General features: G+C 33.7%; 9 protein-coding genes and 1 pseudogene across 44 annotated transcripts in view; 3 read left to right on the forward strand and 7 right to left on the reverse strand.

Annotated features, from left to right (window-relative positions):
• The window catches only part of LOC114164954 (zinc finger CCCH domain-containing protein 30 pseudogene), a 4278-nt pseudogene extending 2516 nt beyond the window's left edge, over positions 1 to 1762 (reverse strand). The window contains exons 1-2 of one of the 2 annotated variants that reach the window (XR_014983883.1): positions 1462 to 1762; positions 1 to 218 (exon numbers count right to left, since the gene is read on the reverse strand). The exon at positions 1 to 218 is cut by the window's left edge and continues 2516 nt beyond it. The product of XR_014983883.1 is annotated as a zinc finger CCCH domain-containing protein 30 pseudogene, transcript variant X2 (transcript). Of the gene's footprint in view, positions 246 to 1461 lie in introns of both variants that reach the window. The other variant, XR_014983878.1, reaches the window with a different exon arrangement.
• Positions 1763 to 47400: 45638 nt separating this feature from the next.
• On the reverse strand, positions 47401 to 54664 carry LOC114164499 (cellulose synthase A catalytic subunit 3 [UDP-forming]). Its single transcript, XM_028049201.2, has 15 exons — positions 54354 to 54664; positions 53836 to 54079; positions 53508 to 53703; positions 52513 to 52733; positions 52250 to 52361; positions 51954 to 52131; positions 51415 to 51681; positions 50959 to 51304; positions 50711 to 50848; positions 50379 to 50504; positions 50082 to 50294; positions 49686 to 49950; positions 49355 to 49557; positions 48847 to 49197; positions 47401 to 48360 (listed from the first exon to the last, which is right to left on the reverse strand). The coding sequence occupies exons 2-15, from the start codon at positions 53860 to 53862 to the stop codon at positions 47776 to 47778; spliced, it is 3228 nt and encodes a 1075-aa protein (XP_027905002.2). The 5' UTR covers positions 53863 to 54079; positions 54354 to 54664; the 3' UTR covers positions 47401 to 47775.
• Positions 54665 to 57517: 2853 nt separating this feature from the next.
• LOC114163049 (BRCA1-A complex subunit BRE-like protein) lies at positions 57518 to 62925 on the reverse strand. Its single transcript, XM_028047104.2, has 13 exons — positions 62744 to 62925; positions 62567 to 62657; positions 62295 to 62472; positions 62123 to 62213; positions 61866 to 61901; positions 61663 to 61761; positions 61449 to 61579; positions 61290 to 61338; positions 61093 to 61182; positions 60955 to 61008; positions 58544 to 58609; positions 57867 to 57964; positions 57518 to 57770 (listed from the first exon to the last, which is right to left on the reverse strand). Exons 1-13 carry the CDS (start codon positions 62825 to 62827, stop codon positions 57707 to 57709), a joined length of 1131 nt encoding a protein of 376 aa, XP_027902905.1. The 5' UTR covers positions 62828 to 62925; the 3' UTR covers positions 57518 to 57706.
• A 15199-nt stretch (positions 62926 to 78124) lies between these two features.
• LOC114177958 (Nucleotide/sugar transporter family protein) lies at positions 78125 to 79774 on the reverse strand. Its single transcript, XM_028063619.2, has one exon. The coding sequence runs from the start codon at positions 79572 to 79574 to the stop codon at positions 78330 to 78332; it is 1245 nt and encodes a 414-aa protein (XP_027919420.2). The 5' UTR covers positions 79575 to 79774; the 3' UTR covers positions 78125 to 78329.
• A 3202-nt stretch (positions 79775 to 82976) lies between these two features.
• LOC114166405 (F-box protein SKIP23-like) lies at positions 82977 to 86943 on the forward strand. Of its 10 annotated transcripts, none has more exons than XR_014984170.1 (4): positions 82977 to 84188; positions 84561 to 84694; positions 86434 to 86538; positions 86622 to 86943. XR_014984170.1 is itself a non-coding variant. In XM_028051409.2 (2 exons), the coding sequence occupies exon 1, from the start codon at positions 83092 to 83094 to the stop codon at positions 84175 to 84177; it is 1086 nt and encodes a 361-aa protein (XP_027907210.2). In that variant the 5' UTR covers positions 82977 to 83091; the 3' UTR covers positions 84178 to 84188; positions 86208 to 86412. The 10 variants fall into 10 exon arrangements, 2 of the variants coding, with proteins under 2 accessions (XP_027907210.2, XP_085521682.1); XR_014984176.1 differs by having other exon boundaries at positions 86434 to 86494; XR_014984169.1 differs by lacking the exon at positions 84561 to 84694 and having other exon boundaries at positions 82977 to 84200.
• Positions 86944 to 88111: 1168 nt separating this feature from the next.
• On the reverse strand, positions 88112 to 91349 carry LOC114184360 (pentatricopeptide repeat-containing protein At5g47360-like). The gene is given in 6 exon segments (XM_028071677.2): positions 88112 to 88559; positions 88638 to 88676; positions 88914 to 89042; positions 89696 to 90945; positions 90948 to 91087; positions 91089 to 91349. Coding segments are annotated over 3 exon segments (1395 nt in total). The 5' UTR covers positions 91208 to 91349; the 3' UTR covers positions 88112 to 88559; positions 88638 to 88676; positions 88914 to 89042; positions 89696 to 89809.
• A 1549-nt stretch (positions 91350 to 92898) lies between these two features.
• LOC114184281 (Pentatricopeptide repeat (PPR) superfamily protein) lies at positions 92899 to 107169 on the reverse strand. Of its 25 annotated transcripts, XM_085665445.1 has the most exons (12): positions 106600 to 107167; positions 104011 to 105297; positions 99785 to 103332; positions 98761 to 98872; positions 96778 to 96918; positions 96198 to 96260; positions 96017 to 96105; positions 95673 to 95848; positions 95378 to 95557; positions 94177 to 94292; positions 93562 to 93669; positions 92899 to 93401 (listed from the first exon to the last, which is right to left on the reverse strand). In XM_085665445.1, exon 3 carries the CDS (start codon positions 103008 to 103010, stop codon positions 100203 to 100205), a length of 2808 nt encoding a protein of 935 aa, XP_085521571.1. In that variant the 5' UTR covers positions 103011 to 103332; positions 104011 to 105297; positions 106600 to 107167; the 3' UTR covers positions 92899 to 93401; positions 93562 to 93669; positions 94177 to 94292; positions 95378 to 95557; positions 95673 to 95848; positions 96017 to 96105; positions 96198 to 96260; positions 96778 to 96918; positions 98761 to 98872; positions 99785 to 100202. The 25 variants fall into 25 exon arrangements, with proteins under 25 accessions (XP_085521571.1, XP_085521584.1, XP_085521325.1 ...); XM_085665458.1 differs by lacking the exons at positions 95378 to 95557; positions 95673 to 95848 and having other exon boundaries at positions 96017 to 96260; positions 104011 to 104291; positions 104375 to 104495; positions 105237 to 105297; XM_085665199.1 differs by having other exon boundaries at positions 96017 to 96260.
• A 5375-nt stretch (positions 107170 to 112544) lies between these two features.
• QRT2 (Pectin lyase-like superfamily protein) lies at positions 112545 to 115941 on the forward strand. The gene is made up of 9 exons (XM_028067191.2): positions 112545 to 112981; positions 113057 to 113182; positions 113275 to 113442; positions 113746 to 113766; positions 113882 to 114089; positions 114190 to 114271; positions 114645 to 114753; positions 115279 to 115395; positions 115656 to 115941. Exons 1-9 carry the CDS (start codon positions 112727 to 112729, stop codon positions 115881 to 115883), a joined length of 1314 nt encoding a protein of 437 aa, XP_027922992.1. The 5' UTR covers positions 112545 to 112726; the 3' UTR covers positions 115884 to 115941.
• A 3029-nt stretch (positions 115942 to 118970) lies between these two features.
• On the forward strand, positions 118971 to 120591 carry LOC114180903 (cytokinin riboside 5'-monophosphate phosphoribohydrolase LOG1-like). The gene is made up of 7 exons (XM_028067201.2): positions 118971 to 119195; positions 119457 to 119554; positions 119657 to 119687; positions 119805 to 119904; positions 119979 to 120049; positions 120125 to 120268; positions 120363 to 120591. Exons 1-7 carry the CDS (start codon positions 119061 to 119063, stop codon positions 120378 to 120380), a joined length of 597 nt encoding a protein of 198 aa, XP_027923002.2. The 5' UTR covers positions 118971 to 119060; the 3' UTR covers positions 120381 to 120591.
• A 4365-nt stretch (positions 120592 to 124956) lies between these two features.
• On the reverse strand, positions 124957 to 132624 carry LOC114194858 (actin-related protein 7-like). Its single transcript, XM_028085294.2, has 7 exons — positions 132347 to 132624; positions 131993 to 132208; positions 130264 to 130405; positions 129501 to 129745; positions 126793 to 126976; positions 125737 to 125804; positions 124957 to 125471 (listed from the first exon to the last, which is right to left on the reverse strand). The coding sequence occupies exons 1-7, from the start codon at positions 132422 to 132424 to the stop codon at positions 125319 to 125321; spliced, it is 1086 nt and encodes a 361-aa protein (XP_027941095.1). The 5' UTR covers positions 132425 to 132624; the 3' UTR covers positions 124957 to 125318.
• Positions 132625 to 142492: the final 9868 nt, after the last annotated feature.

Consider the following 142492-nt stretch of genomic DNA (forward strand, 5'->3'; position numbering starts at 1 on the left):
GGATCCAATCTGGCGGACATACCAGAGCCCAACTTTGTTTATTAGAGAAATATCGCTATCTAAAGCTAACTTGAAATCTTCAAAATCATTGTTAGAAGCAAGCTCGAGTAGGCAGGAAAAAGAATCTTCTGCACAAACAGTTAGGTCTTTCATGTCTTCGGCTCTAGTTGAACGTTCTACAGCAGATGAAGATGGTGTTGATAGAGATTTTGATTTCTCTGGACCACGGCACATGCTTCGGTTAGCTGGATGTTAATAATCATGGAATTTAATAAGTGAGAAAAGATATAATTGAATTAAAATAGTAGTTAAACCAACCAGAGAATGAAAGCAAAAGAGAAAGATAGATGCCCAATTAAAAAACAAACACCTTCAAAAATTTATTTGCATGCACTGAAGCATATGCAAGTCTTTTATACCTTACAAAATTCAAATAAAATCACATAACCTTCGATATTTATGTCATATACTTCTACTTGAAGAAAAATATTTGGCTCCGTCGTAATCTATGTCAGAACAAACAACAAAACAAACTACAAATTTAAACTGAAAGAACTTCTATGAATATCCCCAAAAACGCCTAACCTGTTAATATATAAAGGCTAAAAAGGATATCAATTAAGTCATGAAACAAAAAGTACATAGAATAAGTAAAACAAAAACCACACACACACAACTTAGCACAACACTTACAGGACAATCAACTGTCATTGAAATTAAAATTAAGTAAAGTATGGTATTAATTTCCAAAAAAACAACACATGCACACAAAATACAACAGATGGAGAAAAAACATGCTTAAAACATGCACTTAATAATAATAATAATAATAATCATACCTCTGGAGCAGAAGAACTTAGACATCAAAATCAAAACTTGAAGTTCAAACAACAGACCCAGGAAAGCATGGTACTCGACCCATAAAGTAAAACAATAAAAAAAAAGAGAATATTCCAGAAAAGCTTGAGCAATGGAACAAGATCTGAATAAAATCCAGAATCAGAATCATATCAAGCAGACTAAATAAAGTTAAAACAAGACAAAAGAAAAAGTTAAGACCTTGTCACAAAAGCATAGAAAAAATCACACAAGAGAAGAGAAGTAAAAATTATAAAAAGAAAAGGAGAAAATTATTCTTATTCCAAACAGAGTCCAAAAAAAAAAAAAAAAAACAAACTTGCATGATATCACTAATAAACCGTTCCATAATTACCGCACAAATTACAAAAAAAAAAATCATTTAAAAATTGTAAACAATAAAAAAAATCACAAATCTGCATCAAAACTTACTTATGCTGTAATCGAAAAAGTATTATCATCAAATATTATATCAATATAATTCACTAAAAATGATCAGCATGCTTCACACTAAAAATACACATGTTTCATCCACCTACACAATCAACTTAAAATTTGGAATGAAAAAAGAGTTTCAATTGGAGGTGGAGAAGGAAAACTGACCGATTGCGAGATGATGAAGTGAAGATCGAATACCAAACCCGATGAAAAATAACGGGAAGGAGGAGATGTTTCGGGTCAATCGACACGAAAAACAACAAAATCCAAACACTGAATCTCAAGAAGAAAGCGATATTAGGCAAAAATGAGGCTCAGAGTTTCCATCTCCATCTGTAGAACCGAGGAAACATGGGAAGAATATTCATAGAGGGGGAGAGAGAGAGTGAGAACTGAAATTGAAATTGAAATGCAGAGAAATTTAGGGCGAATTTAAAAAACGAAGGTAGAGGGGAAGGGCGGAATGGCAGTGAAATGAAATGACAGTGAAATGCACGCCAAATTAAGTCCAAATGAAGTCGCAGAGTGGAGAAGCGGGGAACTTGAAGGGCCGGTGAAAGGGAAAGTGAGAATAGAAGGATTTCGGATAGGAGTGAATGGGTTGGAGCGGTTGACTGTGAAGGAACTGATTACAAAGATGAAGTGAAATGAAATGAGGGTTTGGATTCCACCAATCAGAAAGCACCATTTGTAAGAGCGACAGGGACAAACTGGTACTATGTGTTGGCGGTTTAGATACTCTATGCCGTGTAATTATATTTTTTAGATGGTAAATAAATGATTGTATTTATTCTTTTAAAATTTAATAAATTATTTTTTTCTTTTTTTATTCATTTAAAAATTATTTTTATATTTATTTTACTTTATCTTTAATAAATATAAATTTATTTTATATATTAACTTAATAATATTAAAATATTATCATTTATTAATAGAATATTATATATATTTAAATAATATATGTACACATATGTTTACACTAAAAAAATATAAAAATTATTTATTTTACATGTATTTTTTAATAACTATAAAAAAAAATTATTACTAAAGAAACATATGTTTTTACTATTTTTCTATTATAACTAGCGGAAACATAGGTGCATAGTGTTTGTGTGTATGATTTTTAAAATATGCGTGATATTATATTAGTAAGTGATAATATTGTAATATTATTAAGTTAATATATAAATTAAAATTATATTTATTAAAAATAAAGTGAAATATATCAGAACAGATGAAAAAATAACCATTGATAAATAAAGAAGAAGAGAATAAGCAGAGATACCCGATTTTATAAAAAATTTGTAAAAGTAACGATTAATTTTTAAAAATTTAATAAATTATTATATTTAAATGGTAAAATTGGTATTTTGAAATGGAGACGCAAAAAGGGGAATCCCCTTTATATATTGTTATAGATAAAAAGTTAATTTTTATTATAAGTATTTAAAATATATATAATAAATTTTTTGAAAAATTTACTATTCGCATTTAATTAAATTTTAAGAAAATAATTCTAAAATGAAAATGGTTAAATAATAAAATGATTTATATAAAAAAAATTGATAATAAAATGTGTATACTAAAGCATAGTTACAAGACGGGTTATAAAACTTAATTATGTTTAGTAATAGGCATAGATAATAAAAATAAGTTTATATATATATATATATATATGTATATATATATTCAATAGTATTATAAAAATGATTTGATATTGAAATACATTACATTTAGTCAATTCATGTGCGTATTTCGATATACAAGAAGGTTTGTTTGCATCACATGTTACATTTAAATTTGCTATTGTTATAATATGTTACTGAGTAGCGATAGATCAGATGATTCATGTTTTTAATGTGTTTCTTTGATAAGTATTTACTAAAAGGAAAATGATATCCTGACTCCATTTTTTGACCCCTTATTTGACTCCATGAGGTGGCATACACAGGTGAATTTTATTTTTTAAATTAAAATTATTATTAAACCATTTTACTTCAGACGTGGCACGTTTTGGAGAGTGGGTGTGGGCGTGAAAATTGAAAGGGTGAGAAAATAGGTTTTCTTTGGAGAGTGGGTGTGCGTAGAGGAAGTAAAATTAAAAGGGTGAGAAGGTAGGTTTTCTCTTGAGAGTGGGTGTGCGCAGAGCAAGCAAAAACGAAGAAAGGGAAAAGAAAGAAAGAAAGGGAAAAGGAAGAAAGGAAGAAAGGAGAAAAAGGGAGAAGACGTGTGTTGTAGTGAAATCGAAGAAGACGAAGGGAGAAGACGAAGGGAGAAGACGATCCTCCCAAAGTTAGGGTTTTTGTTGCTCTCCATTGTTCGATTCAGCATTGTGGTTCGTAGGTCTGTTTTTTTTTTTTTTTGAAATCGTCGTTGTGGGTTTTTTGGTTAAGGAATTGAGTTTTTATTTTTGGTGGCATAGTCGAGTGAGTTATTCTTTAAATGCAAATTTAACATCTATCTTGTACAGGTGAATGACCACAACACTGTAATCGAAGAAGAAAAAGGAAAAGGACAAAGCTTGCGAAGTTAGGGTTTTTGGTGCTTTCAGTTGTTCGATTCAGGCGGTGGTTGGTAAGTTTGTGTTATTTTTTCGTTTTTGTGATTTTGGTGCTTTGATAGGTGCATGAATGATAGTTTTCTAACTAGGTTGATGAAATCTGTCTTATTTTTTTGTGATGACCTGTTTGATCACAAGTGATGACCTGTGCTGCATTTTGTGCAATAATGTGGTTTGACTCAATTTTTTGAACTCATACTATAGCAGTCAATAGTTGATTATGGGGTGATTGTGCAAGTGCAAATAGACTACTCTTCCAATCTTAAATGCTTATAATATATTAGACCTTCTAATTAAAGGAGGGTACTTAACCAATCTCAATCTCAGAAGGAGGGTACTTTACCAATCTCAACCTCAGATACCAATTTCACAATTTTTTACTATTGTGGTGCAATTTGAATTAGAAATTAAGAAAGTGATGCACTTTTAAAAAATAAAAAATAATTCAGGACAAGTTGTGCAAAGTTGGAATGACTTTGTGATCATCGACGAAACTACTTAATGACGGGAGAGCCACGGCTCCCCGAAAATTTATGAAATTTATTTGTATATATATTTATTTATTTTTAAAATTATATTTATATATTATTTATATTATGAAAAATTATAATAAAAGATAAAATAAAAAGTTGAATGGAGACATTAATTTATAAAAGAGATTAGAGTTTTTTTTTCTAGCTGTAAGAACTTTTCATAATGTAAATTATCATGAAAGTGTGTGAGGAGAAATAAATACAAAGAGATAGATTAGAAAACAGAGGTTAGGAAACACATAGATTGAGATTGAAGTATACATTCTCGAATGATCTCAAATATCAAGGTCACTATCTTATTATAATTTATATATGTTAAATTTATGATTCTTTTTAGGATGTTTCTCCCAAATTAAGTTTATTCCAAATGAGTATAAACCCTAATTTTGATTTTAGGGATTGTTTTATGAAATTTGTATGAACCTTAATTATAATTTTTTCCAAATTATTATAACCCTTAATTATGAAATTTAGGGATTTTATGTTTTCTGCTGCCTATGATGATTTTTTTTAAAGTTTTAAATTTATATAGTGTTGCTTATTTAATTAAAGTTGTATGAATTTTATTATGTTTTGCATTGTGATAATTGTGATTTGTGAATACAAATGTTATCTTTTTCTAAATAGGTGAGAGGTGATAAATATATATTAGAAAGATTATGATAAAGAGTAAAAGAATTGATTCGTTTTTGGAAAGAGGAAGGTTTGTGATAAAGATGAAAAAAAATGCATCTACATTAACTAAACTTAACAAATTTCATGAGAACCAAGAATTCAAGACAATGAAAAATATATCTTTAAATTTCCTAGAGTTACATATAATAAATTTTAAAATTTATTAGAACACGATTTGGGAAAAACATCCTCAAATTTGACAATACCCACCAAATCAAATTGACGAGGTATGAAGGGCTTATCAAAATGGTATTCATGGTTTGATATCATGATATAATAACGAATGATAGTCATACTTTTTTGAATTCTACTATTATGTGTGCTTGTTTTAAACCAAAGAAATGAAGAGAAAAAATGAAAAAAAAATCTAACTAAAAAAAATTATATGTAACAAATTTAATTTGGCGCCCCTAAATTTTTTGTCCAAGTTCTGCCACTGTTCATGATAAAGAAGTTGTGTCATTCAAACATGATTTCAATCAAATTGAGAAGAAGTCGTGACATAATGGGTTTTGCAATCTCATACCCATCCCTATAGAAAAAGGTCATCACCATCCTCGTACCTAAACTCAATGAGTATCAAACTCTTGTCTCATCCCTATTCCTACCGGATAACGGGTATATACTCGTACCCATCCTCATATTCGCTTTCTTACCGTTTTAATATTAATTAATTAATTTTTATACAATAATATAAAATTACGGTAAAGAAAACATAATATTATCAAATATTCAATATTAAGTGGAGACTTGTTTCTTTGATATCAAATAATTAGAAAGAAATTATAATTATATACATTTCAAATTAAAATACCAAATAAAATCTCATGAGAACCAAAACATTTATTAAATTTATAAACATTAATGAAACATAGTTGATAAAATTTAAAAATATTTTTTAAAAAATATAAAATGAAAATAAATATTCAAATTAAAATATATTTTAAATATTTGTTTACTTCAACTTTTTAAATTCTAATGATTCTATTTTTTTACACTAATAAAAGTTATAATGCATGACTTAATCAAAATCATGCAAAGAACAAAGATTAAACTAATAATAATAAAATTTTAATATATATCTTGTATATTTTAACCTTCAATATATGTTGGTAGATAAAAAACTTCATAGCAATTATATAAATTTTTATATTATAGTAAATAAAATTTATTTATTTAATTATAGTGACAAAATTACAATTTGATATTGAATTAGAAAATAAAAAAAAATACTTATACAAAATATATCAAAATAATATTCTATATGATAAAAATAAACAACAAATAAAAATATTAAAAAATTATCAAATATGTGTTTTAGAAACAATTTGAGAAATTATTGAATGGAATCTCACAAAGGAAAAAAATATATAATTAAGGGTGTGATAAAATGAAAAATATTTTAGAGATTTAAAATAACTTTTCAAATATCAACATAGTCAATGATCGAAAAATAACAAAAAATTTTTTAATAAAACAAAAGAGTTCTTCAAATGAAAAAATAATAATAATAATTATAATAGACTAAAAAAGATAAATTTTTTATATTACCCAGTAACAAAAAAAGTTTATGTATTAAAAATATACAATAAATAATTTATTTTCATGTAAAAGGAAAATATACAATAAATAAAAATATTAAAAAAGAATAGAAATATTCAAATGTGAGACACAAAAAATATTTAACATACATCAACTGAACATAATTGGATAAAGGTTATGATATGATGAAAAATATATTGGAGATGCGAATGAATTTCATGAAAAACAAACAATTAGAAGAATTAAAAAATAAAAAATGTGTAGTAATATGCATACATACACACACACAAAAGTTAGAAGTGGGCTTTAAAGCCTAACTCAATCCCACAAAACCGACTTGTAAGGTGAGGATTGCACCCACTTATATATATATATATATATATATATATATATATATTATGAATTGACCTTATCTCTAGTCGATGTGAGACTTTCAACACAACCCCTCACGCCGAGGTATATTCTGTTAAAACAGATCTATCTAATAATCTTAACCAAGAAGGGGATCTGACCTGGTTATTGAGTATTTCACTTGGTTAAGTTGAATCCTTAAAGAATCTTTAAGTCTTATAACCTAATTAATCAATTTCGCAGTTCTGTGTTAATGGACTTTTTAAGGCAATTAAGAAAGATTGTAAGAGAAGAGAGAAACCAAAACACAACAATTTATACTGGTTCGATTCAAGATGAATCTACGTCCAGTCTTCTCCTAAGTAAATCCACTTAGGAGGATTCCACTAACTCAATTAGGATCCAAGAATTACAAGAACATCTATATAATTCTAGAACCTAAAAACTAAGGAACTTGATCTACCAATCAAGAACTCCCCCTAAGAGCAATGCATCCACGCAATTGCACCTAGGCCTTCACTTCACATAGTGAAACACCTGTAATCAGAAATACAACCAAAAAAGAATCAAGAAACGAATACACCTATTGTTGTGCAGATTTGTCAATTAGCTCCTAGATCCAAGCTTGGCCCATCAAGATTGAATCCACCATCAACCTTCTTGAATCTTTACTTCAATGATCTCTCAATAATGCTTAGGAACTCTATAAATCTCAGAAGGCAGTTTCTCAGAAAGTCTCTCAGGAAATCTGTAATTTTTCTCTACACTTAAAATTGATTTTAGAAACTGGTTCTATACAGAGTTCACTGCAGTCATTAATGGATTAGGAATTTACCTAATGGATTATCGCGAGTGTGTTTTAACTGTCTTAGTGCAATACCTTCAACTAATCCATTAGTTAAATAGCTAATTCATTTATGAATGCACATGCAAGGGTTTGATGGTTAATACAACTCAATACAAGCTTAGTTTACATATGATATTTTTGCTCTAACACCCTAATGCACAATCTAACAAAACAAGACTAATTCCAAACTAGTAATTCACATGATGTGTGAACTTGGACATCATCAAAACCATCTACATATGAGTTGAAGTAGCTCCCCCTTTCAACAATCTCTCTCTTTTTTATGATGGCCAAAATATGTCCTGTAACATAGCAGCATTATGTGTCCTGCAATACAGAAAAAAATAGCTTTCTTCCCCTTTGGACATTAGCAAAAAGAGCATAGGGGTGTAACACGACCAAACCAGCACATACCATAAACATCACAGATTAACAATACAAAATATGAGAGTACTAACAACATAGGAGATGAAATCAGGAGCACATGTTAACATCAGAGTGCATACAACCATAAATCAAATCAGCAATTAAGTATTGCAATATCAGTTTAAATCAATAGTGCAGAAATTTATGGAAGTATAGACATGCAATAGATAAAAGCAACAAATAGAAGCATCAACCAAGAGCAAATAGAGACCAAGATCATTAGGATGTATAAACAAGTCCAACAACAGGAATATCAGAGTGCATACAGGTAGTTAAGAATTTTAGTACTAGCATATGACTAATCTAATGAATTGTGTAGTGTTCAGAAGCAAATGAGCCATAACAGGAAAACGATAATCGATTAGAGAATTACCTAATGGATTAATTTATGCAGAAATATGAAAAATGCACATTTTACTTCTATTTTAGTGAACAAACATGCAGTAAACTCAAAATATGGGAGTACTTCAACCAACAATTATACTTGATCACAATAGAAGTGGAACTTTTCACCTTGGCAATGCCTAAAATTTGACCTTTGTTATTATCACCTCTTGTAACATGACCATTAATTGGCTTTGTAAGATACCCTGCAGAAGTTCTTCACATCTCCTTTCATGTGTCTTAAGCATCCATTATATAGAAGCTACATTGTTTTCCTTGCATCAAGACACAACGGAAACAAAGATTAAAGAGAAGATGCAGGTACCCAATTGAACTTGGGTCCTTTCATGTTAGTGGTTTGAGGTGTTCCTTTAGGTACCCACTTGTACTCTCCTTTAGGAACCCCACAATTTTTAAAATAGCAGAAATTTGATGCATGACCAAGTTCAGAACAGTAGGAGCAAATGACAAATGTTGGATTACTCATATTTAGAAAATTTTTTGTGCCTAATGGATTAGATTTGCCACTATAACCTATTCCCTCTTTATTAAGCACACTCCTTTGAGATCCTAACACTGCATCAAGGTTTGATCTTCCCAAAGTGAATTTTGAGAGAGTTTTCATTAGGTAATCTATCTTTTCTAGTTGTCCTGGGCATTTTTCACATTGGGGAGAGCTTCTGCCATCTTTGGACCTAGAGTGTTTCTTAGATTTTTCTAGTTTTTCAAGACTTGTTATCAGATTTTCATTTTCCTCTTCTAGTTGCTTTACTCTACCTTCAAGCCATTTAATTTCTCCTCTACGCTTATTATTTGACTTTTGCAATTTCGTGGCTTCCTTATGCAATTCATTAAAAGCATCAAGTAATTCATAGTAATTATTTTCATCATCATTGGAGTTGAAACTACTCACACTGCTCTTAGAAGAGCTTATTCCAGTCATAAGACAGAGGTTAGTTTCTTCCTCAATGCTTCGATCAGATTTACTGGATGAGTTGGAGTCACTGTTGTAAGCTTTCCTTTTCTTCTTGTGCTTGTCTGCCTCACCTTTCTCTTCTAGTTTTTCTTCAGCTTGAGGACATGACATTCAGGTTTGATGTGTCCCATTTTTCCACACTCATAGCAGGTTGGAACATGTTTTTCTTGCTTCCTAGAGGATTTTTTAATTTATGCAGAATTACTGATAGTTTTGTTCTTGTATTTTAGAAATTTTGAGAACCCCTTTACGATTAGTCTCAAGGCTTCACTGTCAGAGTTGTAATCATCATTAGAGTCATCTACAGTTTTTGTTTTCTTCAGTTTTGCTGCAGATTTTATAGCACTCTTCAAGGCTATTGTGTGCCTATTTTCTCCATCCTCTTCTTCCTTGAGTCTTCCAAACTCTAGTTCGTGTTCTCTTAGCTTCCCAAAGAGTGTAGCTATGTTCATGTTAGTGAGGTCTTTGGATTCTGAAATTGCAGTGACTTTCAGCTGCCATGTCCTGTTTAAGCTCTTCAAGATTTTGATATTCAGTTCTTCTTTGTCAAAGATCTTGCCAAGAGCTAAGAGGTGATTTACTATGTGTGTAAATCTCTTCTGTACATCACATATGCTTTCTCCAGCCTTCATTCTGAACATTTCATACTCCTGAATGAGAGTATTCTTCCTTGCTTTTTTTACCTCATCCGTGCCCTCATGGGTGACCTCCAAAACATCCCACATCTCTTTGGTTGATTCACACACAGATACCCTGTAAAATTCATCCAAAGTTAGTGTAGAGGATATAATATTTTTGGCTCTAACATCATAGCGTGTCCTTTTATTTTCATCAAGAGTCCACTGTGAGAACTCTTTAAGAACAATTTTTCCTTCCACAACTTTAATGGGTTGAAAAGGTCCATTAACTACAGCATCCCAGACCCCTTTGTCCACTAATTCAAGAAAAATTATCATTCTCATTTTCCAAAAAAGGGTAGTTTTCACCAGCAAACAGAGGTGGCCTATTGATGGATGCCCATTCAGCAAAGGTTTGAGATGTATTAGACATATCAGGATCTTTTTAATCGATTATCGTGCGATTAACCAGCTCTGGTGCCAATTGTTAAAACATATACGTCTAATAATCTTAACCAAGAAGAGGATCTGAACTGGTTATTGAGTCTTTCACTTGGTTAAGTTGAATCTTAAAAGAATCTTTAAGTCTTATAACCTAATTAATCAATTTCGCAGTTCTGTGTTAATGGACTTTTTAAGGCAATTAAGAAAGATTGTAAGAGAAGAGAGAAACCAAGACACAACAGTTTATACTGGTTCGATTCAAGATGAATCTACGTCCAGTCTTCTCCTAAGTAAATCCACTTAGGAGGATTCCACTAACTCAATTAGGATCCAAGAATTACAAGAACATCTATATAATTCTAGAACCTAAAAACTAAGGAACTTGATCTACCAATCAAGAACTCCCCCTAAGAGCAATGCATCCATGCAATTGCACCTAGGCCTTCACTTCACATAGTGAAACACCTGTAATCAGAAATACAACCAAAAAAGAATTAAGAAACGAATACACCTATTGTTGTGCAGATTTGTCAATTTGCTCCTAGATCCAAGCTTGGCCCATCAAGATTGAATCTACCATCAACCTTCTTGAATCTTTACTTCAATGATCTCTCAATAATGCTTAGGAACTCTATAAATCTCAGAAGGCAGTTTCTCAGAAAGTCTCTCAGGAAATCTGTAATTTTTCTCCACACTTAAAATTGATTTCAGAAACTGGTTTTATACAAAGTTCACTGCAGTCATTAATGGATTAGGAATTTACCTAATTGATTATCGCGAGTGTGTTTTAACTACCTTAGTGCAATACCCTCAGCTAATCCATTAGTTAAATAGCTAATTCATTTATGAATGCACATGCATGTGTTTGATGGTTAATACAACTCAATACAAGCTTGTTTTACATATGATATTTTTGCTCTAACACCCTAATGCACAATCTAACAAAACAGGACTAATTCCAAACTAGTAATTCACATGATGTGTGGACTTGGACATCATCAAAATCATCTACATATGAGTTGAAGTAGCTTCCCCTTTCAACATATTCATCTCATGCGTCGGACAAGAAATTAGTGGGTGGTCTGTTAGCGACCCGATAGCGGGTGGAACAAAATGTCTAAGAAAGTTCGCTAAGATAGGCTCTAACGTGGCTTTGATACCATGTCAGAAGTGGGCTTTAAAGCCTAACTCAACCCCACAAAATCGGTTTGTAAGGTTAGGATTGCATCCACTTATATGTTATGAATTGACCTTATCTTTAATCGATGTGGGACTTCCAACACACACACACGCACACACACACACACACAAACACACACACACACATATATATATATATATATATATATCTAAGGTTACTAAATTGACAATGAATATTTTAATAATTTAAGCGGGGATGAGTATTATGACGGGTATGGGGACGGGTACGGGGCAAATATATACATCTCCATACCCATCCCCATACTCAATTGAAAAAATCAAGGATTCCTCATACCCATACTCATACCCAATCAATGTGGAGATTCCCCGTCAAAATGGGGACGGGTTCTGGCAATACCCACGGGGCAGATTTATTTGTTATCTATAGTGTAAGCCCCAAAAGTTGCAACTCAAGCCAGAAAGATGAATTGAGAAAAGAAAAATTTAATTTGACGGTTGAGCAACGATTTTGGCGTTGAACCACATTTTAAGAAACATTCATTGCAAGGAAACCTCAAGCTCCATATTTGAAGCTGAGCATGAAAAGAAAACCAACTAAAGTCGCATAGTCATGTCTGGGATATGCCAAATATTAGGGTATTTAATTGGATCTAAAAATTAAAATAGATGTCTTTACTATCTAGTGTTGATGAAGTATGATAAGTGATCAAGTCATCAAATCAAATAACCAACACGTAAAGACAATAACATTATATATATCAAACCAAGTGCAATACAAAGAGTTTATAAGTTACATTCAATCCCAACTAGGAAGAAGTTAGTTGCTTATGATGATGTATACAAGAAGGACATGAAGTAGCTTTCCTCCTTCCATAGCTTACAAGAGATAACAATGTAAACCTAAGTTAACCGTGGAGTTTCTCTCTCTAGAATGATTTACAAAATCAGCATGAAAATAACGAAGACATCTCTATATTTATAGAAAATGAAAGTGATTTTTCTTTGTTTTGTGTGAGGAAGTTGTGTTAAGAGATCATATGTCTTTTTTTTTATATTGTTTAGGTTATGTTTGTGTCTTTGTTCTGTTTGTGATAAGTGTCTAGTATTAGTAAAATTGCATATCTTTTAGACACTTATCTTAAATAAATTCAATGTAAAAATTACTAAAACAACTCATTTTGAATTTAAATATAGAATGAGAAGAGAATAAGTAGTAAAAAGTGAAATCTAATGTATTTGTGTTGTTTTTTTCTGGAAAAATGAAGGAAATTAAGAAGTTGGTGTTAAACCCCAAAGTTGCAACTTAGCTAGAAGAGATGAAATGATAAAATCATTAATATGAGCCTGTAACTTAGTGATATTGGCGTTGAGCCACATTTTAGAAAACCTTTACTACAAGGAAACTTTAAGCTCTAAAATGGCAGCTGAGTAAGAAAACCCCCATGGCTGATCACCAAGATGTACTCGAAAAAAAAAGATATGACATGGTGCTTGTATCAAATCCTAACCTCAAACCCACCATGAGATGTGACAATCAGAGAGAAGATTCATCAAAGCTCACAAAAGTCAGTGCTTCCTCTAACATCTATTTATCAAATACAACCTCACTAAAAAGCATGTCATAGAACTACTTCATCAACTTGTTCAAATCATCTCATTTGCACACTTCACACACAATGGATTACATCTAAAGATCTTTCTAAGGTTGAAACTTGGCTTGGTTGGAAGAATTATGGTTTTTCATAGATGCAAAGACACCACTTGAGAAAAAGGAAAACAAATTTATGCTTACATCACTCATGAGCATCCTCAATTCCCATATACACAACCATCTACCATATTCCTTTTATAGCTCAACCTTTATATTTTTCATTTCATGCACCATTTTCATTATTTTGCCTTTGTTTTTCTTCTTTCTTTGTCTTTTTTTTTTTATTTTCTTAAGAGTTGTCGAGAGATATTCAATCATCACATTTAAAAAATTCTCAAACAATTTACTCCTTACTCTCTCAATCATCTTCCTCTCAAACTTAATCTCAACACATACCCATGTTCTCAGCATAGTACTTGTTCTCTTCTTCTAGGGTGTAAGGTCATTGGTCGCACGTAGCAAGTAATAAATATTGTTCTCTCTACAAGAACTTGTGCAACACATGACAATTGTCGTAATTAACAACTCAATTAGACACAAAGATAACAAAAATAGAGAAATTTTTTATGGGTTTTATCAAATAATTGGTGTGGAACACGAAATTTAACATAAAGTATTTACAATTCTTAAGACTAAACTTCATTCATTTCATTCTCATGCACACACAAACATCTCAATTCCATATTCAAGTCAAAATCAACTCACCAATGTACTTAAATCTTATCCCTAATGACTTTGAGCCTATGATAACTTATCAAGTTCCAATTCCTTAAATCCACAACTAGCAATCATGCATTACGTTCAAGAATCTTAAGATTACTAATGAATCATGATCTATCCCTGGATACAAACTCCATTAGGTATTCAATTTCAGTTCTAGGATCAAAAAACATTTTCAAACACCTCAAGAACCAACAATTAAGCCATGGATGATCAAGTCACAACAAACATTAAGCATATGTATTAATATCACAAAATACACAAGATTCAGTTTATTACATCTAATATCAACAAATAAGGTTAGCTCTCCATGGTGGAGAACCTAGGGTTTACAAATTGAAGAGATAAGGAAGAAAGTGAAACCAAAGAGAGATGCACGCCCTTCTCCAAGGTTCTTTGCCTCTACTCTATGCTCCAATTACGCTTCCTTTTCGCATTTTCATCTCCAATTCGTAACCCATCTTCTTCCTTAACCCAAAAGGGGCGAAATCACCATCGATGAATATTGAAGCCCAAGGAGGAGAAAGGAGAGCTCCCAATGCTTAAAACAGCCTCCAAGGACCTCTGCAAGTCACTTTAGATGAATAATGAAGTGTGGGAGGAGTGAATGCTCTAAAACCTCAAGGAAAACATGAATAAATATCCAATTTTGAGATGTCAGCGACGCCACTGCTTAGCGCCATCTTAGCACCACTAAGCGCCATCAGTTAAAACGTGAAAGGGACTTTCTGTCAAACCATCGCTCAACCCTATTTTCCACCGCTTAGTGCCAATTCTTTCGCATTAACTAAGGCTCAATGCCACTTTTTCCACCGCTTAATGCTAGCTATGCAAGGGCTGGTGGTGCTTACCCCCAGGCAGTTTGACAACACTTTGTAATTGAAGCACTGATGTAATCCAAGTGGCACCCAATGCAGGTATTTGCTTCAAATTAAGTTTTTCTTGTCCAAAACATGCTCCCTTGAGTTCTAGTTTGTTTTCCTCCACTAGAAATGCTCCTTATTCATTTATTTCACACACTTAAACAAAGAGATTAGAGGTAAAAAAAAAGCATAAAACAACTAAAATACAAAACAATATAAAACACACTAAACTTGAGGATAAAATAAGATAAAAGTTAGGAAATAGTTTATTTATTCATGATAACAAACACACAAAAATAGATAAAAATGGATGTTATAAAAAATGGAATATCAAAATCCATCGATAATTTTCCTTAATAATTACATATTATCAACAAATTTTCATCCTTCGATAAATTCAATATTTCTAATAGTGTTATAATATTATTATACAACATAAAAATATTTTCTTCTAATTTTTAATATTCTTATTTAATACTCAATTTATAGAAGTAAAATTAATCTTCAAGTAAATCAATTTTTTTTAATAATATATATAAGAAGAAGAATTAGTCACACTAGTCTAGTTTTTAGTAATTGCTATATTATGCAATAGTTTTATATATAAAAAAGAAATATGTATATGTTAAAATTAGATTTGTCTAATAGCTCAACCCAGAAAACGATCAAAATTGATTAATGAGTCTTTCACTTGGTTAAGTGGAATCTTGAAAGAATCTTTAAGTCTTATAACCCAATTAATCAATTTCACAGTTTTGTGTTAATGGACTGTTTAATGCAATTAAGAAAGATTGTAAGAGAAGAGATAAATCAAGACACAACAGTTTATACTGGTTCGATTCAAGATGAATCTACGTCCAGTCTTCTCCTAAGTAAACCCACTTTAGGAGGATTCCACTAATACAATTAGGATCCAAGAATTACAAGAACATCTATATAATTCTAGAACCTAAAAACCAAAGAACTTGATCTACCAATCAAGAACTCCCCTTATGAGCAATGCATCCACGCAATTGCACCTAGGCCTACACTTCACACAATGAAGTAACTGTAATCAGAAATACAATAAAAAAGAATCAAGAAACGAATACACCTATTGTTATGCAGATTTGTCAATTTGCTCCTAGATTGAAGCTAGACTCATCAAGGTAGAATCAAGGTTAAAATATCTTTTTGGTCCCAATTTTAGTCAAGTTTTTTCAAATAAGTCCTAATTTTGGTTTTGTGTTCAAATATGTCCCAATTTTTGTCAATTTTGTTCAATTGGGTCCTTTTTTGCTAACACCGTTTAAATTATTAACGTCCATGAACAGTGACTGCCACGTGTCACTTTGTGGTTTTTTTCAATTTTTTTGAATTTTATTTATTTATTTATTTATTTTTTATTTTAATTTTTTTAATTTTTTTTAAATGTACACATGTCAACCCAAGAGTGTGCCACGTGTTACTTCGTGGTTTTTTTGATTTTTTTTAAAATTTTTTTTAAATTTTTTTTTAAATGTCCACGTGTCAACCCAGTAGCGTGCCACGTGTCAAAGTCAATGTTCTAAATTCAATTTGGTTCCTATATTTGTTATTTTTGTTCAATTAGGTCCCAATTTTTGTTAACATTAACCAATTTGGTCCCTCTCCAAATTAAAACCAAATTTAATTTTTATATTAAAATTCACATTTTTTATTAAATATTTTTATATAATATATTAAAATTCACATCATTATAACTTTGATATAAAAATTAAATTTGGTCACATCTTCGATGAGGACCAAATTGGCTAATGTTAAAAAAAATTGGGACCTAATTGAACAAAAATAACAAATATAGGGACCAAATTGAATATAGAATATTGACTTTGACACGTGGCACACTACTGGGTTGACACGTGGCACACTACTGGGTTGACACGTGGATATTTAAAAAAAAACTTCAAAAAAATTCAAAAGAAATAAAATAAAAAATTCAAAAAAAACCATGAAATGACACGTGGCATGCTCCTGGTTTGACACGTGTACATTTAAAAAAATATTAATTTTTTTTTTAAAATTTTAAAAAATAATTAAAAAAAAACTAAAAATAAAAAAAACTACGAAGTGACACGTGGCAGTCACTGTTCATGGTCGTTAATGATTTAAACGGTGTTAGCAAAAAAGGACCCAATTGAACAAAATTGACGAAAATTGGGACCTATTTGAACATAAAACCAAAATTAGGAGTTATTTGAAAAAAATTGACGAAAATTGGGACCAAAAAGGTATTTTAACCTAGAATCAACCATCAATCTCCTTGAATCTTCACTTGAATGATCTTTAAGAATGCTTAAGAACTTTGTGAATCTCAGAGGGCTATTTCTCATAATGTTTTTCATTGATTTGTAATTCTTTCCAGACCAAAACAGATTTCAGAAAATAGCTTTTATACAGAGTTCTTTGCTGTCATTAATGGATTAGGAATTTACCTAATCGATTATCGTGAGTGTATTTTCACTGCCTTAGAGCAGTACTCACAACTAATCCATTAGTTAAACAGCTAATCAATTCATGATTGCACAAGCAAGAGTGTGATGGTTAATTATAACTTAATGCAGACTTGATTTACATCTGATAATTTCATACAAACAGCCTAATGCACAACCTAACTAAAATAGGACTAATTCTAAACTGGTAATGCACATGAAGTGTAGCCTTGGACATCATCAAAACCATCTTCATATGAGTTGAAGTAGCTCCCCCTTTCAATAGTATATGTGTGTTTTCATTATATTTTTGGTTAAAATACTCCGTTGGTCCTCGTTTTTGTACCAAAATCTCAATTTGGTCCTCGTATTTTTATTAGTCTCAATTAGGTCCCCAATTTTGTAAATTAGTATCAATTAAGTCCTTTCCATTAGTGTAGAACTAACACCGTTAAGTAGGTGCCATGTGTCAGCTCCTCATTTTTCTGAATTTTTTTAATTTTTTTTAATTTTTTTTTAATTTTTTTTTAATTTTTTTAATTTTTTTTAATTATAAAAAAAATATTTATGTCATGTGTCATGTTTGTAGTGTGCCACGTGCCAATCTAATATGGTGACACATGTCAAATTATTGTGTTCCTGCAGAGAACAAATAAGATGAGTTAGGCACAAGCGTCACCTTACCATGTAGTCCGCTATCTCCTCAGGTGGCTTCTTCCCGGTTTGTACATATCGGTTTGGACCCAAAAGGGGTTACCTGCAGAGTGGGTTACTGCTGTTGAATGCGCGTGCCATGGCCGAGAAGGAGCAGCCGAAGAATTCTTCTATATGTATATGTGCCACTTCTCACAACTGCACATCCGCCTACCTTTTGACGGATTCACTATGGGAGTGTTGCGATTGTTGAATGTTGCCCCTACTCAGCTTCATCCGAACAGCTGGGCATACTTGCAAGCTTTCAGATTACTGTGCATGGCGCTGTACTTGGAACCGTCTCCCCGAGCGTTCCTATACTTTTTTGTCACAAGGCCGAAGAGTCCGATAACATGGTTATCGTTAATCAACCGGCCTGGTCTCAACAAATTGGAGGCCTTCACTCAATCGTTCAAGATTTTCAAAGATGGGTTCTTCAAAGTTGTAGTAAAGCCGGCTGGTCGGTCGCATTTCTATACCGCTGATGGTAATACTAAGTTTCCGTTTTTCTGGACCGGCAACCCCTGGAGATATAAGGTGATTTCGAGGGAAGATCTATCGGTGGGTGAGAAGGAGGTGGTGGATACTTTGATGCAATTTAGCGATAAGATGCCTACTAAGGGCTTAGTTAGGGTGTATAATTCAATTCACCCTATTATAGATATTGAAGGTATTTTTTTGTAACTTTGAGCATTGTTATTGATTGGAGTATTTTGACAATTTGTGTGTTGTGTACTTTAGGACATATGGCGCAACTTGGCAAGAAGAACTTGACACTTTTCCAAGCCCTTCGTAAGGAGAAGGCGGTGAAGGCTAAAGTTGTCGGGAACACTGTGGTTCCCAACTTGCAGGATTCGCTAGTAGACGTCCACGTGCATGGAGGTACCAAAAGGAAAGCGGAGTTGCCTATTAGGGCGGGCAAAGGCAAGGACGTGAAGAAAGTGCGAGCTGTAGTGATGGGGGCAGGCTCGGCCAGTGGGGTGAAGGGACCGAAAGCTGGGTTGATTGAGCTTCCGGAAACTACCGTGAGGAAAGACATTGAGATTAATGTGCCAGAATCGCTGATAAATTCAATTGACAATATGGAGCCGAGAGCTTTGGTGAGGGCCATGGTTGAATTTAGCAGCAAGACCTTGATGCTTAGTCGGCGGGTGGGTTCTTTGTACGAACAAGAGCTGAAAGAAGGAAATCGGATAAAGATGGAAGAGTTGCAGGAGAAGGTTGACAAGCACGATGAAGAGAAGGAAGCTTGGAAGAAGAAGGAGGAGAAATGGGAATTGGAAAGGAAACGGCTCGCTACGTGGAGGGTACGATGCCTTGATTCTGAGGAAAAGCTGAAGGGTTGAATTGCAGATCTTGAGGCCGACTATGATGATATTAAGGAAAAGCATGATGGGCTGGAGGGTGAACTAGAGGACTTGAAGAGCTGTATAATACAAGAACATATCAATTGTTTTCATAAAGGTGTTCAACAAGCGTCATTGTTTTATGAGAATGTTGATGCTAATGATGTTAGGTTTGATGTGAATAAGGATGTTGTCGATGGTGTGCTTGTAGATGAGGCGGAATCTAGCCCAGAAGGAAATGGGGAAAAGGAGGTGGTGGAAGCTGATGTTGATGCTAATGAGGTGGTGGCTGAAGACGTCGAGCAGAAGGCAGCTTAGGATTTTTAATTTAATACTTCCAATTTGGTTTAATGATTATAAGTCTGTAATAACTCGTACATTGCTTCATTTTGATGTTTGATATGAATGCCGATTACTTGCGGGTTAACTGCTCATTATATTTGTCTATGTATGGAATGTTTGTGTACGCTGTTGTATGTTAAGGGTGTTCGACCCAGGCCGTTTACTTGTGATAAGGGTGGGGAACTAAAAAACGAATCAACATAAAGTTAAGGGTGTTTGACCCAGGCCGCTTACTTGTGGTAAGGGTGGGGAACTTAAACGAGTGAACATGAATTTAAGGGTGTTCGACCCAGGCCGCTTACTTGTGGTAAAGGTGGGGAACTAAAAACGAATTAAACCTCAAGTTAAGGGTGTTCGACCCAGGTCGCTTACTTGTGGTAAGGGTGGGGAACTTAAACGAATTAAAATCAAGTTAAGGGTGTTCAATCCAGGCCGCTTACTTGTGGTAAGGGTGGGGAACTAAAAACGAATTAAACCTCAAGTTAAGGGTGTTCGACCCAGGCCGCTTACTTGTGATAAGGGTAGGGAACTTCAACGAATTAAAATCAAGTTAAGGGTGTTCAACCCAGGCCGTTTACTTGTGGTAAGGGTGGGGAACTTAAACGAATTAAACCTCAAGTTCAGGGTGTTCGACCCAGGCCGCTTACTTGTGGTAAAGGTGGGGAACTAAAACGAATATGAGAGTAATAACGTAGGAAAGTTGTATAGTTGAGAACCCTTCGTTTTATTTATTGAATATCGGGTGCCTCGTTAAAACCTCCCTGGCCAAAACCCTCCTTAGGGAAAAAAGACCAGGTGAGGAAATAGAGTACACCTAGGGTTACAAGTATTGGTCCAACTACAGTATATATTTAGCTAAAGTAGAATTTGAGGTGCGATACATTCCAAGTGTTGGGAATCTCTTCCCCACATAAGTGTTCCAAGCGATAAGCTCCTCCTTCTGCGTCTTCGTGTATGCGGTATGGGCCGTCCCAATTGGCGGAGAACTTGTCATCCTTCTTTCTAGCACTGCTGGCCATTCTCCATACTAAGTCCCCGATGGCGAATGATCGTGGACATAGGTTTGCATTATACTTTTTGGCAGCTCTTCGTTTGGCAGCTAAGTTTCGTATCTGGGCTTTCTCTCTGAGTTCTGGTAGGAGGTCGAGGTGAGTGGCCATGTTTTGATGGTTGTGGGTTGGATCGTATAGTTCTCGGCGCAGGGATGGTTCGCCAATTTCAATTGGTATCATGGCGTCTGCGCCGTAAACTAGGCTAAAAGGGGATTCGTTTGTTGCTGATTGAGGGGTGCACTTGTAAGCCCATAGCACTTCTACTAACTCTTCAGGCCATCGGCCTTTGGCGCTGTCTAATCGTTTGCGCAGTTCCATTAGGATAACCTTGTTGGCTGCCTCTGCTTGTCCATTAGTTTGTGGGTGTTCCACAGAACTTGTGATGTGTTTTATGTCCAGGCCAGTGTAGAATTTGGCTAGCTCCTTATCTATAAATTGTCGGCCATTGTCGGTAATGATGGTGTGTGGGATGCCATATCTGCATACAATGTCCTTCCAAACAAACTGTTGAATCTGTTGGGCCGTGATAGTGGTTAAAGGTTTGGCTTCTATCCATTTGGTGAAGTAGTCAACGACTACAATCAGAAATTTCACTTGTCCCTTGCCAGGTGAGAAGGGACCAAGGATATCCATTCCCCATTTTGCGAAGGGCCATGGGGATACTATGTGATGGAGTTGTTCCTGCTTCTGGTGGATGAGGTTGCCATGTTTTTGGCATGGTTTGCACTTTCTGACATAGTCTTGGTAGTCTGCTTCTATGGTCGGCCAGAAGTATCCGGCCCTAAGTATTCTAGTGGCCATGGTACGTGCACCGGAATGGTAGCCGCAAATGCCTTCGTGTAGTTCCTTAATGATATACTGCGCTTGCTTCGTGTGGTTGCCGGTTTTTAGGTATTGGATATAGGGGGTAGTCCAGTTATGGTTTTAGGGAGGAGGGGTGTTGTCCGTTGGGGCGTGGGTTAGGTTTTGACAAGTATGTGTTATGGAGGGTGTGGATAGTGTTTACTGCAACAAGGATCGGTGGCTGCCTTTTAATTTGGTGCTGGCTAATTTAGAGAGGATGTCGACTCTAATGTTGTCGGTTCTTGGGATGTGTTCGATGCGTACTCGCTCAAAAGTGGATTAAATGACTGTTCGGACCAGATGGTAATACTATAGAAGGATGGGGTCTTTAATCTAGAATTCGTCATTTAGGTGCCATATAGTGAGTTTGGAGTTGGTTTTGCATGTTAGCGTCTTGACACCTACTTCGCGGGCAAGGGTAAGACCGGCGAGGATAGCTTCGTACTCGGCCTGGTTGTTTGACGTTTTGAAGGCGAAGTGAAGGGATTTTTTGATGAGGATGTCGTTGGGTCCTTCTAATACAATGCCAGCACCGACACCTTTTGGGTTGGAGGAACCGTCTACATGAAGTGTCCACTGGTCCTCTGTGGGGGTGTGCTGGAGGTCGTTGATAAAATCCAAGAGACATTGAGCTTTGATGGGGCCATGGGGTTCATAGCGAATATTGAATTCTGACAGCTCGACGGCCTAGGATGACATCCGTCCGACTAGATCTGGTTTTTGCAAAAAATTTTGGATTGGGTAGTCGGTTTTGACAGTGATACTGTGGTTTTGGAACTATGGACGTAAGCGGCGAGCTGCGTGGACTAAAGATAAAGCCAACTTCTCTACCATTTGATATCTGGTTTCGGGACCTGCAGTGTCCTGCTAACGAAGTAGACATGATGTTGCGTGCCTTCTATCTCTTAGACGAGCGCGACGCTGACGGTGTAGTCGGTGGCTGTGATGTATACGAGTAGGGGTTGGTGGGTGTCCGGCTTATGGAGGATAGGTGGTGAGGTGAGGGTGGTTTTCAATTTTTGGAAGATTTGTTTACAATCATCAGTCCACATGAACCGGGTGGATTTCTTTAAGAGTTGGACTATGGGTTGGGTTTGTTCGGCCAGTTTAGGTAGGAAACGGGAAATGGCTGTGAGGCGGCCTATGAGCCGTTGGATCTCCTTGATGGTAGCGGGGCTGCGCATCTCGATGATGGCCTTGCATTTTTCGAGATTGGCTTCTATGCCGCGCTGGGTTAGCATAAAACCAAGGAATTTACCCCGGTTGACGCCGAATACACACTTGTCTGGGTTGAGGCGAAGGTTGTATTGCCGTAGCGCAGAGAAGACTGCTGATAGGTCCTCAGCATGTTGGTGGTGACTCGAAGACTTGACAACCATGTCGTCAACATATACTTCGACACATTGTCCCATTAGGTGACTGAAAACCTTATCCATAAGCCGTTGGTAGGTTGCTCCAGCGTTTTTAAGACCAAAAGGCATTACCCTATAGAAGTAGTTGGCATCGTCCGTGATGAAGGCGGTTTTGTGCATGTCAGATACGGCCATGGGGATTTGGTTGTATCCGGAATATGCATCCAAAAAACTAAGCACCTTATTCCTTGCCGCACCGTCAACGAGTCGATCAATGTTGGGTAAGGGGTAGGCATCGCGAGGACAAGCCTTGTTTAGATCCGTGTAGTCCACACACATTCGCCATTGGCTTTCTTCACCAAGACTATGTTAGAAAGCCAAGTGGTATACTGAGCTTCTTCTATGAATCCTGCGTTCTGTAATTTGTCAGCTTCAACCTTAGTTGCTAGCCGGCGTTCTTCGCCAAGTTTGCATTTTTTTTTCTGGGATACGTCGCGGGCTTCTTTATAGATGGATAGTTTGTGGGATGCCACTAGAGGGTCCACCCCAAGGAGATCGGCGGCTGACCAGGCGAAAAGGTCTGTGTTGTTGGTGAGGATGGGTGTGATGATGGCACGCTCATCAGAGTTCAAACCGATGCCTAGGTTGATAGAGTGACCGTTGGGAAGCTCTAGAGGGGAGGTCTCCTCAACTGGTTCGAGACGAACATCTCGGCCTACTCTAGGGTCCAGATCTTCGCCTGACAGGGCGATGTCGGAGCCAAGAGGTCATTCAATGTGGTTGGTTTGTTGAATTGAGAGTTGTGGTCATAGGCTGACCATGTAGCATTCATGTGCCAAGCGCTGGTCGCAGTGGATGGTGAGGATGTCACCGGAAGGGGAAGGGAACTTCATGGCCAAGTGGGGGGTGGAGACGACGATGCCAAGGGTGTTCAGGGAAGGACGGCCTAGGAGGATATTGTAGGATGTTGGCGCGTCGACGATAAGGAAGTGGATTGGGATGGTTTTGGTTTGGGTCCCCTCACGAAAGACGGTGTGGAGGTCGATGCAGCCACGGGTGGATACTTGTTCGCCAGAGAAGCCATAGATTGGCTCGTCATACAGGACCATGGCGGTTTCTGGAAGTTGAAGTTTTTGGTAGGTGGCCCAGTAGAGGATGTCAACAGAGTTGCCCTGATCAACAAGGACTTTCTTAATGCCGTAGTTTTCGATTTCAACAGTGATGATCATGGGGTCATCTTGTTGATGGTCGAGGCCATGAAAGTCGTCATCTGTGAAGATGATAGGAGGCATGCGACGTCTGTGGTGGGAATGGGTGATATGGTTGATGGATTGGATATGACGGAGGTGTTTCTTTCTGGCAGAAGAAGTGGATCCTCCACTAGCGAAGCCACCAGAGATGGTGTTGATGGTGCCATGTAGGGGAGGGTCGGCATGGGTGATGTCGGTGCGGGCCGGTTCGTGTTCTTGGTTGGTGGGTTGGGCGGGGCGTCTGTCGTGACGGGAATCATGTGGAGGGCGTCTGTGGTCGGATCGAGGGGGGTGGCGGGATCGAGAGGAAGAGGAATGGTCATCTCTGCGGATGAAACAGTGAAAGTGGCCAGCACGGACCAGTTCTTCTATTTTATCCTGGAGTGCTTTGTATTCTTCTGTAGTGTGGCCATGGTTGCGGTGGTAGCGGCAATATTTGGTCATGTCAGCGTTAGGAGGGGTGGTTGTCTTGCGTGGTGGAGGGATTAGGTCAGCTTGTAGGGCCTCATCAAGGATGCGGGAACGAGCTACGGTAAGGGGGGCATATCTGGTGAAGCGAGGTTGGCGGGGCTCGCGTGGGCGGGCATCAGGGAGGGGAGGTTGCGGGGTAGGGTTGGCAGTGGTGGCTGCATAGTCATTGCAGAATTTGGTGTGGAGGGTTTGTATTTCCTCCGTGCGGACGTAGTCGTGCATAGAGGCAGGTGGGTGGAGGTAGATCTATGAACGCTCTGAGTGGTTCGCCTTGTTCCTGTCTAATGCCCAGGAGGGAGATTGTGGTAGTTTGGTGTGGACGGCTGCCAGCAAAATGGGTGGAGAACATGTGGGAAAGGACGTCGAAACCTTCGATGAGTAAGGCGGAAGGGTTGTGAACCATTCTAAGGCAGGGCCCTTGACGGTGGTGGGGAAGGCTTTACAGAAGACTGCATCTTGGGACGTGTACAGGGCGACATGGGTGATGTAGACCTTAAGGTGCTCATCAGGGTCGGTTTCGCTAGTATAGCGGTCCAGGGTGAAGGGTTCCCACTGGGCAGGAAGAGGGGTGTTGGCGATAAAGTCGGTGAAGGAGTGACGACGTCTGGGCTGGTGAGGAGGGAGCAGATGGGGTGGGATGGGATGAGTGATCATAGTGGGGAAGGTGGAAGTAAGGTTGTGAGGGGGGATGTGGCTTGTTGGGGGGGGGGTATTGCGGGTTGTATGGTGGAACATGTGTGGTGTGTAGGGTGGTGGGTATGTTGTAGGGGATCTGGGTGGTAGGGAGGGTAGCGGCAGGGGTTGGGGCTGCGGTATGGGGATGGGTGGAAGGGATGGGTGGAAGGGATGGGTGTTTGTTGGGTGGTGGTGAAGGTGTGATGGGTGGGGTTGTATTCGCTTTCCTCCTCTGTGGGCTGGAAGGCCGGGGACCTTGCAGCTTCAGAAGTTTCCTTGGCTTTTCCCTTCAGGTTGGGATCAGCTTCGATCTTTAGCATAAGGCGAGAGTTCTCTTGTCGTAGTGCCTCCATCTCATCAGCACTGCGTTTCTTCAGATCTGCCAGCTCTTGTTGCATCTTCGCTTGGCCATCTAGGATGGCGGCCAGGTCAGGGGTGATGCCAGCAGATCCTGAGGGACCAGCATCCGCCTGCTTGTTCGCTCAAGCTTTGCTACGGGTGGAAACCATCTTCGGAGAAAAACGGGTACTAAAGGTGTTCGTCTCGTGTCCCACGGTGGGCGCCAATTGTTCCTGCAGAGAACAAATAAGATGAGTTAGGCACAAGCGTCACCTTACCATGTAGTCCGCTATCTCCTCAGGTGGCTTCTTCCCGGTTTGTACATATCGGTTTGGACCTAGAAGGGGTTACCTGCAGAAGATACTCTGAAGCTCAAGTGAGTCAAAACTCTCATAAAGGTCAAATCTGTGATTAATGAATGCGTACCTTTAATTACTAGGGTCCACGCGTATTTATAGAGCATTAATGATGTCTGATTATCCCATGGGTCGGGCCTTGACTTGAGCTCTAGCTTGGGCTGTGAGTGGGCCTGGGCCCTAACCCAGGCCCTTAAGACCTATTGAACGCGGGGGTTTCCATTTTTACTAAGTCTTTGAGAGCGGTCTAATCTGTTTACTTCTCAACTTGTCGGATGTCGTCCTTGGCCGCACACTGTCCTAGGTTGGCCGTTTTGTTGTTACTTTTGCTTTCGTTCAGTTATGAGTTTGAGTCCATGCCAGCCCAAGTCGTGTACTTGGGTTGTTTCCGACATATATGTGAGGGTTGTCATTTATATGGTTAAGTTGACCAGGCCCGGTACATATTGTATGAATCTCAATTTAGTCCTCATATTTGTTAATTTGATTTGATTTCAGTCCTAAATTTAAAAAAAAAATTAATTTCATGTGGTCCAAATTTAGACCAAATTTAGTTTTTATTCAAATGTAATGATGATACTTTTATTACAAGTGATATTTCTATTACATATTTTTAACAATATTTAATTTATTTAAATTTATATTTTACATTAAACTTTATTTAAATTTTATTTTAAAATTATAAATATATAGATTAATAAATTTATATTCAAAATATTTGTATAACATTCTATATCAACAATATTTTAGAGTTGACTTAAAAATAAAAATTTTATAAATTCAAATGTAAAATATTAAAACAATTTTATAACAAATTAAAATAAATATGTTTAAAATTTTAATATTAAATACAATTAATATTATTAAAATATTTAATAAAAATATCAATTTTAATAAAAATAACCATAACATTATATAAAAGTAAAATTTGGTCTAAATTTGGAATACCTAAAATTAAAAATTTTAAAAAAAATTTGAGACTGAAATCAACTCAAATTAACAAATATAAGAACCAAATTAAAATTCATACAATAATTTGACACGTGTTTCTATATTAAATTTCGTTACCTCATTTATCCTAAATACTTCATCCATATCTCTCATTACTTCATTTATCTTAAATATATTTTTCTGATTTGGTTCTCTCATTCAATATGATTTTGGAAACACACATATTAAAAAGATGCGTGGTAGTATTCCTTTTACATTAATATATTTTAAAATAGTTAGTTTTAATTTCAAATATACTGAGAGACAGTATCATTAGGATGAATAATCATATATGAAGTATTTTTTTTTTAAATTTCGAGTTTTATCACAATTTTTTTTTTGTTTTTATAAAGTGCATTGAAGGATTGAAAAAAAATATATATTTAAATTACTCTAATATAAATTGTGTATTTTTTTTCTCATACAACAATCATGTTTCAACTTTAAATCTGTCAAGATATTATTATTAAAGTTAAGGGTTAAATATGTTTTTATTTCTTAACTTTCAGTAAATTTTGAGATTAGTTCATTTTGAAACTTTTGACCAATTTAGTCCTTCATCTTTCGAAATTCATGGATTTAGTCTTTTTAATCAAATTTTGTTAAGTTTATTTAACATTTCAAGCATGTTTCATAATAGTATTTGACTTAACATTAAAGCAAAAAGTGTCAATCAATATAAACAACTCAAATACAATCCGAAAATACCTTCGAAACATCAAATAAACCTAATAAAATTTGATTAAAAGGACTAATTCCACGTATTTCGGAAGATGAAGAATTAAATTGGTTCAAAGTTTTGAAATAGACTAATTCCAAAATTCAATAAAAGTTAAAGAACAAAAACATATTTAATCCTAAAGTTAATTAATGCTCTGATGTATTGTTTATTTTAAAACTTTAAACTTTGTCAAAATTTTGTTTTTAAAAAATATTTTTAAAAATTAAAGGATGAATGTATATTTAAATTATTTTTTAACTATAATTTTGTAAGCTATGTGAAATTATTATATGTATTGAAACAATGTTAATTCAAACACATTCATGTCATGATTCAATTCTAGGTCTTTCTAAAATTCCACATTGTGGCAAAACTTCCAGCCTGCAGTTAAGAATTTCAACATGTATGTGTTTTCTTCATCAATGACTTGTGTTTTCAAACTATAAATGTAACTATGATTCTCATGAATGATTAATGTTTGGTTGGGATTCGCTCAAAACTAATATTTTTTTATGGATTAGGTATATATTAGGAAATTAAGAAATGAAAACAATACTATTTTAATCGATCATCAATGTCCAAATCAAGAAACTAAAGAAATGGTTTAATATATATAATATATATGTATTTGTTATGAATTAATGGTCGTCCATTGATTTATACAATTACTCATATGATTGATAATCATATTATTCATTACTCTTTATGATGTAATATTTTGTATTTACTATTTGATTTTATATCCTTTCTGGGTTACCATATTGTACCTATAAATAGGACTCGTCCTATCAGTAATGAGACACACATAAAAACAGAAGTTGCTCCCTACTCTCTCATTCTCTATTCTTCCTCTCCTTTGTCTCTCTTATTACCTTTATTTTATAACACGTTATCAGCACGAGGGTTATCCAACTGAGCGTGAAGGCATATTTTTTTTTTCTCCCTAAGAACAACGCTCTATATTCCTTAACCGAGGTTCTTTCTAATCTTTTTCTCATTCACAAACTTTATCTCATTTTCTTTTTTTTTGTGTAATGATAATTGTTTGATTTATTTTTCTCTGTCATATTATTATTATTATTATTTGATTTTAATAATTTCATACATGAAATTTGATTATATTAATATTTTATGTGCTAGTTTTAAACACGCGAAACGTTGCAAAATTCTCTGTCATAATATTTTTATTATGACGATGATTATTATTAATATTATTATTTTGATGATGATGATTATTATTAATATTATTATTTTATGTGTTAGTTTTAAACACGCGAAACGTTGCAAAATTTGGATTTGTGACCCTTGATATTGTAAGGAAGAATTCCTTATATTGGATTTTAAATGTTGAAATATATTTAGATGCAATGGATATTGGGATACCATTAAATAAAGAAATAAAGCAACTAATTTGCTCATAACAAAAATATTGTGAAAAGAGACTTCACAAATATTGTGAATTTATTTCATGCCTATGCATGGCTGGCTGGACAAAGCAATAAAGCTTTTGATGAAAAATCATGAGATCCGCCTAATCTGCTCCATTCCCAGAAGTGAATGGAGCAATCAATATTATGAATTGATTTCATGCCTTCTTGTGGCTGAACAAAATAATGAGCTCTTGATGAAAAATCATGAGGCCCGACCAACTGGTTCTGCTCCATTCCCAGAAGTGAATGCAGCAACATCTGATCCATATAATCATGGACGAGGTCAAGACCATAATAATAATCGTGGTCGTAATTTTGGCCGTGGTCGTAGCCATGGTCGTGGTCGTGGTCGTGCTATTAATCATGGTCGTGGACATGGTTATAAAGGAAATTTTCAAAGAGAAACTTCATCAACAGAAGTGGAACAAGAATGCGAAAAAGGAAAAAGAAAGGGGTGAAAATAATGGCAAAAAGGCTGAAAATATATGTTACCGTTGTGGTAGTAAAGGTCATTGGACCCGTGCCTGTTATACACCAAAGCATCTTGTTGAACTCTACCAAGAATCACTTAAAAAGAAGAATGTAGAAACACACTTTGCTTATGAAGATGGTGATTCTGATTATGGTCATATGGATACTACTCATCTTGATATTGGTGATTTCTTTTCTAAACCCGATGGAAGTATTGATCACCTTATTGGTGATGGGAGTGTTAGAAAATAGTTTTATTTTATGATTAATTTTTAAGACAATGTTTTATATTTAATTCATGTTGCTTTTATATGTACAAGTTTTTATGTTTTTATGAATAAAATCCTCTATTTTATTTTTTTTTCTTTCTCTCCTCTTACAAAGTAATCTCTAATATTGATATTTATGTTTATATGAAGAATGAATATTGGCATTAACACCAATGATGAGGATCTGTGCCTTGCTGATAGTGCAACAACTCATACAATTCTCAAGAGTAATAAATTTTTCTCTACTTTGGTAATGCGAGAAGTCAATGTTAGTACTATTTCTGGTACTACAAATATAATTGAAGGCTCTGGAAGAGCTACAGTACTTCTGCCAAGAGGTACAAGATTGCATATTAAAAATGCATTTTATTCTCCTAAACTTATTAAGTTTCAAGGATATTCGTCTAAATGGATATCATATTGAGACAAATAATGAAGGAGATGTTGAATATCTTTATATCACTCAAATTGAGTCAAATAAAAAATGTGTATTGGAGAAATTATCAGCCTTCTCTTATGGCTTGTACTACACATATATTAATGCGATTGAGACGCATGTTATTGTAAGCCAGAAGCTTACAAATAAGAATGAATTTCTTGTTTGGCATGATCGGTTGGGTCATCCTGGATATATCATGATGCGAAAAATAGCTGAAAACTCATGTGGACATCCACTTAAAAGTCAAAAGCTTCTTCAGTCCAATGATTTCTCATGTACTGCATGTTCGCAGGGAAAATTGATAATAAGACCATCACCAGAAAAAATTAGAAATGAGTCAATCTCATTTTTAGAACGAATACAAGGTGATATTTGTGGTCCAATACACCCACCATGTGGATCATTTAGATATTTCATGGTATTAATTGATGCGTCCACTAGATGGTCACATATTTGTTTACTATCAACTCGAAATCAAGCATTTGCTAAGTTATTAGCACAATTGATCAAGTTAAGAGCCCACTTCCCAGATTATCCAATTAAGAAAATTCGTCTTGATAATGCTGGTGAATTTACATCTCATGCTTTTAATGAGTATTGTATGTCAATTGGAATTGAAGTTGAACATCCAGTAGCACATGTTCATACTCAAAATGGACTTGCAGAATCATTGATATAACGTCTAAAATTGATTGCACGACCTTTACTTATGAAAGCTAATCTTCCAATGACTACTTGGGGATATGCAATTCTGCATGCTGCAGTATTGATTCGCATCAGACCAACAAGTTATCACAAATACTCTCCTTTACAGTTGGTTTTTGGTCAACAACCAAATATTTCTCATTTAAGAATTTTTGGGTGTGCTGTATATGTCCCAATTTCCCCACCAAAAAGGACTATGATGGGTCCTCAAAGACGTTTGGGAATATATGTTGGATATGATTCTCCATCGATAATAAAATATCTTGAACCATCAACAGGTGACTTATTTACAGCTCGATTTGCTGATAGTCATTTTGATGAATCAATTTTTCCAACGTTAGGGGGAGAAAGAAAGAAACTGGAAAAAGATATTGGTTGGAATGAATTATCATTATCTCATCTTGATCCTCGTACAAAAGAGTGTGAACTAGAAGTTCAACGGATAATTCATTTACAAAAATTGGCCAACCAATTACCAGATGCTTTTACTGACACAAAAAGGGTAACTAAGTCGCATATACCCGCTGCTAATACTCCAATCAGAATTGATATTCCTGTTGGACAATCTAATATAGCAAATGAATCTCAAACACGCCTAAAGCGTGGTAGGCCTTTGGGTTCCAAAGATAAAAATCCTCGTGTGAGAAAAAGGGAAAAAAGGCAAGATGGCCTAATCGAGGGGGTAAAAGTCCCAAAAGATTCTTTTGACATAATCAATGATTCGGTTCCAGAAGAACCTCAGGTACCTGAAATTGTTGAAAATGATGAGATCTCAATAAATTATGTCATGAATCATAAAATATGGAATCGAAATAAAGTCAATATTGACGAGGTTTTTGCATATAATGTAGCAAAGGATGTCATAAGTGACAATGATGATCAAGAACCAATGACAATTGAAGATTGTCGGCAAAGAAATGATTGGCCAAAATGGAAAGATGCAATCCAAGCAGAATTAGATTCGCTTGCTAAACGAAAGGTTTTTGGACCTGTAGTTCGCACACCTGAGGGTGTAAAACCTATTGGGTACAGATGGGTTTTTGTACAAAAACGAAATGAGAATGGTGAAATTGTTAGATACAAAGCACGGTTAGTTGCTCAAGGTTTTTCACAAAGACCTGGTATTGATTTTGAGGAGACATATTCTCCAGTATTGGATGCAACAACATTTAGATATTTAATTAGCCTTGTTGCACAAGAAGGTTTGAATTTGCACCTCATGGATGTTGTTACAGCCTATTTGTATGGCTCTTTGGAAAATGATATTTATATGAAACTCCCTGAAGGATTTAATGTGCCCAACAAAGCAAATTCTAAAAAGGATTATTCAATAAAATTGAATAAGTCCCTTTATGGATTGAAACAATCAGGACGTATGTGGTATAACCGTCTAAGTGAGTACTTATTAAAGGAAGGGTATAAAAATGACCCTATTTGTCCTTGTATTTATATGAAAAGATCCGAGAATGAATTTGCCATAATTGCTGTTTATGTAGATGACATAAACATAGTTGGAACTCCTAATGAGCTCACAAAGGCAATTGATTGTTTAAAGAAAGAATTTGAGATGAAGGATCTTGGAAGGACAAAGTTTTGTTTGGGATTACAAATTGAGTATTTAAACAAAGGTGTTCTTGTACATCAAGAAGCTTATATAACGAAAGTGCTTAAAAAGTTCTATATGGACAAATCACATTCACTATGCACTCCAATGGTGGTGAGGTCATTAGATGTTGATAAAGACCCTTTTAGACCTCAAGAAAAAGATGAAGAACTACTTGGTCCTGAAGTACCATATCTTAGTGCTATAGGAGCACTAATGTATCTTGCTAATTATACTCGACCCGATATAGCATTTGCTGTAAATTTGTTAGCAAGATATAGTTCTTCACCTACAAGAAGACATTGGAATGGAGTAAAACAAATACTCCGTTACCTTAAAGGCACTATGAATATGGGCTTGTTTTACCCAAATGATTCAAAATTAGATCTAATGGGTTATGCAGATGCAGGTTATTTATCAGATCCTCATAATGGTCGATCACAAACAGGATATTTGTTCACATGTGGTGGCACAACGATTTCATGGCGATCTGTGAAACAAACAATAACAGCAACATCGTCAAATCATGCAGAAATTTTAGCATTACATGAGGCAAGTCGTGAATGTGTTTGGTTAAGGTCTATAATTCAACATGTGCGACAAACTTGTGGTTTATCCTTGGGAAAAATGAAACCAACAACGATATATGAAGACAATAGTGCATGCATTGCTCAATTGAAAGAAGGATATATTAAAGGAGACAGAACAAAACATATTCTTCCAAAATTCTTTTTCACTCATGATCTTCAAAGAAATGGTGATGTAGAGATCCAAAAGATTCGCTCATGTGAAAATCTAGCAGATTTATTTACAAAGTCTTTGCCAAGGAGAACTTTTGAGCAATTGGTTCATAGGATTGGACTCCGCCATCTTAATGATGTAAGTTTACATGAGGGGGAGAAATTAGAAGATGCAAAGAACAATATTATATAGAATGATGTACTCTTTTTCCTTCACTAGGTTTTTATCCCAAAGGGTTTTTCCTAGTAAGGTTTTAACGAGGCACATTCTTTTATCAATGGACACCCAAGGGGGAGTGTTATGAATTAATGGTCGTCCATTGATTTATACAATTACTCATATGATTGATAATCATATTATTCATTACTCTTTATGATGTAATATTTTGTATTTACTATTTGATTTTATATCCTTTCTGGGTTACCATATTGTACCTATAAATAGGACTCGTCCTATCAGTAATGAGACACACATAAAAACAGAAGTTGCTCCCTACTCTCTCATTCTCTATTCTTCCTCTCCTTTGTCTCTCTTATTACCTTTATTTTATAACAGTATTGTAATTTGTAATGTATCCCTAAGATAGATGATAGAATATTGTAGCTTATCTAGAAAGGGTAAGTGGGTTCCTCTGATTATTAATTCATATTTATTTTCTTGTACCCATGATTGCATTATGTCTGCGACTATTGTTTAAAAAAGAAGAAATTATTGAAATTTAATATTTTTTTTTTATAAAATATTTTTCGTTTGCAAAATTAGAAACTTAATACGTTAAACTTTAATTTATTGATAAACTAATTGGAAACAGTACGATAATACGAAGATATTTTACATGTGTACCCTACTGATTCGAACTAATCTTTAAATAATTATACGAGTTGTGTTATTCTAGTTAACAAAAAACTTTGAATTCGGAAAGCAAAAACACCACACTTTAATCCATTAAAAAAATAATCCAAAGTGAGAGTCTTTTTTTACTATTCTATTTGGGAGATTTAGTGTAGAAAGTTTTTTTTTTTTTTTTATATATATGTTCTAACTTTGGATTTATAATAAGAATAATTATTATTATTAAATCTTTAAAATTTATTTTCCGAGAAGATAAAAATAATTTATATTATTTTTATATGAAAAAATATTAAGGTTTTTTATGAAATACATAATGTTATGGTTATATATATATATATATATATATATATATATATATATATATATATATATAATATTTGTTAGGGTATATTATCATCGGAACGAGTCATTTTTGCAGTAAGATATTAGATTAGTTATTTAACATCGAGTAAGGCTTAAAAAATAATTCTTGGTGGAGGATTATTTATTTTGAAAATCAACTTGATTGACAATATTGGTAATATGATTTTTGAAATAGTTTGGAGGATAATCCTTGATCTTTTAACATTTATTTTTAGTATGACCAAGCAAGTTGTAAGATTGCATTTGGATTGAGAATTCTTGAAATTTCTATTATTATTGTCATTATTGTAGGTCGAAAGATTTGTGGGTAGAACTAACAAAAAAAACAAGAAAAATTGAAGGGGCAGATGAAGATGAAGAGAGGATAATCTCTCATTTTGCTTTCTCTTCCTCCTAAAGGATAAGGTAAAAGACATTACCAATATGTGGAAGAGGGTTGGAGAGGAGAATTTGGCCGCAACTATGGGAAAAAATTCATTGAGCCTCATTAAGAAGGACTAACGTACTCAGTATTGGTGTGGTTTTGGACCACCGCAAGAACACCGAAATTGTGGTCTATAACTTGAAAGTTCTTCCCAAATGGACTTAAGCTTTGAGCAATATGCACTAATCATGTTTGTACCTTATTGGAGAGACATGAGTTGCTGACAAAGTTGAAAAATACAGGGTCATTCTTCCTCAAAAACCTAGTTTTAGATCTTTTCATATTTCTTGGGTTGTGGTGGCAAAGAAGATGTTGGAGATAACATCCTTGAAAACAAGATATTTATATTTTTTTAAATATGAAAAAAATTATTTTTTTAAAATATCTTATTGGATATTCGGCCTAGACCGCCATCTCTACCTTTTGCACGAGGCCGCCTCGACTTTTGATCCAGATCGGTTTATCACAATCTTAACATTGTGTTCTTATCTAGGTGATTAGTGTGCACAGGTGATGGTAAGCGATGAATGTAGGGAATTTTTGTGTTCCTTTTTATTGATTTAAAAGCGAAGAGAAGCAACAATTTGAGGGATTCAGGGTGTATTCTCATCTCTCTGGCATGAAGAGATTAGAGAGTGATCGAGGTGTTTTTACATAATTACCCTCGTCATTTTATCTCAAATAAATGAACCATGTTGCTGCATTTTGAGGAGTTTGCTGCCTATCGAGGAGTTCTGGAATTGAAATGAAGAGCACAGTCATGCATTTTCCTTTCTTTCTCTTCGTTTGGAAACTATGTTGGACTTGCTACCTTTCCACCACCATGGTTTGTTGAGAAGAGGCACATTGGCGAGCATGATGGAGGTTGACGGCTCGCCAGAAAACTCACGGTGCGGAGGAGTCCAGTGTTGACGTGGTGGATCCGCATGTGATTCTGGAATGGGATGTATTTTTGTGGTTGTTTTTGCAATAGAACCTGTTAAGTTTTTTTGGAACTGATTCCAAAACCTTGTGAACCTCTATTTAACTGATTCTGTTTGTTTTTAGAACCTGTTCCATTTCACCTCCCATGCATATGAGCGCCTTATAACAAGTTCTGTGTTCCGGAATGTATTCCATTCTTTGCATTTTATTAAAGCTTATCTTTTTCAGAATGAGGTAGTTACATTTTTAAAGGTATACCATTTTAGCTAAATATGCTTTGAGATTTGGTTCATGGCTTCACCTAAGAGCTCTATTCATGGCTTTTTCAAGAGAGTTTCCGTTTGTACTCTGAAGACAGTTTGTTTTCTTTCTCTGAAATTTTCCTATAATAAAACTTGTTGGTTTTTCTTCACATTCACACAAAAAGACGCTTTCCAGCCAGAGGCATCTTTGCAGCACATTGATTATAAGCAGTTCCAAATACAAAATAAGCTAATCCAACCTAGAAGAATAAAGAGATCAAACATGAGAAAGGTAACTCAACTTAACAGCAGTTTGGAGTTGACTTTTTATTAATGGTGTGGTTAGAAATGTTTTTTTTACATTAAAATATTAAATTTTCCAAATCAAACAAATTTTAGTTATTTTTTTTAATTAATAAATATTTAAAATATTTTTATTTATGATAATAATATATAAAAAACTAATTACAAGTTATCTAAATATCATTTTATTATACTTTTTTAACACCAATGACAATTAGGTTATTCTACATTTTCATCTATTAAATTTAATTTTTTTAGTCACATCAGTCAAATCCTTTACAAAGTTTCACAAAAATTAATCTCAAATCCACTCCAATATCACCCACAAATCCTTAAAAAAGAACAACATAAATATCATCTTCTAATTAACCCAAATCAATCATCTTTCTCTCCCTCAAATCATCACCCACAAAAAAGAACACACCCTAAGAGCGACAAATCTCAATCTTCAAACTGAATTAACTCGTCTCAACATGGTCAACCTGTCCAATCTTTAACTTGGACCGGTCCATATCAACCTTCAACACATATTATTTTATTTCGACTTTCGGTCCATATCAACCTTCAACACATATTATTTTGTTTCGACTTTCGATCTGAAAGGATCCGTCTCGACCTTCATCTCGAAATAATCTATCGATTTCCAATCCAACATGACTTATCTTAATATTCGACCCAAAATAACCCGCGCGTCTCGATCGGACCCTGGCCGTCTCTTATTTAAACTCATCTCTTATTTCATTGAAAAAAAAAATCACATATTAAAAATGCATATAGCCATGGAGTGGTGTGTGCAACAGTTCCGCTAAAATGAAAAATGATTTGAAATGGTGTAGTTGCATCATAGGAGATGTCATCATCATAGAAGAATTGATGCAAAAGCATGCACAACATAATTAAATTCCAAGTCTCAGTCAGAGGCTTGGAAGTAATTGAATGGAACGAAAACGACGCCTTGGAGCCTTCCCTCGCTTCACAAAACGACAGCATAGGCATCTTTCGGTCACTGCAGGCGAGAAACGAGAACGCATTGCGATTAGGTTAATGCTTCACGCTTAACAATATTATAATAATTTTTTATTATTATAATAAGAAATAGACAAAACCTAATTGGGTCACTATCAATCTTGAGTTTCAATTAATGTTACTACTTGTATTTATTATTTATTTAATTATTTATTTCATTGTATCTGGGTCGGTTTGTGATTGGGGGCATAAAGAAGCATTTGAAAATGACTTAACATTTTTTGGAGTATTGAGTTTAGTATATATAGTTCCCTCTAAGGGCTTTCATTCTATGGTGGGGCTATGTATTGTGCCCACTGTTATCATCAATGTCCTAATCTATTTCGACCTATTATTTCCAAAATCAATATTCATTTCTATTTCCTAATTCTTCTCACACCTTCATTACTAGAACAACATATATTTTTTTGTCAATTTTGTTTTTTTTTTTAATTTTTTCTTAAAAAGCACTTGTAAATTTTGTTGTGAATAATAATTTACAAGAATTTGTTGGAAGTTTCAAGTTCATTATAGCAAGATTTTTTGAACATTCTGTTTCATCCGTTATTGGATCGTTAATAGATCACTAACTAATTTCTAGTCCCACGCACGAGATGAAAATACCTCGACGTGAGAGGATGTGTTGGAAGTCTCACATCGACTAGAGATAAGGCCAATTCATAATATATAAGTGAGTGTAATCCTTATCTCACAAGTTGATTTTGTGAAATTGAGTTAAACTTAAAAGTTCACTTCTAAAAAAATTTATTATCAAATATTTTGTAAAATATTTTACACAAAATGTTTTGTTATAAAAAATATTTGTGAATTTTATTATTTTATAGAAAATAAGTATCCACATAATTATTCAATTAAAATTTGTAAAAACAAATAACAACAAAAAATGTTCATGCAAAATTTTATAATAATTTTATAGTTAAATATTAAAAATTCTATTAGTGTTTGTGAGATTATCCGATAATTCATGTAATTAATTTGTTGGACTAATAATAACTATTGTAGTATCTTAATTGGGATTAATCTATGAATTGAAGAAAATTCATGACAACAAAGGATACCTATATCGTAGTTGTCTTCTTGGTGTAATTGATGCATATCTTACTCAAATTATTATCACATTTTGAATTGTTTATCATTTGGCAGATGAGGGAGTAGGATAATGTTTTCATATAAATTTTTAATTTTAATTTGTAAGGACTAGCCTCCAAATATAACAATATAGATTTATGTTAATCTAAAATTATTTCATTTAGTACAAGTGAAAACTAGTTTAGGAGTTTTTTTTTTTTTTGTGATATTTATAGAATCACATGTTTTTTAACACGTAAAAATAAATAAGTAAAATAATAAAATAACAATAACAATAACGTTACTCATTTAACAAAAAAAAAGAAATAAAATTTAATTAAAAAATATTAAAACTTAGAATATTTAATAAATAAAAATTTAATAAGAACTCAATTAAAAATATTCAAATTTATTAAAAAATTAAAACTTAATTAAAACTAAATTATATATGATACATTTATAATTTAAAAAGTTTCTAAATATTATTTCAATTTACTTTATTGTAATATTGTTTTAAGCCTTGGTGATTAATTCACCATTATTCAATCATTACCTAAACAAAATACTAAAATTTTAAAGTATGTAGAATATTTCAAAATGAATTTAATCATATGTAAGATTTTCTTCTTACTCTCATATTTAAAACAATAATAAGTTAAATAATTGCAAAAATCAATATAAATGATAAAATAAATTATGTGTACAATTTTTTATTAATAGATTATTATATAATTTATTGTTGGATACAATTGGACAAAAGGTTATTAATCAGATGTCATAATTTATTCTCATTTTAGTCATCTCACTTCCATCATCGGAAATCAATTCACGTTATCTACAATAATTTTCTCTTCAGAATTTTTTTATTAAAAGTCACTCATAATCTTGACTTTTATATCAAATTTTGAATCAAGCATTCACCATTAATTCAAAAAGTTAGAATAGATAATAATGGTAATTACGGTCTGGACAATTAATGCAAAATACTTATGATTCTTAATACATTATTCTTTCCAAGTCAAGAGTGCAAAAAATTATAAATCAATTAGTTATCTCACAACTATATATTTTTGTTACATATAAATTTATCTAACTTAAATTATTTAATTTATTATGAACATCATATATATATATATATATTATTTTCGATTTATTTATAAATTTAAATTAGTTAGATTATGTATTTTGTAATTTTACAATACAAAATAATGTTATTATTCAACTAAAGGAGTGGATAGTAAATTAGGATGTAAGTATTTAAATATTCATAAAATGTTACTAAATCATGAAAAATATTACTAATAGAATTTAGTTACATTTTATCAAATGTTACGTAATCCTATGTTATTATTCATCTTTTATAACATTTATACGTATTAATAGAGATATTTACATAAATGTCATTAAAAATTTTAAGTGACATTTTTTAATAAAAATATAACATTATTAAAATTTTATAATAACATTTTTAAAATGTTAGTAACATTTTTTTTTCTGTAGAAAAGTAACATTATAATAAATTTTTATTAACTTTTTCTTAATAAAAAGGCTATATATTAAAAATGATACTAAAACTTTTTAACAATATTTATTTTATAGAGACATTATAAATATGTTATTAATTTAAAACTTTATAAAAATCTCATGCACATGTTCATCATTATATACATATAATAAACAAGTTAGATTCCTAGGATAAAAGTATTTGCATTTATTGATTACATTGTTTCTAGACTTGTACACTAAATAAAACATTTAGGAGCACCAGCTTCTAACAACAAGATGACATTTCCTGCTAACCAAAAAGAAGTTTGTCATTACTTTCCAATAGAATTTAACAATTTTCATTTTCTTTTATGTACTGCATACACACATTTGATACTAGCAATCCCATATTCATTTATTGTCAGTTTTATCATAAATTTGGGTGAAACTCTTCGCTTAAAAACATCAAACATATCAATGATACCAAAACATAACAAGAACTATCACAAAAATTATTATTTTGAATGAAGAATTTTATCAGAAATGGTAAGGGGAAAAATCAAGAATTCAGAATGGTGATTAATTTAATAACAGAGGAGCAAACTTGATTCTATTCCCTAGAAAAATATAGAAAACACAACTTGAATCATTCATTTCTTTAGAAATTGATTTAATTGGGATACTGAAATCTTAACACTCATTTGTAAGCTTAACATGCTTCATTCTCATTATATAAACTTGGAAGAACAAGTCTTGATGTTGAAGTATGGAATGTACCTTTTGAGGGATAAGGCAAGGAAGCACCTCCAAAAACTAGGTAAAGCTCTGTTTTTAAGTATTTGTCCTGTGTACATGCAAGTAGTGAACACAAAGAACCATGAAAAAGGCACATAACAGAGCAATGGAATTCCTTCAAATAATACACACAAACCAAACTATATGACAAGCCACATCACTGCCCCAACTAAAGAAACAACCATCAACTTCCAAACAATAACAAAAACCATATTCTTAATTTTCCAACCACACATCACAAATTCATGCTCTAAGAATCCTACATTTTCAATATAGCACCTTCTTCCAACATTGCCTCTTCATTGGCTTGTGGAGAGAAATGACAAACTACATTCACTACTACATATATTAGTATTAATAACATTTTAAAAATGTTGCTAAAACCTAAAAAAATGTTACCATTTGCAAAGGTAACATTTATACTCATGTTATCTATAGTGCATGTTACCAAAAGGTTTTAATAACATTCTTACATATTATTGGTATCATTTTTAAAAATGTTACCAATCAACATCTTTACTAACATCTAAAAAATGTTACCAATTTAATTTTTTTGTAACATTTCTAAAATGTTACCTATACATTTTCTAACATTTAAAGAAAATGTTATCTGTATATTTTCTAACATTTAAATAAATGTTACTAATTATCTTATTTTGTAACAATTAAGAAATGTTACATATTACCTTTTTGTAACATTTTAAAATTGTTACTAAAGATGAATGATATTGTGCTCATCCAATATTCTAAATGCATTGCATCATGCAAAAGAACAGTGGATGAATGTTTCATATTGCTAGGTTCTCTAGAACTACTAATAAATACCTTTAATTATGTAATTTACAATTCTCTGGAGCAAGGATACTTTTGTCTCCTCAACAACACCCTCAATCACATCTTTTACTCCCACTATGGCCTACATTTCTACTGTATTTAGGGCTCCACACCTTGGACTCTCACATAGAGAGATCTCAATACCAACTCAAGAAGGAGCCTTCGACGAGCTAATTCAGCTATGAAAGCTTAGGATAAATTTAAGCAATAGTATAACCAATTTCATGTTTTGACACGACAGAAATATATCTATACCAGCAACAACAACTCTATTACCAGTATCAAATCCTTCCAATTTTGTTCTTCCGGGTTCATCAAGATGTACATGCCCAACAAAGTAAGTAATTCAGATAATCATGTTTAAACATACAATGAACTAGCTAGAGTTGATAATCCACTCTTCTAGTCTGCCATTCCTACTCTAGTAATATTATTGTTTACTGATATACATTCTAGAGTTGATAATTGTTTACTGATATACATTTGGGAAAACCAAATCCTTTCTCATTCTCCTTCTTCACATTCTTGTATACATTTCTAGTTTGCCTACAGAAACAAGAAACAACACCTATTAATAAAATTATGTAAATATAAAGACAAATAAAAAACAAAAAATAAAAGATAACATGTACACATGTTAAAATATTAGACAATGCTCCATCTTATAGAAATAAATATAAGTTTACTCTCTAATATATGAATCCCCTTTCTCACAGATGTCCACAATCGTGGCCTTAGGTTTACATTCCAAAATAACAAGCTTCAAGGTCCTTTGTAAATCAAATAGGAACACAAAAACAAAATATCAAGTTTACGATAAACCACAAATGTAGATAATTCTAGTTGTCGGGCATCCGAATCTGCGATACATGGCTCCTCTGCCACGAGAACATATGAACAATTGATGAAGCTTCTTCACCATTGAGTTGTGAATCAATAATTTCCTTCATAATTGGTTTCGGTTGTACTACAACTCAACAACTGCTTCAATTTTTTTTGTTAGTTGTTATGTTATTCCGATAAATAATTTGTTTTTTCGATTTAAATAATTCTAGTTGTTCCGATAAAAAAGACTTAAACACCAATATCACAATCAAAGTAGTGAAAGAATGCACAAATTCCCATGATTGCTCGACATTTTACTATTCTCAACTAGAGCATTTAGTTTTCAGTGAACACCTGAATTTTTAGATCTTAACCATGTTGACATGTGAAGCCAAGGTGGTATGCTTCTTGAAGATTTGATGAAGATTTAATGAAGCTCTTTTGAATTATCTTGAAGCCATTACCATTGGAATGAAGCCTACATTGATGAAGGAAAGGATATTTGATGATATCCATGTTGATCAAGGCTAGAACATGTGTTTTCCATGTAGTTACATCATTTAGAAAGTGTATTTTAAGTTTGTAATTCATGTTGTAGACCTTGTAGCATTAATTAGATGTATTTGGTCTTTGTTATATTTTTTAATCTGTTGAATGGTTTTTCAACAGGTTAAAATGTATCTTTTAGTCTGTTGAATGGTTTTTCAACAGGTTAAAAGGTTGGCTGCAGTAGTCTTAAACTGCAACAAATTCAATCAGTTGATTTATTTTTTAATCAACTGATTTCACTTAAGTCAAGTGAAATCAACTGATTGATTTGGAAATCAACTTGTTAAATTTCGTAACAGTTTGACTATAAAAGCTGTGATTTTCAAAAGAGAGGTCTGTTGATAATTTTTAGTGCGAAATTGGTCTGAAAACTTGTGGAAACTCTCTCCTTCGTGATCATACAGTTTGCAATAGTTGAAGATTTATCCTGGATCAATTCTTGGAGCTTTTGACTTGGTTTGAAGCTTGGAGAAAGTGGTTTGTGGTAGGCTGAAATGTGTTACCACTGAGGTTTGATCTTTCTCAAGCTTTGTGTGTGTGCCTGATGGTTTTCCAGGTCTGCAAAAGGGTTCTTGCTGTGTTGGTGTGTCTCTTGTGTGATTCAAGAGTCTTTTGTGGTGTTTTTGCATATTTTAAAAGTGTAAGGATGGATACTTTGTAAATCTTTTGAAATAGTGCAAAGTCAAGCTTAGGTTGTCTTGACAAACTGGATGTAGCTCAAGTTTGAGTAAACCAGTATAAAAATCTCGTGGTCTCCTCTCTTCTCTAACCTTTCTCTCTTGCATTTTTATATTAAAGTTTCAAGAACTTGTGTTTTAATCATCTTTTTCATGTTCTTGCATGTTTTCATGACATCTGCAATATTGAGCATGTTTGCATAATCATTTAGAACCTGTCTTGATCATTCTTGTGCATTGTTTCTGGTTTAAAACTCAAATATGCATTTCTGCGTTTTTCCCAGTATTTCAGTCGATTATTTTCCCGTTTCAATCGGTTGATTATAGCAGAACATAACTTGTTTAGTAAAATCAATCGATTAACTATGTTTTTGACTTATTGAAAGTGTACAGTTCAGTAGTATTTGCATCCTAACTTGGTAATCTAATTGATTCAATTAAAGTTGGTTTTTAGCTTTCAAAGATAGCCTAAATTTTTAACTAGCCAATTCAACCCCCTTCTTGGCATTTCAACCATTTCAAAACTAACAAACCGACCACATTTATTTATATTTGTTGTATTTGCACGTGTCTTTATGAAAAACATACCATTCTATGAAAAATATACCATTCTTCTCAGCATATTCAGTGCCATCCTTCATGAAAATTTGGAAGAACTTAGCATCTCTTGATGTTTAAGAACAACATAGTCTTTGTTTTTGTCTTAAAAGTGCTTAGATTGATAGTAAACCTGAAAAAATGGATAAATAACAATTTTTAGCAGAAAACCTGAAAAAAACATATTCAATGTCATGCATATTATATTAGAAATTATAAATAATATATGATATATGCATAGTGCATACCACTACGATGAACCGACACTTCAGCTTGGGTCATATTCGATACTTTAGGATACTTTAACGATACTTATCAATGAAGTATCTAATTTATAAAGTCGTAGTACACTACAATAAAATCTTTGAATAATGATCAATTTTAGTGACAAAAAATAATTAGTTACTATATAGTGACCAAATTGAGAAGTAAAATAGTTCCAAAAAATTATAATTGGTCTCTAAATTGATAATTAAAATAATTTCAATTATGTATTAGTTTTTAAATTGATCACTAACATTAGCTACCAGGTTTTGACTATTAAAATAATTGGTCTCTAATTAGGAAATTTGGATTCACACATTAACAATCATATATTTATTATGTTTGTAAGAATTATTGTACATTTTTTAATATTCATATATCACAAATTTATCACGTATCATATCCTATTATTTTAAAAATAAATGTATCGATATATCGGATATGTGTCGTATCCGATACACGTTTCATATATGTATATCATAGATACCATGATATCTATTTTCACCCATTTAATATGCAAATAAAAGTCTATCCAAAGATAACAAATATCCATTTGAAAAAATCAATTAAACACCTATTATTGATTTTGTCCATAATTAGATATTTTTGCTACTCTTAAATAAAAAATGAATATTACAATTCTCTACTATGTTAACCCTATAATTCAAATGAATGGATCAGTAAATAAAAAACATAATTTTAATAATTGTGTGAGGTTCATCTTTATCGATCATTGTCTATGAAATATAACCGTACACCACTGGGCTCAAAATTATATCTTTGTCCATCTTTTTATGGAAACTAGCTAGCTAGAGCATGAATACGATAGACAAACCCTAGGAAGTTTTTCTTTTTTCTTTTTTATTTCTTCTTCTTTCTTGAACTCAATCTCTATAGTTTTAAATTATGTCATGGATTTTTTACACTAAAGATAGATTAAGGACAGTTGATTTATAATTTTTTCATATTAATTTTATAAAATATTATTTTTAACAAGTACATAAACTAATTTTATTTATAAAAATGATTTTATTTTTCTATTCTTGGAATATTTATGAAAAAAATTTTTAAAATACATTATAAATCTTATTTTCATGATATATATATATATATATATATATATATATATATATATATAATTACATCAACTCATACATTAATTCAAATTGACTTGTTTAATTATTAATGTATCACATATTAATCATGCAATTAATAATCTTATTACTAATGTTTAAATAACTCTATTACGTCAACTTTTATGTTATCATTATCAACTTTTATGGATAACATAAGTTTGAATATCATTTTATAAAGCTTATAGACATATTTTCTGCTGATTTTTTGGTATTGTTTTTTTATCAATATTAATTATTTTAAAAAAGTTTTTAATATGTTTTAAAACATTAAAATCACTGTATACTAAATTATTTTAAAAATATAATTGAAAACAACTTAAAAAATGCAATAGAGAGTCTAAATTCTTTATAAATACAGAGCCTACAGATCAATACAAAATCATTTTATTCTTCTAATCCAGAGGTTAACAATTCTAAATATGCTCTTTCAATATTGAAAATTTTATGAGATGGTGTCTTTTTAAAAAAAAAAAAAAAGGTAATACAATGATAGTTTTAAAAGATATATACAAATTAATAAGTTTTGCTTTGAAGACTATTCGAAGAAGTAATGCTTGGAAACATAAATTTTATTTTTTAAAGAATTAATACTATTTTTTTTTAAGAAAAAAAATCAAATTATAGGCACACCTTTCATTAAATGTTAAAACCAAGAATTTTATGTAAGGATTTAATTGGGTTGATCCAATCATTAAATTATAACTTCATTTTATCATAGTTACTATATCAAATTTTGTTAAGATTGAGAAACACAAATAGAGGATCAAATCATTATATTTTAACATATTCGCACAAATGTATCTTATATAGATTTTGATTTTGATTGATATAAAGAAGTATTAAATAATTTATATAAAAATATAATTTTTGTATACATAATTTATGTGCAAGGAATTTTCACTTTAACAATAAGTTTTGAAAAATAAAATAAGATTCAATGGAAAAATATTGAATAAATATAGTATTTGGCAAAAGTTATATTTTAATTTTATCTCATGTTGCTTGTGAAATCATGTAAAATGAATTAAAAGACTCAAGAATGGTTGACAATTATGCAAAAACTGATTTCAATTTGGCCATGACCTTAATACAAAGTTTTGAATTAAAAAAAGAAAAATGAACATATAAAATACATGAACATTATCAACTGGAAAAAGAAAATGAATCAACTCCAAAAATAACTTTAAAAAGATTACTCTACTTTTTGCTCGTTATTTCCTTTCAATTTAATGCTGAAATATAAATTACTTCCTACAGATGTAAACACCGAGGTGATTTTAAAAAACATTGATTCAAACAAACATAACCATTAGTTACTAAACCTTACAAAAGTTGATTAGGCAAGAGAATTTCACATAATCAAGAATAGAAAGGTCAAATAAGAATGTGAAACATATATGAAGTGTTTGCAGAAGCAGAAGCAGAAGTTACTTATTTAGGAATGCAAAGAAATCAGAAGAAAAGCTCATTCAGAAAGCAATGATGTGTATACAAGGATATTGTCTTCTGATGAATTGTTTATAAATAAGATGAACAGCTCCAAAAGAATGGAAGATATGTTGAAAGTATTACAAAAAAATAGACAACCTTAAATAATTTGATTCTACTTTGATTTCTTCTGTTATGGTCCACATTAACTGCACATAACTTAACATGATTTCTTGTGTATGGACCATTTAACTGCACATAACTTAAACAAGCAAGAACAAAAATCAAAATGTGTAAACCAAAGAATTGGAAGACAATGACCACACAACATTCCCACCAGGCTTATGTTGTTGGTTGACACAGGTGTTTGACAAAGTTGTTGTGTACTCCTTTGTTTCCCTAGCAGTTGATTCCACACTGTTCAACATCGGGACCAGTGACTTTGGTGGTAAAGGGGTCGATTCGGACCCACAAAAGAGAGAAAATGGATGCAAGAAGAATGGACCAGACCACCACAATGGTTGGTGTTCTGTTCTGGCGTCCCATGAGACCTTTGAGGAAAGGGTAGAGATGGATGATCACCCAGAATGCAAAGAAGAGCTTACCAAAGAGGGGACCCCATGATTGGTACCCACTGTTGATGGCATAGGAGATACCTGCAACAACTCCAACCAGGTTTATGATGAGAAGTGTTGTGGGAGGGATGAGAAGGGTTGTCCATTTGAACATGTACAGTTCTGCAAAATCTCCATCTTCATCTGATGCCTTTGAGGTAACAGTGAAGTTGGTGTCAATTCCAGCAAGCACTTTGAGCAAACCTTGGAACACGGCAAAAAGATGGGCCGAAACACCGCCGATAACCCAAAACTGTTCGTTTCTCCACCACTCGTCGATTCCAACACCGCTCCACCTCATCTCAAGTATACCGGTTGCGAAGATGGAAAGAAAGAGAGAGATAAACCATATACTTGCAATGTTACTAATCTGCAAAACAAAATAAAAGGTAGTTTTGTGTTACACAAGATTACATTTTGAGATGTTATGTTTGTGTAAGAGATACCACAACAATTTAGTCACAGTTAACCAAAAGAATTCTTAGCCAACAAAACATGTGTATGAATGAATCATCTTGAACATGGATCATAACTCATTTGTTTGACCATCCCAAATTGATGACTGAGCTTACTATATCCTATATTGAAATTCTCCTAGTAGTGATGACAAATGATTGATGGACTTTAGAATGTCAGCATAGCTGAGATGTCAAAGTTTATAATGATGTCTATCATGAACTTATTTGGACATTCTGGTAGTAAAGTTTATCTTACTTTTAGTAATATATCCTACCCATAAGTCATAACCAAACCAAGGCAATGAGGGAATTTGATCATTGAGAACAGCATCCAAATTAAGGCTACAAGGAATATGCTATATAGTATATACTGAACTCTTAATGAAGAAATCACAAACCTGTGGAATAATGAACTTGTTAGTGAGGAGACAGACAGCAGGTAAGGTACAATACATGAGAAGGGGAATGGAAGTGACTGGATAGATTGTGGTGTTCACATATGCGAACCGCTCGAGCCACTTTAGCCTTCCGCTGTATCCGTACCAGATGGGACAATGCCGACTCAGAAGAATTTCCACCGAACCTAAAGCCCAACGAAGCACTTGGTTCAGACGATCGGAAAGATTGATCGGAGCAGAACCTTTAAACGCCGGGAGCTTGGGCATGCAGTATATAGACCTCCAACCACGAGCATGCATCTTGAATCCGGTAAGAATATCTTCTGTGACAGAACCATAGATCCATCCTATCTGTGGAACAGAAAACAAAACAGAGATTATCTAAAAACACAGCGCTATACTTATTCATACTTTTGTTCCTGAATGCATTAATCTGCTAAATAAAATGATGTTATGAGGGTTGGGAATAAGAAACATAAAAGAGCCTTAAACATAAGGTAACTCATACCTCACTTCCCCAATCTGTTTTGTCCTCATAACCACAACTGATAACATGAATTGCCTCCTTAAGAAGTGTTTCTGGAGTTGCAGACTGAGGAACGCCACCATTTTCCATTAGTGTAGAGGCAACAAAGACAGCAGACTGACCAAACCTTTTCTCAAGGCTCATTTGTGACATAAGTAGTGATTTCTCATCGTCAAATCCAGCACCTAAATGTAAAGGTTGTATAAGAAAATGGTTATTAAGTTAAGTTGAAGTTCTCACAGAATCTTGATAGCTAGCTACCACACACTTTACTTTAGAAATGGAATGGAGATAGATATACAAATCTTCATACCTTCCACCCCTTCTTCTATATCGTCAAGACTGAAGATGGGCACAGTTGGATCAGCAGTCTTGCCAGACTTTTTCTTGTCTGATCCTTTCTTGCTAGATTTTGAGCTCTTTTTCCGGTTACCACCGCAGAGTGAAGAAAGTAACCCAGCCTTTTTATGCTTAGGTTTAATAGGGGGCTCATAACCATATAATGCTGTTCTATTGAACACACACCCAGTACCCACATAAACAGGGCCTTGAATGCCATCCAAACCTCTCAAATTTATCTGTTCAGAAAGAGACAAGTTGTGGAGATAAGTATCACAAAGAAGGTAATGTCAATATACGTGAAGTAACAAAGGAACATCCTTGCAAAAAGAAGATCATTGTGTTGATGAGTACGGTGCAAGATACTTACATCAAAGAAAACAGTATTGCGATTGGCATATCGATCGTTCTTATCAATACCATCAAACCTCTGTGGAAACTGGACATAGCAAACATTTTTCCCAAGGTTCGGATCCATCATAAAGCACATAGCTTCCCTCAACGCTTTACTATTGTTTATGTAATGATCACAATCAAGATTCAATAAGAAAGGTCCATTAGTAAGGACTGCAGACACTCGAACCTGAAACAGTTATATGAAAACAACCTGTGGTTAGACAAAGACATGGATGAAGATAAGTAATTTTCAAATTTTCTAGTTACTCACAAGTGCATTCATGGCACCGGCCTTCTTGTGATGTTGGAACCCCGGACGTTTTTCACGAGAAACATAGACCAAACGTGGAAGTTCATTACCCTCGGTGTCAAGCCCTCCACTTTGGCCCAAGAAAACCTGCAGGTAGAGATGAGAAAGTAGAAACATTAGATATGTTAATTTCATCCCACTAACATTTACTCTAACTATGAAGATGAAACTTTTGAGATGATTTCAAAGTAATGAATGAAAAACTAAAAGTTATTGTTTGTAAAGACTCTTGACCCTGAGAATCCAACCAACCAATCAACCAAAAAAGTTAAATAAACACGTAAGCAAACTACCTGAATCATTCCTGGATGGTCTCTCGTGTTGTTTCCTGGCCATGGTGTACCATCTTGCATCACCCATCCTTCTTCAGGAATCTTTTGTGCCTTTGCAACAAGTCCATTGACACGGATTTTAAATTCTTCATATTCCCTCTGTGAAAAAGAAAAAGGAATTGATCTTAAAAAGTGCCCGTAAGAAATATGAGTAGGTACATGCATAAAACCAGACTGCAGGATAGTCCATTTGTAGGTCAATCTCTCACCTTCATTGCCCTTCTATCTTTGACAAATGATGGTTGAACCTTATCTTTCAAATAGTCAATCTTCAGTGCAAAATACCACTCAGGTGCCCGGGGCTCAATGTTATATTTCTTGCAGAAAGGAACCCATTTCCTTGCAAATTCTGATGTCTCAGCTAGTGCTTCAAATGTCAACATAGCAGCACCATCATCAGAGACATAACAGGACACCTTATCCACTGGGTAGTCAACAGCAAGAATAGATAGTACAGTGTTGGCAGTCACAAGTGGAGGCTCTTTTAATGGATCAACAGTACTGACAAAAATGTCAACAGCTGCTAACTGCGATGGTTCCCCTTCTCGATCATATCTGCAACTCACATGGTGCTTGTATTAAGAGAATATCATAATGAGAAGGAAAAAAAAATGAAAGATTCTCACACACAAGGAGAGAGTTCTGATCATCTAGAGAGGCCCTACCTTAGTGCAAGTCTGTCGAGATATGTTTCACGGTTCACAGGGAGCCATTTGGGGAACTGATCCAATATCCAAGATATGGCGAACCAAATCTCACATATAACTGATATCAACCACAATGCATATGCATTGGGAACAGGATTTGTTATTCGATAATGCAGAAAAATGCATAGAATAACCAGCCGCAGAGCAATGACCATTCGGTATGGATTGATCCTAGATGATGGAATAGAAACCTTCCTGGAGAGAGGTTGCCGAGCCTCATCATTCCTGCATAATAAAAACAAATTATTTAGTCCTGTTTCACACAATCTGAAGACAAGGGACAAGCATTATGGATGAATTTGGTTATTTAACACGATCATAAAAAATATTACAACAGGGAGTACAAATTCTAAAAGTATCAAACTTTAACTGCCAAAAGGCAGAATAACAGTGATTAAGGAAAAAGCTTCTTTATACCAACAGACAGAGCCAAGGGTAAAGATAAACACAATAGAAATGAAGCAGCATATATTCTCGTAATTAAATGAAGTACTTACAACAAGGAATCATCCACAAGCACATCAGTACTAGCATCAATATCTCCAGCTCCTCTTTCAGATGTAGCTTGGCCCGTGCTCATTGGAGCAGCATTCTTATCTTGCTTCATTTTCCAGCCATCAACTCTTTCTTTCCATGCCACATTGCCCAATCCAGGATCTCCAACTCTAATATTTGCTGAACCAATATAATAACCCAACGCATAAAATCAGAAAGCTAAGAAAAAAACGAAATATATAACAATGACACTATTTGATATTGTGAATAGTTCAAGGAGGAGGATGCGAGGAAATACGTGATTGATTCATGTCAGATGAATATTGAAGATTGTGGACACGCTTCCCACGGCCACCAGGAGATGCCATCGATAGCCTCTCAGGTGAGGCTGCAGATAATTCTCCAGAAACCTGAAATGGAAGAAGACATACCAAAGAAAATTGAATTTCAAACTCCATTCAGAGATGCTTGCTAAGAGAGTAACGATGGATAAAGTGGAGATTTTTAATGGTTGGGTGTGGGAGTAGAGAAAAATATCATAGAGGAACCTAGTTGAACTACCTCCTGTCCACCGGAGAGCATAGGAATGTGATTGTGCGAAACTTCCTTATCATAATTTGGAGCACCAACCTCCTCTCCTCTACCATATGCCATTTGCCAGCCCAACATGCGCTCTGCAATCTTCTGTTTCTGGTTCTGATTTTCTGAATTGTAATTGAAGTCACTTGCACCATCATCAGCACCCGCATCCTCTTCCCGGTCTCCAAGAATAGCAGGACTACCTAGAATCATTTAAGTAAGTAGGGTAACTACTAATTAGTTTAGAAAGGTAGAGTCCTTCATATATGGACTGGGATAGCAGATAAAAACAGAAAACTTTATATCATGAAATATTACATTTTGTGGAAGAATAACTTTATCTTCCAATAGGTGGAAATGGAAACAAAACAATGTTGTGTTTTTGGGGCAATGGTAAGGAAAGCAAATTTCTTGAGCATAAATCTGATTATTTTATGATTTTGTATTGCAGTTTGCTCTATGAATATCAGCAAACCTTGGATAAGTTAATCACTAAGAAGCCGGGTCTCCTTGATTAAGGAATTACAGTCATAAAGATCAAGCATATAACTTAAGTGGCTGGTGTGTTCTCCTAATTCTAGATTAAGCAGTTGGAATGAGTCATCAAGTACAGCTGAATTCTTCTATGAACTGTTTATATACTCAGCAGATTTGGGATGAAAAAAAGGTAAGAGTCAAACTATGAATTGTAGGGGCACAGCACTGTATTCTGCAACTGCCTATACTATCCTCTGTATACTCCAAGAGTGAAGGACTTCAGTAGTCTAAAGCTTGTCATAGCTATAGAAGCTTGAGTAATATAGTTCATTGAGAAAAAATCCCTTCAAACAAAAGGTAGCCATACAAAATAAAAAGCTATTCATAGCATCATATAAACTTCCTCAAGCATATAAAAATCTTCCCTTCACTTTTTTCTTCAAAACCTTGAACTATATACTTATAAAATATTGACAAACAACGATTTTATCCTCACTTACCTTTGTGCCTCTTGTACCTGGTCTTGCACTGAGGGCAAGACTGATTTCCATCCTTTCTTTCATACTCATAGCAAGGCCTGCAGACGGGGAAAGCACAAACATCGCAAGCAATGAACGGATTTCCATCTACATTGTTCCCAATATTATCACCACAGATCTGGCAGACTTGGCCACCCAATGCATTCATTGGCTTTGCCTGCTCATTGGAAATGGTACCAAAATGCATCATTGAACATCATCAATTAACAATAATGGCACCCCAAACAACAGCTTCTCACACCAATTTAAGCAAAAATCAAACAGAAAAATCATATAACATTTAACTCACCCCGGCTTCTCCTTCTGACTCCATCATAGATTTGTACTAAGCTCTATCCAGATGCCAATGATAACGGATCAAAAGACAGTTCAAGCTCAACAAGATACACACATCACTTAAAAAGCCTTGTGCAACTTCTAATTCCTCAGAAGATCAGTTGAAAGATTCCTCTCTTCTATTCCACTCCCAGTTCCACTTCAGAAGCAGCTCCCTTCACTTGATGTAGAAATTGAAGCTCGGATCTGTATATGACCTATGCACAATACCATGAATCAGATCACTTGGTTCAACAAGCACCATCAACAGTTTGCAACACGGAAAAAATGGTTAGATCTCTAAGACTCCAATAATTTGCAGAGATAAAAAATAGATAAAGTGAAATGATACGAGGGTCAAACTTATGTGTGACTGAAGCAACAATACACTTCAACTCCCCAAAGGAAACAACAGAAATGTCATTTCCCTATGCCGCCAAATCTACTTCAAAAAACAAACCAGCATTTTCGAATATTGCATCAAATACTCACCTCAAAAGAGCAATCTTTGTCTCCGAAGTAGATGGATCACTCAGTTTGTGACAACCCCAGATGAAATTCCGGAGCAATGAAGCCAGAAACTAGATCACGAATCCCCCACTTGAAAGCTCACAGAGTGAGAGGAAGATACAGAATCAGCAGCACCCCAATTCAGCAACTCCCATGAAGGTATGAGACAACACTCCACGAGATTCCGAACTGAATAAAAGAGACCCAGATCGAAAATTGACCGACAGAGAGAGAGAGAGTAAGTATTGAAAAATGCTTCTCTCTCTTTCTCAGTCTATTCTCAAAGTTTTAAGCTTTCTTTTTTCTATTTGCACTGCATGTGCATAGCTGTAAATATATATAAAAATGTTCAAATGGCTTAGGCATGACGAAAGGGACAATGTAACTACGAACTTGACTATTATGCCGACACCGACACCTTCATACACAAATGTTTGTGTCTCTCTCTCTCCGTTTGTGTCTGAGAGAGAAAAAAATTGAAGCTTCAAACCTAACGGATCTGCATCATACACACTCAATCATTTACTCTTCACCAACCCAATATTTCTTTTCTACATTAATTGAAAAATATGATATAGCATGACAAAAATAATTATACAATGCTCCAAAGAAATAGCAATTATTGTATATATTATATCAAGAAATGCTAATAAACTTCAATAACTTTTTCATCATTAATAACTATGAGTTTCAATTCTTATTCAGTAAATTTTACTAATAATTTATTGTTAACATTTCTAATAGTTCTTCTATTTATTGTGTACTACAACTATTGAATGTTTTTCTTTTCTCAAGAGTTTTAATATATTTAATGTTTTAAAAAAAAATCACATAAAAGAGTACTATAATATAACATTGTTCCTCCTTACACAATAATGTAGAATATTAATATTTATTTGAGAGAGTCTTATAAGTTTGGAGTGCCAAGTAGACAACAGCTGGAGATTGAAACAGTGGCAACTCAATAATTAACTCTAAGGTTGTTAGATATTTTGGGAATACATTCTTCTCAACCATGTTATGAATGAAGAAATGGGTTTTTGAGGTTTTTTTTTTTCTATGTTGATCATGTTTATCTCTATTTATTACATAACTCTAATTTTCACTTTCACTCCAACATAAAACAGTTTTGTTAATATATTATTCTTGGATGAATTATGTTAATTTAAGACCTCCTCTAATTTTAGATTGCAAAGTAGACACTCAATTTTTTAGGTCTTTAATGAAATAATTATTACCCTCCTCTTCTTTTTTGGAAGATATCTACTTCAATTATGGTTTTTTTATATAGAAATGAATATAGTTCACTCTTATATTTATAACAAAAACTATTTATTCTCATTTTATTTAAAAGTTGTATGGACTAAATATTAGATAAAAAATTATAAATAATTTTACAATATGATTATTTTGTATTAAAAATGTTACAGTAACTGAAAATAATATATATTTTCACTTGATTATAAATTGTCTTATAAAACTTTTAAAAAATATATTATTATAATACAAAGTAAATAAATTTTTATAAATTATATACTTAAACTTATTGAGTTATTATATATAAAGTATAAGTATAAATATGTTATAAAAAAATTATGTATAAATATAAGTGAAATAAGAAATATAAGTGTTATTTTATCAGTGACATAAGAAATGTAAATGTCAATTTTCAAAATAAAATAATTATGAATGTCGTTTTAAAAAAAATATCTTAAAAGAGAGGTTTACAAGGTAAGTGACGTGAGTAAGATGTTATTGTTTATTTTATTTACAATTTAAGGGAGAAGTGCATTTTAAAACCAGAAACGGTTTACATGTCGCAATTTAAGAGGAAATAGGAGTAATTTTCCTATATTTTTTAATTGATTTTTTTATTGTTAGTTAAATTTATTAAAATCATAGTATTTTTCCAAAATGAGTCAAAAATTAAAATAGAAAGTGTGGAAGCCGAAAGGTGTAAAAAAAAAGGTTTACTCCATAAAGAAAAATGGTATTGCGAAAATCTATTGGTATAGATTAATATTATAAGCATGTTTTACTAGCTATAATCCTACTTTCCAAATAAAATTTGGTGCAATTACTTATCCAAAACTAAAACTCGATAAAATTGATGAAATTGAAACAATTTCATCTTAGTCGTCTAATGTGTTTTGTAGTGATATTGCCAAAATAAGACACCGATTAAAAAATTAACAAGCAATTTTTTTATTTAAAAATAGGATTTAACTACACACTCCCTTTTTTTGTTTAGACGGATTTAAACGACTAATTTTATTTTCATATGATTCTTCTAAATTAATAAAAGTAAATAATTCTAAATGTTAATAAAAAATTTAACTACATATAATATTAACAGTTTTTCTATTAATAATCGAAATTTAGAGGTAAATTATTAGAAGTTAGATCTGTACATTAAAAAGAACATCATATTTTAAAAAGAGAAAATACAATAATTTCTATTGGCTAAAAATGTGAGATTAATCAATAATATAATTATTGTGAAAAAAAAAATCTCCAATATAATTATAAACAGGAATGACAACTAAATCCATTTGATTTTAACGAATCCCCTCTACAAAAAATCTATGCATTAACTTGATATGTATGAAAAAAACACTTCTTTAAAATTATCTCAGAATTCTTAATAACCATTAAAGAAATATGGTTTATTCTTATATCAGAACTATCAAATTAATTATGACAGTGATAGAACTGTACAAAAACTAGTTACTAATAGCGAAAGCTGAGGTAGCTAACAAAAAATATAAGATTGTGTCAAGAAATATTGAAGATGCTCGCATATCTTTATCACAATCTCACCAATTAATTTTTTTCAATAAAAAAGTCACAACCCACCACTTATATTTTCTAACAAACAGTAATGTGCTTGTTATTTAAATAATAAAGTGGCAGAAATTAGTTAATTTCCAGAAAAATATTGTACAACTACGGTAGGTAATAGAAATAAATAGTTATTTCCTACTATTCTTGCTTTTAGTTCATTTAGCTTCATTTATAGTTATCAAAACTTTATTTTAATTTTGATTTCTATTTCATAGATTTTATGGATCGTACAATAAAAAAAATACTATCTTTTTAAGAGTCCTTACAAAATTAAGGCATATACAATCATTAATAAAATCATAGGAAAAAAAAAACTAACTATATACCCCTTCTCTTTTCCATGTCGATATGCCTTTTAACAATACACAGGCTAAATACAAGAAAAAATCCAAATGCATTTTCATTTAAAGTGGATCCCAAAAAGTTGCAATGGCCAAGAAGATTGCAAAATGACATTTTTGAATGAACATGTTTAGAGATTGGTTATGTAACTACTGAACCTGACCCTCGCTGCATTGCCTCTTGAAGTTCAAGGCCTCATCTGCCAGAAACTCACTATAGAAACGATTTGTATTAGCCAATAAATGTGGGAACAGGAAATGAAGTGTTAACCTAATGGAAAAAGTCAAGCAAATGATACAAAGCACTCACCAAATACGCTCAGCCATCTGTAATGGTTCCCATCTCGGACTCCATGGATAATCAGAGATAAGCCGTGACTTCAAAGGTGCCATTTGTGAATTAAAATGCTGCAATAAAGCAAATAAAGAAATCACTTGTATCGTGCATCATGATTACGTCAGAAACATACAAGTTTGTTCTACTATCCTGATTTGAAGACCCTCCTAACAAAATAATTTGGGAGGAGATGAATAAAATACAATTAAATTCAAAGAACTTTTTATGTTAACCATTTAAAGTACAATACTATACTTCTTTGAAGAAAACGAGCATGTTAGTTTCCAGCACATTATCCATACTTTCGAAACAGATCATAGAACTTGTCCTTTATGTCTCCAACAAAAGATATATAAGAAACTATACCATACATTTAGATCACCGGATTTCTGTACATTAAAATACGTAACTGAAAGAATTCAGTGTTATTTGACATTTTGAAAAAGCACTAGGATTGGTCTCCTGGTGGGGGGTTTGGGTAGGATGCATGAAGACTTAGGTTCAATACTCATTGTCATGAGACCAAAACAAAATTTGACATTTTGCAGCAACTCAAAATGGATGTATAAGTATAAGCAGTTTGATTAGCTATCATATTCAATCTTAAATTCTCAAGAAAAAACATGTAGGAAAGTGGAAACAGATAAAACCTGTGAACTTTGAAGCATAACAGCCGGCTGTTGCTTTGGAAATTGAGTTGGAATCATGAAGTGTACCTAGGCAAACAAAAGCATCAGAATTTTGGTCAAGTGCAATATCAATTATAAATGTAAAAAAAAAAAAAAAAAAAGTTCATACAAGATATAACCATCAGCCTCTGAACAAAAAACAACTGAAGACTTCAAGTATTCAATGTTATAACTATATGGCAGCACACTCCGAAGTAAGTGATACCTGGAAATTGGTTACTCTTCCCCTATGCAAATTCGCTATAAGGTGGTGTTGGCTATAAATGCTTAAAGTTGGCCCTAAAAATGGCATTCATCCTTTCAGGAGTTTGTATGATCTAGACTAAACTGACCAGTTTCTCTCCAGTGGTTTTGGCTTCAGTAAGATTCCTTTTCTCCATGACCCCATTTCACAACTGGTCCCTATTTTAGCTTGATATGAAAAATTATTTCTAGCATTAAGATATTGATGAAGAAGTTTATATGGAGCTACCAGTTGGTTTTATTGCTAAGGGGAAGTCCTTTATTATGGTATGTGATGTGAGCATGAAAAAAAATGACAGAAAAAGAAAGTACAAATAAGACTTTTGAAGGGACTGGAAGGATGACAAGAAGGAAGCAAGAATCATTAACAACGTGTAAATTTTAGAAAGTGTGATGGCAAATATTTTAGTAGTTTCTATAATGTTCTAGAAGTTTCTAGAAAATTCTTGGAAGGTAGAATGAAGTGGAAAGGTACACGAACCCACATAACACATAACCACCTCAGTAATGAAGAAATTATGCATGTTCCTAAACCTAATCACTTCATTAATGAGGCCAAGCAATTGCATTGGTTTGTTTTTTTTTTCTAATACTTCTTTCGATTGTTCTTTAAAGGGATCCCTACTATGTATTCTACACACTTGAATTTGAATGAGAATTAGAAAGTTTTGAGAAGTGTGATTTTTTACTTCTTTCTTAGAGTGTTCTTATCTTGAGCGCCTAATATCTAGTGTGGCGATCCCCCATGGCTTTCTTAGAGTGTTCTTATCTTGGGTGGGTAATATCTCAAGTGATGGTCCTCCTGCCATTGTCTATCCCTTGGTCGAGAGTGGCGCGTAGACTTCTCAAAGAGTTCTTTTCTTGAGTGTGCAATATTTCAAGTATCAATCCTCCTTCCCTTACTTATCTCAATGATGAATGGCGCAGTGGATTAGATTCATAGTTCAAGATTTTGTAGCTTCCAAGAGAAGCATTCTTGTTTATTAGATAGAATTTTGTAGATTGATATAGTTAGTCCACAATCAAAAGAAAACCCCATCAAGGGCTTCCATCAACATGTTGGCTTTACGGTACCTTCATTGATTTGAACAGACACTACAGCCTTAGTTTAGTCATTTCCAGACTGTTGTGTATCAATTTGGGATGGTTTGCAATAATAACAACCAGTCTGCCTTGTATCACCATTCATCTCAGGGAGGCATTTACCTCATAATTTATGTGGACAATATTGTCATCACAGTAAGCTCCAATGTTTACTTGGTATCGAAGTCCCTCAATCCTTCCTAGGATGGGTAGGAGATTCATGGATCCTAAAGACAAACTACTACACCATCAAGGAGTCATTACTGAATCCTTGGAGATAGAAGGGGTTGGTTTGAAAGCAAAACTACTTAACAGTTACTCATCCAAATATTGCCTTTGCCTTTAGTGTAATGATTTATTTTTTGAACTGTCCATACCAAGGGCCATGGGAAGTTGGGATGAAAAAATTTAGACATTGAAATATAAAAATGTTTTTCAAGCAAAGGTCTAATTTATGAAGATAGAGGACATGCACAGATATACTCAGATGCTAACTAGGCAGGCTTACCTGACGATAGGCCATCCACCTCTGGATATTGTGTTGATTACAGGAAACTTGGTATTTTGGAAAAGTAAGAAATAAAATGCTGTTGCAAGATCTAGTGTTGAGGCAATACTTAACATTTTGGAAATAAGACATAATATCATCTTGCTAATTGATGATCATAAATCCACGACTGGCAGGATTTTTTCCAGTTTCCTAGCCAACAGATGGTACCAAGATTGTCATAGCAGTGAAAAAAATAGGGAAATGGGTAATTCTAAAACAGGGGCATCAAAATTCACTTGGTCTAAAACTCAAGGAATGTGTACACATTTTAATCAACTTTCTCTTTTGGCCAGCCATGAGACTTCCATCAAATTAAAATGAAAGACACTGACAATGGATTTCTGCCCTAACCTAGTCACATGTTACAGATGTCTTTAACCGACAGAAGTTGTCACATGAGTTATGCAATAAACTTCATGCGGAAAACCTTTTTTTGATTTTTCAAAAGTAAGCTTCTGTCAAATGAATACAACATGTAATGAGTGTCATATATTACCAGGAATGTGAAAACACCAGATGTACAAAGAAAAGTTGCCTTCCTGCAAAAAATCTAGAAACAGAAATCAGAAGTCAGCAATAAATATAAAAAGAAAGCAGCCGTAGCAATTTGAGAGAGAGTGTCAAGGGCAGATACAGGATCAGCTTCAATTGGCCTTCCAAATGGACTGGCTAAGGCTTCAATAAACTGCCTTCTAACTTCAATTAGTGAAACAGCCTCTAAGACCTAAGTTCAAAGCATGTTTAAATATTTATATCAGTTTTAACATAAATGGGGATGTTCATTAAGCTCTTATAATAAAAAAAGACACAGTAAAGATAATGTCAGCTAACCTGTTTCCCAAGATATTCTTCCAGATTTGGAAGATATTCTGCCAAACACCTTTGCAAAATAGAACAATTAAAAGCAATAACATAATAAAAAAAAATCTCAATCTTGTATATGCATTGGTACGGGACACATACAATAATAAAAAAAATTGAAATGCTTACATTCCATCCACCCAAGAAGGTAGCTTGACATCATCAATGGAAAAAAGGGCTTTCAGCTCAGGAGAAGATACCAACTTCAGACGAGGAGCTGAAGGTACTGACGTATATTTTCTTCCAACAGGATATACAACCTAAATTTAATATATCATAAGTTGTTTGTTCGAAAGCAAATGAAATTTTGAAAAGAATATTTAAAGAGAGAAACAAAAGCAACCTGTAAGTATATCTTCTGGGAATATCTCCAGGGACAGCAAGACACCATCTTGTTTATGTTCATGTCCAGTAGGGGCACAGCAAATTTAACCTCCTCTAACTATACTAAAATGTAAAGTCACAGAAGTAAACAATGGCCAAATGCTAAGTTAACTTGGTCCATAAATCATAGAAATATCAGCACAGTTTTTTCTAAAGGAATACCTTGTCAGCATTAGAGCCCGTATACATTTCTATTCCCTGCAGAAAAAAATTGCAATCAAGTAAAAGGTCAACTTTCCCCATAAAAAAATATATATAATCCCTTATTTTTTCATAGATATCCTGTCCAGCTTTTGGGGTAGGGGTGAAGCAACATTTAACCTAAAAACAGGCACTAAACATGAAACGAATGAAATTTCACCAGGGAAACTCAAATTTCTGAACACTGGCAAACGAAGAAATAAAAAAAAAAAAAATACCTCCCTGGACAAGATAGTGCTGATTTCGAATTTCAAGCGTTCATCATCGACCTCTTCAACGCGCTTCCTCTGGTACAGCACATACTGATCCCTGTTAAATCAACAGAACCAATCTTTGTAGTTCTGTTGTAGAAGAACTACGATAAAAAAAAAGAAGAAGAAGAAAAAAGACCTCAAGAACTGAATGAGGGTTAAGAGACGCGAGGGGTCTTTGTAGTTCCAATCTGACAAACAGTTGTTATTTGATTCGGGGGAAGGGAGCATGTGAAAGGGGTGAAAATGATCGTCCTCGGGGCCGAAGATAACATCGGGAGCAGCATTGGGAGATTCGGCGTCAAATATAACATCCCCTGAGAGAAAGAAAGAAAGAAAAGAAACCCTAGGCAAAGGTTTGGTTCCATTGCGAATTGAAATGAAATTGAAAAAGATTGAAGGAAGAAATACATCTGATGTAATCCAGGCAGTAAGGGATGAGAAGGGAGAAACGATCGAAGGGGCCGGAGTTGTATTTGTCGGCGGACCACATTTGATCAACCTGAGAAAGAAAAGAAAAGAAAAGAAAAGAAAGGAAAATGTGAGAGAAAATGGAAAGAGAAAGAGAGAGAAGGAGAAAGAGAGTGCCTTGAGAGTAAGACGGAAGTGGGCGAGAAGGTGACTGAGCTGAGCGGCGATGAAGGAAGGAACGTTTTCGGGAGCTGTAGCCATGGCTGTGTTCTGCTTCTGCTTCTGTCACTGATCAAAAATAGTATTCACACAGTGGACATAAGGAAGGGGTTGAAAGAAAATCGCGAATTAGATGGAATCATAGATATTTGATTTTATAAAAAATTTGTAAAACTAACGGTAAATTTTTTAAAATTTAATAAATTATCAGGTAAAATTAGTATTTTGAAAAGTGGACAAAAAATGAATTCTTTTATATATTATTATAAATCACAATGTTAAAATAACTAATACTGTTTAGTAAAAATTATATTCATTTATATTTAAAATTTTAATTTCGAAATAAAATTTGTATCAAAGATCAAAACACGTGAATTTTAATATCAAATTTTATGAATTAAATATATATTAAAATATTTTTAATTAATATTTCGGTACAACGATCAAGTATCCACCGAAAACAATTACCTTGTAACTTATTTAAATTATTTAAAATATTTAAAATTTGAAGTAACTTTTTCAAAAAATTTTAAGTGCCCTCCCGGTTATAAAAAATGAAAGATGGAGGGAGAGGGTAATCTATATCTATCTATAATAATAAAGGAGATTCCTTTTTTGTGTCCATATTTCATAATACTCATTTTATCTTTAGTTATTTTAAAAATTAATTATTTTATAAATAATTTATTTTTTAATCATTTTTCTACAAATCTTTTTTGTCTTAAATCATTATTTAAATTTTCTTTTTACATATTTTTTATTATTATTTTATATTTAAAAATTATATATTTGTTATTGATTTTACATTTTCTGAAAATTAAAAAATGCGAACACACAGACGCGACAGCGGCTGTGTATTCGCTAGTATGCATAAGAGGAATAGATATTTATAACAATATATAAAGGGGATTTTTCTTTTTGTCCACATTTCAAAATATCAATTTTACTTTTTAAATATAATAATTTATTAAATTTTTAAAAATTAACCGTTACTTTTATATATTTTTGTAAAATCGACTATCTTTACTTTTTTTCTTCTTTATTTATCAATGGTTATTCTTTCATGTGTTCTGATATATTTTACTTTATTTTTAATAAATATAATTTTAGTTTATATATTAACTTAATAACATTACAATATTATCACCTACTGATATAATATCTTATATATTTAAAAAATTATATACATAACGCATGTATTAGTAGTGTTAAAGACTTTTAAAATATGTGGTTTTCGAATTGCTGGGTTGAAATATTATTTGACCTGAATATGTATAATTGAATATGCACAATTGAATACATAAATGGTTCTTGCGGGGAAAGCCAATGACAAAATTTAAAATAGAGAAATGATAATGAATATAAGGAAGAAAATTATCTCAATTAATTTTTAATAAATTAATATGTTTGTTTTGTATTAGAATTTACTTACATTGTTTGGTATAAATAATATTTTTTGTATTTTAAGTATGGTATATCAAGTTCAATAAAGGTGTGAATATCGGAGATTGGAAGACAATGAATTAAGAAGTCGTTGTCATCCAAACTTATTTCAAGTTCAATTAAATCTTAGTCAAAACAGGCAAAAGTTTAAGAAAAAATTAGATATTACAAGTGTAACTAGCATGAAAGTATGATACAATTATGAGAAACTGAATGTATTACTGATTGTTGATCTGGAACAATGATTTAAATTTCCCTCTTGCATATTATTTATTTTCTCTTTTTGATTTGATAAGTTGTTCTTGTTCATATTTTGTTTCGTACTTTTCATTTTGATTGTATCGCTTTGTACTTTCCATACTAATTGTATCTCTTAAGTTCCACCATTAATGTTTTTATATCTTCACTTTCATCTCTTTTCTTACATGTTCTTGAAATTAGGTTTCTAGTCTATAATTGTTTGACTTCTTTTATGGTCGAAGTGTACCTGTTTCTGCTCATGTCTCTTCTTTTCTATAATTGTTATGTCTTTGGTGACTCAGTCTAGATATGTCTGTTGTGCTTGATCTCACAAGTCCTTGCTTGGGGAGCATGTAAAGTCATTGTTAAAGGCTTATGTTAGCAATGTGAAATAGACAATAAATATTGTAATGATAAAATCATGTGTCATATCTCATGAATAGTGCCTTTTTTATACTATATGTAAGAGTTTTTCTCTTTCGTGGGTCTAGGTTTTGTAGGTGTATCTTGTTTTAGAATTTCCTTAGTTATGATTATTTGTCATAATCCTCTATTGATTATTCTTGATTGGTTCTACTAAGGTAACATTGTGTGTGTGAAAAGTCATGTTGCCTATGTTGGTCCTGGAGTCAAAGTCATCTAGTCTTCAGCCTCTTACACATTAGCCCCAAGCTCAAGGTTTTTTGGTCGAGAGTCTTTTATGCAAGGAAAGATTACATGTCTTGGTATATCATCCTGTCTTATATTGGTTTTGGAGCCAAGGTCATCTTATCCTCAACATTCTCTACAATTTATATTCTTCTTGTGGAATTATTTTTTAAATTATTAACTCAAGTTAGAATTATTAACTCAAGTTTATTAGAAGCTTTCATGATTTGAAGCAAATGGAGAGATTTAACTCTTTTTGAATTATATATTTCATATGTTAAATGTTTCCTTTGTGTATATGACTCTTACCATTTGATATCTAAACCAAGACCAAATTCTTACAGATTAAAAAATATCAAGTTGAATTGAATTTCATATTCTAATTTGAATTTTTTTTGTCAGAAACAATGTATTCCTTACAAAAGTGTGATTGTTATTCCTGTTGTTAAATCCACATGCATATTTAAATTTAAATTTCGTTGATAATTGTGTTTTTTGTTGATATTTTTTTTTTTTCGGTTTGTTGCCAATTTCATAATTGTGTTTTTATGTTGATAATTCCAAGTTGATCTTGATCATTAAATGATGTTGAGGTTTGAACTTTTGATTGGTGATGAAACTAGGTTTTAGGTTTTGACCCGTGTATACGCACATGTATTTTTTTTTAGATATTTATTTTAGAGTAGATGTTTTGTTATTATTCATTATTGTCTTGTTAGGTTTGTTTAGTAGTTTTTAGTTACTTTAGTACGGTTAGATTTGGTAAAACTAATAAAACAAATGTGAAACCCAAGGTGTCTTTTAAAGAATTAGAACAAAATATTCAATTGTACAGACCTTTGCTTTTTCAGATAAAAAAGTCTTCAATTTCATTTACTAAAACTCACTTTGAGAGCTTTAGACTGTTATGTAATATTGGTAGTATTTGTAGTTTTTAATAGATGGTGTTTGAAAACTGAAGTTGGTTAGATCATTGTATTGTGGTAAGGAAGATGTCGTCTTCTCTTAACCCAAGATATAATTTCAAGAATCTGTTCCAAAATTATGTCTGTCTACTACGTCCTAATGAGGTAAAGTAAATTTCATTTTGTGTCTTTCATTTTGATTTTTTTTTGTTTTATGTAATATGGTTGATGTTATTGTTTGTTTGTTTTGGATTTCGTAAGTGATAGTTCATAAAAATAATTTTTTGATGGATATGATTTATTTTTTTAAGTTTGATACAATATTTGTTATTTTTTTTGGAAAAGTTGGGTAATTTTTTGGATGCATGTGTACTTGTTTCAATGATATTTGTGTGCATGTGTGTGACAGGAGTTTCTTGATTTTGAAGAAGATTTTCTAGTTGAATGGGGAGACAAACTGTTAATGGGAACAAACTACTTTACAAATCCAATGGGAAACATTTTTAATCTAAAGTTTGAGGAATCGTTGATTAGGAACAGATTATTTTGCATATCATCTGATTTCATTGAGTTTTATGATCTGGATGACATGCATTATATTTGTACTTTGTCATGTGGAGATCGATATTTTTGATTAAGGATTTTTAATATAGGATGAGATGAAACCGAATATCCCGGGATCGCAAATGTTGTTGTTTCAGAGGAAGATTTAGTGTGGTCTAGGTTTTTCTCTTCTCTTAGGGTGAAATTATGTCCCTCAAATGTTAGGTTTCCATATTTTTGTTGTTATTTTATTCAGATTACTTTTATTTGTTTTCATGAATCTAAATTGTTTTGGTATTGTGAAAATAGACTATCATTCGGCTGGATGCATATGTTTACATTTTTGGTAGAAGAAAGTTGTTTATGGTGAGGATATGGAATTGATTGATCCTTGTTTAAAAATGTTTAAGTTTGAGTTTGATGTAAAATCGAGTGGCAAAATTGATTTAAGTGGTCTAGTGAAAAATAAGGTTAAGTATTGTAATTTGAAGAATGAAGTGTACTTGCATTTGAACTATGTTTCAAAGAATGTGTTCTTGTATAGGGTATTTTCTTTAGAAGGTACAAAGTTGGATTATACTGCAGGTTTGGTATGTTCTTTTGGTGCTGCAAATGTTTCTATAAATATTGTTGACCATCTGGGTGATCTTTCATTCATTAAACAATTAAGTTATTATGATGTTGAAGGATCCTCAATGGTATTTGTCTGTGCTTTTTGCATTCATGAATTGTGATTTTGTCTTTGTGTTAGATTGTGAATTTTGTAAGTTAATAGAGTTAATTTGAATTTGAATACCTTAACTCGTCATTTGTTGGTAATGCACTAACCAAGACACGGAAGAATTACATGCTATGTAATGGGGATTCAGCATATTGGCCATGTATCATTAGATGGTCTCGTAGAAGTTGAACTGAATGTTATCTCAGCTATGGATGGAAAAGATTCATGAAGGATAATGCCTTAGTTTGTGGTGATTTCATAAAGATGGAAGTTGACAAAGACCATGGAAATATAATCAATGTTCTGAAAGTTTAGAATATTTTAATTATTGTGTTCATGGAAAACATATGTGGTTGTTTTGTGGGGAATGTATTATTCTAATGTTTGTTTGTATTTTGTTAGACTTATGGCAATTATCGTAGTATTTTTAGTATATCCCATACAATGCAGTATTTATCGCTATGAATATTATATTTGCATACCTTGTTTAATTTACTATGAATTTTTCATTCTAGATTTGTCTTTATTATTTTATGTTGGTTTCACTATCATGTTACTTACATTTGCTTAAGATGTAACATAATTTGATGAATAATTCAAGTATTATACTTTCCATTATAAATGACATATTTTTGAATATTCAAAATATAATAAGTTTTTCGTAGTAATGAAATAAATATCAGTTATTATTTTATAAAAGTAATTTTTTACTAAAAGATTTTGCAAGAGTGGTACATTAATCAAATTTTTCGACACATTATGATGAATATGTTTGATCTTTATATTTCTTTAGAACAGTTTAAAAGAAGGTGAATATATTTTAATAAATGAAAAATGTTGATTATTAACATATAGGTACAACTATAATTGTAAGTATAAATGGATTATTTTATTGTAAGAAGAATACATGATGTAGTTGCAGAAATTGTTATACCAATATCATTTGTTAAGATGTAAATATAAGTTGGTCATGTTGTTGTTGTTGAATCTTAAGTATGTGGTGTTTAATGGTGAGTTGGACAAAATACAATTTTCTAACGGGAGGTCCAGTGAAATAGAAGATGTATATTGAATATTTGTACGTGTATAACTTATTGGTGACTGTATTAATGGTAATATTGTCAATATTGAATTTATGGTGGTGTATATAGAAATATATTATGTGTCATTAGGGTCAAAAATGTAATCTTTATTGTCATTGTGTTGGTTGGTCTTGTTTTAAATAATAAGGATGCTTCATTGATTTGTGTTGAAATATTATATAATGTGACGGTGTTTCATTGATTTATTGATTTATCTTGTGTTTGGACAAAGCATTTCAACAATTGAAATGCATTGTATTTGAATTACTTGCAATTAAATTTTCTTCATTCTCTAAATAACTTGTTTGGATAAAGAAATTAAAATGTCTTACATTTCAATTTTTTGTTTGGATAAAACAATTGAATTTCTTATGAGATAAAATTTCATTTTAACAATATTTATGTTAGGCTTAATTATGTTTTGAGTTCATGATAAATTTGGAAATAGGTTTGACGACCTAGATGGGTCAGGTGGACCCGACAACCTAGTCGAGCCGGTCTGACCCAACGACCTAGACAGGCGGGCCGGTCGGGAAACCCAAACAAGCTGGACTAGTCCAATGGCCCATACGGGTCGGTCGTGCTCGTCAAGTATGTAGATCCGGCCCCACTTGGTCTGACCCGACTAGGTCGTCAGGCCAGTCAATATAGCTTGGGTCGTCGAGCCGGTCGTGCCTGTCTAGGTCGTCCGGTCGTTGGGCTCGTCTAGGTCATCAGACCCATTTAGGTCGTCAAGTTCGTTTAGGTCGTCAGTCCTATCTAAGAAGTCGAGTCAGTCAGGCTTGTTGGGTCGACGAGCCACTCAGGTTCGTCTGGGTTGTCAAGCTAGTCGGGCACGTACGGGTCATTGGGTCCGTCTGGGTTGTCGAGTCGGTCAGGCCTGTACAGGTCGTTGGGTCGGACGGGCCAATTCGGGTTGTTAGGCCAGTCTGGCCTGTACGGGTCGTTGGGCCTGCTTAACACGTCTAGATCATTGGTCTCGCCGACACTTCATAGTCATTTGGCTTGTCGACACTTCATTGTCATTTGGCTCGCCCGACCTGTGTGGGTTGTCGGGCCTGCCCAACCGGTTTGGGTCATCGGGCTCGCCTAATCCATCTTGGTCGTCAGACTCATCTTGGTCGTCCACCTATTTTGAGGGTATTTGAATTTCTACTAATTTAGCTAATTGAAATACTTCAAAACAAAAATGCTTGCATTTTAAATACTTTTTAATTTCTCTATCCAAAGAAAACATTTCATTATAAAGAAATCTAAATTCTTCAAAAAACGGAATTGTAACGTCCCATTTAATTATTAAGCGAAATTAAAAGAAACGTCACACAAAATAGTAATGTAGAGTAGCCTTGGGGTCCTTAACACAACCCCTACAAACTGGGCACACCACGATGCCAACGGAAACCAGATAAAAGTCTAACAAAATGAGAGTAGAATAGTAAAGCATAGAGCAATACATGGGCCATAGCCCTAAAGAAAACCCCTGAAGAAAAATAAACATAAAGTCCAGCCCATATGGCTAAGTAGCGGAATCGCCATTTCCTTGCTGACCGCGGGAACCTCGCCCATATGCTCCAATCAATTAAATTGATGATCATCGCAAGAAAGAAGAGCCACATACAAGACAACCATACAACAAACCGGGTAAGCTAGAGCCAACAACATTTTCATCATACAGTCAAATATACTTTTACCATCCAATATCCATACAACAACTAAGCATGTTATGACTTTTCAATCAATACACTATGACTCGACTCGACTCATCCGGATACGTATAACCTGGTCAGATTCAGTGGATGCTCGCACTTGTGGTGGATACCTCTGCTCACCCCCAAGCTATGTGTTACAAGTGTTACAATGAATCAATTTCCCTCACCACAAGGTTAGCCCTTAATGAATTTCAGGCCTCCTGCTACTCTTACCACAGGAGTCGGTCCGCTCTAGATGAGACTAACGGACTCCTTAGAGTGTCAGGATGCAACCTGTAAGACCTGAGAAAATTAAATAGTTATTTAATTAATTATTTAATTAGGACGGGTAATGAGAACATTTAAAGCAATAAATATGAGGAGCTATGACGTGGAAAAGTACTAGCTCAAGTGGTTAAGAGTACTTTGGTTGTGTGTGAGGGCTTGGGTTCGAGTCCTATGTGTGTCACTTGGATGTTATTAAATTAAGCATTTTTAGGTAATTATATATTGAATGCGTGGTGTCATGATAAACTCTTAGAATTGTAGGAGTTATCATGAAATCTGGATTGGTTGAATGGTTTGATCTTGGTTGGGTATGTGCATGAGTGTGGGTTTAAACCTTGGTGAGAACTAAATAATTCCTTTTTGCCAAATTTTTTCTTGGGCATGAATGTGGAAGGGTTAGAAACTTAGCAGCCAAGGGAGAGGTAACCTAAGGGCTGGAAAACAGAGAGTTAATTAAGCATTTGGTTAGCCTTTGTATCATTTTTATTTAAAATTCGTGTAAGCCACTAAAGGAGCAATTAAGGGAGAGAGATAGTGAGAGGGAGGGTTAAAAGAGAAGAAAATAGCATTGAGGGTTCGTGGTAATCATAAGCAAAGGCTTTTCCCGAGAATTGGGGAGAGGTAACCTAAGGGCTGGAAAACAAAGAGTTAATTAAGCATTTGGTTAGCCTTTGTATCATTTTTATTTAAAATTCGTGTAAGCCACTAAAGGAGCAATTAAGGGAGAGAGATAGTGAGAGGGAGGGTTAAAAGAGAAGAAAATAGCATTGAGGGTTCGTGGTAATCATAAGCAAAGGCTTTTCCCGAGAATTGGGACTGATAGAGTAAGGTAGTGAGGCTGAAAACGCAAAGGGTGGAGTGGAAAGCAAGGGCTAGGGAGGTTTGGTGAAGGGATAAGCACACCTACTCGAATTTAGCAAGGAATCCAGGTAAGGGGAGTTGTTTTTAATTGTTTTGACTCGTGTTAACTGTACTGTGATTGAACGAATTGAATTGGATGAGTTTCTGTGCCTAATTATGCAGTTTGTTTTACATTTCTGGGTTCTTGCCCAGAAATCGCCTGGCGGGCATGAAGGTGCCGCTAGGCGGCACATTAGAAATCACTGTGGTTCTGGGTTCGCTATTGAACTGCCTGGCGGTGAGGCCGAACCGCCAGGCGATACATGGGGATAGGGCACTATTTCATTGTGGTTCTGGGTAAATTGAGATGTATAGAGTCCCAAAATGATTTTGTGTTGGTATGATTGCGAACTTATTGTTTTTATGGGTTTTGTGTTTGCCTGCAAATTTTACTGTGAGGGTATAATTGAGTGAATTACATTTAAACCTAGGAGTTCCATTAATAATCTGGTCTAGGGTTCATGATAGAGGAGGTTCATAGAAATTGGGATTTGGAGCTGATAAAAATAGTGAAAAGAAAAGGCTAATGAGTCGTTGGATATTCTTAAGTTTTGAACCTGGACTGAATTGATGGGGAGTTGGGGGAATTCGTGAGTGCAGCAGAGAGATAGAACCAGAATCTGATACGCCGCCTGGCGGTTTACAACTTGCCGCCAGGCGATGACTGTAGCAGTGGCACAGTCTATGAGTTGAGAAGTGGAGGATGGAAGGGGAACATAGGGAGTGTGCGGTACTAGATAATTATTAATGAAACTATAAGGGACGATATAAGTATGTTACTGAATTGTAGGAACTAGAATACGTGTGAAGGTATGAGCATAATATGGTGTGGGGGTAGGAAAGTTAAAGGTTAAATAGAGGAAATAATGGTCCTAATGTAGAGTTTCAGGGTTAAAATGTATAGCTTGGGTGATGGTGTTTAACTGGAATAGGAGGTGATGTGTCTTAAGGAAGTGAGGTAATAGTTAAGATTGTGTAACAAGGATTGAATGCTAATGTATAGGCGTTGTAGTACTGTTGTAGTGTGAAACAGGTACGCAAGGTGCTAAATGTTATGGTATGAGTGGTCTCATTTTTGGGATGGGTCATTAGTTATGGATAGAGGAAATGGGAAGAAATCCTATGTCTTGTGCGGATTAGGGAAGGGCAATTCATAGGTAATGGGTTCACTAGTGGAGTACCAAGGAGGCGAGAATACGAAGTAAATTGATTGGGGTATGGTTGGGTAGTTTGCATAAAGTCATGATGAATGAGAAAAATGATGCTTGTGGTGGTGTTCTAGTTTGGGAACGAATTAGTGAGAGTGCCAAAACCAGCTGCAGAGTGCTTTTGGTATGGCGCCTGGCGGCCCACTGATAACCGCCAGGCGATAGACTTAGCGTGAGAGAATACTGCACCGTGGGGCGCCTGGCGGCACGATGTGCTCCGCCAGGCGGTGACGAGAAAACAGTAGGTCTGGGAGGACGCTGACGCCTGGCAGTGAGTGAATACCGCCAGGCGGTCTGGAACAGTTTCGCCTGGCGGCGTGTGGGCCGAGCCAGGCGGAAATGCTGTTGTTCTTTGCTTTCTGTTGTGTTGTTTTTAACTGACAATGATGCTTTGCTTGGATCGGGAGATGTTGTGCCATGAGCGGGTAGGTTCATGGATGGTGTTTGACATGTGATGATATGAACGGGGAGGTTCATATTCAGTTACTCTCACGTGGGCATACGAGCGAGGTAGGTTCGTATGTTTCGTACTCATGTTGAGAGATGCCACGTGCGGGGAGGTACGGAGGCTGGTGGATCACATGTGTTGGACTACGGGTGGGCAGGTCCGTAGAGTAGGACTACGAGCGGGGAGGTTCGTAGAGGCAGGACCACGAGCGGGTAGGTTCGTGTGAGCATCAGATTCCCGAGTCCAAGGTTAACCAATTGTATGATTTGAAGACTGACAAGTCTTGGGGTTAAGGTCTTGGCCAAGAATTATATATAATGAATAAAATGGGTATATGATTTATCTTGTGTTATATGCTTGTTATTTTATTTTCTCAGCTCACCCTTTCTGTTTGTGTGTGGCGATGATCGTGTAATTCGTTACACGGGAGCAGATGTTGATACAGGTGGTGCTGAGGATGTTCAGATGGCGGAGTGAGGGCTAGCCTGGGATTAGAGCTAGGATTTTCTCCTACATGTATTATTTTAAGTTTTTATTATGAACACGAATAATGGGAACTTGTAACCATTGACTAATTATGATATAAGTTTTGGCGCGCTATTTTGATAAATTGAAATTTTCCCGCGTTGGGATTTTTATCGAGATGACTATTAATGTAATTATTTCTTTTAATATTTATTTTTAAGTAATATTCCCTAGGGATGTTACACAACCTTACCTTGAATCCTTACCTAGTTATACAGATGGGGCACCACCAGGGACACCTACTAACAGGGGCCATGGAATTACATCCCGACCACTGAAGCGCGACCCTGAAAGTCTCACCTAGAGACTTCAAGGAATTACGCACTGACACCGACCAAACATAATCACACAGCCAAATAACATTCATCATGCATGTATACGTTCGTCATCCCAACCTTTAAAACCAACGCCTTTCATGTTCCAGACCCAACTCATTTCCACTCATCATAAACCATCCATGCATAAGGATTCCCAACTCATCTCGTTATCATGTCTCTTTAATACCAACCATATCATGCTCATTTCATGCCAATGATTTATTCAAGTTTGTCATTCATAAATTCATACACCCTCTCACACATTCATATTATACCTTACATGCCATTATACAATAATTCCATCAATTTCATACCAAACACAAAAGAGAAAAGGAGTAACCACTCAACCAGCGCATACCCTCGCCCAAACTCGTCGCTCAGGCCAAGGGGTCTCGCTCAGGCGAGAAGGACTCTCGCTCAGGCGAATTCCCATTCGCCTAGGCGAGAGTTCGATAACACAAACAGAAACAAATACGCCAGCTCGCTTAGGCGAGCTCACCTCGCCTGAGCGAGATAGACCCTCGCTCAAAAATCAGATCCACCCGCCTGGGCGACAACTCGCGCAGAAGGTCTAGGCGAGCCTTCGTCAGACTCGCTTAGGCGAGCCCGACTCGCCTGGGCGAGATTAACAATTCTCACATTGATTCGCCTGCAACCGATGTGTTTTTCCAAACCAACAAATCATGCAAAGAACTCCACGTATCAAAACAGTGATTTATCCATACAAACAAGCTCAAGAACAGTCCACAAACAATATAAGTTGAAACCCTAACTTCCCATATCTGGAAAAGGGCTAAGAGCGGGGTGCATCTCCAACAGCGGAACGCGAAACTCCAAAGGCAGATTACTGAGCTGCGGGACAGATGCGGAAGAGTATACGTAAGCCTACGACGAACCCCTACTGGAAGTACAAACATGAAAGCGGAAGGAAAAGAAGACCTGAGGTGTAGAGCACTTACATGAGGCTAGGAAACGTAACTGAGCTCACTGGTTCAAGATTAGGAGTAAACCCTAGCAGAGGAAAAATACCAGCCGCTCTAAGGATTGTGAAAGTTCTGTGTTACGAAAATGAGCACAAGGTTAGGGTTGGTAGGTTAGGTCTGACCCTTCCTCTTTGGGCCAGCCTTTAGGCCCATAAGATTGGGGCATCCCTTAAAATAAAAGGGACAGAATGAAACGGGCCTTACAGGAATTGCTTCACTAAAATACCTCATCCAAACACACCATTACCTTGTGTTTGGATGGAGCATTTCAACAATGCTTAGAAATTGAAATGTTTTGTATTTGAATTGCTTGCAATTAAATTCCATTCTTTTTTAAATAATTTGTTTGGATAAGGAAATTAAAATACCTTACATTTCAATTTCTTGTTTGGAAAAAAAAATTGAATTTATTGTGAGATAAAATTTAATTTTAACAATATTTATTTTATGCTTAATTATGTTTTGAGTTCATGATAAATTTGGAAACCCGACGATCAAGAAGGGCTCGACGACACGAACGGGCTCTACGACTCAGACGGGTCGGACGACCCGGAAAGGCACGACGACCCAGACAGGCCCGACGACCCAGACGGGCCAACGATCTGGACGGGTTCGATGACCCGGATAGGCCTTCCAAACCGTCGGGTCCGTCCGGGTCATTAGGCCCTTTTGGATCGTCGGGCTTGACGGTTTGGAAGTGCCCATCCGGGTTGACGGGCTCGTCCAGGTTATTGAACCCGTCCGGTTCGTCGGGCTCAACGGTTTGGAAGGGCTCGTCCAGGTCGTTGGGCCCGTCCAGGTCATCAAACTCGTCCGGGTCATCGAGTCCGTCTGGATCGTCGGGCCCGTTTGGGTCGTTAGACCCGTCTGGATTGTTAGGCCCGTCGGATCATTGGTCTTGTTCGAATAGTTTGTCTCGTCCGAGTCGTCGAGCTATTTTGGGTTGTCGGACCCGTCTAGGTCAACAGACCCGTTCGGGTTGTCGAGCCCTCTGGATCATCAAGCCCATTCGGGTCGTTGGACCCGTCTTGATCGTCACACGCGTTTGGGTCGTCGGGTCCGTCTAGGTCATCGGGTTCGTCTAGGTCGTCGGGCCTGTCTAGATTAGTGAGCCCATTCGGGTCATCGGACCCGTCTGGATTGTTGACCCTGTTTGTGTCATCGGGCCAACCCTATTAGTTTGTGTCATTGGGTTGGCCCGACCTAGCTAGGTCTTTGGGTCGATCGGGCATGCCTAAGTCATTTGGGTCATGCATGCCTAAGTCGTTCGGGGTCATCGAGTCTGCCCGCACATCTAGGTCGTCCGTCCTGCCTGACTCGTGTGCATTGTTAAGTCCGCCTGACCTGGTTGGGTCATCAGGCCCGCTTGGCCCGTCTTGGTCGTCGGGCCCACCCGACCCGTCTTGGTCGTCAAACCTGCCCGATCCGTCTTGGTTGTCGAGCCCGTTTGACAACTCTACCAGAGAGTCTAGAATGTGAGGTTGAGTGAGAAGAATTTCAAATTCCACCTATTTTTAGGGTATTTGAATTTGTACTAATTTAGCTAATTGAAATTCTTCAAAAAAATGCTTACATTTGAAATGCCTTTTAATTTCTATATCCAAACAAAGCATTTCACTACAAAGAAATCTAAATTTTTCAAAAAAATGAATTGCTTCATTAAAATATTTTATCCAAACACACTCTTAGAGTGTTTGTAGTTGTTTATAGCTTTTAACTAAGTCATTTGTACATTTACTTCTTTTGTAGTTTTCAACTTTCTTCTATTTTAATTGTTTGAACATATATTGTTAAAGAAGATAGTTAATTTTTAATTTCATTTTATTTGTATTGAATGACTAAAAATATAGAGATTAAATGTTAGATATTTTATGTTGAACCATATAAAAATGTTGTGCTTAATTTTAGAACTCAATTATTATAACCTACTTTGTTTGTTTGAAAAACAAAGGAAATTAAATAAAAATAAGGAAGTTAGTCATATTTGTTCTAATCTTAGAGACAATATTGGTTCTAACAATGTAGTAGTCTTAATCTTCTTGTTATGGGTGACTGAGAATTAAGTTTTAACATTTCATGCTATAGTAGTATTAATTTTAAAGGGTTTTTCTATCTCTACATTATAGTTTTGTCTTTTATCTCTATTCCTTTTTGTTTTATGTTGAGTATTACATTATACGAATGTTTAATATTTTAAAACACCAAAATTAATGTTCATGTTGAGACTTTTCAACTGGTATAAAATTCTGAAATACAAAAAATATAAAATTTAAAAATTCAAAATTCATTTTTTAATTAAATAAAGCTTAAATACCTTTTTCGTCCTTATTTTCGTAGTATTTGTTGCGGATGGTTCTCATTTTGACAAAATGTTTAGAATGGTCCTCATTTTTACCGAATGTTTAAAATGATCCTCATTTTTGCAATTCATGTTTTATTTGGTCATTTTCTGTGACGCCGTTTAAATCAATAACAGAACATTGTACAAGTCACACCGTTTCACACTGTTTGTATTACATTACATTACTTTTTGTTTTGTTTACTTGAGGTCTAGACGGTTCTTTTTGTGTAAAGTTATAATGAGGTGACCTAAATGGTGTTTGTAAAAGCTTCTTAACATTTTGAAAATAGTTCATTTGAAAACAAGTTTTAATGCAGTTATGAAAATGAGCATACAAAAGTGTAAGAACAACTTTTTTATATTGATCTAGTTTATCTCTATGTGAGACCAACACTTGTGTTCAACATGAAGCAATTAACTACTTTCTATAGGTCGAGAACAAGGATTCTACTTAACTAAAATTGACAATAACAAAGACAAAAACAAGTACAATCAAGAGAAATTACCAGTGGAAGTTTGTAGCTGCAGTATTACAATAGCATCCATGCACAAGTCTACCACAGAAAAGTAATCAAATTTCTGTGCTCCAATTAATCATAACTTGGTAAACCAGACTCATAAGTTGTTTTGGTTATACCATATTACCAAGATTCGTAGCATTCAGATGAAGCTGTTATAGAGTTTGAGCTAATAATCAAACAAATGGTACAGAAATAGAAAACTATGGTCTTGTTTGCATAAACTCTGCTATAAATACTTTTAACATAAGAAAATAAAAAGGTAACATACATTAAGTTTCTCTCACTTAAAATCAATTTACAGACATTAACTTTTATACAAGTTCTCTTATCTAACTTCCTCAAAGTTATGGAAAAAGGTTATATTCAATTTGCTTTTATCTTCTTCTACTATGAGTGATTATGGATACAGCCAAACAAAGAGTATATGCACATGTTGATGTGGCAAGGAGTTTTAACACATGTTGATAGTTCACTAATTCTCAAAGTGTAATCAGACAAGTTTCTTCATAAACAAACGTGTAAATTAACCAACATGATATAGATCAGATAGAAGACATTGCATTCATGAAAGCAAACCAAACAGAGATAGGGATCTTCAAAATATCTATAGAAAAATCATAGGCAGTACTTCAGAAGAAACCAAAATGGAAGATCTTATTTGATGTCTAGTTCTAACAATGCTAACAGTGACACTAAAATAATGAAACAGTTCTTTTGTTCACTCTGTAATGCTTTTTTTTTCTCTAACTACTCTTTTCCCCTTCAATTTTCTTTTCTTTCTTTTTGGATGTGGCCTGAGAATACAGGAAGGTCCCAAGAATTGCAATGGCAGAACCAAGGCCATTAAGAGGTCGAACAGGGTTCCTGAACACCAAAACCGTAGATACAATCACCACCACTCTTTTCATTGTGTTTCCCACAGAGAAACTCAATGGACTAATTTCATCAAGTGCTTGGTACGATGATTGGTTATAAAGATGGTAGAAAACCCCAGATAACAGCACCCAGAAATAAAATGTGGATGGTTTGCCAATAGCTTCAATGGCCTTGTAATAGCCAGGGATCCACTGAGACCCTTCAACAAAAACAGCCACTGGAAAAAGGTAGAGGAATGAAAGAATAGTAATCCAACCATACAAGTTTAAGCCATCAACTTCCTTGAAATTCTGCAAACTTTTCTTGGAGTAGATGTTCCTCAACACAAAACCAACATTGCTGATAAGGGCACCCCACAATCCTTGTACATTGAAAGACACCTCGGTAACAGCAGCTAAAGAACAACCAAGCACAATGGGTAGAATGGAGAGCCAAACCTGAATGGGGTACTTATCACCGAGGACGGAAGAAAATATGACAGAGAAAACCGGTTCTGCAGATTTGATGACATGGGTGAAGGACACAGCCACCTTGGAGAATGACACACACGCTGAAATGTGGCCTATTGTGTGGAACAAAGCGGGTCCGAGGAGAGCAACGATGAAGGGTTTCGAGATTTTGGGACAAGGTTGGAGCTTGGAGGACCAAAGCACCAGCATCCAAATGGACCCAACCAAGAGCTGAAAAGAAGCAAGAAGCCATGGGAAAGGGAATATGTTCAACACCTTCTTGTTGTAAATGTTGAACACGATGTTTTGGAAGTACCATAGCCCAAACACCAGAGCAAGTTTGAGATTCTTCGATTTGGGGGCAACATTTTCTCCTCCTCCGGGATTGGTTTCAGACGCAGCCTTAACGATTTGAAGGCTGGGTTTTGACGAGGGTTGAAGGAATCCGTTGAAAGATCTTACCTTTGAGATTGCATGTTGGATCTGAGATGTTGGGGCGAAAGAAAGTTTGGAACTTTGAAGAGGATTGGGTCTGTGTTGGGTCTGAAACCTTGTGAGAAGATTTGGTTTGAGATGCGGAGATGCATTGAGGAAGAAATGGGGTTTGGGTTTGGTGAAAGTGAGAGGGGATGATGATGATGGAACAACATTTGAAGACAGCATTTTTTTTTTATCTGTGGCTGTTCTTGATCTCAGACACAAGAACAATGAAAAAGAGAACTGAAAAACTGATTCTGAATTGAAAAGGTCGCAAAAAGAACAGATTTGGAGCTTTAAAAGCTTCCAGATCAATGGAGTCCTTTTAAGAGCAGAAGAGGAACTGTGAAGTATAAACAGCACAGACCAACCCCTTCCACAAAACCTAGTACACACGAAGGGCAAATGTTCGTGAAGTCTCGCACGTTGGAACACTGTTTTTCGACCGTTGGATTTTGCATTTTCAAATCAATGGCTACATTTTTATCTTTTCTCTTACATGTTTTACAGTTTCACAGCTATTTTTTTATTCCCATGTCTTCTATTTTCGCGTCATTCCCTCTGTTAGAAACCACGCATTCCAAGAAAAACAGATAAATAAATGATTTTGTGTTCTGTTAATAACACAATAAATGTGTTATAAATAGTTGACAACTACTCTTATTATATCACTCACTGTGTTAGAGTGAAGATACTAACATCCTTCATTTAAATGTTATTTTAATTTGGAAAACAAATGTTTTATTTAGGTGGAAGGTAACTAGAAAATAAGAAGAAAAAAAAAATAGAGAAAGAGAATAGAATTCGACATTGTCATGATTAAAAGAGGAAAAAAAAGTATTTGATGGATGTAATAAAGTAAAAAGATTAAAATAATTTAATAATATAATAAATGAGTATGTATTAAAATTAAAAGATAACTTAAAAATAATTTAATGTAAAAATTAATTGTGTAAAAATATAAATTAAATTAAAATAAATTTTAATTAAAGTGAAATTGTAAAATCAATCTAAACAAAAAATATTTTAGAGTAATGACATTAAAATAGAAAATTTATTTTAAATTTAACAAATAAAAAACATTTAAAATACATTATTTCATGAAGTAAAAATTTGAAATTATTTAAATTAATAAAAATATTTTTATTTTAATTAATATTTTATTATAATTATTCTATACACGACATACATGTACACACGCATACATATACAAATATAGACAGCAAAAGTACAAACTTGAAGAGTTAGTCTTGTGATTACGAACACTTCTTTTATCTTTTAACAATTTTGAAAAGTTAGACATTTATGTGTTCAAAAAATAATATATATGTTTTATTTTATCGTTTTCTCATAATTTGTAGATATGTTTTTTTTTCATCTCCTTTTTATTACTCGAGTACTTAATTTTTTTTATTATTATTATAGATTGATTGTTGGTGTGAGTTTATGTAACTAATATTGCCAGAACTAATAATATCAAAGGAAAGAAAGAGCTTCTTCAAAGAAGAATACAAATAATCTTGTTTACAATAGACATAGGCTAAAGCATACTATTAATAAATAATTAGCAAGTTGTGTTCCTTTAAAGTTCAACCATTAAATACCTAAAAGATAATTAAATCAAAGAGGGTCAAAATTATTCTAAACTAGCTTATTACACCCACCACCATTGCCAAGGTTAAAATCCTAAATTTGGAAGAAGTATAAAACTATTGTACAAACAAAATCATTAATAGTATCACAACATCTTTGCATTCTCTACCGCAAGTTTTTCTTTGTTGTTTTTCTAAGCAAAATTCATCATATAACATGTGAGGGACGATTTGGAAATGAAAAATTAATAAGTTTTTGATAACATCAACCCGTAAGCTTGTTGTCAAAGACCCACATGTTTCTAACAATTGACTCAATTGACTTTTCTTTCAGTAGCTTAATAATTTTGAGACATTGTTTATATGAAAGTGTTCAAGTTTTTATTGCACGACTTGTAACCAATTTTGGTGGTCTAGTTCTTTGTAGACAACTTAAAGATCTCTTAATAGATTATCTTCTAGCTTTTGCACATTTTTGTTTATTGACTTTTACTTTTCAGCTGGATTGTTTATCGTAGGTATAAACCCTCTCTTACAATTCTCTTAAGGATGCTTCTTCTTTCTTATTGCTTCGATTAATCTACTAGTTAGAAAAATAAAACATTGTCCAACTCTAATGATCTCTTATTTGGCTTATGATCATTGAATCTAATATAAATTTCCTTTTCAATTCTCATTGTTTTTGAGTTATAATCTTCGTAGGCTTTTCATGTTTAAGGTTTATAAACATAATTCCTTTATTACTTTTAGAGATAAACTCTCAAAGGCTACCTTTTGTCTTTAGAGCTAGGAGTACTTAGAAAGTTGAATTAGAATTTCAAAGAGTTCTAACTAAACATCTCTTACAATGACTCATTTTTCTTCTCTACTACATTTGTTTTGGTGTAATGTTTGTGGAGTTGAAAAGTTGTGTTGAAATTTATAATAATTGTTGAGAGCGTTTGTGTATGAACTATCTCCCATGATCTCTTGAAATCGAGGTAATGTGTAAGTCTTTCTCATTTTTTACTTTCTTGCAAGATTTTACAAATAACTTTAAAAGTTTTATCCTTTTAGGCGAGAAATATTGTCCATGTCCATTTAGTGTAATCTTTGATCACTAGTTTAGTCTTGTTCCTCATGATGTAACCTTCTTCATTAAGATTGTTGTGAAAAAACGCACTAGGTTTCGACATCTAACTAGTCATTTTGCAACTCAATATCGTTCTTTTGAAATTATTCAAGTTTTTCTTGCATTACTTGCACTAAATTTAAATTATTATTGCTTTGTAGGCAACCTTTACTCTAAGTGAGATATGAAAGTTAAATTCTCTTGGAAGGTACATCTCATTCTTACTTGCTTAGTAGAATTTTCTAATGGATGAACTCTCATCATTTAAGCATTTATGTTGGTTGTCTCTTATAATTGAGCTAACTATCTAATGTAAATTCAAATGCTTTTGTTACATGTTTGATGGTGGAGAGTTCTTGTTTCTTCTTGCTATAATCAATTTACAAGTTATAAAAGTATTGTAAACTTTAATATTATCAATTCAATTCCTGTCATCTATCCTATAGTTAAAGACTCTATTAGCTTCTATGTTTGAAAGTATAAAGGAATGTTCATTGAGTAAAACTTATCCTTAATGTTTAAACTTAGAAGTGCTTGAAAGTTGAATTAGAATTGAACATGATTCTAACCATCTCTTTGCAATGACCTATTTTTTCTTTGTATTTCATTATTTTGTTGTGATGTTAATCGAAAAATTGTGTTGAATTTTATAACTTGTCGCAAACGTTTACATACAAACTTCTTTCATATTAAAACAATATATTAGTCTTTCTCATTTTGCACTTTCTTACAAAATTTATAAAAAGAGTTTAAATTTTTTGGTAAAGTAATATCACCTGTATTTATTTAGTATAATTGTCTACATTATATCTTTTACCATTAACAAACACAATTCTTTTTTTTTTTCTATATAGATTTAAATGTATATACTCAATATATTTTTCAAAAGAAACCATGTTCTTATTGAAAGATCTAGTTACAGTTGAGTTCTTTGTTTTCACGTCTGAATAACTTAACCGTTTTCTCTTTCCTCACTCTTTCTCCTTCAAGCTCATCGTCAATGGCGGACTGGTCTGAACTTCCGAAGGACCTTCTCAACCTAATCTCTCAACGCCTTCAAAGCCCTCTCTACCTTCTCCGTTTCCGATCCGTTTGTTCTTCTTGGCGTTCTTCTTCTTCTTCATCTTCTTCTTCTTCTTCTCCTTTTCCCTTCTCTCACTCCATCACTCTCACCCCCACCTTCTCCCTCTACCACCGCTCCCTCCTCCTCCTCACGCCACCCTCCACCGCCCCCAATTGCCGCCCCTGGCTCGTTAAAATTTCCCACGACCCACGCGCCCGCACCGCGCGTCTATTCCATACGCTTTCCCGCTCCCAGCCAAAACGACCGCGTTTCGCGCTCGACCTCCTCCGCCTCCACGTTCTCGACCTTGGCTGCGAGTTCCGCCTCTCCAGCGCCTGCCCCTCCACGGAATCCCTCTACGACGAGAAGCTCGTCCTGCTCTCCGCCGGAAATGACGGCTTTGCCCTCCTCACCATCCACATCTCCGGCAAGCTCGCCCTCTTCCGCCGCAGCGACTCGGGCTGGACCATCATCCCCGACATGCCGACCCCCTACGACGACGTCTGCGCCTTCCGCGGCACCTTCTACGCCGTCGACGGCAACGGCCGTACAGTCACCGTGGGGCTCGACGCCTCGCTCCGCGTTGTCACGGAGCGCGTCTTCGGCGGGGACAAGAAGTTTCTGGTGGAGTGCAACGGCGCGCTGATGCTGGTGGACCTGTACTTGTTCGCGGACTACGAAAATTTGGACGAGGAGGATGTTGGTGTCATTGGGTGGGAGAGGACGGTGAGGTTTGATGTGTTTAGGCTCGATGAGGAGGTGGGGAGGTGGGTGGAGGTGGCGAGTTTGGGGGAGTGGGTTCTGTTCTTGGGAGATGATTGTGCGTTTTCTGCTTCTGCAAAGGATTTGGGGGTTGAGAGAGGGAACTACGTGGTGTTTAGAGATGATGGGTTGGGTGCTGTCAGGGTTGCTAATGGAGTTGGGGTTTTTGATTTGGATGATGGAAGGATTTCGCCCTTGTCTCAGTGTCCTGGCTTTTCTGAGCTATTCTGGCCGCCCCCGGTTTGGGTCAGAACCCATTGATGCTTCGCGAGGTGTGTATGAATGTATGTATATGTGTATGCTGATTTGGTAGATGATTTTTATGTGTTTTCATGCTGAATTGTGCTATTAATGTCTATTTCCATTGGTATGTATTTGTGCATTGTATGTGTATGTGTATGAGAATTTCAAGTGTTCTCATTGGTGAGTTGTTCTATGAATATACATTTCCATTGGTATGTGTGTGTGAACGTACGTGTATGTGAATACTGATTTGGCAGAAGCTTTTCAAGTGTTTTCATGGTGAATTGTGTTGTTCTATGAATATCTATTCCGATTGGTGTGTATATGAATATGTGTGTGCTGATTTGGTAGAAAGGTTTTCATGGTGAATTGTGCTATAAATATCTATTTCCCTTGGTTAGTGCATGTTTGGTTTTCGGTTGGGAAGATGATTCTTGGACACCCCTTGAGATAGATGGGAAGACAAAAGATATAAGGAATTGATATGATTGAAGATCTGATGTTAGAAGAAGTGAGGTGGAGAGAGAAATAAGAGGTATTTATGGCGTTGTTTGTAATTTCTGAGTGTTGGGAGGTTCCAATGTATGTTCAGAACGTAAAACGGAAAAGCATCTTTCTTTGGTTTTCAGTTGGAGTCCTGATATTAAACTGATTTTGGCTTTGAAACTCAGTTTGAAAAAATAGAAGTAAAGAGAGAGTTGCTTTTGCAAACTCAGTTTGCTAAATGAAGTTCATTCAAACTTAAGTTTACAAAATTTAGGGTGTTAATTTATCGTAAGGCACCATATTTTTCATTATTGTTTGGTTGCATTGGGTGTTAATAGAGTCACAATTAGAATAGGGACTTTATTGTTTGGATAATGGTCGGATTGGGCCCTTGTTGAAGTGTCTGTGGAGGGTTTTCCGAGGTGTTCTGGCCACCGCCAGATTGATTCAGGTTGACACTTCATGCTTGGTATGCTGATTTGGTTGTTCTCAAGGTGAATTATGCATGAATATCTAATTTCATTGCTTAGTGCATGTTTGGTTTTCACTTGGAGACCCCAATGTGCAATCAAAATGTATGATCTCTTATTTAGTTTACAGTTTGATTTGATTGTAAATTGAGGTTTCTCTATTTTGTCTAGAAACTCAGTTTGAAAAAGAAGCAAAGGGAGAGATGCTTTTACAACTCAGTTTGCAAAATGAAGTTCATTCAAACTTAAGTTTAGAAACTTAATCCAAGCACAGCCTTAGTGTGTGTTTTAATTTATTAGAGGACACCTACAAAACCACTTGTTCTGGATTTTTAAACTTGGTAACTGGAGTATTACTTTGTTGTTAATTGACGCATGTGCTAAGGTTTGGTGTATATAATGAAGGTTGATTAATGAAGTTTTAGATTAGGACTATAGGTTTCTTATGTGTAGTGAAGAAGTATAGGTATTTTTGACATGGATCTTTTTTATTACGAGAGTTTCACTCGGTAATATGGCATATCTATAAAGTGGAGTAACACATTAGAGCACTGCACAAGCAGCTTCATGTGGCTTTCATTCCAGATGAAGTACTGTTGGTCAATCTTGAATGAGAACAGGCTAGCTGCTTTAAAATGGTTTTTGGTGTAAAGCTTGGTTATCAGCAATACATGTCACCGCTGGGGCTAGTTTGAGACCATACTTGAATGGTATTTTCCCTGTTGACTGATGTTTCTAGAAGACCTTTAGAAGAGGAGATCATAAAAGGATTTGCATATGTTATTACTGCTAACAATGAAAGTGAACACTATTCCTTTGTGAATCCTCTCCACATTATTATTCTGTTTTTGTGATTTTAGTGATGCTGAAGATATTGTGCATTATTTAATTTTGAAAGTTAGCTTCTATGAATAATGGTGCATAGTTTATGGATTTTGCAGGAAACTTCAAAATTTAAAAAGAATGTCCTACTTGTATAAATTATAATAGTTCATTTTTCTTGCTGCCTGGTATGTTAACCCCTTGAGGTGTCAATCATTGTATGCCATTGTTCATTACTGTTTAGTTATTTTGGTACATGTTCACCTACAGATACAGGCTCTTTTGTTCATTGTTTTAATCTTGCCCCAAGTTGAAGACTGCAGGGAAATGTTCTAAAAATGGAGACTTTTCACCTACACTTTTATTCTTTTAAGTAGCAGAGAAATTGTCCTAGTTGGGTTAGGTGGCTTCTGTAAATGTTTCTTTATTTGACTTTGAGAATAATAAAGATTTGAATAGGATGGTATTGCTAAAATGCCTTATATGATGAATGCAGGATGAGCTAGAAAAGCAACATTTATGAAGATTGTGTCCCCAGTAATCACCATCTAACCTCGGTAAAGCAACATTCACGAGTACCCCATTGTAAATTGAATAAAGAGTGAGATGCTTCTATAATTCTTTTACATATTGAAATAATTCATTGCTAAAATCCATAAATTCATTGTCTTGTGTACATACAAGGTTCAACAGCCCAAACTTATACCCTCAGCACTTGTGGAGACGAGACATCTCACTCCAAACTGCTTTCCATCTTTGCAAATAATTTTCTTGGAATGTCGAGACTAGTCTTTTTCATCCTAGTGGACATTTTCTGTAAAGTTTCTTTCATTTTTTTTTTCAATATGCAAGTAGTGAATTTAATAAGAATTGACAATTCCTTTCCACATCCGTTCTTCCTTTAAATGCCAAAGGAGTAGGAAGAAAGAAAGAGGAAAGTCTTAGAATGTGTTTGGCTGAATCAATTTTTCAAAGCAGAAATAAAAATTAGTTGTTTCTTATTTAACACGAATTTTTTTAATTGATTTTGGAAACTAAATAGGTACTGATTCTGCATTAGAAAATTAATTTTAATCAATTTTACATTAATTTAATGCAGAACCAAACACGTACATAGATGTTTATGATCATGACTTCATTGCATTTTAGCATTTGAGTGTTTAAGACTGCACTATTGAACCCTCTCTGTGTAAGAGAGCATTTGATATTGCTGCTGAACCTTTTTTGGCTTCTCTCCATAACCCTTTCATCACTCTCCAATTCACCGTTTTATGCTATTTTTTAAACCATATGTTCATTTCATGTCATTCTCAACTCAAACATTTCATGCTTTGTGATGTTAAAATTTTTTAAGTATACTCAATATATTAAGAGAAGGAACACGTTTTAAAATATTGCAATAACTGATGTTATATTGCCTAAATAAAACATCTGATTAAAGAAAAAATTATGCTATGATGAGAGAAATTGATCATAAAATTGTTTTAATTATTGAAGGTAATAACCAATGTAGTCGCTTGCAAAATTTGTTTAAAATTAAGTAACACTGCTTGATAAAACTTATATTAATACAAGCACATGTTACATTTGATTAAGAAAAAAACAATTTTTTCAATTAGAGAAAATAATGATATATGTAAACGCTTTAAATATATAATAATATAATACTAATTTTAGTGACCTTATCAACGGAGTGTGTAGAATGTTAAAATATATGTAACGTTGTAACAAATGTATAAAAATTTTAAACATTAACGCATTGTGATGCTTTTAATACCAATTTCATGCTTCTATCTTATCTCCTCATTAGTCAGAAATATTAGAAAACAGGCTATTTAGAATCTATATATGTTAGTTTTGAGTGTAAGCAAAAATATTATAAACACTTATCTTTACACAACCTTCTACTCTTAAGTGTACCAAAAACACTACCAATTAGGTCAACAAAATACACACATTTCTCCAATCTCAACCGCAAACTAAAACATACAGGATAAAGTTTCTATTTGTACAATAGGAAATTCAAAAACAAATTAACCTATTTTTTGAATTACACAAACCTACTTATTGTTACTTAATAGATGAACAATGATTCGATTTATATCAAAATATGAACAAATAAATTAATATTTATTATCTTGGTGAAAAAAAATGATTATGGTGGAAGTCCTGCATTAATCAAAAAGATAATATTAATTTTATATTTGTACACAATCAAAGATAAAATTCCTGGTAGAAACATTAGTGGAAGTTGTTGCATAAGATCTTATGAGTTAAAGCAACTCAAATACCATTTACAGAAGGCACAAAACCAGATGGCTCACTATGCAAACTGGTTTAGAAGAGTTTCTGAAATTCCCAAGCTTTTTACACCTTGCCAGATATGAAATTGTGACTAGCTCCACTATCTATCAAGATCACAATTTCTTGATACTGCTGTTTTCCTTTCAGCTCCATAGTTTGTGGTTGTGCCTTGCCACCTGCTGAACATACTGACAGATGCATCCCTTGTCAAACCATCTCCACTATCTTTCCTAGATTCTAGTTATGAAGTACCAGGACCCAACAGTTTCACTGTTAAAAGGTATAAGTAAGAAGTCGCTCCCAAGGCTCAAACAAAACCTTCACAGATCACACACAATCATAAATAAGAGAACAAATCCACAAGTATTTATTTAAAAAGTATTACAATATTGTTACCTGACCAGAAACCTCGGTCAGGGATGTATAATCATTTGCCTGTTTTCATGAAAAAGATAAAAATGGAAAATTTCAGCATCTATTCATGCCATCATTTGCAAAAGACTGAAATATTCAGACTGTTTCAAGGTCCAAATTGAGGGGAGGGGGAGGGAGTAGCAGGTGCCCCCTTAATATGGAAGATCAACCCAAACTCTGAATGAGGTGTAGAATTAAACAAGTAAAATCAGCATTTCTATCTCATTTCTAAATTCAATATAAAATTCAACATCTTACCAAAATGTTAGTATTCCCTGATTCATATTCAAATTCAAGCTTCTCATCATCACTTTGTGCATAAATGGATTGCAAGGTAAATCGTGTCACCGGTATTCCATTTGGTCGATGGTGTTCATCCATCACAATCTATCAATATATCAACAGACACATAAAGGATTTGTTTTAAGAGAAGCAGAGGAATAAATAGTCAATTGTCATACAAAAAATTATCAGTTTTCTTTTCTAGTTTGAATATAACTTAATATCAATTGAGTGGGGAAATTGGATTGGCAACCTTTGCTAATATCAAGCAGTTATGTTGCACATTGGTTGCAGTCTAAAATATACTTTTGTACGACTCTCAACTCAACATATTTGTACTTCTGTTGACAATGCTCTTACTGAACAAAATTTTGACAAAAAATACTTTGCATCCCCAACAGATCAAGCAAATTCTGGTTGAATTAGCAACCCTTGCTAATAGCTTTTATACACCATTTGTTGAGTTCTTACATTCAAATGTCAAAGCATAATAAAATTAATCATGAAATGGCATCAATCAGAATCAAATACAGAACAAAAAAGGGCAAAAATATTTCAACAACTTTATTCTTGAATTTTATTTTGTACATCAAAGAAAAGAAGTTTCACTAATTTGTATGAGGAAAATGGGTTTGCCAACTCATCGATATTAAAAGGAATCTACAACGAGAATGGGTTTAGCAAACACAGATAAAGACAAGCATACTGTTTCTCAAGAATATACTGTCTCCTACAAGGGGAAGAAAGGAAGAAAGTACCAGCAGACCACATCACGGAAATCAATTCTTACTGTTGCTCTTATACAATGCAAACTTATGACCAGAGGCAGCAGAGAACAATGGACGTGACCTCCTTCATAAGGCATTTTATCATCAAAGTCCCTTACGAATGCCAGTCAACTGGTTCACAAGATCTTTCTCTCCAGATTCTATTAGGATATCGATTGCACCATCTTTGTACGGAGGTTTAAGCGAAACTGATTTCTTAAGCATTATCTTGGCCAGCTTTGTGGCCTCCGTCAGGTGGCTTCTTTGACAAAGGCCAACTAAAAGAATAGAATAAATACCAGAGTCAATGGCAGACAAACATCCCTTGTTCTCAATTGCTTCAAGCAAGTAGAATCCATCCAATACCTGGTCCTTCATACAGAGCTCCTTTAGCAAAAGGCTAGATGCCAAAGTATCAGGTCTGGCATCACCAGAAAGCATTTCCATGAAGAGCTTCATTCCTTCGTCCAGCTTTTCAATCCTTATCAATGAAATCACAAGTGAACTGCAACAATCACCATAAGAAACACCATGTTCGACCACAAACTTATCAATCAACTTGTAAGCTTCTTCCACACGACCCTCAACACAAAGGCTATCAACCAAAGTAAAGACAGTAACATGGTTTGCATGGCACCCCGAAGCTTTCATTCTATCCAGAATATCCAATGCTTCCGCCCACTGACCTCTCTTACAGAAACTTTGAATCACAGATGTATAAGTAACAACATTTGGACTGCAATCCCCACCTTTCTCCATTTCATCCAACAACTCCAATGCCATTTCCATAGATCCAGACCTACACAAGCCGTCTAAAATGGCTGATAAAAGGACCAAATTGGGTGAACATCTATGTACTCTCATAACCTTAAGCAAAGAATAAGCATGCTCTGGACGACCCGCATCACAGAATCCCTCCACCATTGCCATGTACGTAATAAGATCAGGGTAAAGACTGTTCAAACTCATCTCCCCGGTCAACTTCTCAGCCGTTTCAATGTCGCCATTCCTGCAACACAGCCTAATAACCACATTATACATCACCGTGTCAGCACGGATGTTGAAACTCTGCTCCATCTTCCTCAACACCCACAATGCCACTTCAGCTAGTTGAGCTTCTTTGCACAGCTTCAGAACCTCCCTGAACATGTTGACATTGACTAAACACCCTTCGGCCTCATAAGACAGAACGACATCACGAATAATTTGGGGATTTTGCTGAATCCCTAGCAATTTGCAGCTTTGTTGTACATGTAAGCACTGTGCCTGTACCCAGATTGAAATCCAGCCCAAACGAAAAAACTGACGCCCAATAGAGGTTGCTTGGGATGACATGAGTTGAGGACTTCAATGACACATTGAGAATCGAGTTTAGGCTTAACGGTGGAGATGGGTACGGAGGGTATCGGCCATGCCCACCATGCCCATTCGGTGGGTGGAGAAAAGAAGGGTTTTGAGGGCGTGGCAGCGCGGGAAAAGCCGAAAATTTTCAAATTGGGGCATAGGGTCGGTGGATGACAACGCAAAAAAGACAGAACCACGAAGGTTGCGTCAAACAAAAAGAACAAGGTCGTGCCTGTGTCTGTAAGAACGAGTTGAGTTGGTTCCTTCTTTCTTCTCACACTGCTTCCAAATCCAATGATTTCCTCTAACATCCTATGGATAATTAATAATATAATATATTAAATAATATATATATATATGGTCAAGGTTAAATATTTCTATCTCTTCCCGCACATAAGAGAACTCAAACGATTCAAAATAGATAATATTTCAGAAATACAATGGTTGTTTTTAATGATATTGTCAGACGAATTTGGATCGGAATCGGAACATTAACGCTCATCATGAAATTCGACAACTCTCCTTTAACTTTTCTTGTCTGCGACTAGTGGGCTCGTTCGGGTACACCGAAAAATCAATTTAGGAGTCAAAATCAAGCGAAGTTTAAATACTTTCAGGAACGCAGTGGTTGTTGTTCCTAACAATAGCTGCTAATTGAATTTGGGTCAGAATCGAAACATATATATATATATATATATTGAGAAAAATAAAAGAATGGAGAGGTATCATACTTCCGTCACTTGTTTTGTCGCCAATCAAGAACCTAATGATAACTAAAATCGGTGTTTTCCCTACTGTTGCTATTCACGCTGAATACACTGTTTGCCAACGTCAACATAGTTCACGACCTGCATTCTTCAACGCCTATGACATTCAACTCACCCATTTCTGACTAACATTACTATTTGTCCCCAATCTTTTCCGGAAAATGCTATTTAACGCAAACGTTTTTCCTGTGGATATTGTTCTTTTTTGTTGATAAATGTTGTAGTTTTACGGTTCTTTGTTTTGTTATTGTTGGTAATGATGTCCTGGTTGTATATTCTTGCTGATTTAAAATCGTAATTGGCTTACAATTTTTGTTTTCAATGAAACTAATCAAGAATGAAGACATTGATGTTGCATTTGGTAAATTACGGGAATGGTATCCACAAATTGTTGTGGTGGGCTCTCTCAGATTATGATACTTGTGTCTCAGTCACAGTTGCTATAATGTAGTGCAAACCTAACTTCAATTAAACTGATAAAAAATGCAATCATGTTTGCTATAGCATATTTATCAACTTTGATCTATATATAATGGAAATTGCTTTAAACTTATTCTTTTAAGTAATTTTTATTACTAAGTTATGCTTAAATTGTTAACCGCCATGTTGTGTTTTGTTGTTTGAATCATACATGACATAGATTATGCTATGATGTATTTCTCTTGCTTCACTCTTTGAGTTTACTAAATTTAAAAACTTATCATTGTCATTGTTTCTTTCGGATGCGTGAACAAATCGTGATCCAATGAAATATTTTGGAATTGATACTTTTGTTATGTGTTCAGAAACATGAGAATGAAATTGTAGGGGAAACTTCGGTCATTTAAAAAGGAAAACATATACCTTAATACTATGGACTTATTATATTATCATGGTAAAACTTTAAATATGAATGGAGAATAATGTAAGTTTTTAATTTATTCTAATTTTACTACTTTTAATAATATACATTTTTACTATCTTTCCATAACTTAAAATATTTTAGGTTAATGCACAAACTGAGATTTTTTTTGGATGCATGTTTGTATAACTATTTTTAGAACATGAAAAGAAGGAAAAGAAGAAAAAGAAAAGAGCAATCACTTTGTTGTGTTAAAGTTAGGTTATATATAGTTTAATAATATAATGTTTGATTAGTTATTGACAGAATGTTTACAATTAACATGAAAGAGATAATAAGAATTTTAGCACGATTTAAATTTTTTTTGAAAATTATAAATTTATAGGTGAATTAAGTTTACTAGATAAGAACAAACACCACCTGGTCAACCATGAAACAGGTTGCAGTTTTTAACTTGCTGCAACTATTTCGATCACTGTACTCATGTCTTCGTGCTTGTGTGTGAATGTTTTCTGGATCTTTATCTCTGTCTCCGCCACCAATCCACCCTTCATCCTCGTTGTCCCAGTGGATTCTGGTGTCAACTCCAGGAGGGGCTCTCGGGTCTGCCGGAGCACTGCACGTGCAAATTACTCCTTTTTCTCAAAATCCAGAACTTGCCCAGTTCAACTTGCAGAGGAGCTCTGCATGTCCACTTGGAAGCCATGGAAGAACACAACTGCAAAACCCTCATTCTCATTTCAGCCTGCAATTCCTTTCGCCTTGTCACAACTATTTTATATAAATAATACTTATCTAGAACATTTGCAATTATTGTAACATAAAAATGCAATAGTATCAGAAGCATTAGGACCAGTAGTAGTAGTAGTATAGTAGTAGAAGTAGTAGTAGTGTTATAGTAGTACCAGCACTAAAACCGAATGGTTTTTCAAAATACTGATAATTCATGATGTCAAAGAATATTGCCGTGTTTAATCCAAGGTATATATTCCAATCAAAGCAACACAAATCTCCTAAAAATGAAGAGAACAAACATCATTAAGTTTTTAATCCAAGGTATATATTCCAATCAAAGCAACACAAATCTGCTAAAACTGAAGAGAACAAAAATCAAAGTTTCAACCAATCGCGTATAACGGCCTCTCTGCTCGAAACGATATGCCAGTAAATAAAAAAGTTTGGTTCAGGAACCACTGTAAATGCTAAAATCAACTATCCAACAGAATAGAACACGCATGAGCAATTATTGCGACTATAGTTCTAATCTTATTTGCTGTCCCCATTGGTAAAGTTGAGTTACAATTATTCTTCACTCTTGCATACTCAAACTGCTTTTTATACCTATACTGGTTCTTAATTTTATTATTTCATTGTTATATATTTTAAAATTTGTTATTTACTTTCGCATTGCTGTTTTAAAAATTGTATCAACAAAAGAACATTGCAAGCAAATCTAAGGAGTAAGTAATAATTAGACATATGAAGGGTGCAGTAAATCTGTGCATGTAGAGATCACTGACCAAACTGAATATTTTGCAGGTTTGCTGAAAGATATGCAAGCCGCCATTGCTGCAATACACATGATTTTGGCAGAGCAAGGTTTTACTGAAGTCATCTACCTGTGGTGCCAATACACCTAAACATGGAAATATGATTGCATTTAGTTAATGCATATCCACTACAATTTTTAAAATCAGGCCACCACCTAGACATCTTGCAAGTCTAGAATATGGACACATCAAATTGTCATATCAGTGTTAATGCAGCATTTTAATATGTAGAATATGCACTTTTATTGATTTATGAAGTTCAAACTACCAAGTTCTCAAGAGAACAATTGTATCCACATCTTATGGGTTAAAATAGTAACTGTCCTGGTTTACATCTGAATTAGAGTCCTTTTTCAGATAATTTCAATTTGGTTCTGCCTTTTCATCTAAAACTTAACATGTCCAACCCTGGTAAAAGGTTCAAGGCCATTCTGACCACCTCTATGATCATAACATTCAACAAGTGTAAAACCAATAAATCCCTACCACTTGCTCATAGCATAAACATAGATGTTTCTAGTCTCATTCGGCACATCCTTTGGAAATTAGGTATGGTGATGTTGGTGGGAACAAATGGGCTAAGCATGGAAATGAAAAAACAGAAGGTACAATATACATTACAAAGAGGATGTGTTTATAGGATTCGAGAGGGTACCAAAGGGATAACAGAAACTAGGTTAGGCATTTGCCTTGGAGACAAAGGCTGCATCCTGAAGTTCTGGCTGATATATTCTTTTCTGTCTTTTTTTTTTTCCTTTATTATTTTTTTTTTTCAGAGCTTGGGTATAATGCTCTACTGTAAAGGAGTTGTACTCCTAGAATTTGATCTATATACTACCCGTTTCTATCAGATAACAAAAAATCTCTCAGAACCCTTCTATGAACTAAAGATACGATACATGCATCCAATCATCCATATTATACTAATGTCATGTAAAGAAGAAATGCAATTAGACCCAAAAGAATCTTCAGTTTAAATATTTCAATGATAATCCAATAACCAATGTGAGCAAGGTTTTTAGACATCAGCGAACTAAAGTACAAGCCAAATGACTAGTTCATTTGCATCGCAACAAAAACAAAAAAAAAAATAATGTGACCAGCCAGATCGAATTTAACATTGTTATGGAATTAAAACAGAAGCTTTCCTAAGGTAACAAGTGTGAGCCACCTTCTCCCTTATGCCTTTGTTTAAATTACGAACAGGTGAACAATCTCAATTCTGAAGTAAGCCCTGCTCTCTCATTGGATAAATGGATAAACAACTTGATGTGGTACTTGAGCCTTGATGTTCTCCCATCCACCTAGTGGACTAGTCTTTTGGGTTGGATTCTCCTCGTGTGCTTAAATCCTTCCAATTGGTAATTTCATTGAGAGTTAGGTTACAGAAAGGACTCTCCAAGCTGAATTAAGGTGCAAATTGAACACTAATAGATGAGTGCAGTGGTCAAGGAGAAAAGAGCTACCGGTGGGTCAATGTCAATAGAGTGAAGCTGCCATGGATGTCGGCCCTTAAAGGGATTGGTAATGTTAGGAGTCTCACATTGAGTAAGATAAACTACTTAATGTGGTACTTAAGCCTTGAAGTTCTCCCACCTTGAACTAGTCTTTTCGGGTTGGACTCTCCTCTTATGCTTAAGTCCTAACACAAACAATTCTTCAACCCACCTTTCAATTTTGTTTGCTTTGCATACGTACTAAGATTGTAAAATCTAAAGTAAAACAAACTTGATTGAAGAACTGACTAAATACATTAGGAACAGGCATAAGTAAATGAAAAACTATTATATGGAGGAACAAAGAGACATGCCTGTCCATCAGGAAGGGTATTGTCTCCACTGGGCAAGAATCTTGAGTCTGCTGATAAGCTAATTCATCTTCAGCACAGCATGAGTATAGCTGTTTTATTTTCTCAATGTCAGAGATGTTGAGATTCACTCGCAGATTGGATTTGCCAAGTTCTTGAGCAAGGAAATTAGTTAGATCAGTACCTCCAAACTCAAATCTTCTTGAGGCAATGTGGTTAACAGCACCCTCAATCACTGGTGCAATATCTGATTAGGCAAGCCAAAAAGATCAAGTTGTAGACAATTAATAAGCTCAGATTTTAAAATAGAAACACTCAGCTTTTTACTCATGCTCTTAGATAGCACATACAATATTATTAAATCACCAAAGATGGCACGTAGAAAAGGGAGGATAAAATGAATATGCAATTGCAGGAAATAGTTCAATTTTTCAGACATCCTTTTGACTCTTTTTGGCTTTCAAAATCTGACAAAGTCCTAGGTAATTTATATTTGACCACCGACAAATGATATGCAGCTATACATTATATTTATTTTACTCTGGTGCAATACAGAGATTTCACTACAACAGGTTTCTAGTCACCCACCATAGAGCTGTTGGGGCACAAATATCACATGAATATGTGACAGAGATAAATATACACCCACATTCAAATTAGACAACTTGATTTTCAGCAAGCAAATCAAATAACCATCTTTGTTCGTAGTTTTTAATTATACAATAAAAAAAAACTTGAATTCCCATTCTTTCAGATATGGATACCTATTTTTCCATGACCAAGTCAACTGTGCATCCAGAGATACGTCCTACAGCATACAGTGACAGCACCGCTTGTTCAGAAGCATAAAACCCTGATATGTTGAATGTTTCAAACATTAGTTGCACTAACTGTTCCTTGTTAGCCTGGAAAACAAATAATGCATATATCTATTAAAGAGTAATATAAACATCTGTTAAAAAAAACCAAAGAAAAGTTAAATTAAAGAGTAGTACAAACTAGTAAACCTTCAAATTTTATTTCAAGGAAAGTCTAATGCATTATGGGCATGTTTGGATAAACTTTTCCATAAACACTTTTCGGTGAAAATAAGAAAAAAAATTAAATAAACTTCTCCATGAGTTAAAATTGTTTTATGAATAATATTAAGGTTGAGAGAGAATGAATGAGATTTGAAATTCATGTAAAATGAATTTTTAACCCAAGTGAAATTATCTGTAACAATCCTAACTGAACAGAATCAAGTATATAGAGAGCTCTAACTAAACTGTAACAAACCTAACATATATAATTCAGAGATACTTGGGATGTTAGAATAGACAGCTGTACTGCTTCAGCTACAGTAATACCTATACTACTGCTGTACATAAATAAAAAAGAAAACTACATATATTGTAGAGTAACTATACTTGAAAACGTAAACTGATTTTAACTTATGAAGAAACTCTTTTTTTTTTTAATTTTCTTCTCTTAGAAGTGTTTTTGGAGAAGTTTATGCAAACAGATGCTATATCATATAGAATGCTTATTATGTAGTTGAACAAATCATAAACCAGAAATGCAAACTTTTCTTAGACATTAAGAATTTGGGTTTTCTCTCGAGATTTTGGTGTTGTGCCTTCAAATTAATGTACACTAATTTTTTATGTTTTAAAATATATTGAAAACTTCTTTAATATATAGGAATCGGTGTATTTTGAAAGCACAATAGAGAGAAAATACCAAAAGACTAGCAAAACCCCTGAACTAAGACAAAAACGTAAATATACACACAAAAGATGGCACCAAAATTCCAAAAGAGTGCATGCTTAATTCTTATTAACTAAGGAAGGCAACTCGAGGAGTACACCAGCAAACATGCATATACTCCAGTGATGCATTACGACCCTATTAGAATGAAAAAGGCCTATGTAGGTACTTGTTCAAATTAAGCTTGTTAAATAAGCTATGACATACCTACGACAAGCCTAAAATAAGCAAGATAGTAATAAACGCTTCAAGAAATGCTGTTGTAAAATGAAATTTGCAAAATTCTATACAGAAAATTCAAAGGAATTATCATAGAAACAGCTGCTGTAATCAACTGTTTCCATAAGCTTTAATTTCCCAACTGTGTCAAACATAAAATCATCCAAAACAGGGCCAAAAATAGTTAACAAGTGCCCAATGAAAGTGTAAGATATTAATTGTGGTATTCATATAAAATATTTCAAATAATTCTAATATTTTAAGAAATTTTTAAACAATGTAAATACATGTATATATATATATATATATATATCGAGAGAGAGAGAGAGAGAGAGAGCTTCCCTTAAATAAAATCTAGAACATTTGCAATTGTAAAATAAAAATGCAGTAGGATCAGAAGCATTAGGACCAGTAGTAGTAGTATAGTAGTACCAGCACTAGGGGTAGAGGTAGTATAGTAGTAGCAGTAGTAGAAGTAGTGTTATCGTAGTACCAGCACTAAAACCAAATGGTTTTTCAAAATACTGATAATTCATGATGTCAAAGAATATTGCCATGTTTAATCCAGGATATATATTCCAATCAAACCAACACAAATCTCCTAAAAATGAAGAGAACAAACATTTTCAACCAATCTTGTATAATGGCCTCTCTGCTCGAAACGACATGCCACAAAATCAAAAACTTTGGTTCATGAACCATTGTAAATGCTAAAATCAACTATCCAACAGAATAGGACACGCATGAGCAATTAAAATAGGACAATAAATTACGCTTACAAGGAAAATTATTATAGAGTAGAATGTCCCTTCCAATAACAATAGTGATAAGCTCGAGAAAACAATCCAATGCCGCAAAACTAGATATGTAAGAGATCTTTGCATGGGTCACCTACAAACAACTATGCCACTAATCATTCCATGAAACTACACCAAACAATCCAAAGTCTATAATTAGTCAAATATACATATGACTATTATCATAACACAACAGGCTAAACAATTGATGAACCATATTTCACCATGCAAAACAACAAAGAGAACCTAAAAAATATAGAAGAATGATCAGCTGACATTTTTAAGACTTAATGCATAAGGACAGATCACGAGCTTAAATTCATTGCTTAGAAAGCATAAAGTTACACATTTTTAAAAGTCCAGACTACTTAAACCGAGGTGTACAAGTTGTAAACAACGGGCTACCGAAAAAAAATCCAAAACTAAAAATGAGACCAAAGTGTAAGAAGAAAGTGAATAAGGAACACAAATAATAGTTTTCCAGATAATTTTGAAAGACATTTATCCCACAAGGAAGATGTTATTTCGAGATAAATAAACTCATTTCATTTCTAGACCCATTCAACAAGAATTCAGGACAAACAGTGACTAAAGAGAATGTTCCTTTTAAACAGAGATATGATCAACAGATCTAGACAATGGAAAGGAACATAGAAAGTGGAGAAAAGAAAACAGTTATAAAGTGTATCATCAGTGTGCAATGAGAAAGAGAAAAATAATCATCCATGAGTTCAAATGTCAAAGGCTAATGACTGTGTTGGCATCCAATAAAGGCAGTCTCAAAGACAAGATATTTCAGAATAACTAAGATTGCAGAACATATACGATCATTTAAATGAGAGGGACACCCATGAGAAACAAGAGCAAAGAACTCTAACAGGAAGAAAGAGAGAAACATATCATTGTGTAGCTAACATGAATGAGGAGCAATGTAAATCTTCCCAAACTCTCTAATAAAGTATAACCTATAGAGGTATTCATTGGAAAAAGAGAATAAGAGTCTAACCTGGTCTGTTGATCCTCCTCCGTCAATCCTTCCTTGGACAAATCACAACAAATAATTGTTTATGGGGCTAACTTACCGAATAAACTATTTATGCTATCCATAAAGTTGAGTTTGAAAGACACACAAATGTCATTCATCACTTGGAACATGATGTAAGCTGAGAGGAATGTGGACAAAAGTTCCCCATTAAAACAGAACTTGAGTGCAATGATTGAGGATGTAGATGCCCAGACATCAAGGCTAAAAGTTCATAACAAATAGAACCTATAGCATAAACAATCTTCATGTGACGAGATTTGGTTGAATAAACTCCCCAACACCAACATATTTATGATTTGGCAAGAATCAAATCCATAAAACAGCCTTCAAGTGATGAGATCCAATTAAACGTCCACTCAATCATATAGAATAACTACATTTAACTAACCCAGGAAATTCCAACATCATGGAATCTATTGTCTTTAATTAGTGCTGTCAGGTGCTTTAATGCTAGTGAAATTTCATCACAACTAGGATGTGACTTATCACCCGCAACAAATAAGTTTGTATTTTGTCCCACAACGATCCAGCTACAGCCAGGCATTTTTTGGATATCTTTCTTTATCATTGTTCTCCTCAAAGATCTAGCTTCATCCCAAAGTCCAGACGCAGCATACAGATTTGAAAGCAGTACATATGAAGAAGAGTTTTTGGGTTCTAACTCGATAAGTTTCTTAGCCGCTCTCTGTCCCCTCTTTTCATCCCCATGTATTCTGCAAGCACCCAATAAATTGGCCCAAATCATAGCATTGGGTTCAACTTCTAGTTTGTCAATGAAGTCTTCAGCTTCCTTGAGAAAACCCCACCTACCAAGTAGATCAACCATGCAAGCGTAGTGATCCCCTCTGGGCTCAATTCCATAATAGTTTACCATGATGTGAAAAATTTGACGACCCTCATAAACCCACCCTGCATGGCTACAAGCAGTGAGAACTCCAAGAAATGTTACTTCATCAGGAGTAATGCATGATTGAGCCATCTCATTAAAGAGCTTCAAGGCGCTTTCAGCATAACCATTTTTGGCAAATCCAACTATCATTGAGTTCCAAGAAATCACATCCTTTTTAATAGGCAATTCATCAAAAACTTGAACAGCACTTTTTACATCGCCACATTTTGCATACATGTCTACAAGGGCACTACTCGTTAACTCATCTAAGTCAAAACCAGTATGGAAGATTAGAGAATGTATCTCTCTACCATCATGCAAAGAGGATAAGAGAGCAGAAGCTCGAAGAGCAGTAACAAAAGTTGCTTGGTCGGGTAAGATATCGTTGCCCCGCATTTCCTGATACAAGTTTAAGGCCACATCACTGCACTCATTTTGAGTATATCCTGAAATTAAAGCGGTCCACATTACCGTGCTTTTAAGGTTAGAAAACTCCGAGAAAAGAATGCTTGCATCTGCAAGCCTTTGTGAGTCCATATACATGCCCAACAAAGAGGTTCCTAAGAATTCGCTACCACATAAGAGGCCCCTCTTCACTACAGCACAATGGATCTGCATGCCTAAAAGTACCTTTGCAGAACCCTTACAAACATCTAGGAGGCTTACAAATGTAATCTCAGATGGCTTCAGTCCCAGTATCAGCATCTCATGAAGAAGACTAATAGCTTCTTTTATGTCTTTTGGAGCATATCCTGCAATCAAAGCATTAAAGGAGACCACACTCCGTTCAGGCATGCTAGAATAAATTTTTTGTGCATCTTCAATGTCTCCGCACTTCGAATACATGTCAATAAGAGAACTTCCAGCAAAAAGGTTTGTTTCTAAACCCAACTTAATTGACAGGCAATGGAGTTGCTGCCCTACTTCAAGAACCTTAATATTTCCACATGCACTAAGTATGCTGGCCAAAGATACCTCATCAGGTACAAAGCCGTCCAAGTTCATTCTTTGATACAAACTGAAAGCACCAGCCTCCTCTTCTTCTTGCACATATCCAACAATAATTGCATTCCAGGAAATATGATCTCGGTATGTCATGAGCTCAAACAGCTTAGTAGCTTCCGTCAAAGCCCCAACTTTGGCATACAAATCTATCAATGCATTGTTGACAAATAAATTGGAAGTAAAACCCTTCTTGATAATAGTTGAATGCAACTGGCGACCAATTCGTACGTATTCAAAGGATGCACACGAGCTCAAAATGCTGGTGTAGGTAAATTCATCTGGGTGAATGCCACATATTGTCATATCCGAGAACAACTCCATGACATTACTTAAATAGGCATTTTGTGAATAAACCCCGAGCATGGTGTTCCAGACAATCATATTTTTGTGAGATATAGCATCAAATACTTGGCGTGCAGCATCCAGCAACCCACACTTGCCATACATATTGATCAAAGAACTTGCAACGTATATACTGGAGTCAAAGCCTTGCTTGATAGCCAGGGCATGAACTAGGAAGCCGTGATGGAGGGCAGCTAAACTGGCAATTGCACTCAAAACACTTGCGAGTGTGGATCTTGTGGATTTGACACCATGCTTACTCATTTGACGAAAGAAGGCAAGAGCCTCTTGATAATGTCCTCTCTTGGCATGACCAGAAATCATGACATTCCAGGCCACAACATTTCGGGTGGAGATGGGCATTTGTGCAAACAATTGGCAAGCATTGTCCAGCTTTCCTAAAGAGGTGTAAGTGTTTAAGATGGTGACAAGTGCCACAGGGTCTAGAATTGGAAAAGAAGCGGGAGAAGTAGTGGTGAGCATTTTTTCAAATACATGGAGTGCCTGCTCAGGCAAGCCAGCTTGAACATAACCAGAGATTAAAGAGGTCCAAGAAACAGGGTGAAGATGAGGGGAGGGTGCAGCGTCAAATAGGGTGCGAGCAGAAGTGAGAGAGTGGGAATTGGCATAAAGATGGATAAGTGCACCATGACAGAAGGAGGCAGATTGAAGACCCCTCTTAATTATGCAACAGTGAACTGCCCTCCCCAACTCAACATTTTGTAGCTTTGCACAGGCGGACAGAGTGATGGCGAAAGTGAACTGATCAGGGGAATGGCCAGAGTTAAGGAAAGAAGCAAAACATCGAAGAACACTTTGGGGCAATCCATGGGTGGAGTGCATGCGAAGAAGGGAATTCCAGGCACCGGCATTCCCCTTTGCCTTCCCCATGCACTCACTCTCAACACTCCAATGCCCATGGTACCCTCTCACTTTGAAACTCACGCGCATCAATCTATTCGATTCGATTCTCTTTTCTCTCCCTTCCAACTGTTTGAAGTAAAATCCAGTTTGTGTATGGAACCTTCTATTCACATTTGGTGATTGTCTTATTTGAAATTGGATTTCGTTCCCCGTCGCTTTTTCTTCTGAGTTAAGCTTTATGTTGATGTTTATCTTTCGCACTCCGACATTGTGATTAATTTTTTGGGCTCCCTACTGGCCTTCAATTTCTCTTGTGCTTGTTTCTGTTCTTCAGTGTTGTTGCGGCGTTTGTCGCCGATTTGTCTATTGTTCCTAACACTTTATCTTGGCTACTTGAGTTTTAACAATTCTGCAAATACAAGTTTGGAATATATATGTTAAACTTTTTTCGCAATTGTCTACAATTTCAAAGTATAAAGCCAGTTTTAAAGAGTTGGGTTAATGACCAAACCATAAAATCTCATAGAAACAAGCATCCTAATGTTTAGAATTTGAGTAAAGCCAAGTCACAATTAGTGCAGCAAAAATAATTTTTTGGCGAGTGCTTTGAACAGGATAGGAGCAGCCACACATTTATTGTTCTTGTTCATATACATATTTCTTAGAAACCTTCTATTCACGTTTTTAATTAAGGCCAAATAACATACACATTTCATCCTTCGTCAATATTTTTCCTTCATTCTTCAATATCCAAAACGTTTTATTGTCTCATGTCCTTGCATTCATCCTTTGCGAGCTACAATAATTAAGTTATCTTTTACATGATTTGCAAATCAAATGCTCTAGTCTTTCGGTCCCATATTATGATAATTAGAATGCAACTCATGTTACTGTTATCCAATGTTTTACCAGACAACCTAACATTTAGAGATATTTTGTCTCAATCCAAGAGAAACTTGAACAAAGTCATATGAAATTTTACGCTTTTCTATAAAAGTTATCTCTCCAAACCTCTCCACAATCAATATTTACAAATTAGGGCTACAAATAAAAATTTAGGGTCGGAAATGTCAAATTAGGAAGGAACCTATATCGTGATGGTCGCCCTTCATCCAAATCGTCGCTATCCGTGGCGGTGTGGTGGCTATACATTGTCTTCGTAGTGCCGTGGGTCTGCGACCCGTCAAAGTCGCACTGTGGTGGCTGGGTTGCCTTTGACAGTATCGAGGTGTCGCGATGGATAGAGGAGAAACACTTGGAGAAGAGAAAGATGTGAGAGTGATTTGGTTTGGCAGAGTGTTGTGAATGTTGCAGAGAAGAGAAGAGCGTTGTTTCTTTGGAGTGTTTCTCTCTTTCTGTTTCTCATGCCTTACCTTCAGTGAACAACACACATAATCACCACAACATGCTGCACATTTTTTTTAATAAGAATTGATAAGACTATTCATTACATAGTAGCATTTGAGTGCTTAAGACTGCACTATTGACATTGTTGCTGAACCTTTTTTGGCTTCTCTCCAGTTGGGAGACATGTTGTCCAGTGTAAAACCAACTTCTCCATAACCCAAGTTGCTTAACAAAGAGTAATTGATGTTATATTGCCTAAATAAACAATCTAATTAAAGGTTGTATCCAATGCAATCGCTTGCAAAAAAATTTGTTTAAAATTAAGAAACTTTGCTTGATAAAACTTATAATAAATGATATAACATTCCTTATATACAAGCACATGTTACATTTGATTAAGAAAAAAGAAAACAAATGTTACATGTTAAGTGTTCTTGAACTATATCCCTAGTTTGCCATTTTCTGAAACCACACTTTGAACATGGACACTTAATCGCATGACCATTATCATGTTTGAAAGCAAAATTCAAAAAAACCTTCAACCCATTTGTGTATTCAATGGTGTTTCGTAGTTTAGATATCCATGATTTATCTATGGGCATGACTACAAAATAAATACAAAAAGAAAAAATTAATTATTTAGGAATGGGATCATACAAACAAGAGGAAAAGAGTATTACACTCAAATCAATTAAATGGAACAAAGTTAACTAAAAAATTTAGTTAACACAAATATTTCACTACAAGGCACTTTTAGGGTTGTTGGTTCTAGTTAAGACACTAAAACCATTCCCAAGCATACAACTATGAAGCTAACTATTTGGGAACATCATGGATCATACAACAAAAAAAATTAACAACATGAGTAGACAATTAAGGTAAGTAGATAAAGTTTATAAATACAGAAGGAAATAATGACAATGTTTCATTAATAAAGTAGGATAGAGAGTAAATTCAATAAATTACCAGGATAATTGTCTTTGATGCAATAAATGGTTTTTTTTTTTTTTTCCAATCACAATGAAATCTGCATAAAAAATAGTCACATCAGTTTCACTGAATACTGTTTCTAGTATAAATTGTACACTATAAATTGCAAGTATAAACTATATGCAACAAAAGAACACAAAATACTAGTTTTGGCACCCCATGAATACTATTTTATAAGATTGAAAAAGGAAAGATGTAGACATGTAGCTATCTCAAATTCAAACAAAATCCTACCTTTGATTAACCACAACATAGCATGCCCTTTTACAGCATTTGAGGCCACAGGCTTAGCTTAAATATGTTGCCTTGGTCTAAAAACTATAAATCCCAGCAGGAAGCTTTTCTTTGCATTTCTATTTCTTATTTTCAGTTTCTGTTTTAAGTTTTTAATCATCAAAATGCTTTCCCTATTCAGATTTCAAACTCAAAGTGTCAAAACCAACAAAATCAACTAGTACTATTCAAGAAAAACGAGAGGGTGTTGTTGAGCCTAACTCTCACGGGAACTGAGAATATAGAGACCAGGCCTTTTTAAAATCAAGAGATTCATCATCCTACCTTTTTCACAGTACATTAAAACTATAATTCAAAAGAAGTTGGAATACATTAAAACTACAATTCATCAATCAAACACCACCCTTAATAATACCCACTGTGCTTTCCAAATTACCTATAAAGACTAGATATGTATATATACATGTAGCACACATACACACTAAGCAAGGAAATCATACGACAACCCTCTATCTGAAATTTCATCGTAGAACTTATCAAATCACAAAATAGTGTAGACATAATATTAACAATGACAATCTCAACCAATCGAACCCTATAACACGTGATTCATTCCACTAAGTCACCAATGTAAATCAGATTATGAATAAGACATCCAAAAGGATTCACTCGGGCCCACGTGCACACAAAGGTATATCGTTTTTTAACCTTGCCAATCCAAATTTGCAATCACAATCAGTGAACCCAGTCAAACCAAATCAAACCAAAAAATAAAAAATAAAAAGCTCCTGACAAATGCACTCACTCAGGGATGGAATAAGGCCATGTTCATCATCACAAATTAGAAAGCTAAAATCTCCAATTGAATCCAAACTGAGTTCAACAATAAAACGCCAAAAGTTGAGACACTACAATTTCACGAACAAATAAACGTACACCCAACGCATTGATATTTTCAATCTCAATCAAAAGCAATAGAGCACACTCAATATTAATTCATCCACAATTAACCCAATAACCAGAATATGAATCGCAGATTAGTCAATAACCAAAGTGCAAACCAATCAAAAAGGAAATCGTAACAGAGGGAAAGAGGTGGTAGAACCTCGTCCGTGCTAGTAATGGCTTTGCCGGAAATGAGGAGATGCAGAACGAATTCTCGTGGCGATTGCTGGTGTGCCTGAATCGTTGAGGTTTGGGCGGTGGAGGAATACGCAGTGCGGTGAATACGAGGGAGAAATGGCTCGCGACTGAAGCGAAATCGAAAACCCTATTCGACACTGTTCGGCAAAGCACGCGTTGCTGGTCCCCAATCTGAGTGGCGAAGGAAGTCGCGAAGAACTCCACTTGCAGCGACGAGTCATGCGATCTCCGGCGAGGGAGTCGATCTTCGGTGTGGTTGACGGCTGGGTCGCAATCGAAGGGCGAAGAAAGTCGCGACGAAGTTCTGTGGAAACGTTGAGCAGCGACTATGGCTTATCTCCGGCGGCGAGGGGTTGTGGAAACGGCGAGGTTGAGCAGCGACTGTGGCTTTAATGGCATGAACGAATACGACGAGGTTATTTAGAATCTATATATGTTAGTTTTGAGTGTAAGCAAAAATATTATAAACACTTATCTCTACACAACCTTCTACTCTTAAGTGTACCAAAAACACTACCAATTAGGTCAACAAAATACACACATTTCTCCAATCTCCACGATACAAATTAAATCGATAAAGTGTCTATTTGTACAATACAAAATTCAAAAACAAATTAACCTATTTTTTGAATTATACAAACCTACTTATTATTACTTAATAGATGAACAATGATCCGATTTATATCAAAATATGAACAAATAAATTAATTTTTATTATCTTGGTGAAAAAAAAAATTATGGTGAAAGTCCTGCATTAATCAAAGATAATATTAATTTTATATATATATATATATATATATATATATATATATATATATATATATATATATAAATTTCATCTTATAAACCGATTTTATAAGATTGAGTTAAAATTCACTTTTAAACATAATATTAGTCATGAGTATTTATTTTAACAAAATTTGTTATTTTTTATATTTATTGTTTTAATTATTATGGATCACCCATTAATATTTAATCTCAATATTTATATGTTCCAACATGAGAATGATAGGTTAGAAATCTCACATCGATCAGAGAGATCAAATTAATTTACAATGTATAAATATAAATCTTACTTTACAAATTAATTTTATACATTTAAATTAAAGTTAAAATCTATTTCTTAATAAGTTATTTAACGAATTTCGAATTAATTTTTGAGGATAATAGAGCAAGTTTTGTAGGTAAGGGCTAGTATGTTTACTTGTTTTTTTAATGATGTCCCATTCTCTTGTATATCCAAAACATAATCTTGCCCTTTGGCCTCAACCAACATTACCACCAACTTCCCCATTTTATGCTACCTAATCTATATTCAAACTTATTGATGCTTCCTACTTCATCAAAACAATTTTTTTCTCCTTATAAATTTACTACTACACAAATGGTATTCACAACGTCGACATAATCTACTTAATAACTACAACTATGTATTTCCTTATATATATATCGTATATTTTTTTGAAGTTTAGAATAATAAATTAGGATACTGTTCATTAATATGTAACTGATATTTACTTTGATTTATTTCTTTGAATAGATGAGTTTGAGAGAGACTTTGTGAATGAATTTGAGTAGATAAATTTGTGTTTTTCTTTGAGAAAATTTAAAAGTAAAAATGAGAGAATTTGAGAATGAAATTTGTGAGTAATGTAATTAATATGATAAATAAAAAAGTTTAAACAAATTAAAAAATAAAATTATAATTTTATTCTTATAATTAAAAATAATATATTATTATTAATTATTATATATATTATTGTTAATTTATTATATATATATATATATATATATATAATTTCATTGAAAAATTCTGATTATATATTTTTGAAAAGATTTTTGAACGTAATAAAATATGGTAATGAAAAATTGCGATTCAAATACATATTATTTATTTATCTCAAAATTATGGCTATAGATTAAAAATAATAGTTTTTAAGTATTAAAAATAAAAAATAAAAAAATTATGAATAAACTAATACTGAAATCAGGAGAATCTCAATCAGTGGTGTCTAACTAGAATGTCCCCTTGATTCCACACGTTAAGTTGAGGAAAATATGAATGATATTTAACTAACACACCATTTTGACTTATTTCGAAAAATAAAAAAAAAAATCTACAAACCTTAATATACATATATATAATTAATTTTATTTTTAAATATTGTAATTTGATATATGATAAAATAATAAAACTTAAAAATTTGTTTTAAAAATACAATTTAAAAAAGAAAAATCTTATCTAACCTGTTTTTATAAGCTTATGCATCCATCCGATGAGAATCATTTTAATAATTCTAAATCCAATTCAAACTTAAATTGAATGTTTCGGTATCATCTATAACAATATATAAAGAGATTATCTTTTTCTTGTCCACATCTCAAAATATCAATTTTACTATTAAAAATATAATTATTTATTATTATTTTTAAAATTGACCGTTATTTTTACAAACTTTTTTTCTTTATTTATCAACAATTATTCTCTCATCTTTTCTTATATATTTCACTTTATTTTTAATAAATATGATTTTATTTTATATATTAACTTAATAACATTATATTATAATCACATATTAATGCAATATCACGCATATTTAAAAAATACTATACTCGCGATGCTACTTGTTAATAAAGTATTTTCTATGCTAACTTAAAAATTGAATTATTTTTTCCGTCACTCAAGTGTTCTTTGAATCATACTCAAATAAAGCTAAAATATTCGATGGTGAAAATTGAAATTTCCATGTGAGAAACAATAACCTAGTTTGAGTCAAGAAAAGAAACGCATGTTGTTCTTTTAGAATGTTTTAGTGAAGGTTGTTGTTTCTTATGTGGGTTAGGTACCTATTCCACATTTGTCAAATGTTATATTGTTGCCTAACCCACCATAAATCTAAAATTCTTTGAATCACTTTCACAACTTTTTATTCAAAACTTTGCCTTAAACAAATGTTGTGGTCAAAACCTTTTTTTTTATCAATAATAACCTAATAAGACTATAAAGAAACAATTATGCTAAGTCAAATATATTTTAAAACAAGAACTAAATCATGCTTCGTCAAACACATTTTAAAACATTAAAAATAGAAAAACAGTTGTAACATAAGGTAATTAATATTAGTTAAAACAAAGACAAAAATGCATTTTTTACTTTTTCTTCTTTTTCTAGATAACCTTATATTCGTTGTCCAACAATTGCTGTTTAGAAAAAAAAAAATTGAAGAAAAAAATCAATTTATTCTTTCAATTTTGAGTTGAGTGCGTTACTTTTGGTACTTTTGGAAGAAATAGATGATGGATAAAGTTCATGGTTTATTTAAAAATAGATAATGGGAACTGAAACACGAAAGTTTAGGTTAAATTACAATAAATATGAATAAGATGATATAATTAAACTTTATAATCACGTTAGATTAATTAGTAACATAATGTCATTAATAAACAAAATTAATCTTTAATAAGTGAATTAGAAGAAACTGACAATGAAAGAAGTTAAATTATAATAACTCTGCAAGTTGATATACTCCTTCAGAATGGTATGAACATTCTTAACTTTTAAATTTGCATTTATTTTTTTCTGTTTGATTTTTTATATGGAACATTTAGGGCAGTTCAAATATGAATAGTGTTCATGTAGCTGCTGAAAAAGTTTAATTAGAAGTTTTTATTAAAAGAAATTAAAGTTAAATGCATTTTTTTTTTTGTGAATTATTGTATATGAGTCATTTTGTTGGTTTAGTAATTGTGAAGTGTTTGTTGTTTGGTAATGTGATGTGATGAATGTAGCTTTTGTGATAATGTAACATAAAATAAAAGAATAATTTTTAATGTAACATATGAAAATAAGAGAATAAATTTTCAAAACATTAAAAATAAAATTATAAATTACTATCCTGAATTCTACGACAATCTATAACAATATATAAAGAAGATTCTCTCTTTTATGTCTACATTTCATAACACTAATTATACCTTTTACAATATAATTATTTATTAATTTTTAAAAAATTAACTATTACTTTTACCTATTTTGTATAAAATTGTTTATTTCTTTTTCTTCTTTATTCATCAACAATTATTCTCTCTATTCATTTTATTATATTTTTAACAAATATACATTTATTTTATATATTAACTTAATATCACCTACTAATATAATATCATTTATATTTAAAATATATGTGCACACAGGTGCTACAATAACGCCTATGTTTACACTAGTGTCTCTAATGATTTTTTTTTTAATATATACAATACAAGTTATATTACACACACAGGTAATATTATTAATAATTATGGATATATCAATACATAAATTAAAAAAAAATACAAATATATTAAATATAAAAAAGAATATATTAAAATCATGTTAGCTAAGAATATATGATTTAATTTGTATATTTCTGTTGCTAAAATTTATATTTATCATATACTTTAAATTAACCCTTTTCTATAATATATTTATATAACATATAATATTTTTATATTCCTACAAAATTATATTAATGTATGCTAATTTGTATTCTTTAAATTAATATTTTATTTATCAATGTAATGTTATTATTTTAGTATGCCCTAAAGTCTTCCAATCCTTTAAGAATAGGACTAAAAGTATTTTATAAATATTATTCTTTTCATATTAATTAGTTTAACTAAGGTAGATTTATTAATAATTTATCAATTAACTAATTAGTAAAGTTAATATTATTCATTTCGATCAATAATTTATTAAAATTATTAATGAAATGATTATAATTTAATTACTAATATTTATTAATTATTAAAATATTGACTAATTACATTTTAGTACAATGAACCTTTTTTTAACATTTTACTAATATTTGCAAATTTAAATAAAAAATTATTAAATTATATATTTAATAATTACAATTTAAATAAAAAATATTATTTAGTTTTTTAAAATATATTAAGAAACTGAAAGAGGAAAATATATACAATGGGAATTTTAGTTTTTTTTTTATATTAGAAAGAAAAATTACATTTTAACACCCACATGATAACTTAATTTTAGTAATGTAATAATATATATCAATATTTCAATTTGAAAAATAGAAAATATATTATTAAAATATTAATACAATTGAGGTGTGAAGACATCAATGTTTTATTAGATAAATATTTTCCTAAAATATTGTCCCCTAACTTTTTAATACTAACAATTTTCATGTGGTTCTATAGCCATGGGTAACCTTTTAAAAAAATCACTTAGGAAAATGATAAATTTTTAAAATATATAAGGAAAGTTAATAAGAAGTATGAGGTTTATAATCTGAAGGTTATTGAATAGTAAAGTTAATAAACATAAATTTATATACCATTTCCTTATCCTCAAATTCTTATCCATTTTCAATCAGAAAAGCGAATAACTTCCCTTTCTTTCATTTATTCCATACAGAAAAGAAAGTTTTCAAATTCAGATTTTTGATAATCTTTAAGGTGTTCAAGTTTTCCTTTTCTTTGATATTGTCGTTACACTGCACTTTGAATTTTGTACTTTGAATTTTGTCTTTTTCAATAAGAAAATTATATTTTGATTCTCATCTTATATTTTTCAAAATAATTTAGTGTGAAATATCGATTAATTGGTATTTTTATTTAAAAAGATCAACTTCAAAAACTAAATCAGATCGGAAAGTACAAAATGAAAGTCAGATCGTGGAAATTAAAATATCATTTTTCCCTTCTCAATTGCTGATACACATGTTAAACTGGTTTTAGCAGTCAATGGAAACACACTTAGCACAAAATGTTTGGCAGTTGGTAAACAAGCACAAAAGCACCTGAAAATAACGAACTCAAATTTCATATTTTTCTTCAACAAATAACCATTGATTCAAAATTCTGGTAACACCCCAGTATTCATTTCTTCTCACTCTCAACAAATTTTTCTTCTTTCTTACAATCAATGCTCAATCTTTCTCTCTCCACAAAACCAGCTCTAACTTCCCTATAAATATATATATAACTCTTCCTTTGCCATTTATCACAACACAAACCTCAAAAACAACCTTTTCTTACCTTGCTGTTTTGCCACAGAAAAAAAAAAAAACACACATCACACGACAATGTCTCCACAAAGTGTTGCAGTTGTTTCACTTTTCATCACCATGTTTGTCTCATCTGGGGTGTGTTTTGGCTCTTTCCTAGAAGACACATACCATTTAACTAATTATCAGCATTTCTCTGTCAAACCAAACAATGAACATTTCGGAAACATCATGAGAAGGGCTTATGGATCCAATCCTTCTACAGGGTCTCAGAGAATGATCAGTGTTGATGACTATGGAGCCAAAGCTAATGATGGAAGAGATGACACTAAGGTAATTGATTAACGTTACGATTATTAAACTGTGTTTAACTCCATTGTTCAGTTACCAATCTTTCTCTTTCCTTAGGCATTTGAGAAGGCATGGAACGAGGCATGTTCTTCTGGGGGTGTTCTTGTTGTCCCACAAGCAAAAATCTATCATTTGAAGCCAATAACTTTTTCAGGACCATGCCAACCAAACACTGCCTTCAGGGTGAGATTAATTAACATTTTCAAGCCATGATTAGTTAGAGATTAGGTGATTTTTTCTCTTTCCCCACAATTTTGCTTCATCGTGTTGCTCAGGTCTATGGATCAATCAGAGCTTGGCCTCATATATCAGCATATGGAAAACAAAGACTACTCTGGATCATGTTTCAAAATCTCACCAATCTCAGAGTTGATGGTGGTGGCACCATCAATGGAAATGGCAGAAAATGGTGGCAGAACTCTTGCAAAACCAATGAAAACCTTGTAAGTTGTTCAATTTCACTGTATTTGACTCAAACTCTTGAACCATTCACATTGCTTTTACATTATTTTGCAGTAAAAAACACTTCTGCAGAACTAACGTTGAATCTGTTAACATTTGTATTCTGCAAAACTGATTAAAAATGATGTATTATACCAGAATCATCAAAATCAGATTGTTTCTGTTATACATTATATCTTAAATCAATGAGTAGTACAGATCCGTGTGATGTTAACTGAGTCAGATTTCTTGTGATTTTCAATACTGAACATGAGTTTTTTTTTTTGTCTCCTTGTGTTTCACAGCCATGCAGACATGCTCCAACTGTAAGTTAATGTTCTTCTTTGTACCATGATGTTTCATTTTACGTGCAACAATTAATGCACACATGGCTCTGTTTGCATCGCATACTAAATTTTTTCCTTGAACTTTGTTGCACAGGCTGTGACATTCTATGGATGCAACAACCTGAGAGTGACAAACCTGAGGTTCAAAAATGCGCAACAAATGCATGTAAGGTTTCAAAAGTGCAACAATGTCACTGCTTCGAATCTGATCCTGAGAGCACCAGGGAACAGCCCCAACACTGATGGAATTCACGTCACAGAGACAACAAATATTATGATAAGCAATAGCTCCATTGGGACAGGTGAAAACCAAAATCAACAACACAAAATTAGAAAGAAAAACAAAAAAAACACGAATTTTAGATTTTCTGATATGCTTTTTTTCTCACTGTTTTATTGAAGGTGATGACTGCATCTCAATAGTGAGTGGGTCCGAGAATGTTCGAGTCATAGATGTTACGTGTGGACCTGGGCATGGAATCAGGTTTGTAATCTGTTGGAACAAATTATGTTGGTGAATCTTAATACATAGTATCAATGAGATCAAGGAGTGGGTATAAAGCATATATAATATTACAAAGAATTCAACTTCAGAAAAATGTATATATAAAATGGAACTTGTGGTACGTGGCATTAATTTTTTCGTGGCAAAGACTAAGACTAAGTGGACCGAGTCATAGTCGAATCGTAACGTTTTGACCGTTATGCATTTAAGTAAAAAGAGTTGCTCTGACCAATGACTATAGTTTTTAGTCCAGTGGTAGACGCTCAATGTAACAGAAGTAATAGTATAACAATATATAAAAAATGAACTTTTTTCAATTTTCATTGATTTTGGGTTTATGATGATGGTGCAGCATTGGAAGCTTAGGGGCTGGTAACTCAGAAGCTCAAGTGTCCAATGTGTTAGTGAACAGAGCCACCATAACAGGAACCACTAATGGAGTTAGAATAAAGACTTGGCAGGTATATAGTATAAAGTTTCTGACTTTGCTTCTGAAAACTACAATTCAACTTACCCACATAAATTAATTTAAGATTTCTACAAAGTTCAAAGAAAATCTTCAAGAAAAATTGGTAAATCTTCACAATTGAGAACACATTGCCAAATTTTAGGCACAATAAGACTATAACAATTTGGAAGTTGACCAATTGGTGCATGGTCAAATTCCCACTTTGTTTAGCTTAATTTTGAGCTACCATGAGTTTTTTTGGTTCTAAGTTGTAACTCACCCAAAGTTGACATGAAATGTTTCAACCAACAAAGTTTGGCAAGTTTACACACACTCCACCAATTCTTAACCTTCTTTTCACAAGTCAACATCATTTTCTTTTTCAAAAGCTGTGTAGTTCAACTTTCTTTGATCCTTCCTCTTAACTAATCTCAACCAACTTTTTCTTTTTCTTTTTGTTTTTGTTTTCTTAACTAAGATTATGATTTGTGTTTAACCAATGATATCTTACATAATCTTTCTTTGTATCACAACACAGGGGGGTTCTGGATATGCGACTAACATAAAATTTCAGAACATAGCAATGCGAAATGTGACAAATCCCATAATTGTAGATCAAAACTACTGTGACCAGGAGAAGCCATGCAAACAGAAGGTGAGTTTCTCAAGAGAGAAAGTGTTTGTATCAACAATGATACTATGAGTCTACGACTCTATTTTTTTTATTCTCATCTTTTATTTCTTGACGTGATTTAGTGTGAACCATTGATTAATGTACTAGTGTCTTTTTCTCTGAAAGAATTAATGATTCACATTATATCATGCTAGAAAATAAAGGATGAGAGTAAAAAAATGGGAATCATGATATAATTTTTCTTGTATTAATTAAATAATCAAGATTGGTGAAATTTTCAGGTCTCAGCTGTGCAACTGAGTAACATTGTGTACGAAAACATAAGAGGAACAAGTGCTTCAGAAGTGGCAATAAAGTTTGAGTGCAGCAAAACTTTCCCATGCAAAGGAATATATTTGCAAGATGTGATGTTAACAGCACAGGACCATGGTGCCTCTAAAACCATTGCTACATGTCAAAATGTTAGATATGTTAATAGGGGAAATTTTTTTCCTTCATGCTCTAATTGATTATTATCACATTAGAAGGGTAGTGAGGAATAGTTATCAGAATTTGTAAATTCGTATATATACCATTCTCTTGCTTCAATAAATTTTACCACTTGGTTTTCTATTATTCAACTTCATCTAATTTAATCTTATAAAAGGATTTCAAATTCAACATATTTTAAATTTTGTAGAAATTGTCATTTTTCAACTCAAACATTTAGTAATAATAGTCTTGTTTCGTAGTATAATAATTTATTAAAAAAATGTTGAGCACAATAACATCATGGCATATGAAATTTATAAAAATACTAATAATTCATGGTAATTTAATAATAAGAGTAAAAAATAATAATAGTTAATAATAGAAAATATGACATTATAAAAATTAAACATAACAATAAAATTTTACATTAAAAACCTAAAAGTTGATATAAGAAAATTTATAATATTTAAAAATTTATAATCACGGTTGTGAATGATATGAAATTAAAAAAAATATTAATATAAAAAACAAAAGAATTTGGGACAATGTTGGACAACTAATTTCCTAGAAGCAAGAATCTTTTTACATAATTTTGAACCTTTAGTTTTATATATCATGAAAATATTTTATTTTTGGTGGTGCATGAGAACATATTGTTAATTTAACAAGATTGTGTCTACCATAGGGGAGATTCAATCATGAACTTTGTTTGGTAAAAGTGTATTTTTTTTTTAATATAATCATGAGTTGCTAAATACTTTTAAAAGTGAAATTTAGGATGTTACTTCAAACATTGTGTCTCTCTTTCTCATATCAAACTTGTCTCATGTTTCTTTCTATAATAACACAGATAAAAAGTGATACAATATAATGTTTGCTACATTGAACCAAAGCAATGTAAATACTCAAACTCTCTTTGATTCTAATTAAAACCCCCAACATTTTCTCTTATTGTTTTGTTGCCACGTATTTATTTTGTGAACTAGAGATTAATTTAACTCGTATCGTTGTTGGTCCAAAATATTTTATAAATAATAATAAGGATTAAAAGTTTCAAATTAGTTGTTACAACATGTGAATGGTGGATGCTTAACTAGGCCAACTCATCACTTTCTACATTTTTCTCTTCTAAATTATTGAATTGTTAATATAAGATCGCATAATTATATATTTACCTTCTCAATACAATTCTTTTAACTTGCAAAAGTGTTGGAAGAAAAAAAAAAACACAGTAAAAAAGAACAAGTGTTAGAAGAGAAAAAATGGTTAAGGAAAACACATTCTGAAAATGAGACTTGCGTTTATTGAACCAATTAGAACTTGAATGGAAAACAATAGGGGTTGACAATAAATCGACACCAGTATAATAAAGGAAGAGATAAGTACCACAACTTTCTAAAAACCAAAGCTAAGGTTGTTGATCCTTGCTTTTGACCCTTTTGGTTATTTGAACAAACTCATCTCTCACTAAAACAATATTTCATTAATAATCAATTTTAATGAAGTGGTCAGTTACTATAATAACTATTTACATACCAGTTTATCAAATAAAAAATTATTAATTATTAAATTAGTCACTATTAAGAATAATAATTTATAATTTATCTCTAAATTAATTTTAAATTTAGTTATTAAAGAAAATTGGTTACTGAACATTAGCTACTAAAGAAATTAGTTACCTAAATTTTTACTAGCAAAAAAATTAGTTTCTAAACTAGACTCTAATTAATTAGTGACAAATTTAACAACCAGTTATAACTTTTTATTTATAATAATAAATATTTTAATAATCTATAATTTTTTATTTTGCAAATTGTTATATAAATTGGTATTGTAGTGATTAATCATATTTAGTTACTGATTCTTAATAAAAATTTTCTTGAAGTGAGTGCCAGTCACCAGCACTAATTAACCCATGTACTAAAAATAATATTTCGAAGAATTAAAAGATTAATAAATGAAATCTTTTAGGAGTAACAAGAAAAAGAAAAGAAAAAGTTTGAAGTATGCTCTCATTGGGTTCCACCGTTTTTCTTATGTGTTTTTGTATTAAATTTCCAAACATCCAACTTTGGTTATTTTTACTTTCTTCTTTCATTTTCCCCCTCTTTTTGTAGCAGCGATCTTATTCTTGTAAAGACCCACTGATATTTTAACTCCACAATTTTTTTTTGGAAAATTACCTCTTTACAATTTTTTTTTGACAAATTTAACAAGTTTCCAAAAATAGAATTAAAACAGATTAAATTTTTATTTTTTAATTAAAATAAAATAATAAAATAATAGTTTTTATTTGAATAGAAAACTTTGTCAAAAACTTTGTTAACCTATTATAACTCAATTTTTCTAATATTATTTTACACTATCCCTCTTTATTATTCATGTCCTATCTTTTTGAAAAGTACAAAAATTAATTTTTATTAAGATATTTTACTTTTATAAAAGTTGTCAAATGATCGTTAAATATTATTAAAAAAAAATCTTTTTCCTTCTTTTTTACTCAGCTCAGTTTGTTTCACAACCATTCAAGGTGGCTCCAACTGTAGGTTAATTAATTGTTTTTTTTTTTGAGACACGAACTTTTACACTCGAAAATGCTATAAAATAGGTCACTTATTTTCATTTCCTGCATAAAAAAAATAATTCTAATAAAAGTACTATAAGTGATCACCCTACAAACTTTATAAATTCTGTATTAATTATAAATAGATATATTTTATTTGAACTCTCTCACCTATTTCAATTTCAAATCTCTATTGTAATTTTTCCTCAATGAAAATAATTTTTTAACAACTAAATTTTGACAATTTTTTTTATAGTTTGATGTGTCATCTTTTAAATAATCTTCATTTTTCATTTTCTCATTTTTTTCATATTTCTAAACCAATTAGAAAATAATATCTGAAGTTATAAAATAATTTCTCAAGTTAAAAGAAAAAATTATCAAAATTTGATTATCAAAATATCATTATTCTTTTAAAAATTACAAAGCATTTCAAAGTGTGAACAACAGTCTATAATCAAACCTTTAACCACAATAATGCAAGCCCCACCAAGCTGAACAAAACAAATTCATTCCTATATATATGTGTAAAGATGGAGATAGTTGCAGTTCCAAGCTTTTTCTTCTCTAGCAGATAAAACTGTTACTTTTGGTCTTTGGTTTCTCTCTTTCACACACACTTGTACTTTTGTTCTGTGATTACATTGTAAGAATGGAAGCAGAAAGAAAGGTATCTTCAGAAAATGAAGAACCAAGCAGGTTCAAAAGAATATGCGTTTTCTGTGGTAGCAGAACTGGATACAAGTCTGCATTCAGTGATGCAGCTCTTGAGCTTGGCAAATTCATGGTATTTTCTATTATTCTACTTTCATGAGTTTTGCATGCTCTTCTTTACTTTGTTTTTATTAGGTTTATAGAGTGGGTTTTATTGGGGTTGAGAATAAACACCAATGAGATCTAAACCTAATCATATAAATTATTAACATTACTCTCAACACAAAATTTTAAGACAATGGGTTAATAGGTCTTCCTTTTTCATTTTTAGCCAATATAGAACTTACACTCATACTTGAATTCCTAACCGTTTTTTGGTTTGTGATGATGAAAGGTTGAGAGGAAAATTGATCTGGTTTATGGAGGAGGAAGCTTAGGACTAATGGGTTTGATCTCTCAGACTGTGCTGAATGGAGGTTGCCATGTTCTTGGGTATACTTTTATAAATACATTAGATTAGATGTTAATTAACATTATTAATATAGTTTCGTTTATGAATTCATAGACTTTAACCGTTTGTGTTGTATTTGTCAGAGTGATTCCAGAAACTCTATTGCCTCGTGAGGTACCATTTTTTATCTTCATAATTTTATAATTATATAATTTTTCCACGTTAAACCATAAGATTGAATTAAATTTAAAGTTAACTTCTTAACACGGTTTAAATCCGACTTTTAAATAGGTGTCTGGAGAGACCTTTGGAGAAGTGAAAAGAGTTGCAGACATGCATGAAAGGAAGTCAACCATGTTTGAACATGCAGATGCATTCATAGCACTTCCTGGTATGTTAAATAAAGGTATGAAATTGCAGTGTGAAGTCTGGGATTTGAAAGATAATAAAAGTTGAAGTTTTCAGGAGGCTATGGAACCATGGAAGAAGTGGTAGAAGTGATAGCCTGGTCTCAACTGGGAATACATGACAAACCAGTATGATTATTGTTTATGTGATCAAAGTATTTTATTCTATTGTTGGTAATTTTGATTTGAAATTTGTATACACAGGTGGGGTTGTTTAATGTGGAAGGATATTTCAATAGCTTGTTGAGGTTATTTGATAAGGGAGTGGAAGATGGATTCATACAAAACTCTGCAAGCCAAATTGTGCTCATAGCAGACACAGCTCAAGAACTCATCAAGAAAATGGAGGTACGATACACATGACTTCTAAAATCTCCATAAAAGCAATTTACTTTTGAAGAGGATAATGTTTGTGCTGTTTATTTACTTTTGTTTGTGACAGGAAGCAAATAAATCTTGAAGAGAGAAGCAATTATGAGAGTGGGGAATCCTTAGGATCCTAAATCTTCATCATCAATCATTGTCAAAAATAAAATTGTATGCATAATTCAGTTTAGTTCCTTTTTTGTGAGAAGAAAATGACTGAAGATCCTTTCATGAGCATATCCAACATATATGTCTAACATCATCACTGTTTTGAATCATACTAAATCTTATCCAACTTAATTATCTTTTTTTTAATGGATATATAAAACCTGATATGTTTGTGGAACCATTCTTTTAGAAATATACTGGTTTAAAAAAATATCTATTATTTAGAACATGTTTTGTAAGGTGTTATTTAAAAAAGATAAACTCCGTGATAATTTATAGTTATCTTAAGACCACTTAATTCAATGTAGTTATTTAAAGTGAGTCATTTTGTTCGGAAATTATTTCTAGTTTAAAAATTATTATAAATTTTAATCAATTTTGGACTACATAAAAGAAGTTCAGATTAGTTCTGGCTATCTTTGTAAATAGGTATTCTGTATTTATGAAAAAGGTGAAAATATTTTAACAAAATTGATTCAAGTATGATATTTATTATTGATTTTAATACTAATGCAATAACCTTATTAAATTTGTGGGTAATTGTAGAATTCAGTAACATCTCATTGGGAACGGTCATGTAAAATATATGTTGAAGACATAGAGTACACAATAATAAAATATGATTTTAATCTAACATCACATTTATTTTAAAATCATAATTAAATAAGTTTATAGGTTGTTTTTTTTATATAATGTTTAAATTTTTTATTCTACACATTATATAACTTAAACTTTTGAATTCTCCTATGTCCGGTTTAGAAATCAAAATACATGGATATAGAAGAATTTCAATTTCACAAACTAAATACATATTTAATCTTTTTTAAACAATAAACTATTAAACACACTAAAATATTAATGTATCAAACTTCCCTCATGTATCATGACTTTGATTATGGATGTTAACGAGGCAGATAGAATATGGATAGTAACTCTCCCGTGCTCTATCCATTGAATAAATATTTATACCTTGTACTTATCTCCATATCCGTACGAGTATATGTTATATGTATACTCACATATTTTTTTGATATCTATGGATATCCATAGGTACCCGCGACTATTTACAAATATATATATATATATATATATATATATATATATATATATATATATATATATTTAACAACATATTTTAACCATAAATTCAAATAAAATATAATACATAACATTCATAAATTTTAAACAAAGTCCAAATAACTCATTTAAATAGTATTGAATGATAATTTACAAAGAAATAAATATTTTTTAAAACTAATTGATAAAAATTAACTCATTCAAAATCAATGTAGTAATATTTTAATCATGTTTTTTGTTTAAAAAATTTAAATTAAAGTATAACAGATACGTATATCTACGGATACATATATCTACGGATACGTATATCTACGGATACGAATACTATAATATCCATACTCATCACATTAACATGCAAGTATAAAAAATACATGTACCCATTGCTCAGGGATATTTATTTACAATATTCATTTCTTACTCGTTGCGGGTTTTATCCGCGGATAGGAACTTTTTCACATCCCTAATTTTGATCTAGATTTCAAATGTAACAAAAATCATTTAATACATCAAACGTTATATATATAGTTAAAGAGTTTGTGAGAGTAGACACTATACTAATTTATACACATATTATGCGCACTCAACTACTACATAAGAAAAATTAATTAATTTTAAATAATGTTTGAATTTTTTTTTCTTAATTAATTTTAAATAATGTTTGAATTTAGACATTGGTAGATGGTAGAGACTTAATAAATATATTTATAAGATTATCCTTCAAAGTTATTTTCACTTCTAATCAAACTCGTAATTAATTAACATAACCAATTATCAATTCTAATCATCTTTATAGATTTCTCTTAAATACAAATATAACAAAGAATTATCAATGAATGCTCCTCATGGTATTTCTAATCTTATTCTTATTTAATTTCCCATAAAGGAATTAAGGGTACTGATTATTTGTAAAGATTAATTTTCTACAGGATTAAGATTTAAATAATAACCTGATAGACAAATAGATAAATTAAATTAACGATCAAATTACGTATAGTTATTGCATTAACTAATTGAATTATGTTAGACATTAATCGAGAAGCTGATTACGTATCAAACTAAGTCATGTTTATTAAAATCAAACTAATTTGATTCCTTTACGTAAAACATATTTTCAATCCCTTTAAAATGGTTAAAGTTTGATGTTAGTTATATAAAAATTGTATTTTTTATTTATTTCCAATTTTAAAATACATAAATGTTCTTATTTTAAAATAAATCTCCTTTAAAATGATTTTCACCTTTTAATAAAGTATTATCTAAAAAAATTGAAAGATTAAAAATATTACATATTTAAAAATGGGATAAAATTAATTGGTGTAAATTTTATCTATTTTTTTTAAGGATTAAAGTTTTGGATAATTGTAATTTGACACCCAAAATTATTTTTACTCACATCGACACTAACTTTCACTAGTTTTCACTCTCTTTTTATTTAAAAATACAAAAAATTAATTTTTATAACATTTTACCGTTACAAAAGTATCAAATGGTGTCAGAAATTTTTTTCTAAATTTTCTAGCAGTGTAAATTTTAGATACTGAAATTACTGTTCCTCTCCTTCCATTTTGTACCATCTATCTATTATTTTTTCCCATTTGATATTAAATCAAATGAAATACGAAATCAAGATTTGCGTTTAAATTGAAACTAATTTTAGTAATTTCAAAACGTGAATTTGAAACTCTAAACCAAACTATTAACAAGCATGTGGAACCCTTTCAGCAGGAGAGTATGAAGCATTTTTTTTATTCCCAGTTGATGGCAGAATCACTATCTTAACACATCTCATTAAGATTTTGAGTTAAGGAAAAGGATGAAAATAAAACTTGGAACAAATTCAGTTGCAAAAGACATGACTTGGTACAGAAAATAAAGAGAGCAATTAATAGTTAGAAGTTAAAGTAATAAAATAATGTTCAAGTTAAAAAAATAATGATATTATAGCAAGTTGAAGGAAGTGCTCCAACGATGCCTAAAACTAGTACACCTTGAATAATATTATAAGAGATGCAGCATGCATAGCATAATAATGCTACTCTAATATAAAATGATCAACACCTATAGAACTTCATTATACATGTCGATGTGATTCATAACTCCATCGAGTGTTATACTGACCCATTCAGAAGTGGACTTGTCTACCAAACATCATATAACTCAAAAGTTAAAGCTATTTAATCATAAACATGTTTGGAGAATATATATATATATATATATATATATATATATATATATATATATATAAATAATACGAAAGAAATAAGATGAGTTAAGCATAAAACTACACATAAAATATCAAATCATGCGATTTAAGTGGTTGACATCATTTTATCATACAAAAATCAATTATAAAGTATAGTAAAATATGTTAATAGTCTTTAAATGCAAATATCTAATACACACACGCATAACTTAATCCCCACCTAGCCTCAATAAGTATTTTGTTAAACTTTGGATGAATGATTCTGGCATCTTAAGCCAGAGAGTGAATTCCATTTCACTTGCTAAAACTCTTGTGCTATGGAAGTTAGTACATAATAGAATTCTTTTGGATAAGGATGTTCAGAGGTATTAATATGTCCTCCATGTGTTCAATACAGAAATAGCATGAGGAAAGTACTTTACATATATTGTTAAACTATGGTCATATTAATTAATATTGTTCACATGTAACAAACTTTAACATAGCTACTACACCTTATGTGCCTAGAGTTATGATGAAAATGTGCTTCAGCATGTCTGTTAGTTTATATTTGTTATGTTTTATTTATTGATTATAAATCTCACAATTTGTGATTAGAAAGTGAGAATGTGAGCCTTAATGTATTGCTATTCAACTATGATAGTAAAAAAATAAGTCACTTTGTTTAAATATTAATCATCCATTTGGATTATGCGATTTTGCACACTTTGTACTCTCTTTCAATCACACACACATACGTGTGTCCATAAATATATATATTTTTTAATGTGTAGGAGGCATGAACCTAGAAAAGAACATGAGTTGTTGGCATTGAAGATAGAAGGATCAACACTACACATTAAGTATTTTACCCTCGGCATAACCATATATAGCCCATTAACCAAATATTCGTCGTCTAAATGGAATCAGCTTGTACATGCATGTTCAAGGGTATAGGTTTCATGCCAAAGAAATAGAATCTACCAGCCGTTTCACAGTACTAGTAGTATTAAAATCATAGGTACACTATGCTTATTGCCACTATAGTTCTAATCTTATTTGCTGTCCCCATTGGTAAAGTTGAGTTACAATTATTCTTCACTCTTGCATACTCAAACTGCTTTTTATACCTATACTGGTTTTTAATTTTATTATTTCATTGTTATATATTTTAAAATGTGTCATTAACTTTCGCATTGCTGTTTTAAAAATTATATCAACAAAAGAACATTGCAAGCAAATCTAAGGAGTAAGTAATAATTAGTCATATGAAGGGTGCAGTAAATCTGTAAGTAGAGATCACTGACCAAACTGAATATTTCGCAGGATCGCTCAAAGATATGCAAGCCGCTACTGCTGCAGTATACATGATTTTGGCAGAGCAAGGTTTTACTGAAGTCATCTACCTGTGGTGCCAATACACCTAAACATGGAAATATGATTGCATTTAGTTAATGAATATCCACTACAATTTTTAAAATCAGGCGAGCACCTAGACTTCTTGCAAGTCTAGAATTATCTAAAGTCAAATGAAGGCCTATCCACATGTGCTTATATAAGTGTAAAGGAACTGGCTGTTTGCGAAGATTGTGCAGTTGAATCCCATCAAAAGCATTTCCTGTGAACAATGGAAGGCCCAGTTTCATCATAGTCTGCCTTAGTTACATGTTGATTTTGAGGAAAAACTACTTTGGCAAGTATGGCACCTCCCACCCATGCAGAGTACACGGTTAAATTTTCTGGCATGTATTCTGGAGGCTGCAATACGCCAGAGATTACCCGTCAGAGGAAACATAAATTAGAACATGGATAACGATATAAAGTTTATGGACAAAAGTATAGGATAACAATGAACTATTATAAAGATTAGACCTGGATCCCATATTTCATTACGCACCAGATTTCAAGAATTAGTGACCACAAAAATGAAACAAATTCTTTCAATGGTTAAATACTTTAATTAACATAAATATGATGTCAACGAGACGTGCTTGTCAGATTGTTTACTTGACAAAAGAATTACCTTTACTAGGGTAGGTCGAATAGCAGATGAACTTAGGCTAGATTCCTTCTGAAATCTTTCCTCAAAACCTACAGTAAGAAGCAACGTTGGTGGTTAGCTTTCTCATAAAAAGCTATCAGATTGCTGAAAATAACCCTCCTCTAGTCATGATACTGAACAAATTGACATCTAACACATTTGTTTCCTTATTAATCAGAGAAAACTTAATTCCGTACGCAACTAAATGCAAAGAAGTTATTGAACAATGCAGTAGAAACAGCATTTTATGCACAAGGAACAATAGATACGGAACAGCACAAGAAAAGTTGAGTTACAAGATGAAGTTTTTGTTCTGTCTACTATTTGGTGATGAATGTACAATAATAGAAAGTGTTGTTCATCGTTTCATACACATCGGTATGGGAAGGAACAAAATAAATTTAATGTACAAATGTTTTTAGTCTCAAATTTGAGATAAGCTTGTTTTTAGTTCCCCAGATTTAGAATTAATCATTTTAACTCCAATAAGTTGGAAAAAGCTTGTTTTAGTTCTTTTTTACCTCGAATATCGCTGCTAATTATTTCACTTATATAACTAACAAATTATAAGTTGTTTACATGATAACCTACTGCATGTTTATCTTCCTTTCAAAGTTTTCATTCTAATGACATTTTGGTAGAAAAAGCTTGAGAAAAAAAGACTAAAAACAAGTTTTTTTTATAAATTTCAAAAAGCAGCAACAAACTCCCCATTAAATTTTAGAGTAAAATTATAATTAAACTAAATTTTTACTGTAATATTCTATATGCTATATGATGTTTGTTTCGTATGATGAAGAGGAACAATGTTTTTTATATTTTAATAGTTATATTTAATCATTTTTTCCATATGATTTTTCATAGTATATATAACCATATTATATAACATTATAATTAGGGAAAATTGCATTCCTCCCTCGAGTGAAATATACAGAGAAGCAAGGCCTGTGATTATTTCTGTTGTACTCATATTAAGGAAAAAGAAAACATAGGATCTTGCATACTAGATTCAACAGAGCTAATGAAATAATTGTTTACCGGTCATAGAGGAAGTGCCACCACAAACCACAGTATTTTCAAGAAGTTGGCGATGATTATCAGATGACACATTTGAAATAGTACGAACAAGCTGGTCAACAATGCCATGAGCCTCTAAACCCAATAGACATGGCTGAAACAAAGCTTCACCAATGGTATACCTTTCTCTTCCAATTTTAATGACCTATACAAATTTGAAAATTAGGGTTCGAACAAGTCATAAAATGTAGAAGACCCAAAGTAAGAATGAGAGAGTACACGCTAAAGTAGAGAGTTATACTAACATGGCAGTCATAGGTAGTGCATGTAAGCAAAATAAACCAGATAGGAAAAGAAACTACTAAACTGTATCTGGCAACCAATTTCATACCATGGACTCAGAGAGAGTTATATTTGTAGGTCAGCAACAAGAAAGACCTGCCATTAGGAGACATTATTCTAAACAAAATAGACAAGGACATAGGGTAGTCAATTAGAGGTGGTGTTCCTGTGAATTTCTTCTGAGGAGATGTTGCTCAGATGATTGATTTGTATATGTACTTATTTCTTTGTTTCTCATTCAATAATACTTATTGAGGCTAGACTCCTTATTCTGGTATATATCAGCTAATCAAATAGCATTCAGTTGAATATTTCAGAAAAATTATCTTCTTCCTAGTTCCTGCATTCAACTAAACGGGCTCCTAACATCTAACTTTTCTGTTATTCTTAGTGTGATGAGCTTCTGCTGCGTGGTATAAAGTCATTGTTCCCATTCAGATCTGCCACCACCCCATTCAACAGTTTGAAGCCCCTACCTACCACCTTGACTCAATAGTTCAAAGGATTCCCCGCCATTGTTCAACCATTCAAAGCCACCACCATCACTGCAGTACAACTGTTCCAAGTTTTCAGTAGAGACTCAGCCTTGCATTTTGTTAATCCATGCATGGTTATTGTTCAACCTTGAATCCTTGAGTAATATTGCATCACCATCAATCACTACTACTAAACTTTGCATCTCTGTTCAGCCGCTCAGCCTTATGAGGAAACACATCAAATTGTCATATCAGTGTTTATGCAGCATTTTAATATGTAGAATATGCACTTTTATTGATTTTTGAAGTTCAAACTACCAAGTTCTCAGGAGAACAATTGTATCCACATGTTATGGGTTAAACTAGTAACTGTCATGGTTTATATCTGAATTAGAGTCCTTTTTCAGATAATTTCAATTTGGTTCTGCTTTTTCATCTAAAACTTAACAAGCCCAACCATGGTAAAAGGTTCAAGCCATTCTGACCATCTCTATGATCATAACATTCAACAAGTGTAAAACCAACAAATCCCTACCACTTGCTAAAAGCATAAATATAGATGTTTCTAGTCTCATTCAGCACATCCTTTGGAAAATAGATACGGTGATGTTGGTGGGAACAAATGGGCTAAGCATGGAAATGAAAAACCAGAAGGCACAATATGTATTATAGAGAGGATGTGTTTATAGGATAGGAGAGGGTACCAAAGGGGCAACAGAAACTAGGTTAGGCATTTTCCTTGGAGACAAAGGCTGCATCCTGAAGGTCTGGCTAATATATTCTTTTCTGTATTGTTTCTTTTTTTCTGTTTTCCTTCATTTAATTATTTTTCAGAGCTTGAGTATAATGCTCTACTGTAAAGAAGTTGTTCTCCTAGAATTTGATCTATATACTACCAGTTTCTATCAGGTAACAAAAAATCTCTCAGAATCTTTCTATGAACTAAAAGATACAATGCATGCATTCAATCATCCATATTAGATTAATGTCATCTAAAGAAGAAATACATTTAGACCCACAAGAATCTTCAGTTTAAATATTTCAATGATAATCTCCTATAACCTTATCGATGTAATACAACAACCAATGTGTGAGCAAGGTTTTTAGACTTCAGCCAACTAAAGTACAAGCCAAATGACTAGTTCATATGCATTGCAACAAAAAAGAAAAAGAAAAGAAATTTAATGTGACCAGTCAGATCGAATTTAACATTGTTATGGAATTAAAACAGAAGCTTTCCTAAGGTAACAAATGTGATCTATCTTCTCCCTTCTGCCTTTGTTTAAATTAAGAACAGGTGAACAATCCCAATTCTCAAATAAGCCCTACTCTTTCATTGGATAAATGGATAAACCACTTGATGTAGTACTTGAGACTTGATGTTCTCCCACCCATATAGTGGACTAGTCTTTTGGGTTGGGTTCTCCTCTTGTGCTTAAATCCTAACAATTGGTGATTTCATTGAGAGTTAGGTTACAGAAAGGACTCTCCAGGCTGAATTAAGGTGCAAATTGAACACTAAAAGATGAGTGCAGCGATCAAGGAGAAAAGAGCTACCAGTGGGTCAATGTCAATAGAGTGAAGCTGCCATGGATGTCAGCCCTTAAAGGGATTAGTAATGTTAGGTGTCTCACATTGAGTAAGATAAACTACTTCATATGGTACTCAAGTCTTTAAGTTCTCCCACCTTGAACTAGTCTTTTGGGTTGGACTCTCCTCTTATGCTTAAGTCCTAACACAAACAATTCTTTAACCCACCTTTCAATTTTCTTTGCTTTGCATTCGTGCTGAGATTGTAAAATCTAAAGTAAAACAAACTTGATTGAAGAACTGACTAAATACGTTAGTTAGGAACAGGCATAACATAAGTAAATGAAAAAAACTATTAGATGGAGGAACAAAGAGACATGCCTGTCCATCAGGAAGGGTATGTGTCTCCACTGGGCAAGAATCTAGAGTCTGCTGATAAGCTAATTCATCTTCAGCACAGCATGAGTATAGCTGTTTTATTTTCTCAACGTCAGAGATGTTGAGATTCACTCGCGGATTGGATTTGCCAAGTTCTTGAGCAAGGAAAGAAGTTAGATCAGTACCTCCAAACTCAAATCTTCTTGAGGCAATGTGGTTAACAGCACCCTCAATCACTGGTGCAATATCTGATTAGGCAAGCCAAAAAGATCAAGTTGTGGACAATTAGTAAGCTCAGATATTGAAAGAGAAACATTAAGCTTTCTACTCATGCTCTTAGATAGCATCATAGCACATAAAATATTTATTACATCACCAAAGATGGCACGTAGAAAAGCAAGGTAAAATGAATATGCAATTGCAGGCAATAGTTCAATTTTTAAGTCATCCTTTTGACTCTTTTGGCTTTCAAGATCTGACATAGTCCTAGGTAATTTATATTTGACCACCGACAGCTATACATTATTTTTATTTTACTCTTCTGCAATAATACAGAGATTTGACTAGAACAGGTTTCTAGTCACCCACCATAGAGTTGTTGGGGCACAAATATCATATGAATGTGTGATAGAGATAACATATACACCCACATTTAAATTAGACAACTTGATTTACAGCAAGCAAATCAAATAAACCATCTTTTTTCGTAGTTTTTAATTATACAATAAAAAAATACTAGAATTCCCATTCTTTCAGATATGGATACCTATTTTCCCATGACCAATGTCAACTGTGCATCCAGAGATACGTCCTACAGCATATAGTGACAGCACCGCTTGTTCAGAAGCATAAAACCCTGATATGTTGAATGTTTCAAACATTAGTTGCACTAATTGTTCCTTGTTAGCCTGGAAAACAATAATGCATATATCTATTAAAGAGTAATATATACATCTGTTAATAAAAAAACAAAGAAAAGTTAAATTAAAGAGTACTACAAACTTGTAAACCTTCAATTTTTATTTCAAGGAAAGTCTAATGGATTATGGGCATGTTTGGATAAACTTTTCCACAAACACTTTTCAGAGAAAATAAGAAAAAAATTAAATAAACTTCTCCATGAGTCAAAATTATTTTATGAATAATATTAAGGTTGAGAGAGGATGAATGAGATTTGAAATTAATGTAAAATGAATTTTTAACCCAAGTGAAATTCGGTACAATGAAGAGTATATAGCTAAATAATCTGTAACAAACCTAACTGAATAGAATCAAGTATATAGAGAGCTCTAACTAACCTGTAACAAACCTAACCTATATAATTCAGAGATACTTAAGATGTTAGAAGAGACAGCTGTACTGCTTCAGTTACAGTAATACCTATACTACTGCTGTACAGAAATAAAAAAGAAAACTACATATATTGTAGAGTAACTATACTTGAAAAAATAAGCTAAAAACCATCTTTTACACAAGAAAATATAAGGGAACTTCTACAAATTAACTTATACATAAACTGATTTTAACTTATGAAGAAACTAATTTTATTTTTTTTTAATTTTCTTCTCTTTGAAGTGTTTTTGGAGGAGTTTATCCAAACAGATGCTTCATCATATAGAATGCTTATTATGTAGTTGAACAAAATCATAAACCAGAAATGCAATTTTTTCTCAGACATTAAGAATTTGGATTTTCTCTTGGGATTTTGGTGTTGTGCCTTCAAAACACATTAATGTACACTAACTTTGATGTTTTAAAATATTTTGAAAACTTCTTTAATATACAAGAATAGGTGTATTTTGAAGGCAAAATAGAAGAAAAATAGCAAAAGACCAGCAAAAACCCTGAACTACGACAAAAACGTAAATATACACACAAAAGATGGCACCAAAATTCCAAAAGAGTACATGCTTAATTTTTATTAACTAAGGAAGGCAACTCGAGGAGTACACCAGCAAACATGCATATACTCCAGAGACGCATTACGACCCTATTAGGATGAAAAAGGCGTACGTAGGTACTTGTTCAAATTAAGCTTGTTAAATAAGCCACTGCCATACCTACGACAAGCCTAAAATAAGAAAAATAGTAACACAATACGACCATATTAGGATGAAAAAGGCGTATGTAGGTACTTGCTCAAATTATGCTTGTTAAATAAGCCACTGCCATACCTACGACAAGCCTAAAATAAGAAAAATAGTAATAAACGCTTCAAGAAATGCTGTTGTAGGAATGAAATTTGCAAAATTCTATACAGAAAATTCAAAGGACTAATCATAGAAACAGCTGCCGTAATCCACTGTTTTCATAAGCTTTAATTATCCAACTGAGTCAAACATAAAATCACCCAAACAGGGCCAAAAATAGTTAACAAGTGCTCAATGAGGCATATAATCCCAGACAAGCTGAAAATAGTGTCAACAAAACGGGACATTTTTAAATCAGCAATATTTTGTAATGACAAATAAATGCATAAACTTCTAAAGTCAAACCTTTGGAGTACAAAGTGGATCTGTGAAGAGTATCTGCCCTTCATTGCCAATTTCCCATCCAAGGCCAGTATACAATACATAATGCAGCAAATCTTCCATGGCATCCCAATCTCTGACATAACCTCGGTAAACCGGATCGACGGCAACGTCGTCGACTGTTGGGTTATCGGTCACTGACCCATCATCGAGCATTCGCTTCATCTGAGTGGGAATTATCTGAACCAAAAGAGCCACAATTAGGGGGCACACATTGGCGGAAGACACAAAATTAACACAAATTCTATAATGTTTGTTGAGAAATGAAATTAGAAGCAAAATGGAAAATGGATTTTCAGGCGAGAATTCACTCCGCACCATGGCGGGAGTTTGATCGGGAATTGCAAAACCGGCTTTGAGGAGGCTGGAACCGGGGTCGACCACTGCGGCTTCCATGGCTCTGCACGACAACGAAAACCCTAACCCTAGATTTTGGTTTTGTGAAAGAAAGCTTCAGCCTCTACTGTGAGCACTGAAGTGAGTAGAGAGAAACTGCAGCAGAAGAAAAACGAAGAAACAAATACAGTTATTAGCGGGTTTTAATTTGAATATGAATGCTGTTTCGTGTTCTATTTGATGTTTTTTACAGCGGAAGGAGTGATATATGACACTATTGTTTCTTCTTCTTTTTTTTTAGTGTAAGATATTAATTAAGGGTATTCATATAAAATATTTCAAATAATTATAATATTTTAAGAATTTTTTTAAACAATGTAAAAAACAAAAAATTATTGAAAGGGGAGTAACTCGCATCTATAGAATTAGGGGATGCCCTTTGAGTAGAAAGATAAGAAAAACTATACAAAATAATTGTGTGACTTGTAAATATATAATAGTGTAAATTAAAATGTTAAAAATTCATATTATCATCGAATTATTGACTATTATATATGAAAAAAATATTAATTATTATAATTGTTTGGATTAAATATGTTTTTTGTCCTTCAACTTTTATTGAAAATTAGAATTAGTCTCTCTTCGAAACTTAGGCCCAATTTAATTCCTCAATTTCAAAATTGCGTGAATTTAGTTCTTTTAACAAAATTTTGTTAAGTTTATTTGACGTTTCAAATGCGTTTCATGAGTTTCTTAGCTAATATTAAAGCAAAAATGTGTCAAACGGTGTAAACATCTCAAATGTTATCATGAAATTTGTTTGAAGCGTTAAATAAACTTAACAAAGTTTTTGCTTGAAAGGACTAATTTCACACAGTTATGAAGTTGGGGGACTAAATTGGGCCAAAGTTTCAAATAGAGACTAATTCTAATTTTCACTAAAAGTTGAGGGACCAAAAACATATTTAACCCTAATTGTTTTGATCCACGGTAGAACTCCCAAATTTAATGTAGAATTTCGTCATTATTTTACTTTTAAAAGACATTTTGAAAGATAAGAGAAAGAAAAATATTAAACATGAACGATAATAATTATCTTAAAATTTGTATTAAAAATTATTTGTCACATTTCTTTTAAATAGAATAAATCTACGTAATAAAACATCACAAAATCATAATATTAAAAGAGCAACCAGATGAACAATATAGGAAGATTCACCAGTACAGTCATCCATAAACATATTTAGGAAAGCTAACCAAGGCGCACTAGGATGTCGTACAAAACATAATTTAAGAGTTTAACAGTTTGCAAAAGGGCTGCTCCTAGAGCAAGAAATTACAAAGGCACCAAGACCTTAAGACTGCTCATAAGAGCCACAACTAACATACTCTAACCTAGACAACAACGTCACCACCATCAAATCTACCTCCAAGTTTTTCCCCGTCTTCTCCCACCAATAAGGTGATCGTTGCAAAAGAGAAAGCAAAGCAAAGAACAGACAGAGATGAAAGGGTAAGCTAGTGAAAAAGATTTTTAACATGGCATGTAGCAAGCAGTATTAGACAATTCATTAAACAGGCAACACAATAGGCATTCAACATGTGATAGCAAACAAGCATGACACTATGACTCAATTATCTGGATACATATAATAAGATCGAATTCACTGGACGCTTGCACTTGTGGTGACCTCTACTGCTCTACAAAGCCATTGTTAATGGGTTTCACCCTACCACACACAAGGTTAGCCTTCAAGCATCTAAGACCATTATCTTGTCAAAGACTAGGGCCTCCCACTACTCTTACCACTTGGACCAATTTGGTCTACGTGAGACTAACTGATCTTTTAGAACTTTGGGATGTGATCCTTACTTAAATCCTTATCTTAATTATATACACTACACACCACCATGAGATCTTCCCACGAGACTCATGGAATTACGTCTATCTCACACTAAATTCATGTTCCTCATACCATAACCACCACTTTTACCTAAAAAATCCAATTCTCATGCCAAACACCACTAACCAACAATTCCATGCCATAATCAATCTAAACACACCAAATTTTAGTTCATACAAATCAAATAACACATGCTTTCTCACATACTTCATGCTTTTTCACGGTAAACAACCAACCACAACTTAATTAGGAAGATAAAATACAAACCTGCACTATTCTCGCTTAGGCTAGAAGCCTTCGCCTAAGCGACAAGGACTGTCTCGCTTAAGCTAGGCTCTCTCGTCTGAGCGAGCCCGTTAACAGTGGCACTCTGCGAGCTCTCGCTTGGGAGAGACCTACTCGCTTAAGCGAGGTCACTCTTTGCCCAAAACAAAAGTCCCTCGCCTAAACGAGGACTCAAACAAAGAATGCATCTGGTTTCCTCAAGTGCTTGCTTGGGCGAGCCGTTCTCGCTTGAACGAGATGATGCGTCGCTCAAAACAAGAGCTCTCCGCCTGAGCGAGATGCTCGAGCATAACCAGGGTGAGCTTTTTCTATTCTCGTCTAGGTGAGACGAGCTCGCTTGAGCAAGAATATCAGTTCTCCCTCACTGTTTCACGCATGCAACACCAGAAACAACCAAGCACATCCATACAGTTCATTCATATACGAGTGTTTCAAATCATTTTAAGCATAAAACAGAAGCGGAAACAAACCACATACTTCAAAACACAAAAAAGGACCTAGCTTCCCTTACCTTGAGTAAAGTTGAGCTTAAGGAAAAGAGAACATGTAGTAGGAGTTCCAAGACCAAATGCAGCTTTAAGAAGCTAGAAACATAGCAAACAAGAACAAAAAGAGATTGTGATTGGGACCAACACGAAATCAAGCTTAAGAGGAGAAGGAACCATAAATGAGCTTGAGCTTCAATTTCTACTTACGCAGATGTGGTTTCGATTCACTCCAAGGGGGAAACTGGATGTGTCCTAATAGAGCTTCTGCTTCAGTAGAGAGAGTGAGGGAGAGGAACAGTTCTGGAAAAGAGTAAAGTGAGAGTAAGTGAGGCTGGTTGGGGGGGTTTCTAGAGGTCCCCCAATGGGCTGGCTTTGGACCCATAAAAAGGCCAGACCCAAACATTTATAAAGCTAAAATAACGGGGCTTACATTAGTTCTGGTCAGTTAATATATATATATATATATATATACTTCTTTTAATGTGTAATATTCTTAAAGAGATTAAATTTTGGTGTAAGATCTTTCTCGTTATTGATAACTTAAAAAATGTTAAAACTTAATTTAGAGATTGAGATTATATTGAAAAAAAACCCGTTAAGAATACCATAGATAGATAGATAATAAAAGAATGTTGACTTAAAATGTACGTATACAAATATTTTTGGGCAAATAGTTGGTTTAGTATAATAAAATTTGATATAGGTTTTTAGTATAATGGGAAAAAAAATTCTTAGTACAAAAATTTAATTCAATTTTAAATTTTATTAATAGTTGAGATAATTATTCATGTGTTTAGTCTTGAACATGTTTAATTATGGATGTCAAATTATCAAGCTTTCAAGCTTGCCTTCTAATGTCCATGGTTAGTAACATATGTAGTTCCTATCTCATTGATTTCTTTAGTTAAGGGTTAAATATGTTTTTGGTCCTTTAATTTTCACTCAAAATTGGAATTAGTTTATCTTTGAAAATTTGGCCCAATTTAGTTCATCAATTTTAGAAATGCATGAATTCAGTTTTTTTTAACAAAATTTTGTTAAATTTATTTGACATTTCAAATACGTTTCATGATAGCATTTGAGTTATTTATACCATTTAACACATTTTTGCTTCAATGTTAAGTGAGAAACATGTTTGAAACATCAAATAAACTTAACAAAATTTGATTAAAATGACTAAATCCATAATTAAAGAGACTAAATCCACACATTTATAAAATTAAAAGACAAACTTGGATCAAATTTTTTAGACTAATTTAATTAATAATGAAAGTTAATAGTAAAAAAAAACAAATTTAACCCTTTAGTTAAAATCAATGAGTTGCTTCTAGGATTGAGCAACTCATTATTGGATGCCATATTTTCAATCCACCAAATTTTATCCCGTGCTTGCATTTATCATTTGTATGTCCATGAATATCAAGTACTCATAGTGAATTCTCCGTTAATTATGATGTGATTATTATTTATTTAATTCCAAACAGATTTAAATTAACTAAACAAGTCTCAATTAATTCATTAAGTTTCTCATTTATTTCAAATATATATATATATATATATATAATTTTATTCTTTTATCTCTTAAATTAATCAAACAAGATGTTATTAAATTCAGGAAAACTAACAAAAGTTCCGATTAGAAAGCAAAATTGAATAATCAACAAATATTCTAAAACAATTATAAGAGTATAAATCAAAATTAAAAAAGAATAAATTGAACAGACTCTGTTCATATAAATTTCGTAACAACGCTTTAAACGAATATAACTTCATAATTAATTATAAAATCACAAGAGAATCAACAAATCATGTTTAGCCTTCAATGCATAAGATAACTGTAAAATAAGATGAAATAGGGTTTGGGGATTAATCTCCCTTGTGTAAACCCTACACAAAGGACAGTTTATTTATATTGATAATGGGCCAAATCCCAGAAATACATAATGGGCTGAGCCCAACTATTAAACACAATATTATATCATCTAACACTCCCCCTCAAGCTGGTGCATACAAATCGTATGTACCAAGCTTGTTACAAAGATAATCAATTCTAGGTCCTCGAAGAGACTTAGTGAAAATATCTGCTAATTGATCACTTGAATTGACAAACTCGGTCTTGATGTCCCCGGATAGGATTTTTTCTCGAATGAAGTGATAGTCAATTTCAATGTGTTTGGTCCTCTCATGAAAGACAGGATTAGAGCTAATATGAAGAGCAGCCTGATTGTCACATATGAGTGTCATTTGAGTGACATCTCCAAATTGCAATTCTTGAAGCAATTGCTTAAGCCAAACAAGTTCACATGTGGCTAAAGCCATAGCTCTATATTCTGCTTCTACACTAGATCTTGCCACAACACTTTGTTTCTTGCTCTTCCAAGAGATCAAATTACCACCAATTGAGACACAATATCCGGAAGTAGATCTTCTGTCGGAAGGAGATCCTGCCCAGTCAGCATCTGAATAACATACAACTTTTGTATCAGAGTTGGAATCATATAGTAAACCTTTTCCAGGAGAGCTTTTGATATACTTTAATATGCGAATAACTGCATTCCAATGTTCTTCACATGGGGAATTAAGGAATTGACTCACCACGCTAACAGCAAAGGAAATATCAGGACGAGTAACAGTAAGATAATTCAACTTTCCAACTAACCGTCTGTACTGTTCAGGATCTGAGAAAGGCTCCCCCTGTTTAGGTAGAAGTTTAATATTAGGATCCATGGGTGTTTCTACTGCTTTAGAATTCATTAATCCAGTTTCCTCTAGAATATCCAATGCATATTTCCTCTGAGATATGACAATACCACTATTGGATTGTGCTACTTCAATACCCAAGAAATACCTGAGTTTTCCAAGATCTTTGGTCTGAAAATGACGACAAAGATGTTGCTTTAAGAGGGAGATGCCAAGGTTGTCGCTTCCTGTGAGAACAATGTCATCAACATACACTATTAAGTAGATACATCCAGCACTGGAGTGACGATAAAAAACTGAATGATCCACTTCACTGCGAGACATGCCAAATTGTTGAACAACACTACTGAATTTTCCAAACCAGGCCCGAGGAGACTGCTTTAGGCCATATAAAGATTTGTGAAGACGACAAACCAATCCAGAAGACTCCCCCTGAGCAACAAAACCCGGAGGTTGCTCCATATAAATTTCTTCATTCAAATCGCCATTGAGGAATGCATTTTTGACATCAAGTTGGTGAAGAGGCCATTGGCGAAGAGCAGCCATGGCAATGAATAAGCGAACAGATGCCATCTTGGCCACTGGAGAAAAAGTATCACCATAATCCAAACCAAAGATCTGTGTGTAACCTTTGGCAACAAGGCGAGCTTTGAGACGGTCAACAGTGCCATCAGGGCCAACTTTGATAGCATAGACCCACCTGCAACCAACAACAGATTTCCCGGATGGTAATTGAACAAGATCCCATGTTCCACTATGCCTGAGAGCACTCAATTCATCAAGCATGGCCTGACGCCAACCAGGGTGGGCTAATGCATCACCTAAAGATTTTGGAATTGACAAAGAGGAAATAGACGAAAGGCATGTATAGAAAGATGGAGAGATTCTATGATAACTCAAAGCAGCATAATGAGGAGAATGATTACGGGTAGAACGCATACCTTTACGAAGGGCAATGGGAAGATCAGACTCAGTTGTTGGAACCGGAGGAGACAAATAACTCGGCACTTGATGTGAGTCATGAGTTGGTGGTTGGCAACGATGTCTTCTGCTATAAACCTGAAGAGGTGGTCTATCCGCAATAGGTACACTCGGAGGTGGCTGAGGAGAATCCGAGGTGGCACTGGAAGTGGGCACACTAGGAGGATCACACACAACAGGGATATCTATAGTAGTAGATGGTGGCTCACAACGAGAAGAGGGGTGTGTGAAGTAAAAAGAAGACTCGTCAAAGGTGACATCAGCGGAGATAAAATGACGATTGAGGGAAGGAGAGAAACACTTATACCCTTTTTGTGAGCGGGGGAATCCTAAGAAGACACATTTGTGGGCTCTCGGAGACAACTTATCCAAGCCAGGACTAAAATCATGAACAAAACATGTGGACCCAAAGACTTTAAGAGGTAAAGGGTGAAGAGGGTCGTGAGGAAATAAAATAGAATGAGGAACTTGGTTATGCAAGACTGAAGAAGGCATGCGATTAATAAGATAACAAGCAGTAAGAACCGCATCACCCCAAAAATGTGAAGGAACTGCACCATGAATTAAAAGAGTGCGAGTTGTTTCAATAAGGTGCCTATTCTTGCGCTCAGCCACTCCATTTTGTTGGGGTGTATAAGCGCATGATGTTTGATGAAGAATGCCCTGAGAAGCCATAAAATGTTTGAAGGATTGAGAGAGATATTCACGACCATTATCACTCCGCAAATTTCGAATAGAAACCCCAAACTGTGTTTTAATTTCATGAAAGAATGATTGAAAAATAGAGAACAACTCAGAACGATTTTTCATTAAATATAACCAAGTACATCTTGAATAATCATCAATAAAAGTAACAAAATACTGAAAACCTAAAGTAGACTTAACACGACTAGGTCCCCAAATGTCCGAATGAACTAATGCAAAAGGGGACAAAGCTCGTTGTGAGACACTACAAGGAAACGAACTACGACTATGCTTTCCTAATTGACAAGACTCACACGACAAACTAGATAACTTGGACAAGCTGGGGACAAGTTGTTGCAGTTTGGCAAGGCTGGGATGACCAAATTGTGCATGAAGAAGGGATGGTGATTCCATAGCCGCGCCAACATGTGAAGGAGGACGAAGATGATACAGACCATGAGACTCACATCCGGTGCCAATCATGTGTCTCGAACTCCGGTCCTGTAAACAAACAGAATCTTTGGTAAAGGAAATAATACAATCAAGAGAACGAGTTAGTCGACTGACAGATAATAAATTGAATGGAGACCCAGGAACATAAAGAACATGATCAATGGATATGGATGGAAAAATATTAACAGTACCAACACCATGAGATGAGACTCTAGACCCATCAGCCATTGTAACTGAGGGTAAATGATCCGGACAAGACAAAGAAGAAAACAAAGATTTGTTACCAGTAATATGGTCTGTGGCGCCTGAGTCAAGAACCCAAGGACCAAGAGAATCAGAGTGAGTCAGGCCAACGAATGATGTACCTGTGCGTGCAACAGAGGCAGATGTAGTGGAACTAGAACTTTGACGTTCCTCATACCATTTGAGAAAGTCGTTGAAAATGGCAGGGTGCCCTGCGGTATCAGATGAAGCAGGATCCACAGTCGCTGATCGGGGAGGAGGATCAGAGTGAACTACTGCAGCAGACCGAGGAGGACGTCCATGTAGAACATAACATTTGTCAATCTTGTGGCCTAATTTGCCATAATGGTCACACTTGGGTCGTCCCTTTCCCGGCTTGCGAGAACGATTGCGATCATCCCGCTGAGAGACCAAGACTGAGGAATCATCAGCACAAGTAGATGTATCAATGATTTGTTTTCTTGGCACACGTAAAAGGGCAGAACTAGTAGCAGTGAAGTTGGGCACAACAGGAGACCCCAAAATCTGGTCGCGAACATGGGAATATTCATCAGAAAGACCATGTAATGCCAATAACATAAAGAACTTTGACCGTTGCTCAAGTTCTTCAGCTGGAGTGGAGGCCGGAGGCAATAACTCATTAAACTCATGCAGAAGGGCATGAATTTTGCCCAAATATTCAGCCATGGGTCCAGGACTCTGCGGAGTAACAACTTTGAAAAGATCCTGACAAACACCATAAAGACGTTGAGTGTCATTGGTGTATAACAACTTGGCCTGTGCCCAAACGTCTGAACATGTTTCATATGAACGAAACATTTGTTTCAGCGAAGAGTTAATGGTGGACTTAATGACGATGCATAATTGGGCATCAATTTTCGTCCAGCGGGAAACTTCATCTGCAGCAACTGTAGTTACACTCTGGGTGAGATGATCTTCATATCCTTGACTCTTGAGCCAAAGTTTGATATCAGATGCCCATGTCGCGTAATTTGTGCCATCCAACTTGTCAATGGATAAATGCACATTGACGTAGTTGGTATAAACAGAGGGTTCAGACAGCGGAGTGCTTGAAGATGACACACTCGAATTGGCAGCGGAAGAAGCCATAGAGGGAGAAACCCTAAAAATTCAAGGTGCTCCGATTGAAACAACAACCACAGATTCAGAAAGAGCTCAAGAAGGCGATTCAGGCGAAGTTGATCGGCGCAGAAAACGACCGGCGACGCGCCGTCACGCGCGGCGGAGAGGTGGCGGCTGTCGGAGCTTGCGGCGGCGCGTGGAGGCGCGTGAGAGCTCCGATGGCGGCGATCTCTGCGGCGTTGGAATCGCCTGGCCGAGACGAACAAAACCGTCTGGTCGTCGGTCGAAACTGCAGCTCCGACGACGGCGGCGGCGGCGGCGGCGGCGGAGGCGACGGTGACGACGACAGAAGCGGCGGCAATGAGCGGCGGCGGGACGGTGGCTGTAGTAAACTAACCTAAGCTCTAGATACCATGTAAAATAAGATGAAATAGGGTTTTGGGATTAATCTCCCTTGTGTAAACCCTACACAAAGGACAGTTTATTTATATTGATAATTGGCCAAATCCCAGAAATACATAATGGGCTGAGCCCAACTATTAAACACAATATTATATCATCTAACAATCACAAAAGACATTACAAATAAGAAAATGAAATGTGGTATGATGGATGACTGATGGACACCCACTGGACGTCTTTTTATAGCATTCTTTAGCGAAGTGAATCTATTTATTAGAAACACAAACTCTGGACTTGATTCATACATTCTCCTGCAAATATTCAACATAGAAGAAACTCCGAATAGATTTTGTTGCAAAGTCTAGTATCTTCACAAAGTGGACGAGTTTAGTGTTCCACACAGTACACAAATCTACTCCTACACTGACAATTTTGGCATACCTGACTTCTCATGAATCAAGTTCTCTTTTCAATATTCAAAAACACTTTATTTCATCATTAAATTTACAATCTCGTCTTCTCCTAGTCACTAGAAATTTCCAAATCAACTTGCTACATCATCCATAGATCCATTACGCAATCTATCATTATATTATTTATAGACGGCTTATGAATTTGTTTATACTTCAACTACACAAACCAAATGTTAGAATGTTCAAGAAATGCCTATGCATTGCATCATAATATCAAAATTCAACTCATGAATGATTTATCAAATTATCTAGTGAAGTTCAATAGACTAGACTCTAGACTCTTTAATCAAACTTATCTGTCTAAAATGTCTAACATCTACTAGGACTTTAAAAACTAATTTTAGTAAATGATTTTAGTTAAAGGTCAACTAGGTCCATTTGGATAATCTTTAGCTAAAATAATGGATTTAAACTCCACTAAAATTTAGGAAA

The sequence above is a fragment of the Vigna unguiculata genome, chromosome 1 (assembly GCF_037176805.1).
Source record: "Vigna unguiculata cultivar grain cowpea cultivar isolate G323 ecotype 2 chromosome 1, ASM3717680v1, whole genome shotgun sequence".
Classification (NCBI taxonomy): Eukaryota; Viridiplantae; Streptophyta; class Magnoliopsida; order Fabales; family Fabaceae; genus Vigna; species Vigna unguiculata.

Bases quoted from the DNA above. Each gene is read 5' to 3' on its own strand.
- LOC114163049 (XM_028047104.2), bottom strand. From the start codon at position 62,827: ATGGCTACAGCTCCCGAAAACGTTCCTTCCTTCATCGCCGCTCAGCTC. The intron at 61,902-62,122 runs GTATTTTTTTTT...TTTTTTCTGCAG, and splicing joins GCACTATCTTGTCCAGGGAG to GGAATAGAAATGTATACGGG. The intron at 57,965-58,543 runs GTTTTATCTGTT...GCTTTATTGCAG, and splicing joins TTATGCTTCAAAGTTCACAG to CATTTTAATTCACAAATGGC.
- QRT2 (XM_028067191.2), top strand. From the start codon at position 112,727: ATGTCTCCACAAAGTGTTGCAGTTGTTTCACTTTTCATCACCATGTTT. The intron at 112,982-113,056 runs GTAATTGATTAA...CTCTTTCCTTAG, and splicing joins ATGGAAGAGATGACACTAAG to GCATTTGAGAAGGCATGGAA. The intron at 114,272-114,644 runs GTTTGTAATCTG...ATGATGGTGCAG, and splicing joins GGACCTGGGCATGGAATCAG to CATTGGAAGCTTAGGGGCTG.
- LOC114184281 (XM_085665478.1), bottom strand. From the start codon at position 103,010: ATGCGCGTGAGTTTCAAAGTGAGAGGGTACCATGGGCATTGGAGTGTT.
- LOC114177958 (XM_028063619.2), bottom strand. From the start codon at position 79,574: ATGCTGTCTTCAAATGTTGTTCCATCATCATCATCCCCTCTCACTTTC.
- LOC114180903 (XM_028067201.2), top strand. From the start codon at position 119,061: ATGGAAGCAGAAAGAAAGGTATCTTCAGAAAATGAAGAACCAAGCAGG. The intron at 119,196-119,456 runs GTATTTTCTATT...TGATGATGAAAG, and splicing joins TTGAGCTTGGCAAATTCATG to GTTGAGAGGAAAATTGATCT. The intron at 119,905-119,978 runs GTATGTTAAATA...TGAAGTTTTCAG, and splicing joins TGCATTCATAGCACTTCCTG to GAGGCTATGGAACCATGGAA.
- LOC114166405 (XM_028051409.2), top strand. From the start codon at position 83,092: ATGGCGGACTGGTCTGAACTTCCGAAGGACCTTCTCAACCTAATCTCT.
- LOC114194858 (XM_028085294.2), bottom strand. From the start codon at position 132,424: ATGGAAGCCGCAGTGGTCGACCCCGGTTCCAGCCTCCTCAAAGCCGGT. The intron at 125,805-126,792 runs GTAAACAATTAT...TTCTTACTGTAG, and splicing joins TGGCACTTCCTCTATGACCG to GTTTTGAGGAAAGATTTCAG. The intron at 125,472-125,736 runs GTAATTCTTTTG...GGCGTATTGCAG, and splicing joins TTCGACCTACCCTAGTAAAG to CCTCCAGAATACATGCCAGA.
- LOC114164499 (XM_028049201.2), bottom strand. From the start codon at position 53,862: ATGATGGAGTCAGAAGGAGAAGCCGGG. The intron at 52,362-52,512 runs GTAGTTCAACTA...CTTCCATTTCAG, and splicing joins TGCTCTCCGGTGGACAGGAG to GTTTCTGGAGAATTATCTGC. The intron at 52,132-52,249 runs GTATTTCCTCGC...ATATTGGTTCAG, and splicing joins ATCTGACATGAATCAATCAC to CAAATATTAGAGTTGGAGAT.